This window comes from Caretta caretta, chromosome 1, assembly GCF_965140235.1.
Source record: "Caretta caretta isolate rCarCar2 chromosome 1, rCarCar1.hap1, whole genome shotgun sequence".
NCBI classification, from domain to species: domain Eukaryota; kingdom Metazoa; phylum Chordata; order Testudines; family Cheloniidae; genus Caretta; species Caretta caretta.
In genome coordinates this window covers 154,107,635-154,211,992 of record NC_134206.1, presented here as the reverse complement: position 1 = coordinate 154,211,992, position 104,358 = coordinate 154,107,635, and the positions used below count along the sequence as shown (strand labels likewise).

Sequence of the window (104,358 nt, the reverse complement as noted above, 5' to 3'; positions counted from 1 at the left end):
CAGCAGAGGAATCGTGAGATTCAGGCTTCCATTCCATGTTCTGGAGCGGAATGTGCTCCAATGGGCACAGACTCTGCTCATCCACCCTAGGCTTGACTCCTGGCCCATCATCTCCAATCTGTTTTTCTCCTCTCTGCGCCCCGCCACTCAAAGTCCCCAGTCTCTACTCTTTAGGCTTCTGATCCTAGTCCATTCTCCTTGCCAGTTAATCCTAGTCTTGCTCCTCCAAGTGCCTTGTCCCAGTCTCCTTGCCGAGCCTTTGCCAGTTCACTCTCCAATCCCCCAGTCTGTCTCTCCCTTCTCCACTCATGCTCCCTGTCCCTTCTGGCTCCCAGTCTCCTCCTCCAGCTTCCAGTCTCTCCCCCCACATCCCAGCTTGTTGTCACCTCTCTCTCCTTGCTCCATTAGTTACCAGTTGTCCTGTCAGCCTCAAGTCCCAGTCTCTATTGACCAGGCTTCTTGTCCCAATCTACCCCCGCCCCTCCCTCACAACACCCTATGTCTGAATCTTGTCTGCATTTGAATCAGGAAGCTTCATCCTCCATGATGCCTTGGTGCCAGCAGGAGGTCACTGTGAGCACAGGAGGGATGGGCTCCCTGCTCTCAGTTCTGATACCCTAACCCTAAGCAGCTGTGAAAGTGTGGCTTTGCTCCTTTAGCCTGGAGTAAGCCTAGCAGCTCTGAAGATGTTGCATGTGTAAGAGCTGTGAGGAGATGGAGCATGCTCAGTGATGATGGGATCTTCATAGAGGTTATCTGTTAAGCTCTAGCAAGTCTCCACTGAGCACATGCAAACTGCTGATGTTCTTTGAGGAGGGTCCCCTTGGGCTCTCCACTTTAGGTGAATCTGCGCCCGTGCATTTGTAATTGCTACTAAAATTCTCCAGTGCCTGGTTGGGTCACACATGTGCTGTCCCTGTCTCACGCCATCTCAGGTGGTTACATAGTGCTGTGCGACCAACCCTCCCTCCGTTTCTTTGCTGCTGCCGTGGGCTTGAGATGTAACAATTGGCAGCACCTCTGAGCTAATCTTAGTCTATCTTTAATTTTAGAATACTAGTTAGTTAATCAATAGTTAATAGTTTAATTTATTACCCTATGTCTTCCCTGTTCTTATTTTTTTTTGTTTTTATTCTTAGGAATTTAAGTTTCAGTTATTAGGCTACATCTTAGTGTAGTATAGTTAGCCTCCCTCACTTGCCAGTCCTCAATCCTGGGGTTTGATGGGCACTCACAATGTCTCTGCTGTCTTGGGGAGCAAGACCTACCATAGAAGTGCTCATACTGCCATACTTCCCTTGTGCCAGGAAAGCTAGGGATCTACAGCTAAAACTCCTTATGATAAAGTCTCTGTGCCTGGTGTCTGAAATCACAGACCCCTCCTGGGCACTGAGCACCAATGGTGGCATCTGGTAGAGGTTCCCCACCACCCTCTCAGAGGAACACTGCGCCAAAAAGACGACAAATAAGCGGGCTCAGACCTCCCGTCCTCAGGAATCCGCCAAAAAGAGACGTTCCCCAAACTGTCGGACCCCATCGGTACTGACCGCACCAACACCGTTCATCTCTGAGGTAGCAGGAACATCCAGTACAATGGGTACTATGTGAGGCAAAGACCCTAAGCAGGCTGGCTCGGAAAAAGGCACCAAAGGGAAGCTATCACACCTACCTTGGTACTGCTAGAGTTGCTCAAACATGTGGCACCAAGCAGCTTGGCAGTGCTACAGTCTGGTGCCACCTTCTGCCTCTACAGCACATAGTACATGACCCTCCTCACTGAGGTAAAGGCATCAGTATGGCCGACAATACCCTCCTCGGTACTGATGCTCTTGGTACCGCAGCAATTTCTTCTCCATAAAGATCTTCTAGTCTTGGCACCGGAATTTCCACTCCTCGGTTCTGACCTTACTCCAGCATGCTTGATATTGTGCCATCTTACCACACCACCCAGATCAGCTCCCCCTTCATCTAGCAATGAGTATGATGATAATGAAGAAGGGGAAATCTTCTCCCCCCATCACTCCTCGCCTGTCCTCACAGCTACAAGACGAGGTCCACCAGAGCACCATAAATACCAGATCTGAAACTCAAGGATGGTACAGACACCCATGAATGCTGCCACCTATGTCATTTCTACCACAGTGGCCTTACTGGGACCCATGAGCAGCGTACTGCCCACACTACCCTAAGCCTCCCAGTCCACTCAAGGAGAGGTCAAGGCATTCTCCATCACTCTCTGTACCTGGGCCCTCTGAACCTCTGGAAGAGGCAGTCGAGGAATTGGAGGACACTTCAGATTAGGAAGTCATGCCAGATGCCAATTTTTCATCCTCCTCTCCAGATGAATCTATTGTGCTTCCACCACCCATGACAGGGATTGACTTTAAACAGTTCCAGGAAAAGTCTGAGGATTGCAGATTCCCTGGAGATTCTTTTGGAAGAAGTTGCGGAGTCCCAACGTAAGTTGCTGGACCTCCTCCAGGATTGCCCTCCCAATAAATGAGGATCTTGTGGACCCAGCTAAGACCATCTGGCAGATCCCAGCAACAATTCCGCCCGTCTGCAAAAGAGCAGATTAAAAAATACTATGTCCTTTCCAAGGGAATGGAATTTCTGTTTTTACACCCCACATCAAACTCTGTGATGGTAGAGGGCGTGAACAAGTGGGGCAGACAACACCATTCCAGATCCACCCCATATGACAGGGAGTGGAAAAGGTTGGACTTTTTTTGGACGTAAAGCTTACTCTTAAGCAGTCCTACGGTTTTAGGATCGCAAATTATAAAGCACATCACAAATTATAATGGCCAAATACAGTCACTCAGATTACTCAATGTCTGACTTTATTGAACACATACTTGAGGACAAAAAGAAACAATTTAAAGCGTTTATATCCATGGATCAGCTCCTAGTTTGCACAACTTTACAAACTTTATTGGACTCTACAGACATGGCAGCACATTTCAGTGCCATGCCCATAGGAATGCAACAAGCTTCCTGGCTCCACCTTTCTGGTTTTCCCAAAGAGGTACAACCAGCTGTGTCCTGTTCAAAGGCCCCAAGTTGTTTGCAGCCAAAACACACGAGTCCCTTCACACTTTGAAGGACTCCCGAATGACTCAGATCTTTGGGGACACACACACACACACACACACACACTCGGGGAGGTATTACTTGACGATGGAAAGATCTAGATCTGCGCCTTACACACAACCTCAGAGGCAACGTGACCCGCAGAGGCAACGACTTGCAAGATGGAGACCACTCCCTTCCCAGCCTTCAACATCCCAACAACTTCCCTCTAAACAACAATGTTAAGGGTTCGGTCAAGGACCAGACACCTGCCACTTTTTCTGTTGCTGGACCCATCCAACACCATCCATCCATTCGTTTCTCCACCTCTCGATTAAAGGTGGCCTTTCTCGTCACTATCACATCTGCCCGACCAGTAGGAGAACAGGGCCCTTATGCCACACCCTCTACACAATATTTTTTTAAAACTATTACCCTGAGACCAGATCCGAAGAGCGCTAGCATTTTACATTGAGAGGCAAAAGTCTTTCAAAAAGTCACTAAAGTCATTTCTTTCCATCACAAAATGATCTAAGGGGGATACCATTTCCAAACACAGGCGGTATAAATGGATCTCCAGCTGCTTTTACCTTTGCTGTCGCCATCAACAGCTAGAACGCCCACCAGGGATCCATACACACTCCACCAGAGCACACTCTGCCTTGATGGCCTTCCTCAACAATGTACCAATTATGAACATCTTCAAAGCAGCAATCTGGGCATCAGCCTATACATTCACACAGCATTATGCCATAGAGCAGCACTTGTCATCAGATGCTTTACTGGTAACTGGTTTTATCATCTGCCATGGCTGCAACTTCGAAGCCCCTCCTTTCCATAGAGGGGCACTGCTCTACAGTCACCTAAAGTGGAGCACACACATGGACGCTCCTTGAAGAAGAGAAGGTTCCTCACCTTGTGCAGGAACTGGGGTTCTTTTGAGATGGTTGTCCCTGTGCGTGCTCCACTACCCTCCTCCTTCCCCTCTCCTTTGGAGTTTTTTTGCACCATAGAATGTAATAGAGAAGAAACTGAGGGAGAGTTGGTCACATAGGGTTATGTAACCGTGTCAGATGGCACAAGATTGGGACAGCACATGTGTGACCCAACCAAGCATTGTTATTAAAAATCTCTGATTACAAGTGTGGGGGTGAAGCACCCATGGGGACAACCATCTTGAAGAACCTCAGTTACTGCACCCCTTCTCCCCCCAAGTCTTATAATGTGGTCAAATTTGGGTGTGTTTTCACAAGGATGATAAAAGGCACATCCCTGACTCAAAGGTTCATCCCCTACCAAATTTCAAGTTCCTGCTCCAAAGCTCGGGAACACTAGAGTTTTCAAAGAAAAGGTTGCCAGAATTTTTTTTAAATGGACAACAAATCATTACCAACCCTCCTTTTTTTGGCATTGCTGAAGTGTTTGGCTGAAATTTTTTATTTTTAAAAAACTGAGGCAGACACCTGGCAGGGAAAATTTCAGTCTAAATACTTATGTTGCTAAACTTTTAACTAACTGAAAACAGTGTCTTATAGTGGAAACTACATTGAGATCCTTCTGCTGTTGCACAAATACTAAGGAAGACCATTATGCAAAGTGTGGATATTTTTTTTCAAAAGCAGATGAGTGATGCTTCTAAATGCTGTTTACTTTTATTTCCCTCATACTATGTGGGTGGTGTAGATTCCACCTGACGGATGGTAGGATATATGTATTTTGATAAAAATGTGCACGAGAATGATCTCTTAGAGAATTTTTAGTCTCTAGCATATGTAATAAGTCTGTCAGAAATAAGCTCCTCTGTCAAAGCAGAAAATGTTTAACTACACTGCATGCTGAGGGATAAACGTGGCTTCTAACAGGGTGAAGGGTTTTTGTAATATATTAGTGAATGGTCAGCCATTCAGCAATCTGAGTGGCTACCAGGAATTCCCCTGCAATTACATTTCAGTAAGATACTTTTTAATTGATCATCACAGGGCTCTGTGCATGGAACCTTTTGAGGTATACTACACTAACAGACTTCTCCCCTTGGACAAAATTAATTTGGCTGGACTTACACCAAGGTAAAGGGTTCTCTTCCTCCATAAAGGTCTAAGCCTGAGCTGTAAGAGGTACTGTTTTACTTATGCTTTTCCTAACTTCTGGCTCTGGTGACCTTAAGTGTTCAGGGTTCTGCTAAGGGTTTTTTGTCATAGGTTTGTGACATTGCAATGTTTTGGGAATATGGCACCTTATGCTTGGGCTGTATTCTTTGTCTTAGTCTTTCCTTCACAGTAGCAATCTCTCATTATATCAACCTTTAACATACATGCATCATAATCTAAACTGCCATCCTTTGCTATGCTATCAGAGCAGTAAATAAGTGGCTCATTGAGGTGGTATTCCTTCTCCTCACTTAGCAATGAAGGGTAGATTATATCAATTGAGGAAGATGGGATTTGCATTCGGATCTGAAAAAGAAGGGCCCATGACAGGCGTAATCATGACTCATGCAAGTACAGCCCCTGAAGGTTAGCTTGTCATTTCAGTAGGCGAATTGCAAGAGGAGTTTCTCTTAAAGCCCCGGAAGGCGATACGGGGCCGGGCCGGGGCGGGCCATGGAGCTGGCGGAGCTGGCCGCGCGGCTGAACTGCGCCGAGTACAAGAACTGGGTGAAGGCCGGGCACTGCCTGGTGCTGCTGCGGGACGCCCTGCAGCGCTTCGCCGGGGAGCAGCTCCGCGCCTTCCACCGCCAGCTGCTCGCCCGCCTGGCGCCCCCGGGCCGCCTCTGCCGGAGCCGCTGCCTCCCCCGCGGCCGGCAGGTGAGAGCCGGAGCCCGCGCGCTCGGTGGGCGGGGATTTGCTCTGGCTGGGCTGCAGGCAGCGCCCCCGTGCTGGGGGTCCAGCGCGGGGGAAGCGGGTCCCTTACAGCCCCTCAGACCCTCCCCGCCGCTCAGGGGCGCTGGGCTCAGCCTGTGCCTTTTACTCCCCCAAGGTGTAGCCGGCCTCCCGCAGCCCGGTGCGAGGGTTGCAGGTGTTCCTGGAGGCTTCCTCCCATGACACTCAGTCTTTAATTCATCTTTAACTCCCGGAGTCTCCGGGACGCCCCTGCAAGGTCGGCACGCCTGTGCCGCGTGGAGAGCCCCAACCTTGCGCTACCCCGAGGAAGGGAGCATGGCCCGCCCTGGTGATGTCATTGTGCCTCTGGTGATAACTGAGAGTTTTCTTAAAGCTCCAGTTTCTGCAGTGGGGTGATGATGAGAGATTCTGGACTGTCATTTGAAGTAAGTTTTTTACCTCTCTTGGTGGCAGAGAGAACCTTGAAAACATGATGTGAGAGCAGCCTGAAGGCTGGAGAACCAGCGGGCAACTAACCCCCCGCCTCCCTCCAAGCATATTGCTTTTTAAAATTCTAATGATTTTTAGAGGGCTGATTCATGAATTTTGAACACTTGGCATCAGCAGTGTTGTGCGTGGCACTGCTGCTTAAATAAGCACCAACAAATATAGGAACTGGGCTGATTTGAGGAGGAGGTCTTGGAGTTTAGGAGCAGAGTACAGAGTTGTGAGCGTTATATTGTGTTAAACCAGGAGTCGGCAACCTTTCAGAAGTAGTGTGCCTAGTCTTCATTTATTCACTCGAATTTAAGGTTTTGCGTGTCAATAATACATTTTAATGTGTTTTAGAAGGTCTCTCTCTATAAGTCTATATATTATATAACTAAACTATTATCGTATGTAAACTAGGTTTTCAAAATGTTTAAGAAGCTTCATTTGAAATTAAATTAAAATGCTGATCCTACGCCACCAGCCCGCTCAGCCCATTGATGGCCTGGGGTTCCGTTCACCTAGGCCGGCAGCGGGCTGAGCAGGGCCTGCGGCCAGGACCCTGGCTGGGAAGAATCTGGCAGCTAGAACCCCAGATTGGCAGCGGGCTGAGCAGGGCCGGTGGCCAGGACCCCAGACTGGCAGTGGGCTGAGTGGCTCAGCCTGCTGCTGGTCTGGAGTCCCAGCCCTGTCCACATAGAGTAGGTACCTACCTGGTTCTAGCCATTCTTTTCCTTTCTCTGCACTGAGATGAGGGTCAGAGTGTGCTGTGAACAGGGCTGGGGGTGAAGGAGCAGGCTGGGGGTTGGAGTGCCCTGATTCCACCCTCTTCCCCGAGGTCTCTGGAGCAGAGAGCGTGCTGTGGTTCCACTTTTCCCTCTCCCCCCTGTGGCAAGGGCCGTCAGCTAATCGGCCACAGGGACGGAGAGAAGGAGGGGCAAGAACCTTGCACACTGGGGGAAGAGGCGGGGGAAGGGGGAAGCTTGCTACCCTGCAAGGAGAGAGCGGTGGGTGGAAAAGAGCGGGCCGGGCCGGGCTGGATTTTTAGTGGGTCCGGCAGACAGCAGCGTGTCATTAAAAATTGGCTCGCATGCTGTGTTTGGCACGCGTGCCATAGGTTACCGACCCCTGTGTTAGACCATTATCCTTTTCTCCTTGTCTGTTTCAGTCCTTTATTTTGAGTACCTTAGTTCTTAAAGTGTTGGGGGGGCTGCTTCTCTCTTCCAGCCCTAACTGCAGCTAGACCCACATGAGACCTCTCAGTTCTACCTGCACAACTCCATTTACTTAATCACTGACGACAGTCCCAGGAAGGCTGCAGGATTGGGCCATCCCTCCTTCCTTCACATTGGGGTTCCTGATTGTTAGCCCAGAAAAGAAGTTCTAGGTGGGATGTTAGACAAGAAATTAGGAGATGGAGAATTTCTTTGCTTTCTAATTCACAGTTCTATGGTCCATTATTTCCAGCCATTCAGTTTATGAGTCCAATATTGGCTCAGCAGAGGGTGCTATGGGACTGACTGGATCTCTACCCTGCTCCTTCTGCAGCTTACTGTGTTCTCATCTACAAGGCACTTAACTGCTAAAGCCCTGTTGTCCCTTGTATTTGGTCTCAGCTAGATATCTTTTTGTTGTTGTTTGAAGATCAGCTGTGATTAGGGCTGTTGATTAATTACAGTTAATTTGCAATTAACTCAAAAAAAATCTATTAAAAAATTTATTGCGATTAATCAGTTTTAATCTCACTGTTAAACAATAGAATATCAATTGAAATGTATTTAATATTTCTGGATGTTTTTCTACATTTTCAAATATATTGGCAAAGAGTCCTGTGGCACCTTATAGACTAACAGATGTATTGGAGCATGAGCTTTCATGGGTGAATACTCACTTCGTTGGATGCATATAGTGGAAATTTCCAGAGGCAGGTATAAATATGCAAGCAAGAATCAGGTTAGGGATAATGAGGTTAGTTCAATCAGGGAGGATGAGGCCCTCTTCTAGCAGTTGAGATGTGAATGCCAAGGGAGGAGAAACTGCTTTTGTAGTTGGCTAGCCATTCACAGTCGTTGTTTAATCCAGAGCTGATGGTGTCGAATTTGCAAATGAACTGAAGCTCAGCAGTTTCTCTTTGAAGTCTGGTCCTGAAGTTTTTTGCTGCGGGATGGCTACCTTTAAATCTGCTATTGTGTGTCCAGCGAGATTGAAGTGTTCTCCTACAGGTGTTTGTATATTGCCATTCCTAATATCTGATTTGTGTCCATTTATCCTTTTACGTAGGGACTGTCCTGTTTGGCCGATGTACATAGCAGAGGGGCATTGCTGGCACATGATGGCATATATTACATTGGTGGATGTGCAGGTGAATGAACTGGTGATGGTGCGGCTGATCTGGTTAGGTCCTGTGATAGTGTCGCTGGTGTAGATATGTGGGCAGAGTTGGCATCAAGGTTTGTTGCATGGATTGGTTCCTGAGTTAGAGTTAATATGGTGCGGTGTGTAGTTGCGGGTGAGAATAATGCTTCAGGTTGGCGGGCTGTCTGTGGGTGAGGACTGGCCTGCCTCCCAAGGCCTGTGAAAGTGAGGAATTGTTGTCCAGGATGGGTTGTAGATCAGTGATGATGCGTTGGAGAGGTTTTAGCTGAGGACTGTATGTGATGGCCAAGGGAGTTCTGTTGGTTTCTTTCTTGGGCTTGTCTTGCAGCTGGAGGCTTCTGGGTACACGTCTGGCTCTGTTGATCTGTTTCCTTGTTTCCTCATGTGGGTATCGTAGTTTTGAGAATGCTTGGTGAAGATTTTGTAGGTGTTGGTCTCTGTCCGAAGGGTTGGAGCAAATGCGGTTGTACCTCAGCGCTTGGCTGTAGACAATGGATCATGTGGTGTGTCCGGGGTGGAAGCTGGAGGCATGAAGGTAGGCATAGCGGTCAGTGGGTTTTCGGCATCAGCTGGTGTTAAAGTGACCGTCACTTATTTGCACCGTGGTGTCTAGGAAGTGGACCTCCTGTGTAGATTGGTCCAGGCTGAGGTTGATGGTGTGGTGGAAGCTGTTGAAATCGTGGTGTAATTCTTCTAGGATTTCCTTCCAATGTTGTCCAGATGATGATGTCATCAACGTAACGTAGGTAGAGAAGGGGCGTGAGCGGACGAGAGCTGAGGAAGCGTTGTTCCAGGTCAGCCATAAAAATGTTGCCATATAGTGGGGCCATGCGGGTGCCCATAGCGGTCCCTCTGTCTGGAGGTATATATGGGCACCAAATTTGAAATAATTGTGCATGAGGATAAAGTTACAGAGCTGAGCAACCAGTTGTGCTGTGGCATCAGGGATACTGTTCCTGACAGCTTGTATTCTATCTGTGTGTGGGATGTTTGTGTAGAGAGCCTCTACATCCATGGTGGCTAGGATGGTGTTTTCTGGAAGATCACCAATGCATTGTAGTTTTCTCAGGAAATCAGTGGTGTCATGGAGATAGCTGGGAGTGCTTGTGGCATAGGGTCCGAGTAGAGAGTCCAAATATCTGGACAGTCCTTCAGTGAGAGTACCAATGCTCGAGATGATGGGGCATCCAGGGTTTGCAGGTTTGTGGATCTTTGGTAGTAGATAGAATAACCCCGGTCAGGGCTCTAAGGGTATGTTGATTTGTTCCGGTGTTAGTGTAGGGAGTGTCCTGAGTAGATGGTGCAGTTTCTTAGGGTATTCCTCAGTGGGATCTGAGGAAAGTGGCCTGTAGAATTTGGTACTGGAGAGTTGTCTGGCAGCCTTCTTTTGGTAGTCAGACCTGTTCATGATGACACAGCACCTCCTTTATCAGCCTCTTTGATTATAATGTCAGGGTTGTTTCTGAGGCTGTGGATGGCATTGCGTTCTGCACGACTTAGGTTATGAGGCAAGCGATGTTGTTTTTCCACAATTTCTGCCTGTGCACGTTGGCGGAAGCATTCTATGTATAGGTCCAGACTGTCATTTCGATCCTCAAATGACAGTCTGGACCTATACATAGAATGCTATCTACTACCCAAGATCCACAAATCTGGAAACCATGGACGCCCCATCATCTCGGGCATCGGTACTGTCACATCCTAGCCACCATGGATGTAGAGGCTCTCTACACAAACATCCCACACACAGGTGGAATACAAGCTGTCAGGAACAGTATCCCATCATCAGCATGGACGCATGTCCTCTGGAATGGTGGTTGAATCATGAAGGGGCATATGAATATTTAACATATCTGGCATGTAAATATCTTGTGACGCCGGCTACAAAAGTGCCATGCAAACACCCGTTCTTGCTTTCAGGTGATATTGTAAACAAGAAGTGTTATTGAGCAGCATTCTCTCCTGCAAATGTAAACAAACTTGTTTGTCTGAGCGATTGGCTAAACAAGAAGTAGGACTGAGTGGACCTGTAGATGCTAAAGTTTTACATTGTTTTATTTTTGAATGCAGTTATTTTTATACATAATTCTATATTTGTAAGTTCAACTTTCATGATAAAGCGTTTTCACTATAGTACTTGTATTAGATGAATTGAAAAATATTTTATTTTTACAGTGCAAATATTTGTAATAAAAATAAATAAAAAGTGAGCACTGTACGCTTTGTATTCTGTGTTATAATTCAAACCAATATATTTGAAAATGGAGAAAACATCCAAAAATATTTAAATAAATGTTTAACAGTGTGATTAATCACAATTAATTTTTTTAATCGCTTGACAGCCCTAGTTGTGATAAAACTTTGTTTTCAGTTTCTAGGAAGGAGAAAGAAGGGTTAATACAGTAGAACTTCAGAGTTACGAACATCAGAGTTATGAACTGACCAATCAACTACACACCTCATTTGGAAGTGGAAGTATGCAATCAGGCAGCAGCAGAGATGACCCCCTTCCCCCCCCCCAAAGTAAATACAGTACTGTTAAATGTAAACTACTAAAAAAAATTGAGAGAGGAGCATTTTCCTTCTGCATAGTAAAGTTTCAAAGCTGTATTAAGTCAACGTTCAGTTGTAAACTTTTGAAAGAACAACCGTAACGTTTTGTTCAGAGTTACGGAACACGTCAGAGTTACAAACCACCTCCATTCCCGAGGTTTCATTACTCTGAGGTCCTACTGTAGTAAGTGTTAATGCACACGAAAGTGAAGGTTTAATAGGACTGGCTAGGGTTGGGCATAGTGGAAGCTTCTCACATGCCTTCTTTCGTACTCTTGTGAAGAAAATCTGATGCTTGTGCCAATCTATGTAGGGTAGTTTAATGTTGTGAAGAAAGCTTCCCCTAAGCACCATAATGAGATTCCTCAGCTCCTTTTCACTCATGTTAATTTATTGTGTTAGATATCGCTTGTGGATATTGTAATTATCTACAAAGAAGCATTATCAACCCAGGAAATTCAGAGTTATGCTTAGATATAAAAGAAGTCCAAACAAATTAAGGTATGGAAATGCAGTAAGGGCACCCAAACTAGCTTGACTGCACTATAGTAACACCATGAAGAAATTAAATAAATTAAATGTATTTTAAAAATCTGTTTAGTCTAATCTGGGACTACATTCTCAAGTGCCTTAATCATGATCCTATTGTTGTTATGATGATGTCTGCATACTCCATTATTAAGCTCATAGGGCCAAAAAGGACTTAGACAGGATGAATATTATAAAGGACCTATTTCAATCAATAGAAACTAATGAATGAGTTTACTTGTACATTCTCAGAAAACTCATTCTGTGCTCAGAGTAAATTCCATAGTCTTGTGGAGGATATACTGTGTTTTTCATACGTAACAAAGAGATTGAATTTCTGTGTTAAGTTCAAAACTAAATTCAACTTCAACTGTGGAAGCATGACCTGTGACTCCATAATATCCAGTATTAATCATCACTATTATTACATACCAAAAAATGTGTATTGAGAGCTGGCAGTTCACTGATCCTCTCTGATAGAGTACATTTAAAAAACAAACAAATCCTGTAACATAATTCAAGATAACAAACATTCACTTTAGTGTTCTTCAGTGCCACCCACAATTATTTATTTGTGCAGCCCTATAAGAGTGCTGGGTGCTGTATTAGACCTACAAATAAAACAAAGTTTCTGCCCTGGGGAGTTTACAGTCTAATTCACATACTCATTTAATCCATCTGCCCCACAAAGTTAATGAAAAAGGTGGAGGAGTGTTTGTATGTGCGTGCACATGTCCCGATTTTATAGGGGCAGTCCTGATATTTGGGGCTTTTTCTCATATAGGCTCCTATTACCCCTCACCCCCATCCCAATTTTTCACACTTGCTATCTGGTCACCCAAGTGCAGATGGAGAAAGAACAATCAGAAAAGTTAAATCTGAATAAACTGTTATACGCTTTAGCTGTTAGAACATGCTTCCCAGTTGAAAATTCCCTAAGGATTCAACCATGTTCAGATATGGCTTTCATTAACCCTAATGTAAACTGTAAAGAAAAAAATGCATTACTTCAAATTCTGCTGCTAAAGCATTCTTCTCTTTCACCACGGGGTTTGTCATGCAAGCCTCACTTGAGACCTCTGGTTAGCATTGGCCTCAATCCCTGATAGGAGAAGCTTCAGACTCGTTTCTAGTTAAGTCCTGACTCTCATTGAACCCAGGTCTCTAGAGGTGAGAGGCTACTGCCCTAACCTACTGTATTATACCTAAATTTTCAATTACATCTCTGTGTAACAGTTCAGCATACTGCATATGAGAATTTGTGCATTTGATCAAATTTCTGACTGAACGTTCTTTGAATCCTTTTTCTAGCCTCTGCTGCAATGTAATAATAACCCAGTGCACTTTTTAAAGTGTAATTTAAAGGGTGCAAGTACTAAGGTAAATTACTTTGGATTCTTTCCTATTTTTTTTTTTTTTTTAGTTTCAGCCTATCTGTTCACTGTGCACCGAGTGGAAAAAGGAGATTTTGAATCATCACACCAACAGGAATGGAGAAGTTCACTGGGGAAACTGCAAACCTTGGCTTTGGCCTTCTAACTCATGGGAACTTGCAAAGGTAACATAAATTAAATTAGAATCACACTTGGGGTCAGCTCCTGTTCTCACTTTCATCCATGTGTGGTTCGATAATGAATTCAGTTTGGTTGCATAGGAGTCTGTCAGGGCAGGATTTAGACCTATGGTGCAATCCTGGCCCTGTAGAAGACAATGGCAAAACTCCCATTGTCTTCAGTGGGGGCAGGATTTCATCCATGGAGAGCAAACTGTTGCACATGTATTGTCCTTTTTTCTTGCTAATAGCAGACAAAAGGAAAGGTTTCAGGGGCTAACCTGGTGCTTTTCATTATCTGAGCATCCAAATCACTACCCTTTTGGGCTTACCCAACTTGATTTCATTTTATTTCATCCTGGATTTGAAAACACATTGACTAGGCTTAAATCCAAGCCAGCGTATAGCAATATTTCTTTGGGCTGAACTAAGAAATACAATGAAAATGTATTAGGAAAATAGTGTTTGGTAATATTTACAGTGTTGTAAAGTTCAATGGTACCATACAAAATTGTTGGCATTTCTGCTCTGCTTCGTGATTTGCTGATCATCCTCTAAAATAACCACTAACTGAAACATGGTCTGTAAAGTACTCAGTAATGTATCTAAATTCTCAGTGGAATAAATACTTGTAGTCTCACTGATCTCTTTCAAGAAATCCTTTAAAAGTGAAGCTTGTGCATCAAAAGATGAAATTCAATTTAAACTATTTAATTAAAAAAAGGAAACCCCTTAAGAGTAGCAAAATAACACACACACACTTTTATACTAAATAGGCTACTTTCATCTGTCTGAACCAATGTGTTAGTGGTGGTGGTCTGTGCAGGTAGGCGGTTAACCCAGGATAAAGTCCCCATATAATCCCGGTGCTTCATTCTAGAATATAAGAAGGGCCATACTGGGTCAGACCAAAGGTCCATCCAGCCCAGTATCCTGTCTACCAACAGTGGCCAATGCCAGGTGCCCCAGAGGGAGTGAACCTAACAGGTAATGATCTAGTGATCTCTGTCCTGCCATCCATCTCCACCCTCTGACAAACAGGCTAAGGACACCATTCCTTACCCATCCTAGTTAATAGCCATTAATGGACTTAACCTCCATGAATTTATCCAGTTCTCTTTTAAACCCTGTTATAGTCCTAGCCTTCACAACCTCCTCAGGCAAGGAGTTCCACAGGATGACTGCGCGCTGAGTGAAGAAGAACTTCCTTTTATTTATTTTAAACCTGCTGCCCATTAATTTCATTTGGTGGCCCCTAGTTCTTATATTATGGGAACATATAAATAACTTTTCCTTATCCACTTTCTCCACACCACTCATGATTTTATATATCTCTATCATATCCCCTCATAGTCTCCTCTTTTCCAAGCTGAAAAGTTCTAGCCTCTTTAATCTCTCCTCATATGGGACCCGTTCCAAACCCCTAATTATTTTAGTTGCCCTTTTCTGAACCTTTTCTAATGCCAGTATATCTTTTTGAGATGAGGGGACCACATCTGTACGCAGTATTCAGGATGTGGGCATACCATAGATTTATATAAGGGCAATAAGATATTCTCCATCTTATTCTTTATCCCTTTTTTAATGATTCCTAACATCCCGTTTGCTTTTTTGACTGCCGCTGCACACTGCATGGACATCTTCAGAGAACTATCCATGACGACTCCAAGATCTTTCTCCTGATTAGTTGTAGCTAAATTAGCCCCCATCATATTGTATGTATAGTTGCGGTTATTTTTTTCCAATGGGCATTACTTTATGTTTATCCACATTAAATTTCATTTGCCATTTTGTTGCCCAATCACTTAGTTTTGTGAGACCTTTCTGAAGTTCTTCACAGTCTGCTTTGGTCTTAACTTTCTTGAGCAGTTTAGTATCGTCTGCAAACTCTGCCACCTCACTGTTTACCCCTTTCTCCAGATCATTTATGAATAAGTTGAATAGGATTGGTTGTAGGACTGACCCTTGGGGAACACCACTTGTTACCCCTCTCCATTCTGAAAATGTACCATTTATTCCTACCCTTTGTTCCCGGTCTTTTAACCAGTTCTCAATCTATGAAAGGATCTTCCCTCTTATCCCATGACAACTTAATTTACATAAGAGCCTTTGGTGAGGGACCCTGTCAAAGGCTTTCTGGAAATATAAGTACACTATGTCCACTGGATCCCCCTTGTCCACATGTTTGTTGACCCCCTCAAAGAACTCTAATAGATTAGTAAGACATGATCTCCCTTTACAGAAACCATGTTGACTTTTGCGCAACAATTTATGTTGTTCCGTGTGTCTGACAATTTTATTCTTTACTATTGTTTCAACTAATTTGCCCGGTACTGACGTTAGACTTACCAGTCTGTAATTGCCAGGATCACCTCTAGAGCACTTCTTAAATATTGGCGTTACATTAGCTATCTTCCAGTCATTGGGTACAGTAGCTGATTTAAAGGAGAGGTTACAAACTGTAGTTAATAGTTCCGCAATTTCACATTTGAGTTCTTTCAGAACTCTTGGGTGAATACCATTTGGTCGCGGTGACTTGTTTACTGTTAAGTTTCTTAATTAATTCCAAAACCTCCTCTAGTTGCACTTCAGTCTGTGACAATTCCTCAGATTTGTCACCTACAAAAGACGGCTCAGGTTTGGGAATCACCCTAACATCTGAAGACTGAAGCAAAGAATTCATTTAGTTTCTCTTCCATGACTTTATCGTCTTTAAGTGCTCCTTTTGTGTATCGATCATCCGGGGCCCCACTAGTTGTTTAGCAGGCTTCCTGCTTGTGATGTAACTTAAAAAACATTTTGTTATTACCTTTTGAGTTTTTGGCTAGCTGTTCTTCAAACTCCTTTTTGGCCTTTCTTATTACATTTTTACATTTAATTTGGCAGTGTTTATGCTCCTTTCTATTTACCTCACTAGGATTTGACATCCACCTTTTAAAAGATGCCTTTTTATCTCTCACTGCTTCTTTTACATGGTTGTTAAGCCACAGTGGCTCTTTTTTAGTTTTTTTTTTAATTTGGGGTATACATTTAAGTTGAGCCTCTATTTTGGTGTCTGTCTTTCAGCTTGCAGGGATTTCACTCTACCTTTTAATTTCTATTTAACTAACCTCCTCATTTTTGCATAGTTCCCCTTTCTGAAATTAAATGTCCCAGTGTTGGGCTGTTGAGGTGTTCTTCCCACCACAGGAATGTTAAATGTTATTACATTATGCAAAAAGAAAAGGAGTACTTGTGGCACCTTAGAGACTAACCAATTTATTTGAGCATGAGCTTTCGTGAGCTACAGCTCACTTCATCAGATGTATACCGTGGAAACTGCAGCAGACTTTATATACACACAGAGAATATGAAACAATACCTCCTCCCACCCCACTGTCCTGCTGGTAATAGCTTATCTAAAGTGATCAACAGGTGGGCCATTTCCAGCACAAATCCAGGTTTTCTCACCCTCCACCCCCCCACACAAATTCACTCTCCTGCTGGTGATAGCCCATCCAAAGTGACAACTCCTTACATAATCAAGTCGGGCTATTTCCTGCATAGATCCAGGTTTTCTCACATCCCCCCCCACCCCCATACACACACAAACTCACTCTCCTGCTGGTAATAGATGAGCTAGATGTTTGTTGACCCCCTCAAAGAACTCTAATAGATTAGTAAGACATGATCTCCCTTTACAGAAACCATGTTGACTTTTGCGCAACAATTTATGTTGTTCTGTGTGTCTGACAATTTTATTCTTTACTATTGTTTCAACTAATTTGCCCGGTACTGACGTTAGACTTACCAGTCTGTAATTGCCAGGATCACCTCTAGAGCACTTCTTAAATATTGGCGTTACATTAGCTATCTTCCAGTCATTGGGTACAGTAGCTGATTTAAAGGAGAGGTTACAAACTGTAGTTAATAGTTCCGCAATTTCACATTTGAGTTCTGAAAGTTTGAGTTTGTGTGTGTATGGGGGTGGGGGGGATGTGAGAAAACCTGGATCTATGCAGGAAATAGCCCGACTTGATTATGTAAAGAGTTGTCACTTTGGATGGGCTATCACCAGCAGGAGAGTGAATTTGTGTGGTGGGGTGGAGGGTGAGAAAACCTGGATTTGTGCTGGAAATGGCCCACCTGTTGATCACTTTAGATAAGCTATTACCAGCAGGACAGTGGGGTGGGAGGAGGTATTGTTTCATATTCTCTGTGTGTATATAAAGTCTGCTGCAGTTTCCACGGTATACATCTGATGAAGTGAGCTGTAGCTCACGAAAGCTCATGCTCAAATAAATTGGTTAGTCTCTAAGGTGCCACAAGTACTCCTTTTCTTTTTGCGAATACAGACTAACACGGCTGTTCCTCTGAAATATTACATTATGGTCACTATTCCCAAGTGGTCCTGTTATAGTTACTTCTTGGACCAGATCCTACACTCCACTCAGGAATAGATCGAGAGTTGGCTGTCCCCTTGTTGGTTCCTGTACCGGCTGCTCCAAGAAGCAGTCATTTAAAGTATTGAGAAATTTTGTCTCTGCATTTCATCCTGAGGTGACATGTACCCAATCAATATGGGGATAATTGAAATCCCCCACTATTATTGAGTTTTTTATTTTGATGCCTCTCTAATCTCCCTTAGCATTTAATTGTCACTATCACTGTCCTGGTCAGGTGTTCATAATAGATCCCTACTGTTATATTCTTATTAGAGCATGGAATTACTATCCATAGAAATTCTATGGAACATGTGGATTCATTTAAGATTTTTATTTCATTTGATTCTACATTTTCTTTCACATATAGTGCCACTCCCTCACCCGCATGATCTGTTCTGTCCTTCCGATATATTTTGTACTCCAGAATGATTGTGTCCCATTGATTGTCCTCACTCCACCAGGTTTCTGTGATGCCTATTATATCAATATCCTCCTTTAACACGAGGCACTCTAGTTCACCCATCTTATTATTTAGACTTCTAGCATTTGTGTACAAGCACTTTAAAAACTTGTCACTGTTTATTTGTCTGCCCTTTTCTGATGTCAGATTCTTTATGTGAATGTTTCTTGTCTGATCCCGCCCATACTTTATCCTCTTCCATCCCCTCCTCCTGACTAAAACCTAGAGAATCTCTATCAATAGACTCTCCTCTAAGAGAAGTCTCTGTCCGATCCACGTGCGCGTCTGCAGCAATTGGCTTTCCCCCATCGCTTAGTTTAAAAACTGCTCTGCAATCTTTTTAATGTGAAGTGCCAGCAGTCTGGATCCACTTTGGTTTAGGTGGAGCCCATCCTTCCTGTATAGGCTCCCCTATCCCAAACGTTTCCCCAGTTCCTAATAAATCTAAACCCCTCCTTTCTACACCATCGTCTCATCCACGCATTGAGACTCTGAAGCTCTCCCTGCCTACCTGGCCCTGCGCGTGGAACTGGAAGCATTTCTGAGAATGCCACCATAGAGGTCCTGGATTTCAGTCTCTTTCCTAGCAGCCTAAATTTGGCCTCCAGGACGTCTCTCCTACCCTTCCCTACGTCACTGGTACCTACATGTACCACGACCACCGGCTCCTCCCCAGCACTTCGCATAAGTCTGTCTAGATGCCTTGAGAGATCCGCAACCTTCGCACCAGGCAGGCAAGTCACCATACGGTTCTCCCGGTCATCACAAACCCAGCTATCATTTAGTTATTCTAATGATCGAATCTCCCATTACTAACACCTGCCTTTTCCTAATGACTGGAGTTCCCTCCCCCAGAGAGAGGTAACCTCAGTGTGAGAGGATATCCCAACATCATCTGGAAGGAGGGTCCCAACTATGGGAAAGTTTCCCTCTGTTCCTGTTGACTGCTCTCCTCTGGGCCTTTCATCCTCCTTAACAGCACAGGGACTATCTGACTGGAGGTGGGACAAATCTACAGTGTCCCAGAAAGCCTCATCAACATACCTCTCTGCCTCCCTTAGCTCCTCCAGTTTCACCATCCTGGCCTCCAAAGCCAATACACGGTCTCTGAGGGCCAGGAGCTCCTTCCACCGAATGTACACATATGCCACCTGCCCACAGGGCAGGTAATCATACATGCTACACTGAATGCAATAAACAGGATAGCCCCCACTCTGCTGCTGGCTTCTGCCTGCATTTTCTCCTACAGCTACCTAGGTTAAAGATCGGGTTTTTGTTTAAATCAAGAAGTTTTGATTATAGTTTAGTTTTTAAAGGTTTTAAAGAATCATAGAATCATAGAATATAAGGGTTGGAAGGGACCCCAGAAGGTCATCTAGTCCAACCCCCTGCTCGAAGCAGGACCAATTCCCAGTTAAATCATCCCAGCCAGGGCTTTGTCAAGCCTGACCTTAAAAACCTCCAAGGAAGGAGATTCTACCACCTCCCTAGGTAACGCATTCCAGTGTTTCACCACCCTCTTAGTGAAAAAGTTTTTCCTAATATCCAATCTAAACCTCCCCCACTGCAACTTGAGACCATTACTCCTCGTTCTGTCATCTGCTACCATTGAGAACAGTCTAGAGCCATCCTCTTTGGAACCCCCTTTCAGGTAGTTGAAAGCAGCTATCAAATCCCCCCTCATTCTTCTCTTCTGCAGGCTAAACAATCCCAGCTCCCTCAGCCTCTCCTCATAAGTCATGTGTTCCAGACCCCTAATCATTTTTGTTGCCCTTCGCTGGACTCTCTCCAATTTATCCACATCCTTCTTGAAGTGTGGGGCCCAAAACTGGACACAGTACTCCAGATGAGGCCTCACCAATGTCGAATAGAGGGGAACGATCACGTCCCTCGATCTGCTCGCTATGCCCCTACTTATACATCCCAAAATGCCATTGGCCTTCTTGGCAACAAGGGCACACTGCTGACTCATATCCAGCTTCTCGTCCACTATCACCCCTAGGTCCTTTTCCGCAGAACTGCTGCCTAGCCATTCGGTCCCTAGTCTGTAGCTGTGCATTGGGTTCTTCCGTCCTAAGTGCAGGACCCTGTACTTATCCTTATTGAACCTCATCAGATTTCTTTTGGCCCAATCCTCCAATTTGTCTAGGTCCTTCTGTATTCTATCCCTCCCCTCCAGCGTATCTACCACTCCTCCCAGTTTAGTATCATCCGCAAATTTGCTGAGAGTGCAATCCACACCATCCTCCAGATCATCTATGAAGATATTGAACAAAACCGGCCCCAGGACCGATCCTTGGGGCACTCCACTTGATACCGGCTGCCAACTAGACATGGAGCCATTGATAACTACCCGTTGAGCCCGACAATCTAGCCAGCTTTCTACCCACCTTATAGTGCATTCTTCCAGCCCATACTTCCTTAACTTGCTGACAAGAATACTGTGGGAGACCGTGTCAAAAGCTTTGCTAAAGTCAAGAAACAATACATCCACTGCTTTCCCTTCATCCACAGAACCAGTAATCTCATCATAAAAGGCGATTAGATTAGTCAGGCATGACCTTCCCTTGGTGAATCCATGCTGGCTGTTCCTGATCACTTTCCTCTCATGCAAGTGCTTCAGGATTGATTCTTTGAGGACCTGCTCCATGATTTTTCCAGGGACTGAGGTGAGGCTGACTGGCCTGTAGTTCCCAGGATCCTCCTCCTTCCCTTTTTTAAAGATTGGCACTACGTTAGCCTTTTTCCAGTCATCCGGGACTTCCCCCGTTCGCCACGAGTTTTCAAAGATAATGGCCAATGGCTCTGCAATCACAGCCGCCAATTCCTTCAGCACTCTCGGATGCAACTCGAATGGCAAGTGTACCTTGCCCCCTTCCCAACTCTCTCTCGAAACTCCTGTCCATGTTTGCAAAGCTCTCTGTTTGCTTGCTCACTGCTTTATAAAGCCCTGACCTTCTTGATAGCCCCGCCCCCATAGGGCTCAGCCAATGAACAGAGGCTTCTAGATTTCAAACCTTGTTTAGAAGCATATATAGTGTAGCTGGGTCGTGTTCAGGGAACAGGGGTGGTATGTCATGCTGGAACATGTGAACAACAAAGCATCTGAAGTGAAAAGTAATATTTCCCCCCAAAAAAAACTTCCTGGTTGTGTCTGCTGTTGCAGGTATGTGTATTTAAAATATCTTTTTCCTTTCACTCACTAACCTCCCACCTGAATGGCTGAACTTGCATTGCTCTATGCTCAATTTGATGGGATACATCTGTTTGTCTGTAAGGTGATAACTTTTCAGTGCCGCATCGGATCAATTGCAAAATTTCAAAGAATGTTCTAGGCATTGGTGGGGAGAATATCAATTTTGGTGAAAATCACAAAAACAAAAGGGTGAAATGATGGACACATGGTGCTCTGGCATCTGGTTAGCAGACCTAGCAACTTTAACCAGATCCGTTATGGTCTATTGCTGTGGTTCTCAACCTTTCCAGACTACTGTACCTCTTTCAGGAGTCTGATTTGTCTTGCATATCCCAACTTTCACCTCACTTAAAAACTACAACTTCAACCTCCATTAACGTTCTTGTACACATCTGTAAATGACATAAAATGCATGTCTAATACATTACGTATCCACACATCATGTTACCATATAATACAGTATATAGAGCAGTATAAACAAGTCATTGTATGAAATTTTAGTTTGTACAGACTTCGCTAGTGCTTTCTATGTAACCTGTTGTAAAACTAGGCAGATATCTAGATCAGTGTATGTACCCCCTGGAAGATCTCTGCATACCCCCAGGAGTACACCTACCCCTGATTGAGAACCATGGATCAAAGAACTGGTTGATGGCAGCCATTAACTCCTTCCATTGTAACAATACTCCCCTGTCTCAGTTCTGCCCAGCCTCTCAATGCAGTTTAAGATGTTGACATCCTGAATGATTTGTCTCCTACTCCATGGGGAACAGGGGGCAGGGGCAGTGGATTCTTCCTAAAAGTGGTGGGGCCATGAAGCTCTGCGCCCTCCGTGGCCCCTGGCCAAGCTGGAGCTGAATTGGGAAGACTGGGCCCCTCCATCTGCCCTGGGTGAGGGGACCCGAGAGCAGTCCCTGGCGTGTGTTTTTCCGCCTCTCCACCCCTCCTCCCCCACCTGGACCCTCCATCTGCCCTTGCAGGGGACACAGGTTTGGGGCTGCTTTCGAGCCCGCCGACCCTGGACAGGTGGAGGGGTGGGTCCCCACAGCTTCCTGGGCTCCCAAGGCCGGGCTACAGCTTTCAACCTGGCCGGGGGGCAGAAGAGCGGCAGGGGTCCAGACCCGTTTTGAAAAGTGGAAGACTTTCAAAAGTTGGAGGGTCTTGGCCCGCCCTGTTCCGATGCCCCTGAAGGGGGGCACAGCACCTGACATGGGGTGTGGAATTGGGAGGTATAGATGGTGGGAGGGAACACAGAGCCCTGGCATGAAGGAGAGAGTTGGAGGTTTGGGGTGTCCCTGAAATAGAGGGGGATAGGAGGGTTGCACAAAAGAAGCTCATGGAGGGAAGAGCTGAGCCAACACAAGCTTTAAATTGTGCAACTCCCTAATGATGTAGGAAAACCATGAGTGTGTATAACTATACAGGTTTCAGAGTAGCAGCCGTGTTAGTCTGTATTCGCAAAAAGAAAAGGAGTACTTGTGGCACCTTAGAGACTAACCAATTTATTTGAGCATAAGCTTTCGCGAGCTACAGCTCACTTTATCGGATGCATTCAGTGGAACTCGCGAAAGCTTATGCTCAAATAAATTGGTTAGTCTCTAAGGTGCCACAAGTCCTCCTTTTCCTATAACTATACAATACGTTATAGTGTTAGTTTAACATTGTGACTTCATTGCAGAATCAAAGCATCAAGTAGGGAAAGATTTAAGGGTTGTGAAGGAAATAACCATTTGCTTGAACACATTGTTAATTGGCAAATGTAGCAAGTGGAGTTGTAGAGATTGTGTTCTAGTTTATTGCATTTACTTTAGGCAATATCATTTTGAAACATTAACAGCGCTTATAGGCAGATAAGGAAATCACATATTTGTGTACTTCCTGAAACCAAAAATGACATTGGTATCATGCACTTCTGTTACGTAGGCTTATATGCCTCGTGGGCAGATGGATATTTCTGGACCGGACAAGTGTGATGCAGCTGCTCTTCTAAACCTTTTCAACTTGTGTGATCACTTCAGTGGAATTGACCAGAAGAAAGTCAGAGAGGTAAAATCAACCAGACCATTTCCATTATTTTTAATTAATATATATTCTGTAAGATACTGTAAATTGTGTGCTAGGATGGCTATGACCATAATGTGGCAGTGCTGTTTTTCTTCATTCTCCTGTTTAGGTGATTAAGTGCCGCAATGAGTTAATGCATTCTTCAGAAATGAAAGTTTCTTCTTTATGGTTGGAAGAGTTTGGAAAGAAGATTCAGAATTTATTAAAGGAACTCCAGAATGTTCCAGAAGTTATGACAGCTAGTACACGGATAGAAAAGGTAAAAGAAATAATTCTGATCTGTAGTTTTTTATTATGAATTGTAGGTATAATCCAGTACATTAGAAATTTGCAAGGACTTCTAAAAGTCTGTGGAATTTCACTGGAGGTTTATATTTTTCTAGTCTGTTTATTTAAATGTCCAGTTTCATTGTATGTGACCAAAAAAGTCAGATACCTTACGTCAATGGGACTATTCATCGTAGGAAGCACTACGCTCTAGTGTTTGGAGGTTCTGGGTCAATGGTAACTCACCACTGTAAATCAAATATTTGTGAGGCTGAGTGGGAACCAGCCAATTCTCAGAAAAAGCCCTTTTCTACCAGATGTTTTGACCCTGATCCTACAGTTCATCCAAGCTCTGTTTGGCACAAGACCTGGTTGGTGTGGCAGAGGTGACTATGCCACCTTTGAGCTTCCCCAGTCCCTGGGCTGCTCAGCCATTTGTTCCTCCGATGCAACCATCCATGCTCCTTTCTCCAGTTTACCCTCCCTCTATGAGGTAGTTACACTAACCTGCGTGTCTCTTCATATTCATATACAGTTCAGAGACTTACCTCTCCCTCCCCTCTATACTGAAGAGACAGCATCTTCCTAACTTGCCCTCTGAATGCAATCCTCTATCTACTACTGTAAGCAACAGACCTGAGTCTGCCCCATCCGTCTATCTTGTACCTAGTCTAGAAGTAGTTATTTATCTAATCCTCTTCCTGATGTTGGGTCAGGACCACACTATTCACATGCAGCGCAGATATCCCTCTTGACTCTGTCTTCTACGCAAATACCATCTCCGCATCCCAGAGTATCTCATTCTTCTGCACATGCTCTTGTCTTACCTGTTTATATCTAGAGAGCCTAGGGGAGTTGGCATGTCTATCCAACTTATTACTTGTTCCAATATTAAATACTACAGCTGCTTTTCAGGTGTTTAAGAGGTCATATAGACCTGTATTTACTTTTATATCTGTCTGTTGCACAATGTGGTGGGATGAGGGGATAAAACGAAAGGCTGTCTGTGCCACGCTGCCTATTTGCCAACAGATTTAAGCAGCAGTTGGGAAGGTGGTTTTAAGGGAATATTCATTTGAGGAATTGGTCTGCAGAAAAGAACTGAAATTGATCATGCTGCCTGATCGGAGGAAATGTAGGGTTTTCTGGGCTTAAGTCACTGTTAATATTGCTTGTTTTCTGTTACTAATTGACCGAATAGAGTGGTTTTATTAAAATAGGCTTTTGAGCCTGTGACCGACTGACAAATTTTCTGCAATATCCTGAATGAACTTTATAGAATTAAGCTACACCTTACTGAATTAGGCTTACTATCTTTGGGGTCCACTGTACTAAAAATTCAATTGTGTACGTGCTGTTGTGGAATTATATGCACCTGCTCTGGCAGAAGGGGAATGCTAATGAAACTCCTCCCTTATCAGACTTTTGATGCTACCCCTTGGATAGGTTGGAATATACTAGTTCAAACTGGATTCTCCAGGGACCACCAGGCAAAGAGGATTTTTTTGATAAATAGCCTGGTTTTAAATTGGCTCAGGTTCTTCTTCCTGATCCAGCAAATGGACAAGATCCCTGTCCACGGAGGGCCCCACTTCTTAGGGTAAGGCTGGAAAGACTGGGCCTACTGAGGCCACGTAAGACACTGTGCTAGTTCTGAGCTGAGGCTGTGATGAACTTGTATCCAACACTTTGGTAAAGTGTTGAAGGACTGCTCCTGGAGCCCATGGTGCAGTTGGGGTGATCTCTGGTGAGCTTATTAGCATGCATGTAGCTCTTTTATTGTATTTAATACATTTTCTTGGTACTACTTTTACCTTAAGAATAAAGAAGGCTTGCATAAAAAGAGCTGTGAGGTAGCATACAACCGTTGACAATCGCTCTTATCAGTCTCTGAAGAGAAAGCAAACAATTGTGCTTGGACAGCCTGTCTCTGCTGGGAATAACACAGTGAAGACAGGAAACTGTGCAGCCTAGAAATATTCCATTCTGACCAGGGTGAGAAGTCTGTCTCCGCCCAAGAAAGGCAATGGCTGGAACTGTAAGCCTGAAATGTGGGTGCTGTTGCTGGACCACACAGGGAACTACAGGTGCAGTTGCCCTCAGCTGTGACAAAGCCCATTAAACAAGCTCTTGCAGAGGCTCTAGAGAGAACAAATAACTTTTCTTTCATTCTTCCCTGTAAGGGCTATGTGTGAATTCCAAAAAACTGTCACACAGCAAGCTGATAACTTCTGACACTTGGTACGCGGTATCCGTAAATGTCCAAGAGATACAGCCCCTGTCTGTCCTGTCTTTGGGCTGAGGCTACAGACTGAGAATTGGTTCTGAGCTGTTTAATTACACAATACAGTGTAGTTATCATAGATGCTTCCTTTATACACATTATCACCAATCTCTACCACAAGACTGATTTTTGTGTTTCAAACAAACAAAAAATGGGGGGGGGGGAGAAGGGAATGAGTGGGGTTAAAGGGCACTGTATAATGACCATCACACCAAGGGAGTTCAGCCTCTTGTATTGTGAACAACACCATGATGGACAGATTATTTCAGGGATCTCTTCCTCTCCCATTCTCCATCATATGGACCACCTCCCCGTCTTTTTTCCATTCCAAAACCAATTAAGATGGTTTTATTTAACAAAAAAAGACCCTGAGGCAACCACAGCAATTTCTTACATGAAACGTAACAGCAGGTGTATGGAAGTACGTATTTATGTTTCTGTCTTTGGAATGATAAATGCTTTGTACTTTTCAGAAAGAGTTATTCACATTCTCTCCTTTTTGGGATGGATTCATTTAAATTAAAGCAATTTATATAATTGATTTTAGTTTTGTTTTGCATTGCATTTATACTTTAGTTATTTTCTTAAAGAAAGGTTGAGCCTTACTGGTTGGGAAGCATTAAAACATATTGATTTGCAACTAAATACAGCCTTTGTACTAAATGTGGTACATCTTTTTTGCTAATCAAGAACATATCCTATATATATACACATTTATTTAAGCTAAAGAGCTTAATATACATTTATTCAGATTCTTAACACTTACATTTTTTAATTAGAAAATGGTGAATGGTGCATTTCTTATTTACTAGATTGATTTTTTTTTTTTTTTTTTTTTACTTCTGTTGAGCTCTATTTAGATATAAATTCAATTAAAAATGCACAAAAACAGCATTGGGGGGGTTGTTAAATAAAACCATCTTAATTGTGCTGGATACATGAGAAAAATTTAACAAAATATGTTTGCATTTAAAATTAATTTATTTATTAAACAAAGGAAGTATTATCTGTAGTTAGTGAATTGAACTGATTGTTTTTGATCACCATGTCCTTCAAGATTTTAGAACTAGTAGATCCTATCCTCTCACATCTAGCTTTTATTCATAGATTAAAAAAAGGAAAACAAGCTTTTATGCTTTTTCAACTCCCATTGTTTTCCTTACTTTGAATGAACTAATCATTGAACTGAGCTAGCTGAATAAAATAAAATGAGAAGATATTCTCTCTGCACCTGCAGAAGATGCTACTGTTGTCAAAAGCTGGTTTAACACTTCAACAAAATCAGATTACAAGTGTTTAGCCAGGAACTACCACCAATTCAGTGGTTTGGCTTTCTTTAAAACGTGGCAGCAATCATGTACTGCTTAATATTTTTTTTTATTTAATGTAATTAATTTTAATATAGTAAATTTAGACCTTAACACATTTCATAATTTCACATTTAATTTTAGAGGTTTATTTTTTAAAAATAAAACTGTATTTAATGTAAATTTTAAAAAATCTGATTTAAATAATCTATTTTTCTAAAATCATAGATTTTTATCCAGCCTGTTTGTTTTGCTCTTCCTTTTGTCCCCTCCACCTCACCCGTGCTGTTTCTCTCAATGGAATATGAGAGCCAGTACCATGTGATCAGCCAGCTCTGTACAGACAGCTGTTTAAGAGCACCTAAGTTTGATCGCTTATGCATGTTGGAACAAATTAGCTGAAATCCTGAAATAACCATTTTATATGTACCCCCATATATTCTAAATTATAGAGTTAGTGTTCCATATGTCAGTTTCATGTGCTTAGAGCACTAGACCTTTGTGCTGGGCACCAGGTTAATCAAGACATGACACCACCACAAGTGCTTGCTTTGTGGTGTTGAAGGTAAAAGTTAGCATAAAAATTCACTTTGTACAGTGATAGAAATGAGGAGCTAAAAGTATTCAGGAGCAACACTGATAAAGATTATAGAAAAGTATTTACAGATTCATTTAATCTGAATTTATTGCATAGTTTAAGTAGTTTGTTACACTACTGAAACCACAAAATGTAGGGCTGCTCTATTACAGTAACATTAACTGGAGCGCTCTCTATGATACCAGAAAGAGTGCCTTTTTAAATTTAATCACTTATTTCATTTTCCTCTTGTACACCAAACAGCTTCTGTCATCGGATTGGACTGTTTATATACCAGGGGAAGAAGATCAACCAGATGGATTGGAAGGAGAAACAGAAGTTTGCATGAGTGGGAGCCAAATAAGTGAAATAGAGATGGAATTAATAAAGGAAAGACTTAAAGAGATCTATCTTCTGGTAGAAGAGCAGGAGATGCTGTCTGAAGAGGTACTTTTAAAATTAAAAAAACATAAATGAAGGCTTAATGTATTAGTCAGATATTTAAAGGAAAGCAGTTAATGGCTCATTCTGGGTAGTGAACAGGATTCCTCTTTTGAGTTCAAACCAATATTTACTGGAAAAGGCCTAGCCAAGTGAAGGCAGGCTTACAGTTTACCATATAGTAAACTTGAAATCCCTCCAGGAGCATAAGAGATATTCCAAAAATCTCCGGCTTTAGTACTACATCTAGGCAGTTTGATGCTGGGATATCGAATGGAATGTGACTGTCCTGAGAGCACCTTTCCAGGGACTCCTAAACTTCAGCATTGAAGACTGGCTAGTTGAGATACAGAAGATGCTTGAAAATGTGAATACTGTATACAACATACATTTAATTTCCCTGGTTTAACATGGCAATAATCTGTGCACAAGATCTCTGATATGCATGTGTCTATATAGTCTGCTTTTCAAGATGGTCTCGTCCTCTTTTGATATAGTTATGTAACTCCCTTCAGCATTAATAGTAGTTACATGTTTGTATCTAGAATAGAACAGTTCCCTTAAGCAAGCAAGATATCTTTGCTGAATTTTCTCCTGTACATGTTCTATATTTTCTTTAAATTTTTGTCCTAAAATTAATGGTGTTACATTTGAGTTATCAGAATTTCTAAAGGTGCATTTTAAAAAAAATAACTTTTGAAGATTTTTAGCACAAACTTCTAATTGTCTTAAAACCTACCTCTGCATATATAGCTGAAGGAAGTGCTATTGGGAATTTTAATTAACAAAAATTTTTCTTTAAAACAACATTTTTACAAAACCTAAAATTGATTTTTTTTATTCCGATGAAAATTAGTTTTTTAAAATAGAAACATCTCCCTCCCACGTTTGCAAACAGGAGCATTGTATTCACTAACGGAAACAAAATGAAACTGACTAGTCAATTTTCCTTGTTGTACCTGTGTAAAAATCGGAGAGCAAACACCACAAAAGGAGAAAAGTAAACTAGGTTCAAATTATTTTGCTTTCAATACTTTAACCTTTTGTTAGTAGCAGACGTATGGGAAGACTTTTTATATTTAAAAAAAAAAAAAATCTTACCTTGACAGTATTTCTGTGAATTTTTAAATCTCTCCTCTATTTAAGTTACAAGAAAATTTTAAAAATGTAACCTTGATCTCAACGTAAGGCTTTGCACGAGCATGCTGAAAGCTGTGACAAATTCTGTAGATCCTCTCCAGGGATTGGCAGAAAGAGGGTTAACACTGACTGTAGTCAAAACTACAGGAGCTTGCTGTTATCCTAGTGATTGTCAGAGTAACCAGACTGGGCCAGCTGTTATGTATTAATTTCCCAGGATACTAATAAGAGGGAGGTACTTCCAGGTGCTGTTGAGTGCCACAGCACTTGGAGAAGAACCTTCCTCCGAGGCAAAAAGAAGAGAAACATGCTATCTAAAAAGCTCTTTCTTGTTTTAAAACAGACTGCAGCCATGACTGCACAAAGCCTTTCTGAGCTCCAAGTAAGCCTTGACTGGGGGAAAGAATGTTTACTTTTTACAAGGCTCTGAACCCAGGCTGAAAGGAAGATTTTTTTTCTCTGTTTAAATTCTGTGGGAAGGTATTGAAATAAACTAGTAAAATAATTCCCAAGGCTTGGACAAACCTGGTTGAATCCATGTGATGGTCTGTGGACCTTGTGATACTGTCTCAAATTTCATCTGGCTTGTCACAATAGAAATTAAAAGCTTTAAACAGGTTTGATTAAACAGGGATAGAACCAGACTTGTTGGGTGTCTTTTTTTAAAATCTTTTCTAAGCACCTCTACATCTTTCTTGCATCTTCAAGTTACCTGGAAAGAACCTAAAGTGAATCCTTGAGCAAAAAGCTTTCTTAAAGTAAGTGAAACTTTGGCCCTGAAACCTGGATACTGTCCAATGTGTATGTAATTTCTAGCATCTTTTTTTTCAGTGTCTTCTGTGAAGAGTATGTTGTTTGGATCTCCTTTTTCTGTTGTAAGAAATAGCCCACCTTTTCAACAGTGTCAGTTGTTATTTACACAGCAATTCCTCCCCCTCATTCTGGGAAATGGTGATCAATCTGTACATGGCTCATTCTCTTCCTCCACTGTAAATTAGGAAGTAAAACACATGCTTAACAAACTTGGCATTTCTTTATCCTCTGTCTTCCATTCTCATTGACATCTTTATTGAACAAACTCAATTTTACCTTTTGCAAGTGTTTTTGAAGAACTTTGCTAATGAAAATTTTCTCTGCAGTTGAGTATTCCTCTTGGAAAAATGCCTTCAGTTTGGCTTTCCTTTCTGTTTCAGTCAAAAAACAAAATTGTTTACTAAAGTATGTAGCATGCATAATTCTCATATAAATTGAATGCTTCTCACCCCCAGAAGCATGCATGATATGCTTAGCATCCATAAGAAAACATTTTAAAAAGAGGGAAAGACTTTTGCCCTTTGCTGATCATTTCCACGTCCCATATTTCATATTTATTCCCCACTTCTGCTGTGCTCCCAAAACTGAGTTGAGAATATCCCTTCAATACAACTTTAAAATGGTGCCATATTTTAAAATTCATCTTTTTGGTCTAGGTGTTTTCCAACTCTCATTTTTCTGTCCACTTTGAGAGAGAGCCTTTCATGGTCACCTTCTTCCCCTCCTTGCCCGGTCACCAAATGTTTGATTGCACAGGTTGAAATTTTGACACTATTGGTGGTCCACAGACATAGTCTGAGAACCTCTGTCCTGGTCTACATTTTCCTCCCATCATCAAATGCTTCTAACTTTTTTAAATTTAGCTTTTTCTCTACGCCAGATGTAAAAATCCTCATCTTAACCCGATGAGAATTTTTTTTAAAGAACCCCACCTTTTCAAATAAATTCTAAACAATAGTTAAATTTAAAAAAAAATCCTTCAACATTATGTCAGATATTTTAAACTTGCATGCCATGCAAAGATGTGGTCACCACAGTGGCTTCGTAATTTGGCTTCCTTGCATGTGTGTAGTATATGCTGCCTGCTGGTCTCTGGCAGAGTTGGGAATTGCTTTTCTCAGGCCCTTCTTGCTGCATGCTTGAGTTTCCCCAGAGCTGCAGTTGCTTGTACCATCTGAAAAGATCTCTTCTGGGATGAGCTGCCTCCCGTAGTCTCCATCTGTGAGCCGGGAAGACTTGATTACCAAAGACTGAAAGTGAATTTTCCTCTCACATCATCATACGATGAAGGGGGGGAACCTGCCAGAAATTGGGAATATTTTTTCAATTGAAATTGCAAATAGGCCAATATCTTACAAATAAAATTTAACTTAACTCATTTTACCCTCGCTTTTAAAAAATAGAGAGTTTAGATAGCCTTAAGTCTTTGCACTGAATTCTTGCTTGTGGGGAGAGGAGAAATGAACTGGGAATATACATTCAAATACATGTAACATGTGCTAGAACACACACAGATGAGTCAAGATGAATTAAGGTTACTGTAACAACCGTAAGCTATAATTTTCTTGCTGTTTGTTAACATCACTCCACTTTAACAGAATATTAATCTACGGGTACAGTTTAAAGTCTGAGACAATAAAATCATAGAAGTGGAAGGGACCTTGAGAGGTCATCTAGTCCAGTCCCCCACACTCAAGGCAGGAGTATTATCTAAATGTAAAATGTACGGTGCATGTGCCATAACAGGTTTGGTAAGATGCATATTGGATTTGTTTTGCTGTGAAGCTGTTCGGACTTCATCGACAGAGGCAGCTTTACAGTCCAATCTTCCATCAGTGATCACCTGCCTTTGTCAAATTTTTATCTGCTTACATGATAAAAATCCTTCGTCCACAGGGATGGTCTGAACAAGTCCTTTACGTGGACCAGTATCTTAAAGATGATGTATCATACCTGAGTTTAAATTCTTCTCTGCTGAGGATTGTTAGGCAACCTGCCTTCAGCTTCACGTGTTTCCCATATTCTCTGTCCTCGTTTTGCTGAAGCTACACTCCCACTCACCAGCTTTTGCTCTAAAAAGAGCTTAAAATAAATTAGCTCTTAAAATACATACAGAGACAAGATGGGTGAGGTAATATCTTCTGTTGGTGAGAGACACAAGCTTTCCAGCTTACACGGAGTTCTTCAGGTCAGCTCTGTATAAGCTCGAACACGTGTGTCTCTCTCTCACCAACAGAAGTTGGTCCAATAAAAGATATTACCTCACCCACCTTGTCTTTCTAATGTCCTTGGACTGACACAGCTACAACACTGCATACTTAAAATAAATGAGTCTAATAGCAGGACTGTATATTTCTGGCCAGAAAATGCAGAAATCCTAAACAAGCCAACAAAAAAGCCTTTTTATAATTGGAGAATGTGGAAATCATATGCATATTGAGAAAGTGTGATCGTGAAGAAGCTTATATTGTAATGATTTGGCTCTGTCGATACGTTTTTGTTTTTTTGCTGCTGCTGTAGAACTTAAATAGGATACAGATGACAAAGGACTTTTTAAAGGACAGCGGTGATCTCCAAATAAGTTTTCAGGCAGATATGCAGAGGCTAGAAGGCCTTGAAAAAGAGGTGTACAACCAAAGAAGATCTATGAAAGAGACTGGGAAAGAATATCCCCATCAGGAGGAAGATGAAGGCAAGTTTACTCATCCAGGAAATGTGCTTTTCCTCTCTCTTAAGCTGTCTTGAATGTAGGGTGACCAGATGTCCCGATTTTATAGGGACAGTCCTGATTTTTGGGTCTTTTTCTTATATAGGCTCCTATTACCCCCCCAGCCCCTGTCCCGATTTTTCACACTTGCTGTCTGGTCACCCTACTTGGATGTTGCAAGGAAAAATTTGTAAAGGAGTTTGAGGAAAAGAGTACTTTCATGTAGAATAATTCTGTTTATTAGGATGTGCTTCTTTGACACACACGCTTTAGTGGGGCATCTCCCAGGGAACTAATTAGGCTATGATAATGAATGGCAGTGACTACTGCACAGTGTTAGTGAAACTTTTGTTTAATTGGGACACATTTTGTCAGGGCCATCAATTGTTGTATTTCAGCAGGTGTGGAATTGTTCAGATTCAGTCGTCTTTACAGAAATTATCAAATACAGGTTAAAAGAAGGAATAAAGAGATAATCTGGGTGAGGATTTGTTCCACAGGTTAGGAACCACCAGGTTAAAAACCATAAAAAATACTAAAGTAAGAAACAAGTGCAACACTTTATTAGAGGAGGATTCACTGATGCATTTTGTTTTGTTTTGTTTAAATATAGGTTGTTCATTAAAGAAAATGAAGTGTATTCCCAAAGAACAACTTTTGTGAAAGTGCCAGTGACTGCATTTTGAAGAGAAGTTCCTGTAAGTGATTGACTTGTCAACTGTCCTTCACTGAATGAGGATATGCCCAACCTCTTCAGTGGCTTGGAAAACCAACTTAAAGGGTGAATTGTCATGAGATGCCTTTCTAAAATTTCAAAACTTCCTATTGTGGTTTGATGATTTTGTTTCTTGGAAGAATGTCATGTACTCCCCCCCCCCCCCCCGGCATCCTTTTTCAATTTCAAGAACGTGGAGAAGCATAGCTAGAGCCAGGAAATAAACTGTAGGTTTGAAGGAATTGATCTTGCAAGGGTATGGAAGGCTGAGAGAAGGCAGTACTGAGCCACTGGGGCTTTGTTCTTGTTGATCCATTAAGGCAATTAAGCTGAATGGAATGGATGTTGGGCAGCAAAAATACAGTCCTTAGCATATGCCATGAGGCTTTGAGCAGCTGGCTGTAAGCGATATGGTTTCATTTCTTTCTGTGTCTGGGCCTCAAAACACCCTCTTTTCTCAGTTTACCATTGGCTCCTCAAGTCACTTTTGTGTAAAGCAGCAATACTTAAGGGTGGCAGCAAAATCGTCTTAAAATAATTAAAATGACCACTGTACAACAGATTTATACCGTTCCCTGACCATGTCCCGTCTTTTCTGACAGAATGGTTGTTGTTTCCCATTCATGAGCGCTCATTGCAGCATGGCCATAGAGGTTTGCTTACATGATTCAAAACTGCATACATCTCTCAGTACCACATGCAGACTGCAGCACAGTTCTTGAGAAAATGCTCATCACCAGTGCTTTAGCTATCCATGTTTCTTTCAGTGGTGCTTTGCAGGGCTAAGTCCTATGTAGCCACTTAACCCTGAGAACATTGGATTCTGGATTTCTGCTAAATTTGCAGCTGTCAGAACCTTGTAGTATCAATTTTAATGGAGCAAAGTCCTGGCTTTTTGTGCTTTTTAAAATATTTTTAAAGCGTTTTTTGCAAGCGCAATAAAACGTTCAAAAAATAAACCTTTAGTTATGCCAACAGATGTTGCATTTAGTACTGGCAAAGCATAATTTTGTTAATATTTGTTGAGATTATCAATCCCAATTTTTCCCCACTTAGAGCACATGGTCAACTAAAATCAGACATTTATAATAAAATATTTAAAATCAATGACCTTTCAGATTCCTTAAACTGATGTAATTTTTAAAAAATGGGCACTTAAACCTTTTATGTTTTGCTTTTTTCAATTTTATTTCTTTTCTCTTTAAAATAATGAAAATCAGCAAGGTCATGCAGTCCATTCAATTTTGTGCAGTCCATATGACAACACTTCAGTTTCTTAGTGCTACGTTGTTGTTTTTCTTTTCAGACACTGTTTTTACTTAAATGTTCCCTGCAACTATTTTGTTAGATTTTATTTTTTAAGGGAAACATTTCTATTAGTCTTAAGTTTTATAAAACCTCATTTTTATAAATTGTGAATGTTAAGGTACATTTTGCTTTCCAATACCCTCTAAAGGGTTGGCAGCAACATAAATGTATTTAATCTCTTCATATCTACCATTTCTTTTTAATAAAGACTTTGCAATCAATAAAAGGAACAAAATTCATATATTATGAATGTGTAATGTTAATATTTGTGTGTCTCCTCTCCTCAGATTCATTGTTTTTGTTATTTTTATGTATATATTTGTCCCTTTTTCATGGCCTAAAATATTTCTTTCTTTCTTACTTACTGGGGCAATTGCGTTCTGATGTTACTGGAATTTACCAGCCTGCCTGTTGTTAGAATAGTGGAACAGGTGTATGGGAAGCGAAATGAGCAGATGATACACTTTGGGGATTTTTTTTGCATTTACTCTGAAGGAGGTAGCCTAGCCTCACCTCCCTGGAGGTTCCCAGCAGCCAGTGATATTCCTTATTACTATAGTTTACACTACAATAGCTAATATTTTGAAAATCTGACACTGTGTTGAATATTGGCTACAGCAATTACTAGAGGTGTTCACTTTAGAGAGAGGCTCTGATCCTGCCCCCAATAAAGTCAATGGAAGTTTAGCTATGGAGATAAATAGGAGCTCCCAATTGCAGTTCTGAGTTTGAGTTTGAGAACAATTGGCACATTTTATTTTTTTTCTGTAGCAGAGAAGAGGGATGACAGAAATTTGATTTGAGATAGGACTTGAGATAGTTGTCTGAGCAGTTTTAAGGGTTTTGAGGCTCAATGATGAAGTTCTCCGTCGGCTAGGTTTTTGATTGACGATATTCCGGGCTTACTTGCTTTCCTGTATGATGTAGTAATTGTCTGTCAGTTCAGCAGTGGCCTAAATACTGTAATAGATTATACAAGTGTAGTAATGGACTCCTTTGTACTGTCAGTTATTCTCACAAACGATTTTGACTCCAGCATTATAAGTGAATACTAACAGGGAGGGGTTTACCACATAAATAGAAATATACTGGCACTAAGGCCTTTCAGTAGGCAGTAACCTCTTAATGAAATACAGCACTTAAATTGCTTTTTTTATGAAGCATACAACATTTACAAAATACATTTTGCCAGAGCACTAACCAAGAAATGTATTCGTTTCCAGTAACATGACATTCAGTGGAGTGAAAAACCATCCTTGTGATGAATTGTATTTTAACAAGAAGAAATCCTGATGCATCAAAATCCATTGGTGAGAATTCAAAAAGGTTCTGATTCTTTTCAGATCCAGTTTATTGCTTAAATTACCAAAAAGCCAAGGAGAGGACATTGCCCATCCCTAAACCGAGGGTCTAATGCAAAGGCATCAAATACCCACCTTTCTTTGTGGAATTATGGGGCCCATGGGGGTGTTCTGAGTTTATAGAGTCTAAGATTTCATTTAACCACAAGAAGAAGATTCGTATCTCTTCATTGTGATGAAAACCATCCATATGAAAATAGAGTAACCTGCTGCAGTATATTTTGTAAGTCTACAGAGAGCCTGAAATAATGACTGACATGTGACCTTCCCACCCCACATTTAACTCATTGGGTGTTAACACCAAATTGATTACATTTAGATATCAGCATTCACATTTTCATGTCTGATGATCTTAGTGGATGGGCAAGAGGTGGGAACTGATGCTGCAGGGAAGGAAGTGAAGGGGGAAGAAGGGAGAGACAGACGTAGGAGGTGAAGAGGGAAAAACTGAGAAAGATGAAGAATGAAAAGTAATAAAGGACATAAACAGCACTGCTCCGGTGGGTGGGTGTATTTTCCTGCTGAGTGATGTGGATGTGACTATAAGATACTAAACAAATAACTAAGCTAAACTTGTATTTATTTAGTACATAAGGGCCATATTCTACCCTTGGTTTTGTACAAACCCCACTCACTGGATGAATTGAGTATGTTTTCATATATGTATGAACCATAATTGGACCATAATTAAAAATAAAACATGGCCCTCTGTGATTTGAGTTTGACACCCCCGTGCACTTTGACTGTGCTTATGCAGTGTTCTGGAATATTACCATGAAAATCAGCAGATTTGTAAGTGATGTGTTGAGCGTGGTGATTGTAGGTAACAGGATAGCTATGGCAAGGCTGGTTGCCGTAGAATACATCATTGTGCCATGAATCTTGAGATTCCTAACCAGTAGGATGGTTCTCTTTATCCTTTGGTCTTGTATCTGATGATGTATGTCCATGTGTTAGGAGAGTCCTGATGTTCAGAAAGCTGTCATTAGCCAGCATTTGATCATAAATGCACCCTAGCTGCGTCATCCCCACTATTCCTCCATCTGTCCCAGAAGAGTTTTCCTAATGACTCATCTCAAATTGGTTTTAACAGATTCTTTTTCCTTAAGCTGCTTTTCCAAGCCAGATTCAGAGCCCTGTTTATCAGAGCCTAGTTAAGGCATAAGGTGGAGAGCATGCGCTGGAGAGAATCACTCCCTGGGCTGTTGTAAAAATTGATTGATCTCACCAGAGGCTGTCTATAAAAGATAAGGGGGAATGTCTGCAGGAACATTATGTGGGTCTCTTGATTCTGGTAATGAATGAGCCTACAGCAGCAGCCACTGTCTCTGCTCTTTTTATCATAACAGAGCATTGTTGCATAGAACTTCCACACCATAGATCCCGTCATCTGTCATGTGAGAAGCACAACACAGAAATCTATGTAGCCAAGGTAATTTAACAAAGGGATGCCTTGAAACCCTGTGTAGTATCATTGCCCTGTGAAGCCCCACTCATGGGCCTTTCCCCAAATCTTCAGCTGATGGATGCAAATCTGCCACTGCCACATTAGCTATATTCACTTAGAGTGAAATCATCAGTGTAAGTGCCATGGAGAAATCCGACCACAGAAGTGGTGAACAGCACTGGAGCAGGTGCCCAGGGGGAGCCTGAAGGTAGTGGGTTGGCGAATGCCAGTGAGTCTTCACTTACGCAGATCCAGCGACCATAAACTTGTGCATAGGGGTTATTGCAGACTATGGTGGGTTCTCGCTGCAGGAGGAGGGATGTTGCTGAAGAAGTGAGAGCCAACTCTTGGGGTGAGTGAGCTTGTCTGTCTGTTTTGGTTTTTCTTCTGGTTTGCTTAAAGTTTACAGTCTTTTGGGAATTATGTGGTTGTGGGGGCCAGAGGCCTACTAGCAGCTAGCTGAGTGTGCATGAGCGAGGCTCTCACCTCCTGGCCTCTGAGCCTTGCTCACTCTTTCTCTGTGTGTTAATGAGGGGGGCAGGGCTGACTAGGAGAAAGGGGCTTTAAAGCCAGCAGCTAAATAACCAAGGAGCAGCAAACAGGGAAGTTTCAGAGGGATCTTATAGGAGGGACAGACAATAAAATCATGGTTTGGAAAGGCTACATCAGCAGTGCCCACACTGCTCCTGGCTCCTCTACCTGCACCTGTGTCCAGCCAGAGAACCCAAGCATGGAAGTCTCTACCCAGGCTTTGGTGTGGATTTGCAGACACTGTGGCCTGTATTTCCCCATCATAGAAAGCCAGGCTGGGGAGACCACCCAGTGTGAGCAGTGCATACTGATAGGCACCACAGGAGGTGTGCTGCATCAGGGACCTGTATCCGATACATTACAGAAGTATTGTCAAGGGTCATCCAGCCCTATGACTATTATCCCATACTGTTCATCCATGTAGGCACTAATAATACTGCGAGGTAGGACGCTGAGCAGATCAGAAGTGACTATAGGACTCTGGGAGTGAGGGTGAAGGAGTTAGGGAGCACGTGGTGGTCTCATCAATCCTTCTGGTCAAGGGTAGGAACCCAGGCAGAAGCAGACACATCCTGGAGTGAATGCCTGGCTGTGAGGATGGTGTCGCCAGGAGGGCTTTGGCTTCCTTGACCACGGGATGCTGTTCTGAGGAGGACTGCTGAGCAGAGATGGGGCCCACCTGTCAAGGAAAGCTTTGAATGCAGACTGGTCACCTAGTGAGGAGGGCTTTAAACTAGGTTTGACTTTGGCAGGAGACAAAAGCCCACAGGTAAGTCCAGAACATGGAGACCAGGGTGAAGGGCTGGAATTTCGGGGGAACAGGGGCACTCATAGCGGGGAACAAAGGAGAGACAAGAGGGGACATAGATGTTCATTAGATTTCTCCTCTTAAATGTCTGTATTACTAATACAAGAAGTATGGGGAATAAACAGAAGACTAGAAATACTAGTGAATAATCACAATTATGACATAACTGGCATCTGAGACTTTGTGGGATAATTCACATGACTGGAATATTGGTATACAAGAGTACAACTTATTTAGGAAGGACAGGCATGGAAAAAGGGGAGGAGGTGTTTTCTTGTATATCAAAGATGTATACACTTGTACTGAGGTCAAGATAGAAGTGGAAGGCAGACATATTGAAAATCTCTGGGTAAAGATATTTGGTAAAAAACAAGGGTAATGTCATGGTAGGATCTACTGTAGATCACCTAAGCAGGAAGAAGAGGTGAATGAGGCTTTTTTAAATAACAATCATCCAAAGCACAGGACTTGATGGTGATGGGGGATTTTAACTACCCAGACACCTGTTGGGAAAATAACACAGCAGGACACAGATTATCCAACGAGTTCTTGGAATGCACTGAGGACAAGTTTTTATTACAGAAGATAGAGAAAGCAAATAGTGGAGAGGCTATTCTGGATTTGATTTTGACAAATCGGGAGGAACTGGTTGAGAATTTGAAGGTGTAAGGCAGATTGGGTGACTGATCATGGAATGATAAAGTTCATGATTTTAAGAAATGGCAGGAGGGAAAACAGCAGAATAAAGACAATGGACTTCAGGAAGGGAGACTTTGCCAAATCAGAGAATTGGTAGGTAAGATCCTGTGGAAGGCAGGTGAGTTGTCAGTTTTTTAGAGACATTAAGGGGACAAGAGCAAACTATCCCTATGTGCAGGCAAGACAGGATGTATGGTAAGCGTGTTTAACCAGGAGATCTTCAGTGACCTGAAACTCTCAAAAGTTCTACAAAAAGTGGACACTAGATCAAATTACGAAGGATGAATATATATAAAAAACCAAAAAAACCCAAGAGCACATAGGGACAAAATTAGAGGCGCCATGGCACAAAACAAAATTAAACTAGGGATATAAAGTATAACAATAAAACATTTTACAAATACATGAGAAGCACGAGGAAGGCCAAGAGTGAGCCCATTACTTAATGAGGATGGAAAGACGATGACCGAAAACACAGCAATGGCTGAAGTGTTAAATGCCTTTTTTGTTTGTTTTCACCAAAAAGGTTAGCAGTGGTTGGATGGCTAACATAGTGAACATCAGTGAAATGGGGTAGGATCTGAGCCTAAAGAACAAGTTAAGAATTATTTAGACAAGTTAGATGTCTTCAAGTCAGCAGGGCCTGACAAAATACATCCTAGAATACTTAAGGAACTGGATAAAGAGATCTCTGAGGCATTAGCGATTATCTTTGAGAATTTGTGGAGGATGGGAGAGAACCCAGAGGACTAGAAAAGAGCAAATATAGCATTTATCTATAAAAGGGGGAATAAGGACAATCCAGGGAATTATAGACCAGTCAGCTTGACTTTGGTACCAGAAAGATAATGGAGCAAATCATCAATTTTTAAGCACCTGGAAGATAATGAGGTGATAAGCAACTATCAATATGGATTTGTCAAGGAAAAAATCAAGTATACCAAACCAACCTAATATCCTTCTTTGATAAGGTAATGACGTGGATGGGGGGAAGCAGTAAATGTGATATATCTCAAGTTTAGCAATGTTTTTGATGCTGTCTCATGTGACCTTTTCATAAGCAAACTAGGGAAATGTAGCCTCAATGAAACTACTGTAAAATGGGTGCATAACTGGTTGGAAAACTGAACTCGGACAGTAGTTATCTATGGTTCACAGTCAAGCTGGAAGGGCATATTGAGTGGGGTCCCACAGGGATCTGTCCTGGGTCCAGTTCTATTCAATATCTTCATAAATGATTTAGATAATGGCATAGAGAGTATGCTGATAAAGTTTGCAGAGTATACCAAGCTGGGAGGGGTTGAGGACAGGACTAAAATTCAAAATTATCTTGACAAACTGGAGAAATGGTCTAAATTAAATAGGATGAAATTCAATAAGGACAAATGTAAAGTACTACATTTAGGAAGGACTAATCTATTGCACACATACAAAATGAGAAATGACTGCCTAGTAAGGAGAACTGCAGAAAAGGATTTGGGGATTATAGTGGATCATGAACTAAATATGAGTGAACAACGTAATACTTTTGCAAAAAAAGTGAACATCATTCTGGGATGTATTCGCATGAATGTTGTAAGCAATTCAAGAGAAGTAATTCTTCCATTCTACTTAGCATTGCTAAGGTCTCATCTGGAGTAAAAATTGGGTTTGGTTAGACTGGAGAAGAGAAGATGGGGGGGGAAGGGGGTTGTGGGAGAACATAACTGTCTTCAAGGTTGTTATAAAGAGAAGGGTGTTAATTGTTCTCCTATCCAGTTAGGACAGTACAAGAAGTAATGGGCTTAAATTGGAGAAGGGAGATTTAGGTTAGACATTAGGAAAAACTTCCTAACTGTCAGGGTGGTAATGTGTTCCAGTGCTTAATCTAGGGAGGTTGAGGAATCTCTGTCATTGGAGGGTTATAAGCACAGGTTAGACAAAAACCTGTCAGGGATGGTCTAGATCAATGGTTACCAACTTTTTTCCCCCAAGGACCCATTTGGCATCTTACCAAGTGTCCTGGGACCCTTTTCATTTCCAGTACTACTCGGAACACCCCTTCCAGCATGAGAGCACCTCCGCCAGCGTGACCTCTCACACACACTACATGCGAGGTCATGCTATGTGGAGGACTTCAGAATGAGAATAAAATGGCATCCTCTGTGCAGCAAAAATGCCAAAATGCTGTTCCAGAGCGTTCCGGCCTTGGCTCAAGGGACAGACCCCCCACATAATTCATGGCAGACCAGACCCCCAGAGGTCTGAGGAACCTCCTTTGGGAACCATTGGTCTAGTCCTGCTTCAGTGCAGGGGACTGGACGAGATAACTTATCGAGGTCCTTTCCAGTCCTACAGTTTTTGTTCTTTCTTATTAAAACAATTTAGGAAGTTGTAACATGTTTAGAAACCCTTGCCATGCAAATATCAAAAATAAACAAAGCTAACTGCTGTAATGATTGTTTTTAAGAGATATACAGGAATATAGTCCTCAGATCTTTCTGTTTCACACAGTGTTACCGTATTTCAGAGTGAACATCATTACAATGTCTGTCATTTTAGTGATTATATTGATTTCACTCAATTTAATAAATATACAAATATTTAACAGACCAGGTATGTGTCTCAAATGTTAATATTCAAAAAAATTGGACAGATGTGCCTTTTTGTTTTTGCAGGTGAATATAATTTGAGTACTGAATGAAAGGTATTTAATTATCTATCCTCTGTCTATTTTGCTGGATACATAATCAGTGTGTTAATTTTTCCTACCCACCACCTCCCATATTTTTTTAACCATTCCTCAATGGTTGGGCTATTTTTCTTTTTTCCAGTGAGAGGCTACCAGTAGCCAAGCAGATGCTAGCGGATGAGAGATTAATTCTTCATTTCCTTTTGTGTCAGTCCTATGCTTCTGTGATTCTATGCAGTGGCTGTGGTTGTATGTTGGTTTTATTTATTTCATCCTCCCAAACACTCTTTGCATAGTTAGCAGCACAAAGCCCCTTTACAGGAAAATGGCTTTCACGTAGTTCTGCTGGTTATAGTTTCTCATTCTCCTCGGCCTGCACAGGGACAGCTTGCACTCTGGCTCTACCTGACAGGAAATAAGCCCCCAGTTTGCCCTTTTGCTTCCCATATAGTTTGCTGTCTTTGACTGGGAAGCATGGCTCCCTCGCTTCAGTCCTCCCGCTCTACTCCTAATTCTTTTCTTGGGTGCACAAAGATGAGAAGGCTAACAGATCCAGCTTCCGCCCCTCCTTAGGGCCCATTGAGATGAAGATTAACCTAGGAGAGTGGAAGACCATAATCAAACCCCTGCTGAGAGCAAGAGGTCTCATTTTCAAGACATTTTCCTTAGTTATAGCATGAACCGTGTTTCCCCTGCACCTTGATGTTCTCCATGCAGTGTGTAGAGTGGGAACATGTGGAAAAAAGGTCTCAACTCCTGTCCCATGCCAAAGTGGAACTCAGTCTCTCCAGAGGATCCAAATATTACCAGTCCCTGAGGTAGATGCAAATCTCCTCAACCAGGGGTGCCAACCCCCTGCCTTTAATTTCACTGGCAGAAGCCTTGGCTTTTCATTGGATCTGTAAAATCACAGCAGTTACTCTCAGGGTTGCTCAACATTTTGTGTTCTGCAGGTGGTCCACAGAAAAGGTCTCCTTTGTGTCCCCTCTCCTTGAACCTGTCCACAAAGCTAGTATTCTTTCAGATTCTGTCAAGGGCTCTTCCTTACTCATACCTGCAAAAGTGCCAGGATCACTTCAAGATCTATGGAGGTTGTCACTGTATGACCATGGACATGTTTAAGTTGAAGGCTGGAATGATGAGGTGAGTGCAAAGTTTAATCTAGGTTTCCGAGTAGCAGCTGTGTTAGTCTGTATCCTCAAAAAGAAAAGGAGGACTTGTGGCACCTTTGAGACTAACAAATTTATTTGAGCATAAGCTTTCGTGAGCTACAGCTCACTTCATCGGATGCATTCAGTGGAAAATAAAGTGGGGAGATTTATATACACAAATGCGTGTTACCATACACACTGTAACGAGAGTGATCAGGTAAGGTGAGCTATGATCAGCAGGAGAGCCGGGGAGGGGGACAGGACTTTTGTAGTGATAATCAAGGTGGACCATTTCCAGCAGTTGACAAGAGCGTCTGAGGAACAGTAGGGCAGGGAAATAAACATGGGGAAATAGCTTTACTTTGTGTAATGACCCATCCACTCCCAGTCTTGATTCAAGCCTAATGTAATGGTGTCCAGTTTGCAAATTAATTCCAATTCACACTTACCACCTATTAAAAAGTTTAGAAAAACCTGCATCACTATCTCCACTCAAGTGGCCTGTTATCTCTTGCTGGTGCTGCCCTTTGAGTGATACTTCACTGAAAGGCTCCTATTGGAGTAAGCAGATTAGGAACAAGAGCATATGGGACCGTTGAAAGTTAGAGTTGCAAGTTCTGTTTAAAAATAAATAGAATTTAGCTGTCAGCCTAGACACTTTGATTTCCAATTCCTTCTTATTGCAAAGCTGCTGCTTTCAGCCCTCCTTTGTTAAAATGACAGCTCTGTCAGTCCTTTGTTCGATTTGACAGTTTTGTGACTTACTCTTTAGGTTTAGATAATCCGTATAGAAAAGTACATTAACTAAAGTTTGTAAAGGGCCAGGATATTGGGAATTTCACTTATTGGATACTATTGCAGAAGTATTGAAATCAATATACTGGACAGCACCATCGCCTCTCCACCCCTTCCAAGACTCATCACTAGCTGAAAGAAAAATGTATAGGTGGAGAGCGGTGGCTTTTCTTTGATTAGTTGAGAACTAATAATTAGTATCACATCTTGGGGGGGGGGGGGGGAAACTATTTCTAACAGGCTTTGACTGTATGCTCATTTCAGTTTTTCTTAGAGTACCATAAAAATAAGTTAAACATTGAACTGCTGTTTTTCCATTTAAGGGATAAGTATGTTTTTTTTTATCTGACAATAAATAGTCTAGTTAAGTAGACGAACTATGGGAAACCAAAATAAATATCAAGGGATAGCTCAGTGGTTTGAGCATTGGCCTGCTAAACCCAGAGTTGTGAGTTCAATCCTTGAGGGGGCCATTTAGGGATCTGGGGCAAAAACTGGGGATTGGTCCTGCTTTGAGCAGGGGGTTGGACAAGATGACCTCCTGAGGTGCCTTCTAACCCTGATATTCTATGATTGCGTTAGGTCTCAAAACATCAACAGCAGGAAATGGTTCCAAAGAGTCCAACCTCCCCCCTGCAGAGACTTCTTGGTTTTTGTTTTGTAATGGGAATTCTGCTCACTTAACTGTATGGCAGAGAATGATATAACTACTTGTGGGGTGGGGAACATTACAAATATTCCTTCTCTCCTCTTAGGGATTAGTGACCACTCGTAAAAGCTTTTTACAGATTATGGTAGACTTGCGATGTCAGAATGTGAAGTTCTCATTGCACACTTATTTCTACAACAAAAGCTAGTGTTTCATTTTGAATGAACTCTAGTTTTGCAGGCATTTGGTGACGAGATCCCTGTATGTCCTCATCTGTCCCTTCTTCCCATCCCCCAAATCTACTACTCAACTATGAGTTCCTGCTCTAATGGTTAGCCTTGGTGGTTGAAAAAGGAGTAGTCAATAAGGGCCTGACCCAATGCCCATTGAAATCAATTAGTGGTTCCATTGATCTCAGTGTGTTTATCTCAGGCCCTTACCGACTGCTCCTTTTCCAACTACCAAGTTTTCCTTTGGGGGTGACATATTGGTAACCTGACATACAGATAACTGAAGAGGCACAGTTTTTGTCATTTTAGATATATCTGACAGAGCTAAGACGACTACCTCTCTCCGAGCAAAGGTGCTGCATTTGAGGTGGAATGCAGTGTGGTGGGTTCCTTCCACAACAGCCAAAATCAGCAGGCAGTGAAAGTTAATACCTATAATACTCTTTTATAGTCAAAACTGCTTAGCACTTTGAAATGTCAACTCTATTTGGCACTACCCTACTGAAGACGAACTGGAGCTGTGGTATAGTAATAGTATAACTGAGGGATAGTAATATTTAATTCCTGGTTTTATACTTAAATCGTGGTAGAACACTGAATAGGTAAATATGTCTTAATCACAACTGAATTCAAGCTTGAGCAGGTAATGGTCAGTCGTTTAGATAAGGCCTATTTTAATTGTTAAAGGAGCTTTTCGTTGTTCAGAAGAACATGTACTGTACTGTCCCTTCTAGGAGACAAGTAATTATAGAGCAAGTATTTTTTACACACTTCAAGAATGTGACAGTTTACCTAGTATTAATCTAAATTCCATTACATACACTGCTGCTGACTTGTCTGATGGTAGGGCATCCAGTCTCACTAAGCTGCAGCATCTTACCCAATTAAGAATAAAGACACAGTCAAGCTTGCACAGTACATGAACATGTGACAGACTAACTGCCCCACCCACTTTCAACTTCCACAAAGATGCTGAATGTAACTTAGTTTGGCTATTTTCTATTTTGGGATGGAAAAGGCTCCACTACTGATAGTGGGAGTTAAACAAGCGAAGTGAATCAATATCCTAGCTTATAAAATGGTGAGACTACACAGCAACTGTCAGTTTCCTAGTCTTAGTACCAGTGAAATAAAACTGTAGTAAGCCATACCAGTTCCAGCTGTTTAATTGCAGTATGCTAACAGGAGCTTTCAGCACAAGCCTTTATGTAATAAGATTCCATAAGAGTCACTCTGAAGCCTGGAATGGCAGTAGAGGCAGGGTGAGGCAACCAAAACAGCTACAAGCATGGCTCAGGGCATTTTGGTTAGAACAGCACCAGATTGAATCATCACTGGGTCTTACAGTAGGCTATTGTTCAATTTTTGAATTCTCACCCCTTTTGATTTTAAATTGTACATCCCTGCAGTACACAGCTATATTAAGGCGTATATCCATGCCATGCCAAGAGTCCAGTTACCATGCTGTCTTGATAGCTAATTCATGCAAAGGTCATTGGTTGTATGAGGGAGAGTGCACAGCTGGTGGAGTACTTGGCCCAACTCCACAGTTCTTCAAAACCACCTCATTCACCTGCACACATGAACACAGATCTTCCACATACGCACTGTGTATGTATCACTCTGAAAAACCAAGGATCTCTGACTCCATCTGAAAGGATGGAAACAGCTATGAACGTGACTGGGAACATTTTCCTTTAGAATAACGCCAGGTTCGATCACTGGGCCCTGTGAGAGCCGGATGGAACGTTAGAGGCCAAAGGTTCTGTGGCGGTTGGAATGCGACAGTTGATCAGAGGAGGTGGGAGTTAACAGCTATGTGGGGTGACTGAGCTGCTTGTGCCTCCAGCCAGGGGGCAGCTCTGTGCCCAGGCTTTGGGGACCATGTACAAACAGCAACATGGCTCACTACAGCACAGAACAAGAGCCTCAAGATACTACCTAGATATGTAGCTTTACTGCTGCTCTATATGGTTTTCTGTTCACTGGTATGTCATAACTATAAAGGGAAGGGTAAACACCTTCAAAATCCCTCCTGGCCAGAGGAAAAACCCCTTTCACTTGTAAAGGGTTAAGAAGCTAGGATACCCTCGCTGGCATCTGACCAAAATGACCAATGAGGAGACAAGATACTTTCAAAGCTGGAGGGGGGGAGAAACAAAGGTTCGCTCTGTCTGTTGTTTTTGCCAGGTACAGAACAGGAATGGAGTCTTAGAACTTAGTAAGTAATCTAGCTAGATATGCATTAGATTCTGTTTTGTTTAAATGGCTGAGAAAATAAGCTGTGCTGGAGGGAATGTATATTCCTGTTTCTGTGTCTTTTTGTAACTTAAGGTTTTGCCTAGAGGGATTCTCTATGTTTTGAATCTGATTACCCTGTAAGGTAGTTACCATCCTGATTTTACAGAGGTGATTCTTTTACCTTTTCTTTAATTAAAATTATTCTTTTAAGAACCTGATTGATTTTTCATTGTTCTTAAGATCCGAGGGTTTGGGTCTGTGTTCACCTGTACAATTTGGTGAGGATTTTTATCAAGCCTTCCCCAGGAAAGAGGGTGTACGGTTTGGGAGGAAAGACGTTTCCAAGCAGGATCTTTCCCTGTTAAGACGCTTGGTGGTGGCAGCAATAAAGTCCAAGGGCAAAAGGTAAAATAGTTTGTACCTTAGGGAAGTTCTAACCTAAGCTGCTAAAAATAAGCTTAGGGGGTTTTCCATGCAGGTCCCCACATCTGTACCCTAGAGTTAGGAAGGAACCTTGACAGGTATATGCTGCTTTATGGTAGCATGTTTACTGGTGTGATGTTGGGAAAACAGTACACAGACACACTGGTGTGAAGGCCTACCACAAATACTGAAGTTACCTGGTCCAAGAATTAGACAAGTGAATAGTTTCCATACATACCTATATGTGGGAGCACTATTACCAGTACCGATCTAAGCTTTGACCATACCCACTGCCAGGAAAGAAAGCTACGCTCACTGGTCACAGCAACCCTAAGGAAAAATTAACCAGATACAGAGCACAGATGGTGGATTACCTGAGCCACCTGATACACCTGTACAACAGCATAGGCTTTCATCTACTAGTTATCCAAGTAAAGGTTTTGTGTAAACAATACAGAAAGCAGGGAGCAGCTTTGAACAGTTAGATCACTACTGGCTTGTGAAAGCCTTTAGGTATTAACTTTCAAAGCACTAAGATCGCTGCATGAAAAACACGCTACAAAAAGGTGGTCACAGTGTCATTCCAATTTTTTACAGATGGGGAAACTGAGGGACAGTGATGGAACCAACTTACCCAAGGTCACCCAGCAGGCCAGTGGTAGAGCTAGGCATAGAAGCCACAGTTCTTGTCTGTGCAGTTTTTGGTGTTTGTTTTTTTAAGAGGGCCTAATGGATTTAGATAGATGTAGCCTTCTGCATTTGTTTGGTTTAGCTTAAGTTAACTCAGTTTTGTGCTGAGTATGACTACCCCTTAATGGAACTGTGCAGGAAAAAATAAATGAACTCCAAAACAAACAACATTTGCTCTGTTTATTGAATGGTTGAAACACATGAGTAATAAAAATGGAGTATGGTTAAGTGCCAGTTATTGGTCCACTTTTACCACCAAAAACAGGTGTTTGAACAGCTACAGCTAGTAACATACATGGAAAGAATTAGAAGCATCATAATGTAAGCTTCTACAGTATATTACTTTAAGCACCCAGACTATTTTCTATATTTGTAGTTTCCTAACTGTATAGACCAACCACACCAGTGTTCTTACCTATCATCTCTCTGCAGTCCTTTTAAATGCAGCAGTGAGCTGATAAGATCTACACCAAGCCTCATTTTGGCTATGGTTCATGGTGGTGGCTGGAATGTAAAAAAAAACCCAAATACTGTTTCAACCAGAATTGTTCTTGTGGAACTATTCCAATTTGAAGGCTTTACATAAATAGCGCTATAATCTGTTTTTCCCTGAACACTACATGTGCCATTACAAATATTTATAACAAACATTTACATCTGGTTCATAATATACAACACAGCTTAACAATAGTTTCTAAACCTCCAGTGTAAAAAGTTTAAATCAGAAAGTTGCTATCATTTCAGTGCATTTTTTTCACATATTTATTCACAAGGAATACAGGGTATTATTTCTAAAATTCATTTTGTGTTACCAAAATGGAATGAAGGTATATAGTTTAGTAATAATTAGGTCATGGTTTTATAGCAGGCTGTAGATTCACCTTTGTAAATCCACTCTGGTAGTACTACTCACATCTAAAGAGAGCCAAAAGGAAAACACAAGGAACCATTAGAGAAATAAAAGCACCTTTAAAGACAGTCCACATTTAACCATGCCAAAATATTATTTTAACACACTTCAGAAGTGGCCATACTCCTTTCCCAGGAATGAAGTTCAATCCATTCTTATCTTCTGATTTGTCATCCTGTAAATAATGCTGTCATAGCCAGGATCCATGTTCCAGAGGTTGTAGGAAATTACAATCACAGCTAATGCAAGGCCTATCATGAGCCACAGAACTATGTTGAAGACCACAGCATAGTTGAAGTTGTATGAATACCCTAGGTTATATGAGGTGCTCTGCAGTGAAAGAAGGAAAGTATGGTTTAAAGAAGTGAGACATCTGGAGGCCAGCAGTCACAATGCTCCTGAAGTCAGCCTTCACGCAGAACACATTTCTGATTATACTCACATTCAGACTGCCCAACCAAGAGATGGATATTTTGCACAGGCAACTCCGGAGTTACTGGCACTAAATACTAATGCACTTAAGTGACTGGCATCATAAATGGATACAAGGTCATTTCACTTACTATGTTTGTTCATCATACCTAGTGTCTAAGCCACTAAAAGTTGAAAAGGTTGCTACAGGATCAAGTCAATATTCTAGTTCTGCAAAATGGAGTGATACACACGTTCACATTTTTATTAATCTGCAGAACAGGGGTTTAAAGCACATTCACTACCTGTGCAGTCTGGAGAATGGATCGACTCTTCCTCACAAGGGGAGTATCAAATGTCTTTGCAGTCACCACCTCTACCACGGCATTCCCACCATAGAGATTATACATCTCATCTGCAAACTGAAAGATCAACAACAGTTTAGTTTCAGATATATGCAATAGTTACTAAATCTGACACTCTTGTAACAGAAGATGCACCAACACAGAAGATCTGAACAATCTGGAGAAATCATGGAAGTCTCCAATGATTTGAGTCTGCGAATGAATGCCAACTGTTAGCTAGTTTAGACCATCTCTTTACAGACCACTGGTCACTTGTCCAGGATCCTAAGAGCTTCTTACTGACCTCCTCTGGATACATGTGCTCTGATATGAAAGCTGCTATATCCCATTACACATACTCTGGGTCATTTTATTTCCCCAGTTCTGTACTTAATTTAAGATTCCTACCAGAGAGCAATTCTGATCAAATGTGAACATCTGACACACACTGGACTGCTGTATATGAACGGAATATTTTACAGGAGAGATGTTTAACTTAGTGAATTAAGAATCTAGTATTTTGCCTCACTATATTTTGGCATCAGACTTTGGATACTAGCAAGATGGAGTTGTCTCAGTTCTTGATGGACATTTGTTTAGATAAAATCCACAACTGGCAGCCTGCTCAGGAAAGGAATGAAACAGCAGGTATTTGGGAAACTTGGAAATGGTAGAGCTGCTCAAGGTGGGAAAAAACACACAGCACCTGACCACACTGTGCTGAGCTAAAGCTAGAGCTATTTCCTTCACATTTTCAGCCAGGTTAAGAAAGAAATGCCTATAAACAAAGTCTCTGTTTTTAAACCAACTCATCAGGACATACTGATTTACACATTTGTTAATATCACCCTCCGACTCCTACACGAATAGCTCTGACCTGCCAAAAAGTCCCTCCAATACCTTTCTAGCTGAGGAGTGACCAAACTACAGAAGTTTGATTTGATAATTGACCGAGGGACTAGAGTTTACCCAACCAAGAGATGGTGAGGCCAAAACAAAAATGGCAATTCACACCAGAATGCTGTATGACCAATGAATATTGATGTTCAGCTGTCTTGTGAATATAAAACCAGTACTGTTCAATTAGAATTGTTATTCCAACAGACTTTACAGAACAGTATTTATGGCAGATCTCCTTTTACCTTTTGCAGGGAATCAGCAAGAATCTGAGAGGCATCCTTGAATTGCTGAGAATCTTCCCCATAGCGTTTCCCAATCTCTTCCAAGCCAGCCAGTTCCAGTGAATACAGATCTGGGGAGTGATCCTTTGCCAGATGCTTATGTCTAGACAGCTTAACGGGGCGGGGGGGGGAGGAAGTGAACCACAGGGAAAAAATGGGTTAGTTTAAATACTCAGTCCAATGAGATTTAATCACTGATTGAGACAGCTTCATTTTTGTCTGACATATTCCATGCAGACTTGGAATTTTGCCAGAACTTGCCATCTTGGATCAGAGAAGTGTCTGTAGCTGGCTCTATTGTCTTCAAAATGGGAGGCAGGGTAGCAAGTGCCTGGGTAAACTTATGCCAGAGATTGTTTTAAAAAGAGGCACATGCAACAAGAGTTACAGTTCCACTGAAAGGGGTCTCATCCATAAACTTAAGGAACGCCTACGGATTTATGTCAAAATCCTGATTCTAATATTGCTGTAGTAAGTAGAGAGTTTGCATAACAGCATGAAGAAAAATGCATAAATTCAATGGATGCCTGTGGTTTCCTGTGCTACTAAATTGACCTTTGCTGTGAATTTAATTAATATGAAGTTTATTTTTTCTGCTGTCCAGCTATATAAGCAGTATTTCTTCAAGATGTGAAATCTCAGGTATTTGACTGCCCCCCCCCCCCCCCGCCACCAATCACCACAGAATCCAAGCACTTCATAATCGTTAATGAATGCACCCCCGTGACCCTTATGAGCTAGGAAAGTCCTATTATCCCCATTTTGCATCTGGGAAGTGGAGACAGACTATGTGACCTGCCCAAAGTTACACAATCTGTGGGAGAACAGGGAATTGAACCTGCCTCTATCATCACTGCATTATTTTTAACCTCGTTTCTGGTCTTTGGTATATTGGCAAGTCCTCATACACGTTAAGGCCAAAAGGGACCATCACGATCATCTAGTCTCACCTCCTGCATATTGCAGGACATAACCTCATGCACCCATTACTACAATAGACCCCTAACCTCTGGCTGAGTTACTGAAGTGCTCAAATCATGATTTAAAGACTTCAAGTTACAGAGAATCCACCATTTACACTAGTTTAAACTGCAAGTGACCTAGGCCCCATAGGAAGGCAACCTCCCTCCCACAGTGTCTGCCAATCTGACTCAGGGGAAAATTCCTTCCCAATTCCAAATATGGTGATCAGTTAGACCCTGAGCATGTTGGGAAGACCTACCAGCCAGACTCAAGAGCCCTGTAGCAACTCAAGAGCCCTCCCCATCTAGTGTCCCATCACCAGCCACTGGAGATATCTGCTGCTAGCAGTCACAGATCGGCCAAATGCCATTGTAGGCTGTCTCATCATGCCATCCCCTCCATAAATTTATCAAGCTCAGTCTTGAACCCAGTTAGGTTTTTTGCCCCCACTGCTCTCCTTGGAAGGCTGTTCCAGAACTTCACTACTCGGATCGTTAGAAACCTTCATCTAATTTCAAGCCTAAACTTATTGATAGCCAGTTTATATCTATTTATTCTTGTGTCAACATTGGTGCTTATCTTAAATAACTCATCGGCCTCCCTGGTACTTCTCGCTCTGATGTATTTACAGAGAGCAATTGTATCTCTCCTCGGCCTTCTTTTTGTTAGGCTAAACAAGTCATGCTCTTTGAATCTCCTCTTGTAAGGTAGGTTCTCCATTCCTCTGATCATCCTAGTAGCCCTTCTATGAACCTGCTCCAGTTTGAATTAATCTTTCTTAAACAAGAGACCAGAATTGCACACAGTATTCCAGATTAGGTCTCACCAGTGCCTTGTACAATGGTACTAACACTTCCCTGTCTCTACTGGAAATACCTCGCCTGATGTATCCTAGGACTGTATAGCCTTTTTCACAGCTGCATCACAGTGGCAGCTCGTAGTTAGACCCAGGTGTATTGGTTGATCACAGGCTCTCTCCTTCTCTATCATTTCCAACTGATATATCCCTAGTTTCGTGAAAAAATTCTTGTTGTCTTAGTCCCTAAGCGCATGACTTTGCACTATTAGATTTCCATCCCATTTCTATTCTCCAGTTTTCAAGATCATCCAGATTTTTTTGATTGATATTCCGATAACTCCTCCATATTGGCAGTACCTCCCAACTTTGTGATATCTGCAAATTTTATTAGTACACTTCCACTTTGTGTGACAAGGTTATTAATAAAAATGTTAAATACAATTAGTCTCAAGACCAATTCCTGAGGAACTCCACTAGTAACCTCCCTCTAGCCTGACAGTTCACCTTTCGGTATGACCCTTTGTAGTCTCCCCTTTAACCAGTTCCCTATCCACCTTTCAATTCTCATATTAATCCCCATCTACTCCAATTTAACTAATAATTTCTCATGTAGAACTCTATCAAAAGCCTTACTGAGAACCAGGTAGATTAGCTCTATTGCATTTCTTTTTTAAAATGATCAGTTCTCTTCTCAAAGAAGGAGATCACGTTAGTCTGGCATGATCTACCTTTTGTAAAACCATCTTGTATTTTATTCCAGTTATTGTTCACCTCTATGTCCTTAACTAATTTCTCTTTCAAAGTTTGTTCCAAGCCCTTGCATACAATTGAGGTCAAACTAACAGGCCTGTAGTTTTCCAGATATTTTTAAGAAAGGAAAACATTAGGTATTATATTAGTAATTCTCCAATCATAGGGTATGACCCTCAAGTTTACAGATTCATTAAAAACCCTTATTATTGGACTTGCAATTTCATGTGCCACTTCCTTTAATATTCTTGGATGGAGATTATCCTGGACCATGATTAAATCCCACTAAGCTGTTTGAGTATGACTTCCACCTCAAATATGGTCATTTCTATTTTCATATCCTCATTTCCATTAGCCAACCTCCCACTATCCCTAAGCTTCTCATTAGCTTTATTAAAAACGGAGGCAAAGTATTTGTTTAGGTGTTGAGCCATGCCTAGATTATCTTTCATCTCCATCCCATCATCAGTGTTTAGCAGTCCCACTTCTTTCCTTGTTTTCTTTTTATTTATATGGCTACAGAACCTTTTACTATTGGTTTTAATTCCTTTTGCAAAGTCCAACGCTGCTTGGCTTTTGACAGTTCTCACTTTATCCCTACACTTTCTGACCTCCAAGAAGTAGTTTTCCTTGCTGATCCCTCCCATCCCATGCAGGCTTGCTGCTTTCTCTTAAGTCACCTGTTTGAGAAGCTTGCTCATCCAGCTTGGTCTGAAATCCTTCCCTATAAATGTTTTCCCTTTGCCTGGGATGCTGGCTACAGATAGCTTCTGCAGCTTTGACTAGATGACCTCTCAAGGTACCTTCCAGTCCTATGATTCTATAACAACTCTGTATTGAAATTTAACCCACATAGCCAGCTATGGCTTTTGACTACTGGTTGTGGAAACATGCACTAAAGCAGCAATATCCAACCTCTTCACCTAGAGGGAAGAACAATAATTTCATTTCAAGAAGGTCAAGGAGCCAATATCAGGTTCATATTCTCTAACCCTGTTCTACTCCTATTGCACCATTAGGCAGCATATAAAGAAAACAGGAACCAACCACAAAATCACCTGCTGGGGATTCCCCAGAAATGTTGGAAGGGAAAGCAGCAGCTCAGAGTGCCCCAACTCACTCCAGGATTTTTGCAGGGGGACAAGAAATGATGCCACCTCCCCCATTTTAGTGGCAGAGCTGATTCAAAACACTTCAGTTTAGAAACTACAAGGTACATCTCTAAATACACACTTTATTAAGTCACTTTTGAAGGCCACAGTTCAAATCCCTAAGAACTACAAATGGTTCCTGAGAATGCAATTTGGATGTCACTGCCCTAGAGATCTTCACACATAGGATGACAGACTTTAAGAAAAGCGTCTTTCAAAATTCCCTCAATCATATATATAAGACATATAGAGTGTGTTTGAAAAGTTGTGCTCACCAAGCTGGAGATATCATGCAAGACTTGTAGTTCTGACAGAAAAAGCAGGTCAACCTAGGGGAGAGAGAGACAGGTATTTTCTGAATAGAAACTGAAGATGATGCAGCCTAATTTTGTTGCACATCTCAGCAGACTGCAGCTATAAGCAGTAGCTTTTTGTTACTGGATCTAACAATGCCCAAAATCAATTAATCATCATCTTCTAGTACTTAAATATTGAAACTTGGGGGGAAACTTCCCCCTTGGACAACAAAGAGATGAAAAACAAATGAGCGTATTACTTAAACCGTATTTCTTAGAAAAGTAGATCAGAGGCAGTTTAATTAAAGCAGTATTCATCGGCCACTGTCTTACCTCATTGTTTCTGCTGAGGGAGTTGAGGGGAAGTGAACTGAGAATGGAGTTATCCTGGAAAAGGCGGTTCCGTAGCTGTCGCAGCGTGACGGAAAGGTCTTCAAATACAGAGTTTGCCTTTCCCACCATATAAACTCTCTGTAAGAACAGTCATTATGTAAATATGAACATAGTTCAGTTTTGGATTTTTCGAATTTCACAGATTAATTCCATTACACATGCATGTGCTTTTGTAATACAAGGTGGTCATACAGCCAAGAGGTTTAAGCATATCAGTTCCCAATTGTGTGGTTTAACTCTTATTTCAAATGGTTTAGGAGATGCATCAATACTCACTTCCTCACTGGGAGCCAACTGCAAGACTACAGGGGTTTCCTCAGAGAACAAGGTGTGAATAGCATTTGCAACACTGTCAAGACTGAAAGGAACAGCCTGAAAAACAATAAAGCTCTAATAAGGAATTCTGGCCAAAATGGGGTTAAAGCAACATGTCCCAAGGAATTTCCATCCTTCTCTACAAGAACTGTGACTGTTTTGTACATTGATTACATACTTATGCTCAAACAGAGACATTTATACAACAGTCAGCATGCAACCAGCCTTAACTGATAAAAGTGCAACAGATGTGTCTGTGCATTGTGGGCATGATATCATCATTTTAATACTTTCCCCAGAAATTTAGAAAAAGGGAATAATTTTAGACTCCTTTGTTAAATACAAAATTAACCTCATTAAATTGTATTAAAAATGAAGATGCAAAATGGAAAGGAATGCATACTATTCACCCTACAGCTAAGATGTTTTCTATAAAAGAAAACGCAAGCTTCATATGCTCATGTTACATCTACAAGGGGTGCTAGGAAATTCAGAGTAAGGGTTCCCAAAGCAACCTCACTGTGATAGAGTTCAAAAGTTCAACACCAGAAAATGTGACAAAATATAAACTGGGTAATTGTGTCAAGATAAAGACATTCCTTGAGGGATGTTGGAGAGGCACATGACTTATGAAGAGATAGATGGACTAATTTAATAAATTAGTATTAGTTTTGTTCTCAAGAACAGCTTGACTTTGCAAAGTTTTAGTCACCCATTCACTTTTGATGACTGAGTAAAATATTAACTACTTCATCATTATGATAAAGGTGAAACAGGTTTTCTACCTACAATAAAACATTTCAGGAAGATTTTGCAAAGGTTGACTGCTCTTTTAGGAGTCTGTAGGGGTATTCAGAGTTGATTCGCTTTCACCCTCAAAAGGAAACATTTTCCAAAGCTGAGGAAAAATGAGTGAAATTGATTGGGAGGAATAGTTTAGACAGAGAAATGTGAATTAAAACTGACCGTTCTTAAAGAAGAGTTTATTAGATGGCCAAAAAGACATGATTCTACAATCAAGAACGAGGACAACTTTGGCTAAAAGCCCATCCTGGTTCAGTGGCACAGTGATGGCAACAGTTAGAAATTTAAAAGCAATACATAAGTGGAAAAAGGAGGAAATAGATATAAATTAGAAGTTATATGGTATAAAAAATTTGAGGGAAGGTAAAGACATTGGGGAAAAATCTGGCTGGCGAGGTTAAGAGCAATAAGAAATTAAAACTTATTTGGAACAAAATAAATTCTAGCAATGGAATAAGCCCATTATTAGACAGATCGTTAAATTGTTAATGATGGTATAAGTAAAATAAATATTTCTGTTCTGTATTTGAAAGAAGCAGGATGTTGTACTCTTATCACATGAGGATGATGAAGTACTTTCCAGTCCATTAGTAACTAAGGAAAATGCTAAACAATCATCTACTAAGAATAAACAATTTGTAACCACCAAACCTAGATTATATGCACCCAAGAAGCCTGAAAGAGTTCACTGAGGAGATCTGGTTTGCTAATGTTAATTTTTAATAAATCTTGGAATACTGGGGAAATTCCAGAAAATTGGAAGAGGACTAATGTTGTGCCAATATTCAAAAAGGGCAAGCGGGATGACCTGGATAACTATATGCCAGTTAGCCTGACATCAATGCTGGTGAAAAGAATGGAAAAGCCAATACAGGATTCAATTGATAAAGAATTAAAGACTAGGAATATAATTAATGCCAGTCAACTTGATTTTTATAGAAAATACATCTCAAACAAACCTGATTTCATTGTTTATTAACTTTATCAACCAAACTTGTAATTTCAACTACACATTTGTAATATACTTTGACTTAGTACCACATGACATTCTGAGTACTGATATTGTAAAGTGTCAATTTTAAAAAGTACATGCAAAATGGATTAAGAACCAGCTAACTGATCGATCTCTAATTGTCAACGGGGAAATCATCATTGAAGGGGAGTGATTGTAATTGTGGCAGGATCAATACTAGGTCCAATGCTATTCAACATTTTTGTCAATGATCTGACAGTAAACATCAAAATCATTGCTGATAAAAGATGACACAAAGATTGTTGGAGTGGTAAATAATGTGAGGATAGGGTAGTCATACAGAGCAATCCACATTGCTTTGTATGCAGGGCCTATTCAAACAAGTGGCTTTTAATACAGTCAAATGCAAAGATATACATGTAGGAATAAGGTACGTGGGCAATACCTACAGAATGGGGGACTGCATCTTGGAAAGCAGGGACTCTGAAAATGATTTAGGATTCCTAGTGGACAAGCAATTCAATATGAGCTCCCAGTGCAATTCTGTGGCAAAATACGATTCTTAAATATATAAACAGGGGATTAGTTAGTAGGAATAGGGAGGTGATTTTACTTCTGCATATAGTATCGGTGAGACTAAAACTGGACGACTGTGTCCAGTTCTGGTGTCCACATTTTAAAAAGAATTTTGAAAGATTGTAGAGGGTTCAGAAACCCACAAAAATGATTGGAGGGCTGGAGAAAATGCTTTATAGTAAAAGACTTAAAGGGAACCTGTTTAATTTATCAAAAAAGATTGAGAGGTGAGTTAATTTCACTGTATAAGTATTTTCACATGGAGAAAACACCATGTATACTAAAGGGTTCTAATCTAGCAGAGAAAAGCATAACACGAACCAATGGCTGGAAGCTGTAGGTGGGCAAATTCAAATTGGATGTGAGGCACAAATTTTTAACAGTTACAGCAATTTAACATTGGAACAAACTACCAGTAGAAGTGGTGGCTCCTTCACTTCTTGATGTCATCAAAACAAGACTAGATGCCTTTCTGGAAGATGTGCTTTAGCCAAACACAAGTTACTGGACTCAATGCAAGGGTAACTGAGTGAAGTTTACCATCCTGTGATTTCCAGGTCAGACTTGATCTAACGGTCCCTTTTGGCCTTAATTCTTTGACTCCATGAAATATAAAAAGCATAACTGGAGAAAGGTTAGCTTGTGGGATTTTTTTCAAACACCAAGCAATACTTTCAGTATTAACAGAAGTAGGAGTAACACAGACACAAATGCAAAAAATTGCAGATACTTACATTCTCAACAGGGTATGAAATTCCATCTTTAGGCATCACCAGCTTATCTACTCCCTTCACAGTCACCAGAACAGTAGCTCGAGGACGATGAAATATATCACCCACTGCAAGCCCAGGCCAGGAAAGGTCCTGGTAACAAATTTAAAAGCAAAAACTTTTGCTTAGCTCGAAATCAAATCAAACTATATCAAATGATTAATGTAGAGAATTTGCAGTGATATCAATGAATCTTTATAGGAGAACCCACTGGAAACTTAGTAGGGAGTCTAAAAGCTTGAAAGGATCTACCATCCCACAAAAGTGTGTTCCCCTTCCCCCATGGAAGTTTCTTTGTTAATTCTCTTAACAGCAGGCCATCCATAACATTATTGTAAGAAAAAGTGTCATTCACATACTGTACAATGTTGGCTTATTAAATGGCCTATGTGGCTACTGAACCAAGTTTCACAGTTGAGACTGCCACATTCCACAAGATTCACTGAGAGAGTCCATTTACGATGATATTAAAAGCAACTTCCCATGATTTGAGGGAAGTAGCAAGCTTCTCTAGTATGCAGGTAGCTGGAGGAATATTTTTATTCAAATACATGCTTTTTATAGACCAATAATATTTAGCCACAATGGAAAAATACATTGCCGGGATGTTTCTGGTACAACTATAAACAATAAAGGCTCATGATTCTGACATTTAAGTAGAAGTAATTAGGCTCTAAAGCAGTGGAAAGGTTTTGCAACACAGACAGTTGCTTTGGCAACTTGTTAAGTGCAAGAGCTGGGTCTATTTTGCATGTAATTGTATATCTGCAGAAATTACATGAACATTGACCAGGGTATTTTTCAACCACAAAAAAGTTACTCAATACAGGTGTCAGTTTTACAAGACCAAGATAAATACACTTTAAAATTAACCATGTTTGCTATGACCTATATATTCCTTATAGGAGAAAGAGAAATTGATTGAGATCCCCATTAACAGAAAAAAAAGATTAGTTTTATCCCCCCCCTACAGGGAGAGAACGGCAGAAGGATTTGTTTTGGAGACCCCTATTTTAACATTTCAGCCTGTTCAGCAAATGGGGAAGTTCAAATCTTTTACGTGTTTCAGATTGCCCAATAACTTAACAGTGCATTAGTACACACTGTGATCACTTTTTAAAAAAAATTAAAGTTTGAATGCCAGAGGGTCTGAAGGGAGAACCCTAAAAATCCCCTACAGCGAAGTTTCTAATCTCCTAGATTATGATTCATATCAAGACCACAAATTAAGGCTCCAATCCCGCAATGAGCTCCCCACAGCTGCAGGAGTCTGCCTGTATGGAGTTTATTATGGGATCAAAGCCTTAATCATGATACACCTCTACCCCGATATAACGTGACCCGATAAAACACAAAATTGGAAATAACGCAGTAAAGCAGCACTCTGGGGCGCAGGGCTGCACGCTCCGGTGGATCAGCGCGTCTGGCTCCGACACGCTGTTCTGAGCAGTGTGTTAAGGGTGCTGGGCCCGAGCTCAGGGGTTGGATAAGGGGCAGAGGGTCTTGGGGGGCAATCAGGGGACGGAGGGGTGGATGGTTTGGAGGTTCTAGGGGCAGGGCGGTCAGGGGCATTGGATAGGGCGTGGGAGTCCCATGGGGCCTGTCAGGGGGTGTGGGTGTGGTTAGGGGCAGGGGCAGTCAGGGGACAGAGGGATTGGGGGTGATTAGGGTCGGGGGGGGTCCTCTGGATGGAGCGGTCAGGGACTCAGATGGGAGCAGGGGGGCTCAGATGGGGTGGGGTCCTGGGAGGGGGCAGTCAGGGGACAAAGAGCAGGGGGGGGTTGGATGGGTCAGAGGTTCTAAGCAGTCACTCAGGGGCAGAAAATGACTATTAATAATGGAAATGTTTGAGGCCAAAGCAAGTTCAATATAATGCAGTTTCACCTATAACACGGTTAGATTTTTTGGCTCCCAAGGACCGCGTTATATCGGGTAGAGGTGTACTTGATATCTACTTTCACTTTGTGTGTTTGTTTTTCTGAGTGGAGGAATAGTTAGCTGTAACACAATTTGAAGGGTTCTCCCCTTCCCCACACTCTTCTAACATTTTGTTCTTTATGTGTATGGGGGGAGGGGGGAGCCTGCTAGATCTGGACAGTCCGAAGGGCCCGAAGTTAAGCAGGGACCACTTAGCTTAGAAGAAGGAATAGACTGCTGAACAGAATAAGTTTTCCATTTCATATCACAGATACCCCAGGAAAAGCAGCGTGGTGAAAATCATGTTGCCTAGTTGGCCAAAAAGCATTTGATTTTACCTTGTGCCTCAAGCGGATGTTCAGCGCATGTAGTACATAATCAGTCCTGCTCTATTTAATGGAGAAACTACTAAAACTATTCTTAAGAAGTTCTGCTCTTAGTTTCAAGACAGCAAGTGTAGTTACCTGTTAACAGGGTATTTTCATAGTCCAAAAGATAGCACACAAGAGGCCCTGTAGACATTTTATTATTAATCATTTATATTGCAGTTAGCCCTTTAATTACAGTTTCACTGTAGAGAAGGAAGAACACAAGTTAGATTCCCAAGGTTTCTGAATTTCCTCTTAGTGGTCTGTTTTACTAGTTCCTACTTTATTTCCAGCACATTTTATAACATCTGTGTACCACAACTACAACTGAAAGCTCTCAGAAACAACCAATTTTACATTTTACAGCTTTTTCAAAATTAAACCTGAAACATACTTCTTCAACAGAAAAGCCCATGGATAATGCAGCTATGTCTGGGATCCGCTCCCCTGGTATTGGCCAACTTCCATCTCGGAAAACGACAGATTGGGGTGATCGTAAGACACTAAACTCATCACCGGAGACACCTAAAACAGAAACACTATTGACAGGCAAGTCTGGTAAAGCATGAGTTTTTTAAAACCCTGTGAAGCAGATGTGTATTGCAACAACCTCTTCTTGATTCTTATCCTTCCAGTGCACATATCTACCAAGTCAAGAGAGAGAGTTAAAGAGAGCCATAAATTTCAATGTATTAGGATGCAATGGAAAATTCCAGCACAGTTATGTATAGACAAACTGAGGTATTAAACTAAATCAAGGCACAAAAGCATGAAAGAGGTTCTATTAGTAAATTTTTCAATTATACGATTTTGACCTTAGGGAAAGAGGGGAATGCTCCAAAACCTGATTCTGGATCATAAATTCCAGGCAGGTGTTGACAGTAAATATAAGCCATGATATGACATATTCATACCAACTGAACAAAGCATGTCTCAAGAATTTCAATTTGTTGCTCTCAAAACAATGAAAGGCAGAAGAACAGAGGAACAGGTCAACCTATAGTTGTTTGCCAAAAATTCAAGCACTTTTTTATTGATGGCAGCTCATCCTGCTGAACAGCTGCAGTTTTAATAGAGTAAGGACCCTCATTTCTAAGGACTATTTTTCTGGATCAATATGGGTGGGGGCAATTTACAGACTAACAATAATAATACTGGTAGCCTGTCAGCCTTAACAGGCTACAAGACACTCACACAATTTACTCTGGACAATTTGGCTTACATATGGTATCTGATTTAGAGCTTTTTCTTTTTTAGACCCAATTTTCCTTGCTGGGTTGACAGGCACAAACAGTTAAGTTACTTGCTCAAGGTCACAGTGAGCAAAACTGCATTTAAACTCAGGAGCCAACCGTCTTTCCAGCTATGCTATAATCATTTGACCAAAAATGACTCATTGGGCTACAAGTTCCATGAAGCCTTGGAACACAATTTTGAGTTACAATTCATCAAGCATATTCCTATCCAAACACTGAAGGGTAACGTAATCATAAGGAAAGGAGGACTTGTGGCACCTTAGAGACTAACAAATTTATTTGAGCATAAGCTTTCGTGAGCTACAATGTTAGTCTGTAAGGTGCCACAAGTCCTCCTTTTCTGTTTGCAGATACAGACTAACACGGCTGCTACTCTGAAATGTTTCAGAGTAACAGCCGTGTTAGTCTGTATTCGCAAAAAGAAAAGGAATACAAGGTGCCACAAGTATTCCTTACTCTGAAACGTAATCATAAGGAGTCACCTTATGGGTCAGGTGGTAACTCTTTCCAAGACCAGAAAGTTCTGGCATTAACCACAACTGACACTTTGGGTCACACCCTAGGACACGGATGTCCAACTTGTGGCCTCCAAGGGCAGCTGTGTGAAAGGAGAAGGCCTGTGTTCCACAACTGTTCAACTTTTCGAACCAACCCCATTGGTCCGCCAAAGAGGTAGGGGTACTGCCTCCCCCGCAGCACCCCCGAGGCGAGCAGGGCAGGCTCCCAGCAGCAGCTGCTGCAGAAACGGGTTGGGGCACCGATTCCTCGGGCGATGAAGCTGGTGAGGCTCTGGGAACTTGGGGACACCGCCAGGCTCCGGGCTGCACCGGCGCGTGGATGCGGCTACCCCGGCTCGCTCTGCGGCGCAGCCACACCCGGCAGCAGAGTCCGCCGCGGGTCACCCGCGGGGAGCGGCCCTTCGGCCGTGACAGCGACCGGGCACGCGCCCGCCTTCCCCCGGGAAGCGCCGATCTTCCCGCAACGGCCACCGCCGGCGCTGCCCAGTGACAGGGCCGCGGACTCCGAGGGGAAGTCACGGGAGCGGCCCGGGCTGATCCCACCGGCCCCGTCCGTCAGCGGGAGCCGCGCAGCGACTCAGCGTCACCCGCCCCGCGCGGGCCGGATCCTGTCGGGCAGCGCCCGAGCCAGAGCGTCACGAGACCCAGGCAGCAAAGCGGCACGAGCCCCCCGGCTCCGCCTCGCAGCCGCCCCCGAGCTCGGGCGCCGGAGGCTGCTCACGAGGGAGCGGGCGGCTGTTGAGCCGCTCGTTAGCCTCGGTGACCGCCGCCGCCGCCGCCGCCGCCGCCTCTCCCCGGGCCGAGCTGGGGCGAGCGCGCCCCTCGGCCCCCGCGGGAGGAAGGAGCTGGGGCCCCGCGCTCTGCCGACCCCCGGCGCTTACCAGCCAGGAACGCCGCCGCCAGGGCCCAAAGCATCATCCCCGCCCGCCCCATCCCTGCACAGCCACGGCCCGACACCTCGGAGACTGGGGCGGAGCGACACCCGGGCCCCACACACTGAGTCCCACAAACCCCGCCCTCCCAGAATGCTGACTGACAGTCCCGCTAGCCACTCACAGAGCGCCCATCTGGCAGGTCCGAGGGGCAAGGTGTGGGACTATGTTCTGAGTGACAGGGGAACTGACCACTCATCGTGTGAGGGGTCTCTTCCTCTCCCCTTCCACCCTCTCCCAGTGCGTCACTGCCCCGGAACTGACCGGCCAGTCCCTAGTCCGGGCAGGAGGCGGGGCTTTTTCTTGAGTGATACCCAGCCTGGCCGCTCACAACGTGAGGGATCGCAGCATAGAGGCCTCGTTGCCGTCGAGGGGGGGGAAAGGGGCGGCGTCACTCCAGCAGCAGGTGGGGTCTACTCATAAATGGCAAGTGGTGTGACCACTCACAGTGCCGGAGATCTACCCCCTCCCAACCCCCAGCCCCACTGTGCCCTCTCCTATCCCACGTGACCACTTGTGCAAGAGGCGGGGCCTGGCCGGGATGTGGGCGGGGCATCTACCTGATTGACAGTTAAGTTAACCATTCACCGTGTAAGGGGTCGCTGCTCCACCCTCTTCCACACATAGATGAGGAGACAGGCCCAGCTGCCTTGGTGGTTCAGTGTGGCCAAGCTGGCTGTTCCTGGTGCAGGTGAGGGCTGCCATGTGTTTATAATTATTGTCTCAAGCCAGGGTGTGTGGTAGCACCCCTGGTCCAAGCACCACTGGCAGAGTATGGCAGCCCCTTCCCCACCTCGCTATAGAGACTGCTCTGAGAGCAGGGTCTCTCCCGCCCTGGCTGTGTGCCTCAATGACTCCCTGCTCGCCCCAGAGTGATGTGCGTGACACTTGCTTTGCTGCCGCTCTGACCCCTGCCCTGGAATGCTGCCCCTGGGGCCAGAGGGCGTGGGGTAGCTGGTGTGTGGTGCACTCGGCCTGACGGCAGTGAAGGTTGGCGGGAGCCTGCCAGTGGCTCCCAGCCTTCTTCAGAGTGGTGTCAGCCTTTGCTGGTAGCCCTGGCTGCCACCCTTGAGGCTGCTGCTGGTTCTTGTTGGTAACAGGAACATGCTGTTGGGTACTTATGCCCTGCTTCTGTGTGTTGTTCATAACAGCTGTAGCGAAAGCTCCCAAAGACAGTGGCCCTGGCAGGGATTTCCTTACCCCTCCTCAACTCCCTCATCTCCCTCTGCCCAAGTAATCAATTAGCTACATGTAGTGTTGCTAGTTTAGTTGTTTTCCAACTAGATTTAGTTGCTTTAATTTTTTTCTAGTGGGGGGAATTCCATTTAGTTTTTTATTAGAAATTTAAATTGAAAATGAAACATTAATACTATGGTGAACATACAATCACATTTTGCCTGGGACAGTTCCTTTTTCAAGCGCTGTCCTGGCTATCCCAATTTTTTTGGCAAAAGCAGGGTGCAGAGGAACATGTGAGGGTGAGTGGTGATGGCAGCCCTGTGCAAGGGGGAGGTAGGGGCCCCAGCCTCACATAGGTGGCAGGCAGGACTTGGGCAAGCAGCTCAGGCCAGGGTCGCTCAGGCTAGCCCCATTTGGTGTTCCGTTTTCCCTTTGGGAAATATGGTCTCACTAATACACACTTTAAAGCATATATATGATAAAATACTTGTACCTGAAAAACCATAATAGGTTTGAAAGGTATGAACAATGACTTGCTTCCTTGCACAGCTGTGTTTTTTATGACAATATCAGCAAATTCATTTTGGCGATGTTGGCTGACCTAATGCTTACAAATCATCATTTGAAATTAAGGTCTGAATGAGCTCTCCCCTGATGGCTAGTGATGAGCTGGGGGGAAAAGGCTTCAGGACCAGACTGTAATTAAATGAACACACCTACTTGCCTAGGTATCCAGCAGGCAGAGCTGTGTTGCCCAAATGATCAGTTTTGGCTGGTGTTGGGTTACAAATCACTTTTTGCTTTCCACAAGTTACACTTAGTATAACTTTTTATTAGTGATGTATCTGAATATTTGGATGCTAATATTTAAACTGTATTATTAAATTTATTAACCTTAATTTGGGATATTGCAGATTATGTACTATATGTATTTTATGACTTTTTAAACCAAACTTTGTACTTTTGAATAATTTAAGCATTATACCCAAATGAATGAAACTATTTCTTTAACCTGTGTATTAGATAATTTTAGCATTAGCTTTAATAAATAAATTTAAATTGAATGCAGGGGTAATAAAATGTGGTTATCCTTATTGTATGAGTAAAGGGCAGCAAAACTGTATTTAGCCTGTCCTGTTTGTGGGGGTCACCCTCAATTGAACTGAACTCACTAAGCAGGGTGTTCAGATGCCAGATCCCCGTTGAGAGTGAGGATAGGTGTTTTGTCTGGTGGTGTGGGCTCTGCCTAAGGCACCACTGGTTACAGGCACCATTTGACTCCCCCTTGCTCCTGTTTAAAGATGGAGCTGATTAGACTCCATTGAGAGTCTTTTATTAGAGCTGAAATTACTGCTAACCACTTCTAAGTGCTTAGGCCTGCTCTGGGACAGGGTTTCGGTGGACCATGCTGCCTAGCCTGCACGAGCAGTGAGGTTGCCCCACTGAGAGCTGAAATCATTGGGAGCTGGGTGGAACTTCAAGAGGCCAACTCTCAGAGGTCACAGTAGAGAGGCAGGTGGCAGCGGAAGGTGGTTGTCAGGATTCTCTCCCCACTCTGGGGAACAGATGTGGGGACCTGCATGAAAGACCCCCTAAGCATAGTTCTACCAGTTTAGGTTAAAAACTTCCCCAAGGCGCACATTCTTCCTTGTCCTTGGGCGGTATCCCTGCCACCACCAAGTGAGTTAGACAAAGATTCAGAAAAAGGACAACTTGGAGTTCCTATTTCCCTGAAATATCCCCCCCTACCCCTTCACCCCCTTTCCTGGGGAGGATTGAGAATAATATACCAACCAAAAAGGTAATCAAGGTGAGCACAGACCACACCTTTGGGTTTTTAGGACACTGAAAACCAATCAGATTCTCAAAAACAGAATTTTATTATAAAGAAAAAAGTAAAAGAAGCACCTCTGTAAAATCAGGATGGAAGATAATTTTACAAGGTAATGAGATTTAAAACACAGAGAATTCCCCTCTAGGCAAAACTTTAAAGTTACAGAAAACCAGGAATAAACCTCCCCCTTAGCATAGGGAAAATTCACAAGCTAAGACAAAAGATAATCTAATGCCTTTCCTTCTTATTACTTACAATTTGTAATCTTAGATGCTTATTTCAGGTAGGATATGTGTTTTTTCCTGCCCTGGTCTCTCTTTGTTCCAGAGAGAACAACAAAAGACCCCACAAACAAAACCTCCCCCCATAGATTTGAAAGGATCTTCTTCCCTTATTGGTCCTTTTGGTCAGGTGCCAACCAGGTTATTTGAGCTTCTTAACCCCTTACAGGAAAAGGAGGTATTTTATGCTACCCTTAGCTGTATGTTTATTACAGTGGTGATGCAGGGCCTTTGGTGATGGAGCAGATGATGGAATGGTGGCATGAAGAACAACAGCAGATGGAGGAACGAGCAAGTTCCCAACCCCCCGAACCCATCGGGGTGGGAGATGAATTCATGTGAAAGCATCTCTGTACTCTGGGTCTCCATTGACCAAGGACAACAACTGTGAGTGAGGAGGGGCACATTAAAGGAACATTTGTCTGTTGGACTATGTTTTAGTGACTTTGCTCCAGACTGCTAGACTTGTGACTGGGAAACATATAAATGTATGCTTCCTGGTAGGCCAAGTTTTTTAAAATGCATTATTTGCCAAGGTTGTTATCTCACATCATTGCTCTCTTGAGAGGTCACTATCTTGGGGAATTTCTGTACTAAAGATTTTATTATTATATCATAATTTTTTCAAACGTCAATTTAAATTAAATACATTTTTGAAAATTTGTTTTGTTTTGTTTTAGAAATCTTTTATGTGATTTGGTATTATTTGCATTATCATTATGTTAAATTTACAGTATCCTAAGAAAACATTTAATTTATTCATATCTGTTTCATAGTTGCAGGTCAAAGTGAAGATAAAAAGACCAAAAAAATTTCTTTCCACTGAAAGGCATCAGAAACGAACCAATATGAAGAACACACCAAGAATATACCAACACGTCAGCTGACTGTTCAAGTGCTGTATCTACATCTGAACAGCCCAAAGCACAAATAGTGCTATCTACTGAAGAAACAGTGTGTACACAACCTGAAGACAGTTCCCGATGTTTGTCAGTCAAAGTTTTCCCATTTATTGAAGTTACAGAAGATGGTTACTGGTGCACCTCTTGCAAAAAAGCTTATGAAGAAGAAAAGCTTCCCACTGCTACAACTGGTAAAACTGGAGGAGCTTGGTTTGCCAGACCAATCACCAAATTAATGCTGACAAACTACATGAAAAGGATACAAAATACCAAGCCTCTGGACTGCATCAACATGCAGAAAGCCCTATAAGCCAGTCTCTGTCAAAGCCAATCTTAAAAGTACTTAATGAGGCTGTTAAGAATGCTGGAGACACAACATAGTTTATGCAAACAAACATGGCTGTCAAATCATTCTTTCTGTTTAAGCAAGAGATATGACACACTACAAACTGGAGCCAGGGCCGTCCTTACCCATACGCAAAGCACGCAGCTGCGTAGGGCACCACCAAATTTCCTAGTGCCCTGTGCAGCTGCATGCTGCTCCAGCCCCTGCTCTGGCTCTTCCTCAGACCCACTCCCACTCCCCTTTAGATTGCAGCCAGGCCTGATCCTGCACTCACTGCATGGTAAGTGGAGCGACCTGGCCCCAGCCTGCTCCGCTCCCCTGGCTCCCAGCCATGCTGCTGGCGACTGCCGGCGGTTACCCCCTCCCCACAAGCCTGGGAGCCAGGGGAGCAGAGCAGCCTTGGGCCCAAGGCCTCCGCAGGTGGGAGCGGGGGGATCTGGCCCCAGACCTCCGCGGGGTCACTGTGTGGAGCCCCAGGCCTCTGCGGGGATGAACACTTCCTGCAGGAAGTGGAGTGACCCAGCCCAAGCGTGCTCCGCTTCCCTGGCTCCCAGGCTTGGGGGGAGGGGGGAACCGCCCGGCGCAGCTGGGAGCCAGGGGAGCAGAGCAGGCTGGGGCCGGGTCACTCCACTTCCCGCAGGAAGTGGCCAGCCCCCGTTCCCCACGGAGGCCTGGGGCCAGCCCCCCCATGGAGGCCTGGGGTGGGGCACCACACAGCCCCCCCCCAGAAGGGGGCTGCATAGGGCATCAAAATAGCTAGGACGGCCCTGACTGGAGGCCAATGTTAAATGCATTGTCACTTGTTAATCATGAAGTTAGACACTGGTTCTGATCAAGACTGGAAAATGCTCACTATCTTTCTACAAGAAACTCAACTGACTGGTTAGAAGCACACGGTGCAACAGTGAAAGACTCAGCAGTTGAAAAAACAAAGAACTTTCTCACTGCATTCAGAAAATGTGCATACATGACTTATGAATGCACCAATGCAAATAGGCATCAAGTATCAAGTCATTGTGTACGTTATCTTGATGTCAGTGGTAGGCCAGTAGATACAGTCTAGATGTTCAGGTTATAAAAGACACATAAGCTGTATCTGTGATATATTAAAAGAGTTAAATGCTTGTAAATTGAACCCCAAAGAGATGGCTCGTTGTGCATTTGATGGACCTACAACTTCTCTGGAAGACATAGTGGAGTACAAGTTTTGCTCAGAGAAAAGTGTAACTCTAATCTTTCCTATGCACACTGCAGAGGCCATCTACTTCAGCTAGTGCTAGTACGAGCTGCAGAATATTCAAGAGACATTTAAAAAAAGCCATAAATTTAATGTCTTCGTACTCTTTCTCCCCGGTCATGTGACTGAACTAATGAGCATATCAATTGAAGGACTGGAAGTACTGTACATATGAGAAGCCACCAAAGATGAATGCACTGCATTGAGAAGTTCATTAACAGAGTTGTGCAAAATCACAACAAGAGGCCAAGAAGGATGTCGATCTAGGGCTTCATACAAGGCTTGAATAGCCAACTTTAATTTATGTGATGATTTTAAACCATGAGTGTTCTGTCAAACCTTTTTTTCCAGTTTTTTTTCCCCATACAGCCCACCTTCACCCTCACAGTTTCATCCTGGGCCCTCACCCCCCTGTAAATTCGAACAGTCTTCCCCCCCCCCTTTAAATACATGGACAACACTGGACCCAGGACATGCTGGGGCTTTGACTCTGCAGTGATAGATGTGCAATAGGCTTCTGTGCCTAACTGATGCTCTAGTGACTTCAGTGAGGCACCACGCTGCCACGGGAGACATGCCCTGGGTTTGAATCAGGGTCATGTAGCCAAGGAGGCTGGTTGTCTGTAGGATTCTTGCCTCATTTGTTGCAGTAGTTGGAAGGTGTGTAGTGAGTGAGATGGGATCACAGGAAGAGAAGGAGGGTCTCATGGTTAAGGCAATTCAATACTGCCCTGGAGAACTGGATTCTATCCCTATCTGTATCACAGAGTTGCTGTGTGATGAAGGGTAAGTCACTTACACCAAACCTTTCATAGGTGGCCACTAATTGTGTGTTCCAGATCTGAAAAAGTGTTGATCGCTCTCAGCTGCAATTAAGATCTGTGGGAGCTGTGCTTTGAACATTTAAATGCTGCATAATGCTGAGTGCTCTGACAAGTCAGGCCCTCAAAACAAACACCCCAAATTAGTGGACATTTGATGTTAATCTCTGTGTCTCAGAATAACAATATCACTTCACAGAGGTGCTGTGAAAATAAATTATTGATGTTCATGAAGGCCTGATACACCACAGTGATGGGCACCATAGAAATTTCTAGGAGGAAGTTAATAATTCTGTCTTCACAGTAGCATTTGAACAGAGTGCAGTAAACGTGGCCTGGGGCCACCCATTGAGCAATGAAGATAAAACAAAATATTGAATCACAGCTCGTTCAGTGAGCCCCATCCATCCTGGGCACTGAATAAGGAAGGAGTCCTGTGGAAAAAATAGTTCATGATCATGTAACTAATAATTGTATCCGATGAAGTGAGCTGTAGCTCACGAAAGCTCATGCTCAAATAAATTGGTTAGTCTCTAAGGTGCCACAAGTACTCCTTTTCTTTTTTGCGAACCACAGGACAATGGCTCAAGAAAGGGGTGATAATGAGCATAGGGCAGGAAGGATGGCTTAATGAGCTGACTTTTGAGGAGTGCTACAAATCAGAGGGTGCTTGGGGTATGAGAATAGGTGTTCCAAGTGTAAGGGGCAACATGGAAGGAAGCACAAGGGAAAAGAAGGTTGTGATTGGGGGCAGGGGTATGTTAGAAAAAAGTAGTACTTTTGCATTTAATCTAAATCAAGAGTCCTTCGCTGCTGTTACGTGAGTGTGGTGGTGGGGGGGAGATGTTGTCTCAGGGATCAGAATGAGGCTGTCCTGTGACTGTTATCACTTTTGTCTTTGTCATATATCTACATAAGTTGTGTTGTCAGCTTGCAATTGTATAGGTGTCTCACAACACTTGGTGTTTTGCTTAAAGCCCCAGCTCCTGAAGTCATGTTAATACATAAAAATCTCAGCCTGAAGAACAACTCTGTGTGGTTCAAAAATTTACCTCTCTCAGCAACAGAAGTTGTCCAGTAAAAGATATTGCCTCACTCACCTTGTCTCTCTTACAGCCTGGGACCAACATGGCTACAACAACAGGGCAAACACATCTCAGCTTTCACTTATATATATATTTTTTAAAAAAGTTTCAGGCCCTTATGGTTGCAGAGCAAATCTTGAAAATGTGAACTCTGGAGGCTCAAAACCCAGCAGGAAAATAAAAAGAAGCCCAACTTCCTGATTTTTTGGGGCCGGTTAATGATGTTTTCCCTGGTTAACGTTGGTAATTCTGTAACTTGCTATCCTACTGCTGGAAATAGGAAGGAGAACAAGGGCCCGTAGCTGGCAGTTCTTGCCTCTTTTATGTTGTTTCTTCTGTTTTGTTGTTTGGGTTTGTTTTCCTCCACAAATCCCAACAGGAATATGGTTTGTAAAAGAACTTTCTGTTCCACTCGCTGTGTCTTGCTCTTGTGTTCTGGTTCGCTCTCATCTGTTTTTCTTCCATGGAAAATATCTTAGCAGAAACTGTGCTATGAAATTGAACTTTTGCTAAACCTTTACACCAGTTTGCCCTGCCCAGTGGGAGTCTGTTTGTCAGTGAAGCCCAGTATAGGACAATAATACCGTAAATGTACAGAGTGGGAAAACTCTTAACCTTTTCTCTGGGATCTTGGTTAGGATCCAAGTTGTGCTTCTATGAGAGTGAATTTTTTCATCCTGTATTCAGTCTCTTGTGGCAAAACCTCCAAGTCTTAAAACTGTCTGATGAAACAGACTATATTGTAATTTGCTGCTTAGGGTAGGCCAAAAATGAGGTAACATGGACTTTGTCTCTATAAGGATTTGTTTTCTAAAATCTCCTGCCATTGTACTACTGTTTCAGTTCCACTAATGGTAGTAAGAGCCATATGTGCCAACTCCATGAGAGCTCCAGGGCTGCAGGACCCATGGGAAAAATACAATGGGTGTATCCCTCAGCGGGCCCCACTGATCAGCTCCTCCCGCTCCCTCCCAGTGCCTCCCCCCTGCTGCGATCAGCTGTTCAGCGGTGGGCAGGAGGAGGGGGTGGAATGGGGCAGGAAGAGGTGGGGTGGGAAGAGGCGGAGCAGGGGTGGGCGCTTGGAGGAAGAGGTGGAGTGGGGGTGGAGCTGGGGGCAGAGCGGGGTTGAGCACCCCTGGGAACTCAGAAAGTCGGTGCCTCTAGTAAGTGTAGGAGAACTAGTGACCACCAGCATTTTAAGCACCATGTTCTGCAGACTTGCCCTGAGCTGGATTAGATAATGTGGTGCTTAAAATGTTGCAGCTGTCTGGAGCCCTGTCTCTACTAGCATTGTCATCAGTGAAGATAAAATGATGGTAGTGCAGTGATGGATCATAAGAAAAAGCTTAGGGCTTGTCCACACTGAAAGTGCTGCAGCCGTGTACCTCCTGGCATAGACACTCCACCTCCCTGAGAGGCAGTAGCTAGTACAACAGAAGCCCTCCCCTTGCCATAGCACTTACTATACTGAGAGTTAGGTAGGTATAGCTGTATTGCTTAGGTGTGTGGCCACACCCCAGAGTGATGTATTTATACGGCTCTAAATTTGTAGTGTAGATCAGGGCTTAGTGTATGGGGCTCAGGAATTTAAGTGACTTGCTAAAAGCCACTAGCCAATTGATGACAAGCATGTTAGCAAGTGGTGCAGCTGGACTGCTACTAACTGTGCTGCAACTGTAAGTATAGAGAGGCCTAAACTGTAGTTAGCGTTATAGACTCAATCACAGTTTCTGAAATGGTGCTGAACATAGTGGGGTCCCATCTATACTTGCACTTATCTGTTTTCAGCACTGCATCAGCTTTGCCTGTTGTGAGAAGTGGATAGATTTCCTAAAGTAGACTGAAAAGGAGTCCTTGTGGCACCTTAGAGACTAACCAGTTTATTTGAGCAGAAGCTTTCGTGAGCTAGAAACCTAAAATAGACTGGGCTTTTATGAATTTTTAGCACAGCTAGTGACAGAATCCAGGGGCCTTATTCTGCTGCCACAGTGGTGAAAGTATTGGACCCTAGAAGGAGTCCTGACTCCTAATTCCCTGCTCTAACCACTGGACAACACTATTAACCTAACAGGTGCCAGACCCTCATTGTAAACACCAAAAGTCCATTTAATGAGAGATACTATTAGGGCTTACAGCACATAGAGAATTTATCTGGAATCTGCAGAAAGAATAAATATGGAATTTTAAAATGAAACAGTAAACACTCTGAGTGGATTTCTGTGATGCTTCCACTGTAGTTTCTGACATTTTTTGATGCACTAATAGAAAGTGTGCTTCAACCAGTGAGGGCTGACAACTCCTTTCCTACTGTGTCAAGAGACTGGGCAAGTTCCAGAGCCTTGCTCTATTATTAGCCTTCAGACTGCTGACATACAGAGAGACTCGTCAGAAGGACAATCATTTCGAGGCATGTGTGCCTGCTTTAGGGATTTACAGTATTTACAATGTGACAGACAGGTCCAGTGTGAAAAGTTGTCAGCCCTGGCATTGAACTGCCTGTGTTTCTAAGTATCCGACCCTTGTTTGCAGCTTCTTTATGTGAGCAGAAATAGTCTCATTTCTGTCTGCAAAGCTGGGCTCCTAGACTGAGCTAATCAAAGACAGCTCAAATAACTGCCAAAGGCCTCAGATAAATGTATTACTGGGCTAGCCCCAGACTACTTCAGAGCTTAGTGCTTTGGAGACCTGTGTGTTAGGTTAACTCAGGTGCTCTTCTATCTAAACAGCAGACAGATGCTTTCAGCACCTAGGGAGGGAGGTACACTGTGCTTTTACTCCTTCCCCAGCTAGCCTCTAAGTGGCTTTCGAATCTTGGAGACTACTAGCCTTCTAATCTGAACCACATTGAGAGCCATCATTCATATAGGAAAAGTCTCTAATTTTTAGGATAAGCTGCTATACACATAGACATTAATAAAGATTCTGTACATTAGTCAAATATAGCAATGGCGGGAGTATTATTTTAGCCTGACCACTGGTGCCACATGTTTATTACCCTTCCCCCACACCAGGTTTTATTTATTTAGATTATGGTAGAATCTAGAAGCCCCAACTAACATCAGAGCCCCACTGTCTAGACACTTTACATACCTGTAGTAAGCTACAGTGCCTGTCTTGAAGAGTTTACAGAGAAGTCAGATAAACTGAGGGGAGGTGGCTCAGCAAGGGGAAGTGACTTGCCCAAGATCACACAGGAAGTCAGTGGCAGAGTCAGGACTTGAACCTTGGGATCTTGGACTCCAACCCCAGGACCCGCCCCTAGTCACCAGACCTCATGCCTCTTTTCCTCGTTAATCTCACTTGAATGATTGTCTTTGAAGTTTAGAAAAGTGTTTCAAACATTTTTCCACATTCTAATAATTTTGGGGTGTAATTCATCATTCTGGTGGTTATTAATAACAATTAAAAATAGGATTTTTTTATTATGTGTGTAAGAAATAACTCCATTTTATCTAGCTAAAGATTCACAGCTTCAAAGTCAAGCAAGTTGCAATCCAGAGTAATTACCATCTTTGAATGACAGGTTTCAGAGTGGTAGCCATTTTAGTCGTATCAGCAAAAACAACGAGGAGTCCAGATTTATTTGGGCATAAGCTTTCGTGGGCTAGAACCTGCTTCATCATCTGCATGGAGTGGAAATACAATAGCAGGTATAAATACCCAGCACATGAAAAGATGGGAGTTGCCTTACCAAGTGGGAGGTCATTCTAACAAGACAATTCAATTAACAATAGGATACCAAGGGAGGAAAAATCACTTTTGTAGTGGTAATGAGAGTGGCCCATTTCAAACAGTTGACAAAAAGGTGTGAGTAACAGTAGGGGGAAATTAGGCTTTATAATGATCCAACCACTCTCAGTCTTTATTCAGGCCTAATTTGATGGTGTATACCTGGTACACCTGGTTTATACCCAGTTTTTGTATGAGTATAACTATGTTAGGGGTGTGATTTTATATATATATATAGGTATACCAGTACAACCCCAAGTGTGGACAGTTACACTGGTTGTTTGCAGTTCCCACACAGGAATAAGCTCTACTGTTATAACTGTATCCACACCTGAGGAGTTGTTCTTCCTTTAACTATGCTGGTATAGTTAAAGGCATACAAGTTGCGTGTGTAGAAGGCAGTGATAATAATGAATTAAATTTAAAAAAACATACATTTTTCCTGTGTCTCTGCTGTAACGGTGATAAGAGAGGTGGTGAAATAAAAGGGAGAAACCCCCAATTACAGTAGACAGGTCTTTTTCACCGGCACCCAGGGTCTGTCACCTGTGAAGAATTTATCTGGTCCACTCCTCCCACCTATGTACGTGTATGCAGAGAAAGAAGAGGAGAGAAACAAAGCTCTTCGAAAACACAAACAGTTTATTTGGGAATAGCAACAAAGATAGAAAAGGGGAAAACTATTAACCGTAAACAGATAAGCAGTTGTGGTTGCCTCTATGGGTATTAAACCTGGGCCCCAAATACTCCTCACGTGGTAACAAGTAAAATAAAGGAAAGCAAAATACCCCAATATTCTACTCTGTCAGAGGCTTCTGGGCAGATGATGTTAAAATGCTGTTTCTTTCATAGCTGGTGTTTGGAGGGCCTGGGACCTCAAATCGCCTGCCGACTGATTTCGGACCGAGGCAAGAGGAACACAGGATCGGACTGGATCTGGAACCAGGTAAATTAGTGACTCTGGATATACAGGATACCGGACAGATAAGTTCAATTAGATGGTATACGCCCTCCTCGACAACGCTGGTCTCTTGGTCCATCGCCGCGCAAAGACACTCGGCTGCCTCTCAGATGGACAGCAACAGCTAACAGTCGTGGAATCCTTTTTACAAGCACCAGGGCGCCAGAGTTCCACAGCGGCTCCAAGTGGAACTGGATTTCACGCGAGAGTCTGTCAGCCTTTTCCGCCCTTAGCGCAAAGCGCGCGAAAATGTCCAAAAGGACATAACTTAACCCTAACATTGAACAATTGTCATAACTATTAATACAAACAGTACTGAAACATCACAGAACACACAACACACAAGTTTTCATCCAACACTGCCTGGAAAGTAATTCAGATTTCTATGTGATGCATGCTAATTTTAGCTGAATTAAAATATAATGAACAAACCATTTCAAAACATTCTTGATGAGTTAAGCAAACAAGCCCTGAGGAATAGGCAAAGCAAACGTGGCTTGTGCAGGGTGTCACAAGGCAGAGAGACAAGAAACAGTTCCCCATTCCTTGATTATACATTTTAAATTGGTTTCGCTATATACAGAGCACTCCTCTAGCGCCATCTTATGGTCTGAAATAGAGCTGCATTCTCTGCAGATGGACATTCCCCTCTGCAGTCCCCCACCAAAGGTTAAATTAAACCAAAACAATCCAGATCAGCATTTCACTTTATTAGCTATCCTTCCCTTTCAGGTTCCAGTTCTGGCCCACTACAGCTTTTTTTATTGTGTACAGTAAACATTGGCCTAGAGCTGCCTAGGTGATGACTGAATCTGAGCCAGAGCTAAGGCTGATGGAAATTTGCAGGTACTTTTGGAGAAATCTGCAGGGTTTCCCTTCCCTCCAATCTACAGAATTTCTATGGGGAGTTATAAATTTGTTTCCTATCCTACCTGACCCAGCTCTTACATTTTAATAAGAGGTAAAAGCTTATTCCCAACAGTTTATTATTTTATTATAATCTGCCTACATTGATGCTAGACTAAATTGTATAGAAAATCTGCAAAATCTCACAAGATGGTGCATGTTTTGAAGGTAATCACTGCAACTGCAAAGGTGAGAGACTTAGGGCTTGTCTACACTTGAAGTGCTACAGCAGTATGGCTTCAGGACTGAGGAGCACAGCTGTAGTGCTTCAGTGTAGACACTGCCTCCGACAATGGGAGGAATTCTCCTGTCAGCGTAGGAAATCCGCTTCCCCAAGAGGCTGTAGCTAGGTAGATGGAAGAATTCTTCTGTTGACTTATCACTGTCTACCCCAAGGATTAGGTCAGTTTAACTGTATTACTCAGGAGTGTGGATTTTTCACATCCTGAGTGATGTAGCTGGGTCAACCTAACACTTAAGTGTAGACCAGGCTAAGGCCAAAATGTTTAAATTTGGGTGCTTAAAATCAGGCTCCAAATCCATATTTAGTCACTTAAATAAAAGTAGTCTGATTTTTCAAAGTTGTTGAGCATCTCCTATTCCCATATTTTTCGATGGAATTTGTGTGTATTAAATACTTCTGTAAATCAGCCCACTTGCATTTACATTCCGCGCTGGGTCTTGCCTGTTATTGATACCTGTTGTGGGCTGGGAGAACATACTTAAGTAAAACCAAACTGGTTTGAGAAAGGCAATGTAAGAAGTCAATCTGCTTAGGTTACCAAATTTTTTTTTTTGGGTTGGGGGGAGAGACAATTAAAATGTGTTTCCTGTGATAAATCTCAGAAAATCACCCTGGAACAGTCACCTCTTATGTGAGAAGTGCTAGAATTTGAGACTTTACAGACAGCTCTTACCCTTGCAGTTGCAGTGATTACCTTCAAATCATGAACCATACATAGGGTGACCAGATAGCAACTTGGAAAAACGGGACGGGGGGCAATAGGCGCCTATATAAGAAAAAGTCCCTAAAAAACGAGACATCTGGTCACCCTAACCATACATAAACCACCTGAAACAATAGCTCTGTATGAACTGCTCCCATGCATCTCACAAACCTTTGGAAGCGTAAATAGGAATTCAGCCGCAAGCCACTAAAAGGTCTTTCTACCATATAAGATTTCATCTTGACTTAACCAATATTCTATAACTAAGTTTTGGGGCCAGCTGAGGGCACTTTTCCTAGGGACCCACTAAATGTAGTTTTATTAGCTGGCTTTCATTTTGTGCTTTCCTTCTGTATTAGATGTGAAGATTGTTAAATTTAGGATAACTGTGTTGAGGCACTTTGAAGTGAAAGAAACTGAATTCTAATCTCGGAGGAGACTGAGTCAGAAGTGGGGGAAGAGATGAGTATCTAGTCAAGGGCATCCAGAACGAGCAATGTTTATCCCTGAACAATGCCATAAAGGCGATGACATGGGTCAGAGTGGGTATGGAATGAGCCACATGACCTTAAGTGGGGTAGACCATTCCTTAGCTATAGAGAGTTGGTGTTGTTCAGAAAAGACTGGAGGCTGCAGCATTTCATTGAAGCTACTTAGATAGCTGACAAGTGAAGTAGTAGGCTAGCATCGTTTGGATATATGAACATTAGAAATGAGCCTGAACCCAAATCTTGGCTAAGAATATCTATGAACTTCAGCTCTTTGGATCCAAAGTCTGTGTGTGGTTCAGCCAGTCATTGATGAAATTAGGCTTCTTTCTTCTTGTTGTTAGCCTGGGCCCATATTCTCTGAGCAAGGGACCACAGTTCTGTAAGGCTTACATAGGTTTTTATGAGAACATTAAACGCTGAACGTTTGAACTTCCTTATGGTTTCCCTACTTTGCACCCTGTATCCATCGAAGCTTCCCCTCTCCAAAAAAAATAAATAAAAAATGCTGAGGCCTGGATCCACAAAGGGATGTAGGTGCTTAGAAAATGTCAGGAACAGCACTGTGATCCACAAAGCCTGAGTTAGACACCTAGGTTCCTTTACAGTGAATGGCCGGGGGAGCGGGAGGCGAGTGTTAGAATGAGATCCACAAAAGACAGAACTCTAGGTGGGGAGCTGCCTAAGCTAGCCAATAGAAGATGCCAATGAGATAAGTGCCTAAGTCCAGGCTGCAAGGAAGCACCTATCTCTGCTAGAGCACCACAAAGTGGTGAAAGATCGGTGTTCCTTGGCCAAACTTGCTTGCAGGGCCCAATCTGGTAGGGAAGCTCAGACACCACCTAACTCCATATAGAACAGTCAGGGGAGGAGGAATAAGGCAGTTTTCTTTTTTAGCCTGGTGGTTAGAGCACTCACCTAGGATATGGGAGACCATTGGTTCAAGTCCCTCCTCTGTCCTATGGGAAGGGATTTGAATGGGGATCTGCCACTTCTCAGGTGAGTGCCATAGCAAGGGTGCAACCATTGCTTCTCAGAGCATAACGGACACTGGCTCCCCTCTGAACAAAACACGGCTCCAGCCTCTGCTCCTATTGGCATATGACAGAAGTAAAGAATTGCAGGGGTCACTTTTTTTCTTACATTGCACAAGGGGCTTTATCTGAATAAGGAAAACAGTATTATGCCTAAAACTGCTTTGTCTCTTTCCCTGATTGACTGCAGAGCTTCTGCCTGAAACAGTCCCTTATAAACAAATGCTACATTCCAATATGATGACATGGCAGTTACACCATTTCAAGCTGTACTGTGTATAGTTGTTACAGAGGGATATTGTAGTATTATAAATGACAGTACTTTTCCCAAATACCAGAACTTGGAAAAGTCTTACTTCAGAGGTTTAGGTCACTGCAGTGATTTTTAAAGATAGTTATAATTTTATTTTATCTAGAAATTATGTGTTCTGAAAGAGCTGGTTTTTGTAAAACTTTTGTAATCAGAAATAAAATAATAACATTTTAGAAAGAGGAAGAAGTATTAAAAAGCTTCCATTTCACAGAGCAGAACAATAATGTGTCAGGCAGCATTAATGCATTAAACAATAGTGTTTGCATCATTAACACCAAATGACATGGCTTAAGAAACCAATTAATGAGGAGGTTAAAACATAAAGTTATCACACAATATAGTTCTTCAAAGTACTAAAAATTCTATCTGGTTCAAGACACAACTTCCCTGAAGCAAATAATTTTCATATACAGTTACATGAAATTTAAAGAATTTTCTTTCTATTATTTAATAAAATAACACTTCATTTTTGTATCATTTCACATGGTCAAAGCACTGAACAAATAGTAACTGATCTACATAGCGCCCCTGCCAGGAAGGTGAAGTATGTATTATTATTGCCATTTTGCAAATGAGGAAACTAAGGCAGAGAAGATTTGGCCATTGACCATGTCAGATCATGGAGTAGAAATCAGAAATTCCTGGCTCTCATCCCTGAACCCAGCACATTAGATAATTCTCTCATTAGATCATGCTCTTTCTTAATTAGAGGAATATGTTTGCATATGATACATTCCAGAAACAAGACAAGGAACAGAATGACCCCAGTATTTGTAAAATAAAGAGGCACTGTCAGCTTCAGAATCATAATCTGAAATAATTGTTTTATGTTTTACTTTATCACTAAAGAAATCAGTACAAAATTAAAATAAAATCTGTTTGCTGATTTGTCTTTCATTAGCATTATAACAGTTTTTGCTGATACTAATGAGAATTACTATTTATTTCGACAGTGTGACATATGTGCATGGGGCTGCACCGCTAAATGCAAAAACATAAGGATCCTGCCCAGGAGAGCTTGGTCTAAAGCAGTGTTTCTCAAATACAGCCACCAGGAGCTTTTCTTGTGGCCACAGCCTCTTGGCTGTGATTGGAGGAGGGAAGGCAAAGCAGCGGTCCCTCCTTCTTGCGTCTGGATGCACCACCTTGATGTTGGTTGTTGGGGCCACCAGCAGGGGTTGGCCCTGCCCTCCTTTGGAGACACCTGGGGCACAATGGTGGAGGAGCAGGCAGCTGGTGGGGTTCCCATCTTCCCAGCAACGGTGGGGTCAGCCTTTGGGCTTCAGCCCTGGATGGCAGGGAGGCAGGATCTGGCTGCAGGGCTTCAGGCTCCAGCCCTGGGCTCTGGCTGTGCAGTGGCAGGCCCCACATTCTGGCTGCAGGGCTTCAGGCTCCAATCCCCCACCCCCATCTCCCCTGGCCCCCCACTTCCTTCCCTGACCCTCCATCCAGGACTTAATTTGTCCCCAGGCTTGCCAGGGCTGAATAAGTCTGCTGTGAACAGTGAAACTTGTATGTTGGTTAATATCACTTTTCACAACAGACTTACTAGGTAGCAATAAATAAATTATGATTTGGACATGTATATGTGCATATTTATTTGGTTTTCCTAAAGCTAATTAAGTATTTTAGGAAAAAGTGTGAGAGCGGCCACCAGCAAAAGTTGGTGGCCGCACTCTGAGGCCACCAAAAAATTTGTCTTGAGAATCCCTGGTCTAAAGTGAAACTGGTATTGTTAGTATTCTGGTCACAGCCAGTTCGTATCAACGCATATACATTGCCCTGGGAGCCATGCGATCTTCAAATGCAGAATTCTGTTACTTCTGGTTTGGAAGCTAACTTTTCTTTCCACCTCTTAAAGGAACAGTGTTTTGTGGAGGTGGGAATATGCAGAAAGAGCTCTTTAAGCATTTATATGGCAGTTATCATTGTAATACATAAGCATAAAAAGCTGCAACGAGAATGCTAGTAAATAAATCTGTTTAATGTTATATCACTATTAAATATTTTTAAATAAAAAATCCTCACATTTATACCCTGTGGGTCAAATTCAGCCTTGGTACAAGCAGTGGAGTTGCATCAGGGTTAGATTTGGTCCAGTGTTTCACCCCTACTCCCACTTACCCTCCGAGCCCTGACTCTGCACTTGCGTGCATGCTTAACTTTTAAGCATATATTGAAATCCATGGGACCAGGCTTTAAATTAAACACATGCTTAAGTGCTTTGCTGAATCAGGGCCCCAGTCAGTAACGATTTCCTTTTCAATCCCTCCAAAATGAAAATAAACTGAAGACAAAACTCCTGTATTTTCCAATGCCCCTTTCTACTGCTTCCCTTGCATAGTTTGACCAATTGCCACCCATGCTCACTCCCTTCCCACAGCAAGCAACCATCCCTGATCAATTCCCATCTTAAGCTTTGGGGATGCTTCAAAACCATTTCCTTTGGCAGTAGCAGCAAGTGGGGATGGGAAATTGTCCCCCAGCTGTAGCTGAAGAGGTCTTTGGTGGCGTGGCTGGCTGACCCACCCTCCACTGAGAGGTGACTTTAGAGGAACAGATGTGGGGTTCTTTCTCTGCCACTGCAGGGTGTTCCAGTGGCTTCTTCCTCCTCTCCTGCAGAGGTCCTGGAAACAGCTGCTTCACATCACCATGGAGGGGTCCAGGCAGCATTTTCTTCTTCCCTTCATCTCACTGTGGGACATCATGGTGGCAGCTGCCCAAAGGGGCCTGCCGTCTGGTTGTTGAGCACTTGAGAGACTCAGAACTCTGTTCAGGTAGCTACTTCTGTGATGGCTGTTCCTTGCATGCTGTGTCCATATGCATGCGCACACGTGTATGTTCGTGAACACATTCCACCCTGCGGGCTTTGGGTCTTGGACACCAGTGACAAATGCTCGAAGCAAACAGAAAGGATTACAAGGAAAGTTAAAACCAATGTAGAAAGTAGAGATTTAGATTCCCCTGCTCCCCCAGTGCTGCATTTGGGGTCTTAATTAAGTTGACAGCATCCCTTTAATTTCTGTGTTCCCAAAGACACTTTTTATCATGGATACTTTTTCCGACTTTGGGCCTGATCCAAAGCTCAGTGCAGTCAGTAAAACACTCCCTTTGATTGCAATGGGCTTTGATCAGGGGCTGAAAGCCCTTACAATGCTTTCCTTCCAAAAACAAAACAAAACCTTATTTTTCTCAGAAATTAAGTACAAAGCAGCAAAAACTCTAAAACATCTGGCACTCTTAGAGCCTCCCCCCACCAATGGTCTTCATTGTCCATGAATTTGAGGGTCCAGATGTTCTCAGCCCCCTTGGTGTCACCACTTTCATGTTATTTAAATGTTGTTTTGCTTTTGGGGAATGTGATTGGGCTTTGTTTTGTAAATGCTTTTGGGATCAGTGGAGCATTGCTGGACAGCCTTCAACAGCCTGGACCAGGCAAGAATTTCTTGTGTGACAGTGTGAGCATCTGGAGGGTTTCTGTGCAGATAAAGCATCTGTGTCATTGGGAAATCATTCTGGTGTTTTTGCCAAACTGAAAGGAAAACGTCTATGCCTAATTGGATGGCAGCATTTGAATCACAGACTAGAACTTTCCATGCAGCAAACATGCCCACAAATCTTACAACAGAGTGAATCGCTTCAGGATTTACACAGAAAAATTATGCACCTAATTCACTAATGCAATCCGAGAGTATTAGAGGCAGCTGAAAAAAACCCATTTTTAAAGCTAACAAACTAATCACAAATGTAATTGAGGTTTTCCACAGCTCAGTATCAACCTAAGGACCATTTCAGTGCCAGGCAAAGGAGGCAGTAGATGAAGGAGAGTTGTGTTGTGTCACTTTACACAAAACAAGTAAGCCCAGTAAAGTTTTACAAGGTGCTGGTGGACGGCGCGTGTGCTAGAATGAACAGGCCTAACAAAGAGGCCCTTGAAATGTGTTGCTTCCAAAAGAATTTCTGTGTTTCTATGCTTTGGAGAAGATGATCTAAGGGAAATAGGTTGATTTCCTCTAAATAAAATCCTCTGGGTTACAGCATGAATTCAGTGATCTGAAAAAGACAGCAGGTCAGTCTAGCTGGAGAGGCTCTGTGTGCCAGCTGACATGTGCAGCTGATATAATTATAATCAGCCCATCATAATGTGATAGGGGCTTCAGTGAGATAAATGATATCTGCACACCTTCAGAAGCCTCACTGACTGTTGATTATATATCACCTGTAGTTTTCATCCCAATACTTGCTCCTCATGGGGCATAGTGAACTGTGTGGCTCAAACCATACTCAGAGTCATCCTTGGATTGAGTCGTGTGTGTGTGTGAGAATCAGCAATGGTTTGTCCATAAGCCACCTGTAGAAGCTTTTTGCAAACTTTGTTGCCCTATCCAGCTGCTATTCACAGTGTATTTTCAAGTCTGAGCCTGGTTTGTTGGGATGGGTCACATGGGGGAAATTACAGTGGGCAGCTTTAAAATATGGGTGTTTTCTGGACCGTGACATTTGCCTCTACATCTGTATTTGCAGTATGCTTTATACTTAGAATGGGCAATATTGCAACGTCAGGTCCAGGGTGGTAAAGACTCTGAGCTGAGTCTCAGCCCCAATCCATCCCCTTTGTGCCACTCAGTCTAGCAAAGAGGCATTCTCATCTGGCATAAAGACAGAAAAGCCTGCTTTTACACCAACTGCTCCCCTCTGCCTGGCATACCCAAACCTTTGTAAAAATGTGGGGATCACCGGCACCAAAACCAGGGATCAAGGGGGCCACGCCCTCCCACTTTTTAACATGGGCATAATTTGGGGAATAGGGGGTGGCGTTGCCCCCGCAAACTGCAAGCCTCTGGCAGGCGTGAAGAAATCAGCTCCCCCACTACTAAGCACAGCTTCTGCTGGCGCCAATCTGCACATGCCTGAGGCTTGCAGTTTGGGGAGGCAACGCCACCTCCTGCCCCCCCATATTATGCCTATGTCCATGTTAAAAAGTTGGGGGCCATGTCCCCCTGACCACCCCTCCCCAGTTCTGGTGCCATTGGCATAGAGGCCATGTTGGGAAGAGCTGGAAAGGGGGTGGAACTCCACCATGTCAATTCTCAACTGGTCCCTTAGGGACCATATAGCTATAAGGTTGCCAACTTTCTACTTGCACAAAACTGAACACCCTTGCCCCATCCCACCTCGGAGGCCCCATCCATGTCCTGCCCCTTCTATGAGGCCCCACCCCTGCTCACTCCATCCCCCCCTCCCTCTGTCGCTCGCTCTCCCCACCCTCACTCACTTGCTCATTTTCACTGGGCTGGCTCGGGCCTGGGGTGTGGGAGCGGGTTGGGGCTCCAGCTGGGGGTGCGGACTCTGGGGTGGGGCTGGGGATGAGGAGTTTGGGGTGTAGGAGGATGCTCCTGGCTGGGATTGAGGGGGTTCAGATAGTGGGAGGAGGATCAGGGCTGGGGCAGAGGGTTGAGGCACGGGAGGGGGTTGGGAATACAGCCTTTGGGCGGTGTTTACCTCAAGCGGCTCTCAGAAGCAGAGGCATGTCCCCCCTCTCGCTCCTACGTGGAGGTGCGGTCAGGCAGCTGTGTGTGCTGCCCTATCTGCAGGCGCCCCCGCAGCTCCCACTGGCCACAGTTCCCTGCCAATGGAGCCCTCTGCCTGCCCCTACACCTAGGAGCTGGAGGGGGGACATGCTACTGCTTCTGGGAGCCGTGTGGTGTAGAGGCTAGCCTAGCCCTTCTGTGCAGCGCCGCCAACAGGCCAGTCAACGGCCCAGTCAGCAGTGCTGACCGGAGCTGCCAGGATCCCTTTTCGACCGGGTGTTCCTGTCGAAAATTGGACGCCTGGTCACCCTGTATAGCTAGTTGTAAGATTGAAACACCCCCTAGCCTGCTCTAATTTAGCCTGCTAGGGCCAGACAGTTTAAGAATCAGCATGGGCTCTCTGATGGTCCATTCTCTCTCCTATGCTTTTGGCACAGCAGAGAATCTGGCCCTCAGTTTTTCATGGTGCAAGTCACTAGGTATTTCTTCTATGTCCTTGATTGGTTGAAAGTCTCCCATGTGAGCAGGAGGGGCAGCCTAGCTCCGTAGCAGCTATTTCCACTTGGTTTCTCAGAAAGTGGCTGCATTTCAGCTGAATTCTCTGAACCAGCTGGAAAAAGTCAGGAAAAATGTGGTCTCTTGTCCCTTGTGTCTGTCTGACTCTGGCAGCGAGTGCTTTAGCACATTGTTATCTTCAGTTCCCACGGTTATTGGGCACTGTCCAATTCACAAAGTGCAGGACTCTTTGGATCAAGAGTGCAGAAGGTGCAAAAATGAAAATCAATGGAGGGAAAAGTTACCTCAATTTTTATGAACCTAAAATATTTATATTGGTTTGGCCTGGAGGTTTGGGTCTGAACTATGTCAGCCACCTCTGCTGTTAACGCATGTTTAGTGCTCAGTTTTGCAATTGATTTCAGCGGGACTGTTCATGTGTTGATCTTCAAGCATGCATGTAAGTGCTGTGCTGGATTGGGCCAGAGTGCTTCGTGCCTTGCAGGCATGAGCCCTTAATTAAAAATACCAGGAAATTCCCTGCAATTGCAGTTTCTCAGTCTAATTATCCATCTATCATACACAAAGCACGCTAATTTCTATTTGACTTATTAGTGCAGAAAGATTACCAATAGGGATAAGCAAATAGTTTGGATAAAATAAGAACCAATCCTAAGCTAAACCCCCAAATCTGACTGTTTTGAGGTTTGGAAAGTGTGGTTAACTTTTTAAATTTAATTTTCACAGTCCTCTCTACTTCCCACTTTTGAATCATGCCAGAAGTACCCAAGTACCTCAGGTAAGACCATCATGATATTTCTAATCTGGATGAAATCAAACAGTATCAGATATCGCACACCTACACACGTGTGAATTCTTGCACAAAACACCTGTTGAATTTTCAGGACCAATTTCTAGATCAAAGAGAGTCAGATCACAACCAAACTTTAGGATACTTAGTCAAGTCAAAATGCAATTTCCACATTGAAAATGTACCCAAGTGCTAAGTCCAGATTCAAATCAAGATCAGAACTTTCCCAAAGTTATGGGGTCTTTGGGTTTGGGGTTTTGGTTCAGAGCCATGTATATACAACAAACTTTGCAAGCTGCACCAATCACTGCTTGCCAGCAGCTTTATGTGAGCATTTATAGGCTCAAAATTCCAGTTGGCCCAGCTAATGCCATCTCCTTCTTCCTTTATCATTTGGGCTACAACATGGTTCTTTAAATATAGTTAGAGGGTTTTATTTCTGTCTTCAGACAAGGAAAAATAATATTATAATATAGACAACTCAAACAGGGGCAGATAGCCACGAGCCAGCATACAGTGTAGCTTTCTCCAAATGCTTTCTTCATTTCCTGACTGCCTAGTTTGAAGCTTTTAGCACTGATGTATAGACACAAGAAGGTTCTGTTACTGACAGTTACTGCTCTACATCTCCATTCCTACCACACTCTGTGAAACGAATTGATACGCTGAATGTTCCTTTTTGTCAACTCTTACAGTTATGTTCAGTAATACATCTGCCAGCGTTTATGAACACTGTTGCCTGATGTTTCTGAAAAAGAAAAATAATCTGCCACAAAAATAAAGCATATATTCTTGGGGCTAATACTTCCCTACCTCACAGAGGTGTTGTGATGATAATACATTAAGGGTTGTGAGGTACTCAGGTACTATTGGGAGTGGGGCCATATAAGTTCCTAAAATACATGCCAGCTGTGTAATAGAGTTGCTTTATGGGTGTTATTTATTTTAGGAACTTATATGGCCCCGCTTACCATAGTAGCTGCACACCTCACAAAGGTTAATGCATTATCATCTCAACACCCTTGTGAGGTAGGGAAGTGCTTTTAGCCCATTTTACAGAAGGAGAACAGAGGCACAGAAAATGGCTGGATTTTTAAAGGCATTTAGGTGCCTAACTGACACAGGAAGTCTGTGACAAAGCAGGGAATTGAAATTGAAATCCCAAGTGATAGGCAAGGGCACTAATAACTGGACCATCCTTCCTCTGTTACATACCTTTCTTCTTATCCTATCTGAACTGTTGCAGAAACACTGTGGCTAGCTGATGACCCTATTCACCTGTTTACTTTGTATAGGAGAGCAATGGGGGAAAGAAGCTGCAACAAACATATTGCAGAAAAAGTAACTGCATCCCCTCTTCACGTGCAGTTTACTGATTAGTAGACCCTTCCTGACTGAGAAACAGCAGACATAGTTCTTCCTCCCTGTACTGCAGAATATATAATAAACACACTGAACCAGGTCAGGAAACCCTGGTCTGAATCCTGGGCTTCCCATCTTTGGCATTATAGTGAAGTGTAAGCTCCAAAATTGTCTTCTATCTTAAGTGATTTGGTCTGGCAGAGCTGTAGCCTGTATTAAGTATAAGACTGGCCAAAGTTATTAACTCCCTGTCTGCCTTCCCTCAAGATACAGGAGGGCCTCTGAGCTTATGTCCAAATCACTGCCCCAGTGTCATGTTAATTTCCTAGTGGGACAGCTGCAGAGTTCTCAGCAGTGTAAAACTCGTTGGCTTGCAGTTGCATTTTCCTATTAGCTTTCTGTGAGAAAAGTGCAGATTTTGTGGGTAAGTACTGGCCAGAGGCCTGGTGCTCTGCTCCCTTTCTGCAGAAGAGATCTGGCCTACAGCCACATTCTCACATTTCTTAACCAAGGGAGAGCTACTGACCTGGGAGAAAACATTGGCTATAGCCCTGGCATCCAATCCATTTTCCACAAGAGAAGCATATTTAAGACAAGGCTGTTCCAAGTCTATGTTAAAAATAAGATCTAAAAAATAGTTTTGTTTTATTTATTTATAAATGTTGTAAAATAGAATTCTTTGAACTTCTGTAAAACTTTTCATCTTATGATCCGAAAGTCTTTACAGGCACGGAATCAATTAATTTTCACAACACCGGTGGGATGCAGGAGAAGTAGTATCCACATTCGACAGATGAGCAAACTGAGACGCAGAGAGGTTAAGGGTCTTGCCCAAGATCACTCACTGAGTCAGTTGTAGAGTCAGAAATCAAATTTGGAAGTCAAAACTTCCAGTTCCCTCCTCCATCTATTAGGTCACAATATATAATTAGAGCTGGTTGGAAAACAGGAAATTCTTTCTCTGAAAAATGTGTCCCTTATTTTTTGTGTGTGTGCATATATATATAATAATAGCAACATTCTCAGCCAGCTTCCTGTATATTATAACTGAGATGTTTCTATAAGGCACATTATTAAGTTATTTGATATGCATGAGATTGAAGCATTAGTGATTTTAAAGGTACAGACAGATGGTCACTGTAATGAAACCAAACAAGTTAAAGATTTGTGTAGGTCCAATAAGTTTGAATAAGGCCATCAAATGTAAGCGTCATCCCAGGAAAACAACTAATGCTTATTGTCTCTCAGTAATGTCAGTTTTTCATTTGCTTATTTTACAAATGAAAAGATTTTTTTTTCTAATTACCATTCCTGCATGTTCAACCTGAGTTATGAGAATGAAACTGGGTTCTTTTTGGCTCATTCATCATCACTAGTAGTAAAAATTCTGCAGTTGGTACTTTTAATTGAGAATTCTGTTGCTGATACAAGAGCCAGAAGAGAATCCAGCTCACTTTCCCAGAATTGTGTAGCGTCTGCTGGGTTAACAGGAGTAAAACTAAGAAACATTTATGTTTGTCTCTGAGTCACACAGGGAGCAATTATGATGAGCAAGAAGGTACCATTTGGAGGAGAGGATTATTCAAAATGACCTTGACAAACTGGAGAATTGGTCTGAAATGAACAAGATGCAATTCAGTAAAGACAAGTTCAAAGTACTGCACTTGGAAGGAAAAATCAAATGGGGAATTCCTGGCTTGATGGAAGTGCTGCTGAAAAGGACCTGTGGCAGACAAAAGGGGGTGGCAGTGGATCACAAATTGAATATGAGTCAACAATGTGATGAAGTTGCGAAAAAGATAAGTCTCATTCTGGGGTATATTATCAGACCTGGTATATATGAAATACGGGAGGTAATTGTCCAGCTCCGCTCGACACTGGTGAGGCCTCAGCTGGTGTACTGTGTCCAGTTCTGGGCACTTTAGCAACAATGTGGACAAACTGGACAGAGCAGAGGAGAGCAACAAAAATGATAAAAGGCTTAGAAATGACCTATGAGGAAAGATTAAGATCCAGAATAGGCTTCCAAGGGAGGTTGTGGAATCCCTGTCGTAGGTTTTTAAGAACAAGTTGCACAAACACTTGGCAGGGATGGTTTGGTTTACTTGGTCATGATTCACTGCAGGGGGCTGGACCTGATGACCACTCGGGGTCCTTTCCAGGGCTATGTTTCCATGAGTCTATGATTTTTACACAGTTGCTTTTCTGACTGTATCTGTACTTGAAGTAATTCAGAAGGGCAGGGGTCTTTTCTGCTGAATCAAACACACAAATTCTAGTGTAAGTTCCTGAATGGGCATGAGGAGCACTGAAGTCAGATTTGTAGCATGCGGTTCTGCATGATGTTTTCATTTCAGAAGTTAGGTTCAGCTTCCAAGGGCAAAGCATGAGATTAAACAGGGCTGTGTAAAGAATAATTTTGTTTGAATTTTTAAATATTAATGGAGCATTGACTTTAGGGAGCTTTTTCACCATGTTACTAATTAATTCATGTCCTGGCGTTAACCTGTATGTATGGAATCAAAGTGCACATCAAAAAAAAAGCTTATGAGATGATTATCTGTTCTAACAGAAAGTACTAAAGGTGCTAATTCCAGCCAAAAATACACTGCTGCCTTCGTATACTTCATTAGCCCTCTTTCTTTGATTCAGCCTAGTGTCAGAATAAAGTTAGTGCATGCAAATGACATCACACCGTAGCCTGAATTTTACAACTTTGAAATGAATTTCAATCATGTATTGGAGAAAGGCTTTTAATGTCTTTTTTTACTACCGAAGTATTTCATTCATGTTCTAACCGTGTAACTTAATTAGGGGAAAAAGTATAACCAGATGAACCGGATTGCTCAGGGACAGACCCAGGTTACAAGACACGGATCTGAATCCTGATGTAGAGTGCTGAAGACCGCCAGGTTCTGGTTCCCTTTCTCACCCTTTCCCTTAGATTAAGACTCTTTGTGGAGTACGGTGCTACTCAATATGACTAAAGGTATTGGAATCTGTCCCAGCGTTTGGGAGTGTTTGGATCTGAGATTTTGGTTCAACCTGTTATAAAGATTGGGGCCAGTGGCAAAATTCAGGTCTAGATTTCAAACAGCCCAAAGTTTAGAGGTGTTTGGATCTAAGGCTTTTGTTTGGAGTCCAACTGTGTGGTTCTGCTAATAGATCTCCTGTATGTATCCTTGAGGCCCTTTTGTGTTCTTGTCAAGCATGGATGAAGATGAAAGGTGGTCTGGATTGACCTAAAATTCAAGGCCACAATTCCACACGTAGGGGAAAGAAGAATGTGGAGTGCTTCCTGATGGTATTGGGGTGGATGCTCTTTTCCTACTTGAGAAGGGGGAAATGGCTTAATCACTTTGGAGGACCATCCCTTTTGGAAAATTTTGGGCTCCCCTTTGGAAGAGAGGGCACAGATCAGCTGGTTTATTCAATCTACCGCTTCAATCTATCCCTTCACAACACTTCAGCTCTGACTGTGGGTGTCTGAACCTCTCCTTCTGAGTCAGTGTAAGTTTTGCCAGCTGGTAGACCAAGCAGCTGTACGCTCCAAAAATAAGTATCACTCTATAGCAAGCTGAGCCCTCATTGGGCTAGAATCAGACTGCAGGAAGGGACCACTCTGGGACTCAATGTGATATCCTTTCCTTGCACTGTGAGGCTGGGACCATTACATCTTTATCTTATTTTCAAATAATTTATCACCTCATACACAGCTCTTTTTGGAACCAAAGCTGTTCTTGACCTGTGGATTGGGAATTTGTATGACGGGAAAACAATAACGATCCAGACAGAGTCGGTGGAATTTGTATTGTACACTAAACCAAGCATATGCGCTGAGTTGGATGCTGCTTCTCAGTGCCCTCTATTTTCTTCTTATTCCCTAAAGATTCCGGTTTTAGTATTTCAGGATAAAGAAACTCAAACAACTGCTGAACAACCTGGATCAGACATGCTTGTTAGATGTTTATATGATCCCATTTAACAATGTGGGTTTTTGTTTGTGCTCTCACTCCTGACACCGTTCCAAGGCATCAGTTGGTAAATCCAACCATTTACCTACAGCAGACAGGGGCGGCAGGTTTGTATAATTTTTGGTGGTGCCCAGAACCTGCCCCTGCCCAAACTCCGCCCCCCACCTGCCCAAGGCTCTGGGAGGGAGTTTGGATGGGGGAGGAGGTCTGGGGTGCAGGCCCTAGGCTGGGGCAGGGGATTGGGGTGTAGGGTGCAGGCTCTGGGAGGGAGTTTGGGGATGGGAGGAGGTGCAGGGGTGAGGGTTGTGGGGTGTGGGAGGGGCTCAGGGCGAGAGTAGGGATGTAAGGGGGTGAGGGCTCTCTCTGGGGCTGGGGGGTTTGGGGTGTTGGGAGAGGCTCAGGGCTGGGGCAGAGGGTTGGAGTGCAGGGGGATGAGGGCTCTGACTGGGACTGGGGATAAGGTGTTCGGGGTACTGGAGGGGCTCGGACAAAGGGTTAGGGTGTGGGGGGATGAGGGCTCTGGCTGGGACTGAAGATGAGGGTTTTGTGGTGTTGGAGAGGTTCTGGGCTAAGGCAGGGGGTTGGAGTGCAGGGGGATGAGGGCTCTGGCTGGGACTGGAGATGAGGGTTTTGTGGTGTTGGAGAGGCTCCGGGCTAAGGCAGGGGGTTGGAGTGCAGGGGGATGAGGACTCTGGCTGGGACTGGGGATAAGGTGTTTGGGGTGTTGGAGGGGCTCAGGGCTAGGGTTGAGGGTGAGTGGGGGGGTGAAAGCTCTGGCTGGGGGTGTGGGCTCTGGGATAGGGCAGGGCTGGGGATGAGTTTGGGGTGCAGGCAGGCTGCTCCGGGACAGGGACCAGAGAGGAGGACTCCCCCCAGCCCTTTCCTTGCCGGCAGCAGCGAGCTCTGGGGGAGGAGCCCCCCTTTCCCGCCCCCCGAGCAACACACTCACCCCCACCACTGTCTCTGCATGTGCTCCTAGGGCCCCTCTCAGGTCCAGGAATCTCCCTCGCCTCCCCCGTGGTGGGTGCCGGGGGGTGCTGCGTGCGCTTCCTCCCCTCCTGCTGCCCCTCACTGTAGCCTCACTGGGGGTGAGGGATGGGGCTGCCTCCTTGCCCAGCATGGGGCAGGAGCAGTGACTGCAGGCAGGGGGGCCCCCTGTGCTGGTGGAGGGTCCCGCCGGAAAAGGGAAGGGTCTGAGGTGGAAGGGCAGGCTCAGTCAGTCTGCCCTGGCAGTCGAGATGGGGGGCACTAGGATCCGTTGCTGCAGGGAGGCAGCATGGAGCTGCTCAGAAGAGGCAGCCAGGGATGCTCCGCTCCGAGGCCCGGGGAGGTGAGTGGGGGCAGTAAGCCGGGGCCGGGGGACACTCGGGGGAGGTGTGTGGGGAGGGGGGCGACAGGTGGGCCGGGGGGGACACCCGGCCCCAAATATTGATGGAACTGGGCCCTTGGGCTCTGAATATTGCTGGTGCGAAGGCCCCACGTGGAGATATAACTCGCTGCCCCTGACAGCAGACAGGCTGGCAGGCCTAGCCATCCAGGGCATGTGGCAGCTTTTGTGCTTGGATGCCCCTGCCCTTTTCTGGAATGTCAGATTGGCTCATGCACATGTTAATTCCCAGCAGTGAAGCTGCTATCACAAGAGCTTTGTTCCTAATGGCAGCTGTTGGCAATACCACCCTGTAGTCTCCTCCCTTAGGCTCATCCCCCTTTAATTATGCCACATCAAAGACCTTTTTAAAATCTTTGCTCCACTACTGTCAATTTCCTTTACTGGATGAGCTAGAGCAGAGCTGCTCCCTGAGCAAGGGTCTGTATTCATAGAGCCAAGGGGCCGGAGATTAAATATCCCAGTGGTGCATGTACAAATCTGGCTGACACCTGGAAATCTGGCATGGATGCAACCTTGGATTGTTACTCGTTTATACCAACTGTGTTCCAAGAGATGGTTGGCTGCCCCAGCGTACTTCGGGAGCCAGCCATTTCTTGGAGAGGATTTTCAATACAGGCACCATCATCTATTTTGATGGGAGTATTCCAGCTCATTGGGTTTTGATTTGAGAATTCAGCTGTTACTTCTGGATTTTCTGCGTTCTCTGTCTCCCTGTCCAGAAGGCAGTGAAGAAAATTCAAGGGGCTGTGGGAAGGGGACTGGTAGATAATGTTTAAAGACAAAAAGGTGGCATCTATGTTCTTCAGCTGCAAGCCTATTTTAGTAAAATACCAGCATGTTTCCACATTGCTTTGCCATTTCTATCTTATTTTGTTTCCTATGTGCAGGGGTCAATGGCAAGGCCTGACAGCAATTAGTCCATTCATATAGAGCCACCTGACAAGGTGCTGAGCACTCTCAACTCATGTTACGAGTTTATAGGTATTTTTCCACAAAAGGGAAAATTAATATAGGGACATTACTTTTTAGGTATTTTAATAGCAACCATTACAATAGTATGAGGCCCTGATAATGAAGATATTATAGGCAATGTATATAGCCATATCTGTGCTAAAGGTTGCCTGAGACTTCCTATTATAAGTTCCTATTTTCAGTTGCTTATAACTTTGTCAGACTTCAACCATTTGGGCTGAAATTTTCCATGCCTGGTGTCAGCCTCAGTTTGAAGGTATTCTGGGGAGAAATTTCAGCTAAAATGATTCAGCCATTTCTCAGATTGAGGGTAAGAGAAATTGTGTTATTTTGCCTATATGATAAAATTCTTATAACTTGTTTCATTGTGAGGCTTTAGCGCCTCTGTGGTTTGCAGCAGGGACTTGAAATTTGGCGGGAGAGGTTTCTCTGGTGTCAGAGAGGTGCCTTTTGATTTTCCTGTGAGAAACCTCCCATATCTGGCCAAATTATGTGCCTCTGAAAATTTCAGTTCACAAATGCTCAGTAGCAACTTCTTAGAGGTTTGCTGCTACATTCTCTTCAAATTCCATTTGCACTGAGCATGCTGGGGGTGCAGGGGGTGATCAGGACTGTCCGTGAAAAGCTCCTCTTGCCTGCTGGGGTCCATGGTGCTGGTGGGCACAGGAGCTGAGAGCAGGGAGATAAGATGTTCTCTCTTGTGCTTTCAGTGTTTCCCCGGCTGGCACCCAAGCAGTATGTTGGAGAAGGAGGAACCACCTGACTGTAATGTAAGGGGTGTGAGGATCCAGGCCTGGGGGATGGAGGAGGCAAGGGGGCAAACAGGGACAAGGACATGACAGTGAGACTGGGCCCAAAAGTCAAGGTGGGGAGGGACACAAGGCCTGGATGAGGAATCAGGGGTAGGTGGTTGATTCCCATCATCACATGAGGTATGTGTAAGGCTGTGAGTCTGTCACAAAGGTCGCGGAAGTTACGGATTCTGTGTCTTTCCATGACCTCTGTGAAATTCTGGAGCTGCAGTGGCTAGTGTGGCTGACCCCAGGGGCCAGCTATATTGGCTGCAGCTGAAGTGGCCCCCCAGCCAGCCGCACTGGCCACTGCTGGAGCGGCTCCAGGGGGCAGCCACACAAGCTGCTGTTCAGCAGCCCTGGGCCGCTGGCCCCGGGGGATCGCCTGAGCAGCAGTTCCAGGGGTGGCCGGAGCAGCGGCCAGAGCGTGGCCCCGGGGGTGACTGGAGCAGCGGCCAGTTCAGCTGGCCCCACAAACCACCTGAGCAGCGGACGGCTGGCCTGGCTTGGGCTCTCCCAGAGCAGTGGGGCCCCAGGGCAGCTAAGATTTAGTCAGGGGTGTTTATAGTAAAAGTCACGGGCCGTGAATTTTTGTTTATTGCCCGTGACCGGTCGATAACTTTTAGTAAAAATACCCATGACTAAATCTTAGCCTTAGGTATGAGTAGTGCTCTTTTACCAATCAAGAAGGGCAGGGTTGATGACCCTGATTTCCATTAGCACTTCCATTACTACTTGTCTGGGCAGAAGTCTTGCAAAGAGGATATTGTGTATCTGGCCCTGGATTATTGTTCTTCATGGCCCATGAAGCACTGGCTTCTGAGGTTGAATGGAGGCACAAAGTTGGGTTTACAAAGTGATTTATGATCAGGAAAATTTCTTTGCAGCATGAGGAGAAGTAGGAAGGCCCTGTCTCATTGGAAGGCCCTTATCTCTGCACCCTCCTCCCTCCAGATCATAGGTTTGGTGGGAATAAGAACAGAGTGTAAGATGTATTTTTTATGTCAGACGATTGATTAATCTCAGGAACAATTTAATATTTGAAATATGGAGGTTGTCATTTTGTCTGCAGGGAGGATGTTGTAGTATTTATTAGGTCTATAAGCTTAAGGATTTATCTGTATTTTATTTATTTATTTATAATTTTTTAAATGATAGAAGATCCCCAGGTATATTCGTGGTGGGTGCTGATAAAATTTCTAAATAAATACATTGTTTATTATACATTATAATTACATAATCAAGAAGGGAGTTATTTGGAAGACTCATCACTGATCTGCCAACAAGAAGGGATCCAGCCTCTGGCACAGTGCAGCCTGTCATCTGTGACAAGTAGATGCAAGGCCCTCTTGGGGGGAAACAGCTGTGAAACCACAGAATAAAGAGTGCTCATCTACAAACAATAGCATAAATCTAGATTGCATCAGATTCACTTTCCTTCAATCTTTCTGTCCACCTAATATACACTGTCAGAAAATCCTTCATTACTTTATTATCCAGAAAGATCCTGGACAATTCAGCTACAAAGGGATTTGGGTCTGAAATTATCTTTTTTTACTTTCTTTTAGTCTGGTGAGAGATCAATTTGCTGTTTTTCTAGCTGACATTGACCACAGAACTAAGCTTCCCAAAGGAACTTCCAGACCCTTTTACATTTAAAAACTCTTTATGGCAAGGATTGCATCTTCTCTGGGTGTTTTGAAGGACAAGCACACTGCCTCTGACCAATAAATAATAACAAGCCACCTCTTAAATGGACATTTGCCATTTTTCATATGAACAGAATTCATGCATGTAAATCCAGTAGAAGACTGCTTGAAGACTCAGTCTGTGTGTGCAAAATTGCTGGCACAAATATAATGGTCATCTTTAAAAAAATTGGCCCTATCCGGTTCATGGACAGATTTTTGCTTCTGCACATTTACTGTATGTATCCTCGTGTCCACAGATATCCTGGCCTAGCAAAATAATGTGGTGAACACCACTAGGGTTGCCAATTTTGGTTGGCCATATTCCTGGAGGTTTAACCACACCACATAATCTTTATCTTTAATTAAAGATTAATCCTGGAGACTCCTGGACAATCCTGGAGGGTTGGCAACCCTAAACACCACCCCTAAAACGCTATTGGGTTGGATTAACCCCTGCCAGCACAGGAAAGTGCGATTTGCACCTCCTTCCATCTGAGGGTTTCACTTTGCCCCCTGACTCCAAGTAGAATCCAGCTTGCGGAAAGGAAGACTGAAAACACTACCTGTTCTTCCCACCTCCAGTGGAGGTTTTTGAGTGAGGCTAGATTTTCTTTCCTCTGAGCACTCTATAGGAACCCATCTGGCAGAAGCCACTGAGGGAAGGGATTCACTGGGGAATGGTTTGAGCAGTCAGTGTATCTGCTGGCTATCCTTGTCATGCTCTTCCCCCTCCCTGGCCAGCATTACCTACTTTTCAGGCTGCACTACTGTTTGCAAAAAGAAAAGGAGTACTTGTGGCACCTTAGAGACTAACCAATTTATTTGAGCATGAGCTTTCGTGAGCTACAGCTCACTTCATCGGATGCAGGTTTGCAGGTTCCTTGCAGACTTGGGGTTACAGCTGCTTTGTGCTGGTGGCCCCGTGCCTTGGTGTATGCTGGCAGAAGGCAGTGCAAACTCAGGTGAATTCAACATGTTCCGTACTACTCCACTTCTTGCCATGAGTGGGTACTGCTCTGAAGAGTTGGAAGGGCCTGAGTTCTGTCTGAGAAAACTAGTGAACTGCAAAATCCCCATTTACTAGTGCGGGTGGGGGGCTTCAGGGGCAGATGGCTATTCTTTTTCATTGTGGGAAACAGCCACACTTCTGGCAATCAAATGCAGCCTGACATTTTCACTTCCTCTTTAACTACTTTATTTGCAAAAGAGAGTTCATTATGGCCTTTGGAGCCATCAGTAAAACATCAAAGAAAGGGAGTTTCCCTGCTTTCCGCAGCCTTAAAGTTAACAAGGGGTTATAAGTTTTTTAAAATAAAATAGACTCTGGACTAAGCTTGTTCAGGCAGAAGGTAGGATTTGAGTAACAGGGACACCTCCATGGGCAAAGAATGTTCCAATTAGCCACCTGTCCCTGATAGCTGATGTTGGGGGTTCAAAGAGCACAGGCATCAGGAAGCATTATGAACAAAAACAATGCTACCAACAGGGTGTACATTTGTAAATGGTATTTTATGTGCATTCTATCTTCATTATTTCAGTGCTGTAAAAAATGGTTGATTCTGAATATTTCATGCATCTTAAACAATTGCCCTTTCACTTTAATGCCACCTGAATTGTTCCCCTGAACATTTTAAATGTAAAAGTAAATGCTGTGCTGTATAGAACAGTGTTAACTGAGTGTTAATGAGCTGTCACATCAGCTTCCAGCCTTCTCTAGAATCCAGCACGTGGTCTCAGAGGTGTCACAATAAAACAGAATTTAAAGGCTATTAAATAAATTTCATGGACAGGGCTCCCAACCACGTATCCCAGTGAAGTGGATGTCCTTATTATCTTGGTGTCAACTAAATGGTGCCAGCTGTATATGTACATTGGGACACAACCTATCTGTGAATGGGGGCCATTGTTTTATTGCCCACCAGTCCTCATTCAAACCAGATCTGAAAAGGTTTAGTTCTAGAGATGGCTTCCCTTTCAAGAGCTGATGCTAACAGGGACATACACTGCTGGGTGCTCTACTGTGAAGCAAATACAAAACACAAGGATGAAGATGACTGGCACCTGATGGCGGCCCGAGTCCCCAGAACTCATCAAAATTGGTGATGCTTTTCTGGATCATCCTGACAGGTATGTTTGCTGCCTTTTCAATAAAAGTGAACCAGGGACAGCCTGGAAACTGTGTTGGCAAAATTACAATGAGGCACCACTGCACCCGCTGCAATATGGTGCTCCATGCTTGTCTGAGAAACATAGTAATGATATAGAATAATATCTAGGGAAAACTTTATTCTCCTGCACATTTTCCCTTTTCCTTTATTGTTCTATTATTAGACGAAAGGTAGGGAACTGGCCTAGGAAAAAGTAGACAGCAGTTCAAGAGGCAGTAGAGGGAAGGGACCTGTACAAGGTCCTGCACATGTCAGTGGGCATTAGGTAGCCATTAAGGTGGGCAATCAGCATTTCCCCTGGATGCCCTTGCTGTACCTTATGCCCTTTATCGCTAGCCCTCAGCAATATGGAGATGAGTGTGCTATAAGTGTCTGAATAGAACTGAATAGAAAAAGATGCTCTCTCGTTAGCAGCACAAGTTAAAAGCAGAATGAATGTAGGAATTTGTCTCCAATTTGGGGCAGTCTAGCCAAAATTGGGACACTTGGCAGCCAGATATGCAAAGTTTATTAAGTCTTGATCCTTCTGTGGTCGATGTCAGCTGAAGGAGTATTCCATCACATCGGTCGGGGTGAGATTGGGTGTGTTTTGTTTTCCAAAATTGCTGGGGGAGAATGAGGCCATTGTTGTTGAGAATGAGCTGGAAGGAGCAGGAACCAGGCTGTATTCAAGTATGAGCTGACTGTTGCTAAACCAGGCTGTGTAAGGGGAATCTCGGCTGTGCGCCTAATCTGTTTGACTCTGTGATTAGCTTCTCAGGCTCTGTGCATAATTTGCTTGGGGGGAAGCATTATTCTACACATTGTATTTTCTTCTTTACTTTATTTTATTAAAATAAACAGTGTAGAACTTGGCACTTATCACAGAGTGTATGCTTCATAAATAACAATAATAGAATATAATTCAGAAATAACATTTAGGCCCCACTTCAGCAAAGTAATTGAACATGTACATAAGTTTAAGCATCACATGCTTAAAGTTACATAGATGGTTAGTTATCTTGTTGAATAGAGCCTTACTGGATAAAATTCTTACATTTTCACAATTTTTTGTTGCACTTGAGTATTATTTATGTTTCAGAATCAAACACTGTAAGTATACTTCTGTGGAATTGGGTTAAGAGTAAATGTACAATTTCAAGTATAAAATCCTGGATAATCACAGTTGTTGGAAACCCATCTTTTCCAATGTGGATGAACAGACTGATTTACCAGCTTTGGTTTAAGAAAAGAATACACCATTGTAAAGATTTCCTGCAGAAAGGAAGAGTAATTTCCTTTCCTTTTTCTAATGAAAAATAATTCCAGCCTACAGAACCATTTTTTGTGGTATGTTGATCAGAGATTTCCTACTAAAAATGTCTATCGAATGTAAAAAAAAAAAGTGTTGTACACACATTGGCAAAATTGATATTAGCTGGAGGTCAGCACAGGAAATGTATTTCCTCCTGCATTAAAGTCGTTGGGGCTATGATTTTCCCTAAACCACAAATTATATTTCTCCAGTGGTCTGAAATGTAGAAATCACTAATTGAGGACCTAATTCAGGAAAGCACTTCAGCATGTGTGTAAATTACATTGAGGTCAATTGGACTTAAGCACATGATTTTCTGAATAGGACAGAATCATGTGCTTGAGCATTGTCCTGAATCAGAGTCTGGACTCTCATTCAGAATTACAGTGGTCTTAATCTGGTTTGTTTTAAAGCTAAGATGAATGAAGGCCATTTTAATTCTAAATGAGAGTGTCCATGCAGGGGTTTAATGTGCTTTAACGAGTCTCTTTAAATTCACATCTTTAGTTAATTTGAATTAGCTTTCCTGAATATCCATGTTGTGTAGATGAGCCCTGAGTTAGGCCTCAATCCTGCTAATATTTACACAAATGTTTTATGTCAATGGGACTATTTACATGCTTAAAGCTAAGCATGTGCATAAGTGTGTGCAAGATCAGTGCCTTTGAGAAGTCATGTGCTTTAAGAGCTATATACAGCTCTACAACATGTGACATGACATGAGATAGATACAAATATACCTCATACATACATTTTCACCATGCTTTTACAATTACAGGCACAAGGTTTCCCAGTGCATGCAGAAAAGTAATCTGACTGCTTCCTCTCTTTGCCATTTGAATAAACTATCAATTACCGTATGACATGGAGAAGTACTTGGCACTTTATTCCAGCTAATAAAACCAGATTTTGGAAGACTGTCAGAATATCTGCTGCACTCTGATTTTATATTTCCTCCGGGTATTTATGATACTCAACACACTGTGTTTCTGCATCAATACTCAAAAAAGTTTAGTTAATAAAAACAAATAATCTATGCTTCTTTTTTTCATTCCATGTGTTTGACTATCTGTCTGATTCTACAATTGGGGTCCAATTCTGCTCCCACTAAAGTAAATGGCAAAACTTCCACTGCCAAAATGGTGCAAGATCATCCAGTGGCTCCAATCTTGCTTTGATTGAACTCAGTGGGAGTTTTGCCATTGACTTCAATGGAAGCAGAATTGGACTGTTCACTCATGCCATAGTTTGCATACTGTTTAAATTTTGTCATTAATGATTTCCTGCCTGAGAACTTAATGCTAAAATAGATTACGGGGCAGCATCATATTTCCACCCAGTGCAAAAATAGATCATAGGAAATGAGTTATTTTAAAGAGAGCTGTAGATCACGCTTTTTGATAGCTATGCTCTCCTACTCCACAGCTGAGCTAACAGGCATATTCTTTTCACTGATCTTTTGTCTCTTCTCTTTCTCGTATTTTGGCATTTTTCCTGCTTCAGACTATGGTAGTGGGGCAGACTTTTGAGACAATACTTGATGTATTAGGCCTTAAGGGGTTATTTTCTTTTAGTACTCAGTACTTTTTTGGACATTAGCTGGGTGAGAATACTCAGTTACTCATAAGGAGAGCTGAAAGAATAATTCATAGTAAAATGTATTTGATGATGTTCACTTTTTTGTGTTCATAAACTGCCCCAGAACAATTTAAAATTTTTGAAAAACATCTTAATTTAACAAAATTATTTACTGATAAATTCTGCAAATAATTCTTGGTCTGTCACTTGTTTGTGAGGAGTTGATTAAGAGTATTTGCAGTTTGGAAATTTGAGTGGTATTGGTTAGTTTTCATTTGTTAGATCACAAGTTACATTTCTGTGCCCTGCTTAGTGTAACTCTTAGAATTGGGTTTCCTGTGCAAATACTTGTGTTCACTAACTCAGAACTGTTTTTCTATGAATGTTTACCGAAAATTCACTCTTCTGATGAGGATTCCTCCTAAAAATAGATTTGTTTGCTAGAACATTATGGTGAATCTGCTGAACAGCAAATTCCATACTCAACTTTCCTGCTCTAGGGAGTGAACAAGAGGGTCACTGATCAATAGGAAGAGAGCTTGTTCTTAGGAAGGAAGGTGTGATGGGACATGCCCCCATCCCACTGGTAGAAAAGCTAACAAGAGTTCCTGTACTCAGATGATGCCAATTTGGGGCACCTGCAGAACATGTGCCACCTGGAGAAAGGGAGCTTAAAAAGGTGAAATTGGGTTATGATGGACTATCTACCCTATACAAGGCCTAAACAGGTAAAATAGACCAATTAACTTTATAGGCTGCACCTGTAGGAGAGCCAGGGACTGATGAGGCCTAACAGCTGATGAAACCCAGCTGGCGGAGGAGTTGGGATAGGCTTATAAAGAAAGGAAGTTGGTGGTAGGAATGCTTCTAGAGACAAGTGAACTGTATGTAAGGGGACTGTTGCCCCCTCACTAATATTCAGTGTGGGTGTTTTAGTTGCTAGCTCCCAGTACTAAAAAGGGGGAAGGGTCGATGGGGAATCAGGATCCTGAGACTGACAGCCCCCAGGAACAATGGGGAGAGGCCAATGTTCAAGGTCAGCCTGAATGACAGGGTGGGCAGGCTAATCAGAGAGTCAGGAGGCCACGGAGGTCCCGTCCTCTGTGTGAGCTGGATTTGCCTGGGTCAGACAGAGTGGGGCCAAGCTGAGCTGGGGAGCAGAGCTGGGCCAGATGCAGAGAGAGCAGCCCCTGTCCTGGGAGCAGAGCTGCAGCCCCACAGCCAGAGGCACAGCCCAGAGAGAGCAGCCCCTGCCCTGGGAGCAGAGCTGCAGCAACCAGAGCCAGAGGGGCCAGAGAAGCAGCCCAGGGCGCTGGAGGCAGAGCAGCAGCAGTGCAGAGACAGAGTGGTGGAGCTGGGGCTGGAGCAGTCCGGAGCTGGGTGCGGTGAGCAGCTGAGGAGACCGAGGGGGACCCTGGGCAGTGGGCCCAGCACAGGGAGATGCCTCAGCCAAGAGGCTCTGCAGGCCAGGCTTGGATCGTACCCCTGACAGGGCAGGGGCGACACTGGGAAGAAGGGTCCTACCACTTAGAACTTGAGAGCGTGTGGCCACCACCAGAGCAAGTGTCCAACCCACAGCGTCCCTGCAGCACAGCCAGGGCCTGAGAAGAAGGCCTGGGACTTACAAGGAACAAACTGTGAACTGCCCTGACATTGCAGAGACACTGTTCGTGATGTTCCCTGCCACAGAGCGGGTTGATGTGTTTCCTTTAATCTTTCCCATGTTTCCTTATTCTTTTTCAAATTAATTGTTGATTAAATAACTTGCATTTGCTTTAAATTGTATGTAATGGTCAGTGGGTCAGAGAAGTGCCCAGTGCAGA

At 43.0% G+C, this 104,358-nt stretch overlaps 2 protein-coding genes and 2 long non-coding RNA genes across 6 annotated transcripts; 2 read left to right on the top strand and 2 right to left on the bottom strand.

Annotated features, from left to right (window-relative positions):
* The first annotated feature begins 5,634 nt into the window (after positions 1 to 5,634).
* Positions 5,635 to 35,338, top strand: C1HXorf38 (chromosome 1 CXorf38 homolog). Of its 2 annotated transcripts, none has more exons than XM_048864467.2 (7): positions 5,635 to 5,876; positions 13,261 to 13,395; positions 23,393 to 23,515; positions 23,643 to 23,792; positions 28,233 to 28,415; positions 32,883 to 33,054; positions 33,683 to 35,338. In XM_048864467.2, exons 1-7 carry the CDS (start codon positions 5,673 to 5,675, stop codon positions 33,730 to 33,732), a joined length of 1,017 nt encoding a protein of 338 aa, XP_048720424.1. In that variant the 5' UTR covers positions 5,635 to 5,672; the 3' UTR covers positions 33,733 to 35,338. The 2 variants fall into 2 exon arrangements, with proteins under 2 accessions (XP_048720424.1, XP_048720430.1); XM_048864473.2 differs by lacking the exon at positions 5,635 to 5,876 and adding an exon at positions 6,317 to 6,337.
* Positions 29,982 to 31,658, bottom strand: LOC125642744 (uncharacterized). The gene is made up of 3 exons (XR_007358498.2): positions 31,534 to 31,658; positions 30,639 to 30,733; positions 29,982 to 30,536 (listed from the first exon to the last, which is right to left on the bottom strand). It is a non-coding gene; the product is annotated as an uncharacterized LOC125642744 (long non-coding RNA).
* A 13,616-nt stretch (positions 35,339 to 48,954) lies between the features above and the next one.
* Positions 48,955 to 64,521, bottom strand: ATP6AP2 (ATPase H+ transporting accessory protein 2). The gene is made up of 9 exons (XM_048864444.2): positions 64,365 to 64,521; positions 62,104 to 62,234; positions 59,389 to 59,517; positions 56,263 to 56,358; positions 55,927 to 56,064; positions 55,573 to 55,626; positions 51,596 to 51,745; positions 50,415 to 50,531; positions 48,955 to 50,028 (listed from the first exon to the last, which is right to left on the bottom strand). The coding sequence occupies exons 1-9, from the start codon at positions 64,414 to 64,416 to the stop codon at positions 49,843 to 49,845; spliced, it is 1,053 nt and encodes a 350-aa protein (XP_048720401.1). The 5' UTR covers positions 64,417 to 64,521; the 3' UTR covers positions 48,955 to 49,842.
* On the top strand, positions 63,532 to 69,006 carry LOC125642730 (uncharacterized). Of its 2 annotated transcripts, none has more exons than XR_007358493.2 (3): positions 63,532 to 63,637; positions 67,925 to 68,096; positions 68,486 to 69,006. It is a non-coding gene; the product is annotated as an uncharacterized LOC125642730 (long non-coding RNA). The 2 variants fall into 2 exon arrangements; XR_012669901.1 differs by lacking the exon at positions 63,532 to 63,637 and adding an exon at positions 65,042 to 65,106.
* Positions 69,007 to 104,358: the final 35,352 nt, after the last annotated feature.

Coding starts and splice junctions, on each gene's coding strand:
- C1HXorf38 (XM_048864467.2), top strand. CDS start 5,673: ATGGAGCTGGCGGAGCTGGCCGCGCGGCTGAACTGCGCCGAGTACAAG. Junction 23,793..28,232: donor CTAGTACACGGATAGAAAAG/GTAAAAGAAATA, acceptor TACACCAAACAG/CTTCTGTCATCGGATTGGAC. Junction 28,416..32,882: donor AGGAGATGCTGTCTGAAGAG/GTACTTTTAAAA, acceptor CTGCTGCTGTAG/AACTTAAATAGGATACAGAT.
- ATP6AP2 (XM_048864444.2), bottom strand. CDS start 64,416: ATGGGGCGGGCGGGGATGATGCTTTGGGCCCTGGCGGCGGCGTTCCTG. Junction 59,518..62,103: donor TGGGCTTTTCTGTTGAAGAA/GTATGTTTCAGG, acceptor ATTTGTTACCAG/GACCTTTCCTGGCCTGGGCT. Junction 51,746..55,572: donor TGCATGATATCTCCAGCTTG/GTGAGCACAACT, acceptor CGCCCCGTTAAG/CTGTCTAGACATAAGCATCT.